Source organism: Haemaphysalis longicornis, unplaced genomic scaffold (genome assembly GCF_048455015.1).
Source record: "Haemaphysalis longicornis isolate Haplotype H1 unplaced genomic scaffold, Haemaphysalis longicornis Haplotype H1 scaffold_1, whole genome shotgun sequence".
In the NCBI taxonomy this organism is placed as follows: Eukaryota; Metazoa; Arthropoda; class Arachnida; order Ixodida; family Ixodidae; genus Haemaphysalis; species Haemaphysalis longicornis.
Window position 1 is genome coordinate 287,871,453 of NW_027526203.1, and position 144,179 is coordinate 288,015,631.

The 144,179-nt window shown below is 49.7% G+C and overlaps 2 protein-coding genes across 4 annotated transcripts in view; one reads left to right on the plus strand and one right to left on the minus strand.

Moving 5' to 3' along the window:
• Positions 1 to 12,610: 12,610 nt before the first annotated feature.
• LOC144147601 (phenazine biosynthesis-like domain-containing protein) lies at positions 12,611 to 108,103 on the plus strand. Of its 2 annotated transcripts, none has more exons than XM_077679572.1 (9): positions 12,611 to 12,828; positions 53,555 to 53,654; positions 56,030 to 56,128; positions 93,845 to 93,957; positions 94,425 to 94,454; positions 95,514 to 95,602; positions 104,555 to 104,718; positions 106,277 to 106,339; positions 107,815 to 108,103. In XM_077679572.1, exons 1-9 carry the CDS (start codon positions 12,718 to 12,720, stop codon positions 107,928 to 107,930), a joined length of 885 nt encoding a protein of 294 aa, XP_077535698.1. In that variant the 5' UTR covers positions 12,611 to 12,717; the 3' UTR covers positions 107,931 to 108,103. The 2 variants fall into 2 exon arrangements, with proteins under 2 accessions (XP_077535698.1, XP_077535699.1); XM_077679573.1 differs by having other exon boundaries at positions 12,614 to 12,734.
• Positions 108,104 to 139,405: 31,302 nt separating this feature from the next.
• The window catches only part of LOC144147627 (NCK-interacting protein with SH3 domain-like), a 45,043-nt gene continuing 40,269 nt past the window's right edge, over positions 139,406 to 144,179 (minus strand). For both annotated transcript variants that reach the window (XM_077679575.1, XM_077679574.1), the window contains exon 12: positions 139,406 to 142,535. In XM_077679575.1, coding sequence (XP_077535701.1) covers positions 142,350 to 142,535 — 186 coding nt within the window. In that variant the 3' untranslated portion in view covers positions 139,406 to 142,349. The remainder of the gene's footprint in view (positions 142,536 to 144,179) is intronic.

Consider the following 144,179-nt stretch of genomic DNA (forward strand, 5'->3'; position numbering starts at 1 on the left):
TTCTTGCGGGTCGAGTTCGCGGATCAGTCTGTAAATGCGGTGCTTTCTCACTTTACAAGTGATATCTTCCTGTTTGATGTAGGAACCATAGTGACAGTAGTGTCCTTGGAGTCTTGTAGTTAGTAAACCCAGCAGGAGTCGCCAAAAGCCCAGGGTGCGTAGCCCCGGGTGCCTTTGAGTGTCTCGGGTGCGCGGCCCGAGCGTTCAAGCCCGGAAGCCCAGCTAGTTCTCGCTTCCGGAGCCGCCAACGGTGCGTTGCCGTGCGCGGGATCGTGGCCTGGAGCTGGCATCTGGAGGCCGTGGGAGTCGTCAGGCTTGGCGCCTTTCCAGGGGCGTGGCCTAGAGCTCGTTCGCAGGTGTCGCCATGGCTCGCCCTTGTTCCGAACGCGTGCCTCCTTCAACTTCCTTTTCCTCTCGTCCCCCTCTTCCAACCAATCTTCGTATACTTAATACTTCTTAGATTGGAACACGCTCACTCGTGAGGTAGCTCATCACATTATTAACTCCCCTTTTTAGGCGTTTTTTCCTGAAAAAAATGGCTCACTCGCTGCATGGGGAATGTAGACTCAATTGATCTTGACAAAGTCCTTAGTTTGAGCACAGCCTCCTCTTACACGTGCTCTCTTGTAGCACCACAAATTCCTACTACACGTCGGTTCCTCTCCTCCTGATGACGCCGTGCGTGGAATTCAATCGCCTTTCACGATAGCCGAGTTCCTTGCTGCGATTGATCCCGCCAAGCATCGGACCGCTCCAGGGCCAGATGGCCTTACGTACGAGGTGTATAAGAACCTCGACGATCCATCCCTCAGCAATCTCCTTGACTCCGTTAACGAGGTCTGGCTCTCCGGTCACATACCAGAATCTTGGCTCCTCGCTGATATCGTCCCGATACCGAAGCCTGGTAAGCCACCCGATCAGCTCCCTAATTTGAGTCCAATAGCCTTGACGTGCACCCAGTGCAAACTGTTGGAGCGCATGCTGGCAACCCGGCTTCAATGGTGGATGGACACTTTCCGGTAGTATCACCCGGCGCAGATCGGGTTTAGGCCCCGTCTGGGTACCGAGGATGGGCTTGACCACTTCTCGTCAATGGTGTTACTTGGCGGCCGATCACACAAAGTGCGCACAGTGCTTGCCATGGACATACAAAAGGCATACGACAACGTTAGACACTGAGCCATCTTGGAAATTCTCCAAGGCCTTCTTCTCCCGGGCAAGGTTTGCTCTTTCCGATGCAACCGACATACTGATACGCTTTTCGCGGTCGCACAAGAACTGGCGGCTGAGTCTCAACCCCAGGTCGTGCAGGCATTTGTGGACGCTGGGGCCAAGGACGATGTGGTGACAAGGACAATGTCCTTGTCACCACATGTGGTGACAATGTGGTGACAAGGACAATGGCCAAGGACAATGTCCTTCCCACCCAGAGGCCTGTTAAACGTGCTTCTACGAAACACACCGCACCCTGCCGTCTATGCTGGCTGAGCTTACGGCCATGCGGGACGGCTTGCAAGCACTAACTCCTGCTCTTCATCAAGCCCCTGGAGGTACTACTTTACAAATTTATACTGACTCCACGGCGGCCATACGTGAATTACGTCGAGTGAATAACAACTCGGCTATCTCGAGGGACATTCATGACATACTGGATACGTACCCCTGCCCTCTGCGGCTCTCGTGGGTCCGGCGAAATACGCTTCCCACTCACATTGCGGCGGATGGTGCCTGCCACACTGCATTTGTTACACGACCATTGCCTTTACGGACACTAGATACCCCAGGACAGTTTTTCCAAAGGAAACCACACGAGCTCTAATCCCACCGTGTGGAACGGACCTCCCTAGCAGACTCACTCACTGGGAGGAGGTCTTGCTGCGAAGACTTCGTGTTGGTGTAGCCCTCTCTCCCGCTGTTACCCGGGAGTGGCCACCACTCTACCATGCCCCGTTCGACCAGAACTGCCCCTTTTGCACGGATCCTGACGAAGATTCGGACACAGAACATTTGCTGTGGACGCGCCCTTCATTGCAAGAGGCCAGAACACGACACCTTCGAGGCACAGGCGTCCCCCCTGGCAGACCACCTGACCTTCATCGGTGGATATGGGGACCCCACCACCGCTCCCTCCTTGCGTTTCTTCGCGATACGGGAGTTAACCTATGCTTGTAGCATAGTATTTATGCCAACGGGCATACTATCGCAATTAAAAAAAAGTACACCCTTACACTCTAACATACACAGTTCTCACACACAGTTCGCAGTACGGTTTAAAGGCAGAGTTAAATGTCCTTTGGTATACAAATTCCACCCTACATTCCACCAGTTCTATACAGTAACTGCTAAAGAGCAACACGAGTGAGCACCCCTTCGCTTAGGCTACACTACACATAAAGTCCTTTCTTCCTTTTTTTCCTTTTTATGTACTCCACATGAAAGTCATATTCTTGTAGAGCTACAGACCATCGCATTATGCGACTGTTATTTAGTTTCGCCTTCTCCAGATATTCCAGTGGCTGATGCTCTGTCTGAACTGTGAAGGCTTTCCCATAGAGATGTATGTGGAATCTTTTTATACCCCGTACCAAAGCCAAACATGCCTTCTGTATGGTAGAGTAATTTCTCTCCGCTTGATTTATCCTCTTACTGACTAAACAGATCTGGTGTAACTTCCGATGTTTCTCTTGCATCAAAACTGCACCAAGAGCTTTGTCTGAGGCGTCTGTTCTCAAAATAAAATGCTCCCTCATGTTCGGTGCTAATAGTGCTGGTGCCCGTGTCGTGCAGCTCTTGAGTTTATCAAATGCTTCTGCACATTCTGTTGCCCATTTCACGGTATTGCTCGAACCTTTTTTCGTGAGTTCCACCAGGGGATCAGCCGTACACTCGTAGTTGGGAATGAAATCTCGATAAAATCCAGTCAGTCCAGAAACGACTGCACTTGCTTCTTCGTCTTTGGTGGATGTGCTGCTTTTATCTTGTGCACAGAGAGAGAGAGAGAGAGAGAGAGAGAGAGAGAGAGAGAGAGAGAGAGAGAGAGAGAGAGAGAGAGAAAGAGAGAGAGAGAGAGAGAGAGAGAGAGAGAGAGAGAGAGAGAGAGAGAGAGAGAGAGAGAGAGAGAGAGAGAGAGAGAGAGAGAGAGAGAGAGAGAGAGGAGAGAGAGAGAGAGAGAGAGAGTAAATGTCACTACCGTCAAGAATGAGAAACACCGCCGTCGTCTGACAGCTGCCGCGTTCCTAGATGTTCAGAGAGCATTTGATAATGTCTTCTGTGATGCCATCTGGATTCCCTTGAGTCCACTGGTATTGGAGGACAGTTGCATCAGTGGATAGCGAGCTATCTCCGTGGACGGATGGTTTTCATGTCCACACTTGATGGAGAGACATCCGATCAATCCGCCACTCGCCGCGGGCCACAAGGAGGAGTCCTCAGCTTAACGCTATTTTGTCCAGGATTTCTTCCTTGGTACACACAGTCCCCATTCCTAATTTGTGTCCAGGAACGTCACTGCTTGGCAGCCGAATTCACACTTTGTAGGCTTAATCGTTAGATTTGCCTCTTGCAGTCGTTGAAACAAAGCTTCAAGAGTTTCGACGTGTTCTTTTCATGTGTCCGTGGTTATCAAAATGGCATCAATGTAGTGTTCCACGTTACGGGAGTCCTTGTAGCACTTTCCTCATTAATTTCGTATAAGTAGCAGAGCCCCAAATGGCATAAGTCCAAATGGCATAAACTTGAAATGGAAAGTCCCAATGAACAGAAAAAACCTGTCTTCTCTTTCGACTCTTCAGCCATAGGGATTTGCCAATATCCCTTGGTGAGGTCGAGCTTGGAAAAGTACTTCTTGTCAGCGACGTTTGCGAAAACAGCGTCTGCGACCAAAATGTTGTTGAGGCCTCGGAAATCCCCACACACTCTAGTCGACGCATCCGGTTTCTTCACCACCAGTAAAGGGGCATTGTATGTGGAATCATGCTTTTCAGTTATCTGTTGTGTCAACATTGATTCGACCTTTTTTTCAATATCCCCTTGGACTGCAAGTGGCAATGAATATTGTTTTACGTGCACTTGCTTGTCTGAGGTTAGCTGTACCTTGCATTTTTGCATGGTGGTCCTTCCGGTACATATGAAAACAGCTGAGCGTACTTCTGAAGCTGGTCTCGAAGTTTCTAGTGCTTCGCTTTTCTTCAGGGTGGGGCATAGTTCAACCTTTTCTACTCCCATAGTTCTTCTTGCCGAATATGAGAGTACTTCATGCTCCGTATCTTCGGCTAACACCACGCAAGCTGTACTCGGATTGTTACTTGTTGGGGACGCCTCTCCTCGCACTTCTTCATTATGTTGACGTGGAAGAGTTTCCTCCGTCCGTTTGCTAACAACTTGTAGTCCACTTCATTTCTCTTGCATGTGACCACACGTTGTTCTCATTGCACAGACCCACGTCTACGAAGTTTTAAGAGGGTTCAATGTTGAATGGCCCTCCGCACAGCTTTAGGCCCATGTCCAGCTCTTGCAAAGGTGGGCTTTAGGCTCAGCTTAGGCTCTGTTGTCCCGCAAGCTCCATTACTGCTAATTCCCTGGCAACGGAGGCCCAGCAAGGCTAGCTGCCGTTGGAGATCACCCGGCCAGCAGCAGTTGGAGATCGCCCCGGGCCCTTCGTAACAATACAAGCAGGACGCTGGAAGGGTGGGGAGGTTAGGGGGTCTAAAGCCCCCCCCCCCCCCCCCCTGTTGTCAAAAATAAGGGACTCAGCCTCCCTGGTCTTGACACGATTGTATACACGAATCATGATTCTAAAATAACATCTGCAAAAGAAGACTGGCTGATGTAGTCCAAAGGGGATGCTCAATATATTTGAGTAATCTTGCAAGACCGTATACGACCCGTCTGCGAAGGCAAATTGTTACTAAATACTTAATTCGCCGGTCTTTTCATCTTTAATTTGTTAATGGCACATCACCGTGACTGGCGTTTTGATGTTTCCGACAAGAGTAGATGATTCATTTCCCATAATTTTATTCACGCTGTCAATTGTACCACGCCTGAAGGCGCTTGCAGACAAGTACAGTTCCAGTGCCACGCAGAGGGTACGATTGCTCTTCCCTTACGAACAAGTAATAACCTTATATTATGTAGGATGTTTGAAGTGTATAAAGAGCTGTTACTTGTATTAGCGAGAGAGTCGCGGCTGTTGTGGTCGAGCTAAACAAGCGATACAGGTTGAAGACAGTACAGGCATATGCGCTAACAACCAGCTATGGTGATGAAGCCGTATATAGCTTCTACGAGGACGTCGGATCATTAATGAAGAAGGCAACAACGCAGTTCACGATTGTGATGGAAGACTTTAACGCAAAGGTCGGTAAAAAACAAATGGGAGAAAGGTCAGTGGGAAACTTCGGAATAGGCAATCGCAACAGTCGAGGAGATACACGGGCGGGTTTTGCCGAGAGAAATAACTTGAGGTTAATGAACACATTCTTCTACAAACAAAAGAATAGGAGATGGACATAGAAAAGTCCCGATGGTGCAAACAAAAACGAAATTGAGTTCAATCTAAGTGAGAACCCGGGTATCGCGCGAGACGTAGATGTGCTAAGTAAGAATCGGAGCCGCGATCACAGGACGGTTAGATGCAAGCTAAGGCTGAATCTCAGAAGAGAAAGGACGGAACTCATGAAAACTAAGAAACCCCGCATGGAGACATTCTCACTTCTGATTCTCACTTCTGAAAGAGCAGAACGAGGTCAGTATAGACCGGCTAAATGACAAACTAACATCGGCACTCAGTGAATCAGCAGCAGCTGTGGAAGAAGCAACATGTAGAGAACAGACTGGAAAACTAACTAATTAAACAAATGAACCAATTGCCAAACGTAAGAACATGGAAATGTCAAGTTCGGTCGATCGGATTGAATTAGCCGAGCTGTCAAAACTGATTAGCAGAAATAAAACAAAATACATTCCTGCATATAACATGGCAGTGATCGAGGAAACGCTGCAAATAGGGGGAAGCTTGAAAGCAACTAAGAGAAAGCTATCCATCGGCAAAGCCAGGATGTACGCACTCAGAGATGACCAGGGAAACATACGCACAACTTGGACGAGATAATTAAGGTCGCAGAAAGATTCCACACCAGGCTGTATGCCAGCGACGTTAGACCAGGGGAAACTGCTGAGAATACTAGCTCAACTTGCGATGTCCCACTAATAACTAAAGAGGATGTTGGAAAGACTCTAAAAGGTATGAAAAGGGGAAAAGCTGCAGGTGACGATGGCACAATTCCGTAGATCTTTTGAAGGAGGGAGGAGATATTGTACTGGAAAAGCTTGCTGTACAATTTTGCGGAATGCTTGAAGACTCAAAAAGTGCCCATAGCCTGGAAAAACGCCAACATTATTCTGATTCATAAGAAAGGAGATTCCAAGAACCTCAACAATTACAGACCCATCAGCCTAATATCAGTTGCTTACAAGCTGTTTACCAAAGTTATGGTTAGCCGCATTGGTGACAGCCCGGATTTTCAATAACCCAGAGAGCAGGCTGGGTTTAGGAAATGGTACTCAACCATGGATCACATCCATGTTGTCAATCAAGTGATAGGAATATCAGAAGAATACGCTTAACCCCATTTATAGACCATGAGAAAGGGTGATTCCGTACTCACCGCAGCCGTGCTAGAAGCACTAAAAGGCCACGGAATAGAAGAGACCTATACTTTTCTACGGGGTTGGGACTCTACGAATTCAACTTAGTGGCATTGTCTGCAATACTCCAGCAACCTTCTAGCGCATAATAAATAAGGTTCCCACAAATCAGCTGTGAAAGTTTGCATATTTGGATGATGTTAAAAATTTCTAGGGGAACTTTAAGTGATTTGAAGAATACTGGTGATACTTATCGACGATTTCTTTTATATATTTACGTCTCTTTCTTCGCTTTTGTGTCGTCGCCTTTTGGTGCGAATTACTTCGACAGGCTGCTTTACTTCTACGTCTTTTTTGCGTCCCCTTCCGAGCTTTCGTTTCTCGCTTAGACATGTCGCGAATTACTTCAGCAAGCATACAGGAACACGCCACAGCTTCCGTATAGGACCGGGCGGCCGTTGTATGGCACCACCGTCGCTTCAGCGAACAGCGCCGCCCGTGGCGAACCGCTCGTCAGTGGAATGCCGGTGGTGGTCAGCGCAGCGTTGTTCATGGCTTTCTGTCTTTTTTTCTGTGGTGCGGCTTGCAAAGCGTACATAACCACGAGGACTTTTTTCAGGTCGGTAAATCTTAAGCGTGGATGGGACCTTTTCGAGGCATGCCATGTGCATGATTTACGCCCATACTCAGTATTTACAAATAGCAGACGACGCTCAATGCGCCAGGCTGGAAGTCAAGCTGGAAGTGAAAGTCCGTTCCTTCATGCGATTTTTTCTAGCCTGCATGCAGTTTCGCGTTTCGAGGAGTATATTGCAGCTAAATGCTCCCACAAAGCCGGTGTGTGCAACCGATCCAGGAATGCTGCGGCGCTGGCCTTTGCAGCTGACGACGAAACGGCGTCGTGCACAAGCGGAAGGCAAAGTTGGAGGGTGTCTTCTAAGATTTACCTCAAAACATAAATTGTGATGGTCGACGCTTCAGTAACTTCATTAGCTACAGCTGAAACGTGTTTAAGTTCACAGAAATGCTCTTACAACAGTTATCGGCAATCGTTAAAGAATAAATACCGCATGATAGTAGGACGTTATTGCTTGTCGTGGAGGAGCATTGCTTTGCAAGAATTGCAATGGTTGCTGGCTAGTTGGTTAATAGTTTTTCAAAAACCAATTCCTGCGTGGCTGAAGGACGCGAGACAGGAGGGCGCCCGAAACCTGTACCCACTGAATGCTGCGGTCGGTTTACAAGCTGTCACCTACATTGAAAAATCATGCACTCCTCCGTCTAACGACGATGATGTTGTTTTATAGCAAAGCTTTCTCGTGTGTGTTACCTTGGTTGCCTTATGGATATGAACTTTGACTAACTCAGCTTCCAATCTGACCAGCACGCAGTTTGGTCTTTTGATCACAGCGTCTTTGATTTTGACCATTTCCCATTCATTTCGCACGAAGAAAGCTTTGCGTTCAACCATCGTAATCATCAGACGAGGGGTTAGATGATTTTGCTGTTTGATTTTGAACTTCCATGCACCCCTCTCCAAATCTAAACTTTTTCCAGCGTGTCGAAAATGTGTCTGTGCTGGAGGACTAGGATTGATGCACCCATATTTGAGGCAACTAATCGCGCGTTTTTCACAAGGCATTACACGATTTTTTAAGGTACTCTGTAAAGAATACTTAAGCATTAAAAAACACCGGCTGACGTTAACACTGCCACATTTTTTAACTATCGGTGTCAGCCTTTATTCCACGCAGGTGGTAAAACGGGAAGGGGAGGAGGAATGGTTTTGCGGCTTGGGCTGTTGGGTGGTTGAATAACCTTGGCTCTTGAAAAAATGACCACCACAAACGCGGGAGTTCCACTTCGGCTTTCAGGCTCCCATGCTGTCACAGTGTCGCTCACTAAAACCGAAGGCACAAAGCTCACGGTTTCAGAAAGTGTAAACTACCGCAACGTTTCTACGGCTACACGGTAATCCATATCGTACGCAAGTGCCTTTCTCTTCAAAGCACACGTATCGAGGTATCCCAGCGCTAAGGCTGGCGCGGAAACCGTAGTCATTGAAACCAGTGAAGATAATTTACAGTGGTACAAATTAATACTAATATTCCTAATAGTTTTATTCCTACTCAGATCGCGTGGAGCCAAGGGCGCAGAGCGTAGCAAAAAGCGCTCATGTCAATATAGCCCATTCCAAGCCTTACAAGCCCCTAATAAGTTTGCGCAGCCATTAGTGCATTTAAGAAGAAATGAATACTAAAATTTCCCGCATTTCCCCGAGGGGAAGAATGCTAAAGTGTGAATGCACGAGTTGAATTTGCGCGGTTCGGTAATGTTCGCGAAAGAGAGATCACACACACACACACACACAACTACAAAGAAAGAAAGATGCATTTATTCACAGACACCTATTTGTGTTGTCGTTGTACTTGATTGCTAGAGCGGATCTCAGCTTTGAAATTTCGTGTCAGTACTCCTTTAAGCAGGTGCATTAGCCCTTCTCACGCCCGATTCTTGGCCAATCCCCCACGTGGGTATGTGCCATGTCAGCGGCCAGGCAGCGCGCGCCCATCTCCCCCCGTTGCCAAGGAAGACGAGGAGATTCCTGGCCAATCCCCCACGTGGGTATGTGCTATGTCAGCGGCCAGGCTGCGCGCGCCCATCTCCACGTGCGCGGACATCGCCGGTGGACGCAGGTTCAGGGTCGCTTAAGAAGTGCATTGCACTTAATAATAGTAGTTTTTATTCGTACTCAGAACGGGTAGAGCCAAGCGCAAATCGCTGCAAAAAGCGCTCATGCCATTGCAGCCGATACCCAACTTTAGAAGCGTCCGACAAGTTTACGTAATCGTTACTGCATCTACGAACCCAACACATCTGTATAGACTTCGTTTCATCTCACATGCCCGCTCGCAACACTACCAAAACATTCAAAGCACCGAAGCAAACACGACAAAAACAACGGGAGGCTGTGTAGTCCAAGAGAGAGAGAGAAATGACCTTTATTGCGTTGTCCGGCGGGGGGTGCGGGTCAGGCCACGCAGGGCTTCGCCGTCACCCCTGTCTATCTACCTATTCTAGGTATCGGGCTGACCTCGAGGCAATGGGCCTGGCCTGCGGCTCGGGCTACTAGGGGTGTCCCCGCCCCGCCCCCTGTCACCGTTCCCGAGGGAAGCAACCGGTCCAATGCACCGGCTCATTCCACTGACGAGGGGAGCGCCGAGTGGTGGCGCCACCCGTCCAGCTGCCCGGTCTCTATAGATTCAGGGTTCTGTGCAACTGCTGTCCACCTGTTCTACTCACGTGCCATGACGTTCAGGTGTTACGCGGCACGCACTATTCCATTACTTCTACGTTTCTAATTGATAGTTTTGTGAAGCAGGTACATTAGCTCCTCAAATCTCCCGGTTCCTGGCCCCTCCCCCAAGCGGGTATATATGTGCCTCGCGAAGAAATGAACAATAACGACAACTTTTGTTACACCGCTGGTAGCGTGCGGAAATAGCATAGCGACAGCGCACTGCACTCCTACTGTAGAGACCCGGATTCGAATCCCGTGCGAGCTAAAATGTGTTTTTATTTGCTCCTTACATCGGCAGCCATTTTTTTTCTGATCGTACGACGACGGTTCTCGCACTGCGGGGCAGCGCCGTCGAACGCTTCAATGGTATGCAGAGCGCTATCGGCTCATTGAGCTCAGTCGGCGTACGCATCTAGCTGAAGAAATGTCATGTGGCCGCTGACAATTTGGTGGCATCATTGAAGGAAGGATAGTTAAACCCGTCCGGGACAGCATCCGCGCTGCTGCGCGGACTTTCTGTGCCCCAGATCGTTAAGCATATCGCAGCTTCTTTGGCTTCTGCAACCATCACAGACGCTTCGTCAAGGGTTTATCTCGCATCGTGCGCACCCTCGCTGAACTCACAAAGACAGCCAAAGCGTGGGATTGGACGAGGCGGCGAAGCCAGGCGGCTTTTGAGCAGCTCAAACGCCATTTCACCAGCGCGCCCGTTCTCCGCTCTTCGATTCCAAGCTGCCGGTGGAGATACACACTCTGTGGCCCGTGAATAGGCACGGCGCTCGCGCAGGAAGACGGCTGTATTGAGGAATGGGTTGAATCGATATACGGTTCAAACGGGAATAATGTTTGGGGAGCGGGTTGAAACGGATAGGGCGATACGTAAACGGGTTGAGTCAGGACGTGTTCAAACTGGAATATCGTTTCGGGAACGTGCGCACACGGGACAGGTTAAACGGGAATGGCATTTCAGGGATGGGTTCAAACGGGAATGGATTGTTTCGGGATACACCGATCTTGAGTATATCGTTTGCTACGCGAGAAGCCGCGTGACGAAGGCGGAGAAAAATTGCAGTGAATCTGACTGAGCAAGATAGCCTCGCGGCGGCCAGGCAGTTCCGACAGTACGTCGGCATCGCCTTCACCGTGGTAAGACCACGCTAGCTTGACCTGGCTAACAATCACCAAGGATCTAAGTGGGCGTCTTACGCGGTGGAACCTCCTCTTGCAAAAGTTCAACATGAGTCTCGCACCGGCCGTGCGGGGGCCGAAAGTTGCAGAGGATCCCTACGCATATTCTTACGCATGTTTTATTAGATGAGGACTCGAAAGCGCGTTTCGTCGTTCATCGGCCAGTCTTCTGCCGAAGCCGATGTTTTCTGTGATGGTTTGTCTGATGTGATGTCAGCACGGGTCATGTGTGCTCTGAGGCGGGGGGAGAGGGGGGGGGAGGGGGGCAAAGGGGGCGATCGCCTATTCGCCAAATCTCCTCGGGTTCCATAATTGTTTTATAGCACGCCATTGTAAATGAAGCGCAGTTTGTGGCCACCGGAAGCGCGGACTCAATCCAGCTGTGACAGCTAGCGATAAGTGGCACCCATACCATGTAGTCGCTAAGTGAATTGTGCGCAACTGCAGGATGTTACACTGTGGGCGCGCATTCACTGCACGGTTGTCACTTCCGCCGCAGAAATGCCACAAGAGCGGTAGCCGCTTGTTCCAGCCCGCGCTGTCTTTGAGAGTTGACGATGGGTTAAGTTATTGAGGCTTCCCTGTGACCTGCCGGACTGGAGGCCGCACGCTTCCCCGCGGGGCTCCTCCGTTGCAGCATCGTCACCGCTTCTACCTGTGCGCGTGCAACAACAAAACTTTATATCTTATCATAAGGGTGACGCTAAAAGTACAACTAACCGGGATATATTTGTATTTTAAACAATTACCCATAATAACCAATACAAGTACTGCAGGACGCCCGTGCATATTGTAAGCGCTGCAGAACCCTACCTGTTTTACCGTATACACAGGTTCAACTTCAGCTAAATCATCAGTAGGCGCCATTCACTGTTTTGGTTACGGAGATACGACGTTACCGTTATATAACTTCAGGGCTGGGAGCGAGGAAGGTACAAGATGCCCTCCGCCGAGCATGTCCGCAAATCTTGAGTATATTATGTAATGGTGCGCATCTAAGGTCTGCTCGCAAATCTTCACCTAAAATTCAGCGTCCGAATGTCCCTACAGTCTGGGTTTTTGCATCTGAATGTTTACAAATTTGTTTTTTGTTTTTTTTTTGGCCATTCAGGATTTGCAATGTTTAAAAAAAAACTAGGGGGAGTGCATGTTGGAATTTATCAAAATGATCCGAAAATGGAAAATCTACCTATAATTCACTCTGAAAAAAGTTACACACGTATGCGCCACGCATACGCGCAACTCGCTCACGTACGCACGCACAGAGAGAGAGAGAGAGAGAGAGAGAGAGAGAGAGAGAGAGAGAGAGAGAGAGAGAGAGAGAGGCGAAATTTTCTCCTTAGGTGAACGTAGGATACACGCCCTCAAAACCGAGGTTTCTCCCTGATGATAATCCGTGCACTGGGGGGCAGCAGCGCGTTGTCACTGTTGCTCTGGTATGGCTGATAAGCGCAGCAGCGTGTAGACTTCTTTACGACTACGATAAGGGCAAGCAGGATTTCACGAAGGTGTCTCCACGTCTGCCTCTCGTCTCGGCAGCGCAGTTTACCGATTGACCTTGCGGTCAGCTGGACATCGACATGGAGGCAGCTCTGCGGTCAGTGCGATTGCCACTGTTTGTGGTTGATGCCTTCACAGAAACCCCTTTTTCGGGAAACCCGGCAGCGGTGGTGTTTCTGCAAGACGACAGCGTACGTACCGTAGGTTACTATGCATGCCATGGGGCAAGGCATCCACAGGGGAAGCAGGCTCTCACGCTGCTGTTATAAATAACATTACTTCATAGTCAACAGTTCCCATGGGTAGCCGCACCACGGTTTTCCTCTCTGGAGAATTTCTGCGGATGCTATGTGTAAACAGTGATATTCCCCACTCAGTGCATTTTCCTTACAATAAATTGCGACAGCTACTCGCCAGTGGACAACCTTCGCGAAATCACCCAAATAATTGTGAAGTCTGCGGAATACTACGAAAGAAAAACGCATTTGATTCAGTGGAAACCGCCGCGGTCATGGAAGCATCAAAATGGGGGTTGAGGATGCTTACATAAGGCTCCTGGAGGATGTATGCGAAGGACGTCATCGTCATCATCATCATCATCATCATAACCAGCCTATCTACGCTCACTGCAGGGCAAAGGCCTCTCCCATTAATCTCCAATCACGCCGGTCCTGTGCTAACTGCGACCAATTTATCCCCGCAAACTTCTTGATCTCACCTGCCCATCTAACTTTCTGCCACCCCCTGCAGCGCTTGCCTTCTCTAGGGATCCACTCTTTTACCCTTAATTCCTAACGGTTAACTTGCCTTCGCATTACATGCCCTGCCCACGTCCATTTCTTTTTCTTAATTTCTACTAATATGTCCTTAAAACGCGTTTGTTCCCTGACCCACTCCACTCTCTTCTTGTCTCTTAATGTTACACCTATCATCTTCCGCTCCATTGCCCGCTGAGTCATTCTCAATTTAGGTTGAACCCTCTTAGTGAGCCTCCAAGTTTCTGCCCCGTATAGGTGAGTATCGGTAAGATGTAGCTGTCATACACATTCTTCTTCAGGGAAAATGGTAGGCTGCCATTCATTATCTGAGAATGTCTGCCATGTGCAGTACCCCATTCTTATCCTTCTAATTATCTCTGCCTCATGGTTGGGATCGGGGGTCACAACTTGGCCTAAGTAGATATATTCGCTTACCACTTCCACTGCCTCGCCACCTATATCAAACCGCTGTGCTGTCCCGAGGTTATTGATAATTACTTTGGTTTTCTCCATATTAATTTTCAGGCCCACGGTTCTACTCTGTTTGTCCAGTGCGGAAAGCATGCTTTGAAATTCGTCCCCCGAGAGTCTTAGCAAGGCAACGTCATCAGCAAATCTGAGGTTACTGAGGTATTCTCCATTAACCCTTACTCCCACCTGTTCCCAATCCAATGTTCTGAGTACTTCTTGTAAACATGCTGTGAATAACATTGGAGAGATTGTGTCTCCTTGTCTGACGCCATTCTTTATGGGTATTTTACTGCTCTCCTCATGGAGGATGATGGTAGCTGTGGACCCATTGTAGATATCCTCTAGCATTCTTACATAATGCTCATCTACCCCCTGGTTCCGTAATGCATGAGGGACTGCTGAGGTTTCGACCGAGTCAAATGCTTTCTCATAATCTATGAAGGCTATATATAGGGGTTCAGTATACTCAGCGCACTTCTCTATCACCTGATTGATCGTGTGAATATGGTTCATTGTTGAATAGCCTTTACGAAACCCTGCTTGTTCTTTAGGTTGACTGAAATTTAAGGTTGCAAAAATTCTGTTAGCGATTACCTTTGTAAGTACCTTGTAGACGACTGACAGTAAGCTGATCGGCCTGTAATTTTTCAAGTCCGTCATGTCACCTTTCTCATGGATTAGGATGATGTTCACGTTCTTCCAAGATTCCGGTACACTTGCGGTCATTAGGCATTGCGTATACAGGTTTGCCAGTTTTTCAAGTACAATTTCTCCGCCATCCTTCAAGAGGTCTGCTGTTATCTGATCCTCACCAGGTGCTTTGCCACTTTTCATTTCTTTCAAAGCCTTCTTTACTTCCTATGTCGTTGCTTGTGGGAGGTCTATCTCCTCTGAGCTACTTTCTCGCTCAGAATTATCCTGGATATCCCGGCTACTGTGCAGATCCCTATAGGACTCCTCGGCTACTGTGACTATTTTATCCCTATTTGTGATGACATTTCCTTGCTTAATTGTCTTTAAGTGCATACATCTGATTTTTCCCCAAGCCAAGACGCCTCTTCACTTCTTTCAGGCTACCTCCGTTCTTTACAGCGTATTCGATCCTGTCCATATTATACTTCCGTATGTCAGCTGTCTTACGCTTATTGATTAACTTCGAAAGCTCCGCTAGTTATATTCTGTCAGATGGGGTGGAGATTGTCATGGTTTGCCGTTTCCTAATTAGATCTTTCGTCTCCTGGGAAGGTTTACCAGTATCCTGTCTAGCCATCGTGCGCCCGACTTCTACTGCACACTCCGTGATAATGCGTGTAAGGTTGTCGCTGGCTTCCTGTGTCGTAAACTCTGCTTCCTCGGTAAGGGATGAATATCGGTTCTGCAGCGCGATCCTGAATTCTTCTACTTTACGTCTTGCTGTTAGCTCATTAATCGGCTTCTTTCGTACTAGCTTGTTACGGTCTCCCCTGAAATCTAGCCTAATTCGAGACCTTACCATACGGTGGTCACTACACCTTACCCTTCCGAGCACTTCCACATTCTTCACGACGCCAGGGTTATCACATAAAATGAAGTCTATTCCATTTTTATGCTCCCCATTCGGGCTCCTCCACGTCCACTTCCGGCTTTCCCGTTTGCAGAAGAAAGTATTCATTATGCGTAGGTTATTCCGTTCTGCAAACTCAACTAGTAGGTCCCCCCTGCTATTTCTACAGCCCAGACCATAGTTCCCAACTGCCTGTCTCCAGCCTGATTCTTGCCTACTTTAGCATTGAAGTCCCCCATAACTACGGTGTACTGTGTTTTTACTTTAGCCATTGCTGATTCCACATCTTCATAGAAGCGTTCCACTACCTGGTCGTTGTGGCTGAATGTGGGCGCGTAGCCCTGTACCACCTTGAGTTAGCACCTCTTATTGAGCCTAATTACAAGGCCTGCTGCCCTTTCGTTAATGCTATAGTATTCTTCCATGGTGCCAGCTATGCTTTTATTGACTAGAAATCCCACTCCCAGTTCTCTTCTGTTCACTAGACCACGGTAACATAGGACGTGTCCATTTTTCAGCGCCGTAAAGGCTTCACCTGTCCTCCTAACCTCACTAAGCCTTATGACATCCCATTTAATGCCCTTTAATTCCTGGAACAACACCTCTAGACTCGCTTCACTAGATAAGGTTCTCGTGTTAGACGTTGCCAGGAATGGCGGCCTGTCCGGGTCTACGTATTCTTAGCACCCTCTGCTGCGTCATAGGTCTGACCACCACCGTGGTCAGTTGCTTCGCAGCCACTGGAGACTGAGGGCCGTGGGTTAATTGGCGTATTCATGGGAGGTTGTGGCCAGTCCTTCCTTGCTACACCAGGGTGGCCAATTCTGCTCTGGTGAGGGAGTGCGTTGCCGGCAATGGTCGCCGAGGCCAGGCCGCACCCCAAGCCCCATTCTGGAATTCCATCAAACGCGGATTTCTTTTTAAATCCGGTGGGAATTGTCCGGCACCGGGATTCGAGCCACGGTCCTTCTGCACGCGAGGTGGATGCTCTACCTCTACGCCACCGCTGCACCGCTGCACCGCGAAGGATGTATGGGAGCAGTAATCCTTGACAAGAATAGTGAGGTAGGATATCAGACAAGGGTCGAGACACGATGCGTCCGAAATTATTCACTGCCTATAGGGAGTGTAACGGACCCAGGCGCACCCTGAACTGGCACTGCTACAGTGCGTGCAGTCCCCCTTCTCCCTCATGGGATTCCGGGTCACTGCCCGCAGTTACCCGCCGTCAAACACCGTAGCGTCATTGAGTATTTAGGAGGCCTGACTAGGACGAGGAAGGGATACAAGTAAATGACTAGCGTTTGTTATTAACAGATTATGCCATTTTGTTCAGTGGGCGCGGAAAGGGATCTGGGAAAAAATATTGTTGAGTACCTGCACAGGGGCTCGTGTAAAGCTAAGAATGAAGTAATCCAAAGTGATTTTAAACCAGGACAGGTTGTCAGTGGTCATCGAAATCACGAAAAAAAAAATCGGCCGTATACGTAGAATCAGTGCGGGATAGCCTGAGTTCGAGAAGCGCAAATAGTGAAAAAGATAATCATCTGTCGGTATAAGAAACGGCATACAACTCCTGTTTCTAACCTATGGGGTAGGAGCCTCTGGTCCCAATAAGCAAGTAGCAGTATATCCTACCGACGCAACATGATACAAGTAGGCCCATCCCCTCTGCTGTAAAGAGAGGGGATGAGAACATTTGGGAGAAAAGAAGGGTGGCGTAGGGTATAGTTGGAAGGCAATGGGACGTACTATTATGAGCAATATGAAAGGGAACACAGGAACGCGTGGCAAACAGCCTCGAAACAGACTCGGAGCGATACGCGGATGGCGCTGTGAAAATGAAAGGGAGAAGGAGGGCGCTCTTCCACTAACTGTTGGCACTCCCACCACGCTGGGATTTCTACAAAGCAGCAGCTTACGTCATTTCGCCGATAATATGGTATCGTCGGACAGCCGATAAGACGCACGGCGGGAATGGGTGGTGGTGGTGGTGATTTATTAACAAAGGAGGGAAGAGAAAAGGCCTGGGGATATTGTTGAACTCAACGGGGAGTTCACCCTCATACGACCCAGTCCAGGGAAGGGGATTGGGGCTTCAAAGGATAGGAAGAGAGAAGGGGGAAGAGGAGAGCGTTAGGAGAGTGGGAGATAGTCTATATCGCGTTCGTTTAGTCCATGACTCGATGGCTACAAACGCAGTGCTAGTCCTGTTGTAACCAGGAAGTTGACTAGGTGCTGGAAGACCTCCCGTCGGATGGCGTCCGGTCCCGTGGGGAACAGGAAGTCTTCTAGCTTGTGGCTTGGGGCACCGAGTCGCTGGAGTTCGGCCCGGAGTTGTGTCCTTGCGGTGTCGTGCTGCGGGCAAGAGCACAGCAAGTGCTCTAGCGTCTCGGGCTCTGGGCAGTCGGCGCAGGTGGGGGATGCTCGGCGGCCTTGGTGGTGCAAGCGCGCTCCCACGTTGCAGCAATTGAGCCGCAGGCGAAGAAGGAGCGACCGGGCGTCTCTGCTAATGCGTCCGGGCAAGACCCGTGGGGCCTGGCCACTGACTACTCGGGCATCTGGATGCTTGGCCTCCACCACTCGTGCCAGGATAGTCCTTGCAGCGTCAAATGACACCACATCCCGGGAGGCTGGAACCCCTGCCTGGCGAGCAGCACCTTTGGCCAAGGCGTCTGCAACCTCGTTGCCCGTGATGTTCACGTGCGATGGCAGCCAGTGAAGTCGCAGTGGACACCCCTGCGCTTCCACCGCATGAAGCTTGGCCGCCAGCGACCGCTCAACGTAGCCGCTAGAGCTGGCTGGCTGGTCGGCGGCACGCAGACGGAGGAGGGCAGACCGTGAGTCAGTCAGGATGATGGCCCCCCGGGCCTGGGTGCCCTGCTTGAGAAGAAGATCTGCAGCCAAGTGAAGTCCAGCCAGCTCTGCGTGGGTGGATGAGGCAGGGAAGGGCAGGCTGCACACCTGGCTGGTGCCGAGTTCTAGGGCCGTGCAGGCGGCTCCGGCTCTGCCCATCGACTGTTGTACAGATCCATCCGTGTACACTTGCAGATGTCCGGCAGCGTCGCCCTGCAGCAGGGCAGCCACCTCTTGGTGGACAGCCTGGGGTGGAGTCGACCTCTTACTACGGACCCCCGGCAATGTGGTGACAATGCGTAGAGCCTGCTCCGTGCCTGGGGGTGGTGGCTCCAGGCGTGGCCGCTGCGGCAACGCGATGTGGCTCTCGTACGTACTGAGCAGCAACAGTTGTTAGAACAGCGTCCCCCTTTCCACTTTGTTTCCGACGGCGGCCGCTGCGTATCACGCATATGTGGGTCTGAGGGTGTTTTCTATGCGTTCCCGTGTTCCCTTTCATATTGCTCATAATAGTACATTCGTCTTGTAGTGGGCATCTACAGGCTGATGATGACGATGATTAAATGTCAATATGCAACGTAAATTACTCTCGGTAAGAAACACGAACTGATGATATTCACATTTTTTTTTCAATTTATGGAGCTTGCTCTTGAGGCGTGAAGCGTTTCAATATTTTGGCACTCGTTTAACATTTTGTGCTTCTGTGGTCGCTTCGAATAGCGGTGATTTTCGGGACGGGTGCAATAAAGTGCGCAATTATTGCTTGAAGGTAAATCGTTGAGTGTTCGAGCTTAGGTATTTTTAACAGTGGATACTTTATGCGCGTACTTCGGTAAGTGTCTTTTTTGGTTGGAATGAGTGGCGGGTATGACTGGTGGAACGAAAAAAAAAAAATAATCTGCCACAACTTGTGAGCAGGAAATGAACAGTCCAGTGCCGGAAATTTGAGCTGGCTATAGCATGCGTGGCTGACGGACACGCGCTTCCGACTGGGCCGCCCCTCCATTTTGTGAAACGCTTTTTGGCGAAGGGCCAACAGTTGAGTGCAGGAAAGAGGAGGAGGAGGATGAGGAGGAATAAGTGTATACTCTGCTGTAAATTTAGATGCGGGACGGCCTCTTTAGTCCATACAACCTGTGAGGGACGTACCACGGTCCACTGCAGCGGCTGAGGCAGACGCTGAGGCAGACAGTCGGCACAGTAACACAGGCACGTGTCCACTGGTGTGATTGCGTCCACACATTACCATCGCCCTTGTCCTCGGATTGCGTCGTTTTCTACTGTTTGTTACTATGATTGGGGGGGGGGGGGCTTTGACGTATTGCCGTTTTTAGCAACATAACTATTAAGGTACATGTCCCTTTATGCTTTTGTAATCAGCAAACTCAAATTACTCAAAAAAGCCATCAGTGGGGGGAGTGTGTCCTCCCATTATCATTCTTATGAACCTTTTCTTGCGTCGTTTCTTTCTTCTCTCTGTTAATATGACCGAATGGATTAGTCAGCCACCCTGGTATATACGCTCTTAGCGTAAACGCGCTTTTGTACTTTCGTAATTAGCACGCTCGAAATACTCCTGTACGTCCCTGGTGATGCAATTTTGTCTTCTCATTACCATCGGCACGGTTCTGCTTCCTTTGCGTCGCTTTGGTTTTCTTCTCGTTGGCGCGTACCCACGGAGGGGGATTGTTCGCTTCTCTTTTATTTTCTTCTTTGTCTTTGTAAGCCAGAGATATTCGCTATTAGAGTAAACGTGTTTTGCCACTTTTGTAACTAACGTGCTCAGATTACTCTGGTAGGCCCCAATATATGTCTTAAACTGGTTCTAAGTCGAAGGCCACATCGCATTGCCCACGTTTTGTTTGCCAGCGCCAAAGCTCGGCGATGACGCAGGCGATGCGTGTTGGACTCGCGTTCTGTATACGACCCGAGTTAGAAATCCAGAGCCACCTAATCTTGTTTTCTTCGCTTTTATTCTGTTGGCGTTGTCGGCCATATTTTGGTCACGCCGACGCTGGACGCCGCATTATCGCTTAATGGGACCTTTAATGCGCTCGCCTTAATACGAAGCGTTCCGTATAGGCAAAAGTGCGCACTCTTGTCCGCAAAAGGATATAGTGCGCCACTAATCGCAATTTACTGCAATAAAGAGGCGAGTTATGATTCGCGAAACATGCTTTGAGCTAATGCATGCTCTGTTCTCGTGCTGAGTATATTTCCGTGACGATCTAGGCGCGCGGGCACGCCCGATTTCGCTCATGTGCAGGGGCTCCGGAAAGGGGTAGTCAGGGGTGGTTCGAAACCCCCCTGTTGACAAAAAGAAGGGGCTGAGCACCCCTCTGGTCTCGGCACAGCTTGACAAATCTTGGCTCCAAAACCAAATAAAAATCTGACTGGAGTGGTCGAAAGCGCGAGGCCCAATAGAGTGAACCATTTTGCCAGAACGCGCGACCCGTCTGCCAAGGCATTGCTGAATTCACAATTTCCCCTGTTTTTGTTGTTGTTGTAAATTGTACTGACACATTACAGCCGCAAGAGTAGTGCTGTTCGTCTAAGGAGAAGTAAATTATTGACGTCCCATAAATTTATTCACGATGTTGATTGTATCACGCGTGAAGGTCTTGCAAGCAGAGTTACTCTGCTTGCAAGGGCAGTTCGAGTGTCACGCGGAGGGTACGACTGCTCTCTCCTAAACAATCAAATAATAACCTTAATTACATTATGCACCTTTTTGAAGTGCATAATTAAAATTAATGTTTTTTCAAGATTCAATAAAAAAAAAACAGGGCCCACCTCCGTGAAGAAACTAATTCAGACGCCGAAAAAAAAAACGCCCTTTAGTTTCGTGAGTGAAATCGTCGTCATCGTCATCATCATCATCATCATCACCATAGAGTGTCTCTGTAAGAGCGAATGCGGTCCGTTCCTTTGCAGAGCTGACTAGCTATAACATGGGCCGGATTTCAAGTAATACGTCTACGGCTAGTAGATAACATTTATAAAGCCGGGTAGAAGATTTGTTCCAGAACACCCGTTTCAAATGGATGAAGCTGGAAATTAAGTGGGGAAGTGAAACAAATATGAGAAGCCAGCTGCGGTTTTGCGTATGCACACTGACCACATTTGTTAACAAGGACATCTAAAATGACTTCAGCTCGCTTCACACAGGCCTTAGTTAGCATTTGCAACATATAAACGAACAGCGCTTGTAGTGTTGATTTTTACAGCGAAGCGGTATATTGCTCGGATCCTGGCTTTCTCTACCGGAGGCGACGATTTTCTCGCCACCACCCTTTACCTCCTCCTCGCCACCGCCGACGTCGCTTTCACAACTTTTATATCCCTCTCCACTAACCACGTCTCTTTCACAAGTTGCGCAATCGGCTAATAACGGTGTTGGCGCCGTTATTAGCAGTTGCATTTTTAACTCGCTATGGGACGGACACGTTCGTTCACTCAGAGGGAGCGGAAACTGAAGGAGCGTCGGCGGGCACATAAGCGCGGATGGGAATAAAAACAACGGAAAGCCACTTAGAACGTGCAGCCGCCGCCATTTCCGCCTCATATTCCGCCTCGTCGAGTAGTTGTGAATCCCTCCCGGATGAAGAGTAACTTGCCCGCTTGGAACGCCGACGTGAGCCAATAACGATAATATATAAATTCAATATAGCAAAACTCCACCATAGCGAAACCCACCATAGCTACAATTTATTTTGTTTCCATTTTCAAGAGTTCCTGAAGTGACGTTTTGGCCTGTGTTGTTCCCGTCCACCTTGAAGGGCTCCGGGAGCGACACCGGCGTCTTTCACGTCTAAGCACACGCGCATCAACGGTTGAACGGTTGCTCCTTTATGGGTGCATTTGAGGGGGTAGGGGGGGGGGGGGGCGTGCACGCGCAGGCAGTCTCCACGCACCCACTGTTGGCGGGTAGTTCGGCTGGGAAAGGGGGGGGGGGGACCTGACTGCTGTCTTCCGTAGTCTAGAGGTTAGGCTGGCATGTTACACAGCCAGTAAGATGCCTACGACGCGGCAGGGAAACGGACAGCCCCATGTTTGTCCCCCAGTATAAAGCTGTAGCCCTTCCAAGTTTCATTCAGCTAATCAGATAGGAAGAATACTCAGTCTCAAATGACAAACAAACGTGTTTTGTTTCATGCACTCCTTGCCCCAGCTTCGCTGGCCATCCACAGAGTGGAAGGGCACTCATTTTTTTATTTGAATTTGTTTTCCTGGGCTGGGGGTGCTCCTTTTGCACTCCTCCCCTCACCGTTGTCCATGACACCAAGTCAAGCAGACAGTTAAAAAAACAGTGCTGACACCTGCGTCGTTAACACGGATGCCGTTTGGCCGAAAGGCCTCTCTTCATATTCCTTATTTCTGTTCACTAGAAATAAAACATTTTTTTTCGCTTAATTTTGTTCATTTCCGTATTTGCCGACCCCGTATGTGACCATGCGTACTGAAATGTTTCCCACGACACTTTCTGTCACAGTTTGTCGAGTACGTATGTACCAACGACAACCAGGCCCGTGTCGCTGTTTTTTGTTCTGTTGTGATGTCTTCCGTATGCACACTTGTTTATGTGCGCAGCGATGCAATGTGATCAGTGTATTTATACTGTAACTAAAAGAAAGGCGTTATGTCTTGGTTGGCTCAATCGGTTGTGCACCGTTTCCAGTGCAAAAGACGCGAGTTGGACTCATACCAATGAGTATATATGCTGAAATTTTTGTTCTGGGATGGAACTACGAGCTGTGTCCGTTTCAAAAATGTAAATTTTGCGCCTGTTTCACAACGTGACGTAGTTGCGCTTGCGAGGCCTCTAACCCTTTGTTGCCCAAAACTTTAATCCTTTGCTCAAGGTTGCGAAAACATTTTTGTGATCTATAACGACTCCAGGCATCACAAATATGAAGTCAGAAAAAAATAGGTTTATTAGGACGGACACTGTGAGGGATTGCTTCTTCGCAACACCGGGCACTTGCTGCTCCAATATCGGCTGAACAAGAATGATACCTTGACCATCACCTACTCGCTCATTTTATGGTTCAAGTCGAGACTACGAACGTTGAGTTTTTAATATTATCGTTTGTAACAGCAACAAAATTGCACAATTTCGTTTACCTGTCACGAGCCCATCGAGCCGCCGGGCTGGATGCGAATAGACACACATAAACAGGTCTAGTTTTTTAGCGCACAAAAGTACGTGCTGCCCTGTCTTTTATTAATTTCTGAAGGTCCACGCACCTTCGTCTGTCAACAGATGCCATTAAATGTAGGGAGCACCACAAAGCGCGGGAGAAAAAAATTGGCGCAGCTTGCACTAGTGGTGCAAGGCTGGACAAACAGCCGAGCTGGCGGCCCCTTCTCTCTTCGTCGGAGAACCGGCTGTTGCACCTCACATTTATTTCCGAACTTGCCGCTTAAAGTTATACATGACTGGCAAGCCCGGATCGTTTCGTCCTCAGGCTTTCACATATCTCCCAAAGTGGACCGCGTTAGCACGCGCTAGAACCCGCGGCAAAGTCCAAAGCCAACGTCCGCGCGACTAACCCATAGGAAATGCTGTGCCCCCGAAATGCGATGATAGCTCAATCGGATAGACGCCGGTTTCATAACGCGAGGGACCCAGGTTCGATTTCGACCGCGGGAAGAGTTTTTTTTTTTTCTTTCCAATTGGCTGCACATGTTGTTGTTCCTGGTCGCTACTATAAAGCCGCACCCCTCCGCTCTTTGAGGTGGCCCAGTGGTTAGGTTGCCGCTTTCATGGCGTAAAGGTCCCGGATTCGATTTCTGGAACTTCCCTGAGCACATCTTTAAACGGCGGGGCTGTTTAACCTGGCCGTAAGTTGTCCAACGCGAACAGAAAAAAAAATTGGTCGCCATCTAGCCCTGCGAAAGTGGATGTCCAGTATAGGTGTTGTAAACCACTAAAACATGGAGGATGTGATGCAGGAGGGCATGGAATGTTTCTCGTCGTCTCAGCGGGTTTGTCGCGTGAGCTCGGCTAATGTCACTAGATAAGGGTACATAGTATCGGCACTCTTTCCTCCTATATTCCATGCCGCCGCCATGATCATTGGTCAGTTCGCATTTTACACTGCGACGGTTCATGGGCGCCTCCATTTTGTCGTTGATGCATATTAGTCGGTCAACTCTGGTAGGCATAGCTTGTCTTCCCTTCTCTGCGGATGCGCGCGAGTGACGTCTTTCCCAATGCGAATCAAAGGTAAGCGCGTGTAACAGCGTTTCAGCAGCAGATGTGTCTCCAAAGATGAGGCAAATGCTGGGTCCTGTCTAGCCTGACGCATTCGCTCGGCGGCTTGGGCAAGAACAGCTCTATTTAGTGACACTGGTCCTGCATATAGCCTTGAAAGATAATCGGCAAGCATATTCTTTACCAGGAACACATGGTGGGGGGGTCCCATTGTCCACAGGCACCTTATCATCCATAATGCGGCTTCGATGCTTGTTTTGTGGTTTCCTTAAACGAATTCTGAGCACTATGCTGTATGCCTGATTAGCCTGACGAACGCGCTCATCGTCTTAGACCTTGGAATTTTTGCCCACGGAGATCGTTTTTGCCCTCCGCGATGAGACGCATGAGTGGTGGAGTAAATGTGTGTAGTTCGTTGTTCTTGTTGTTGATGATGATGATCTGCGTTGGTGCCTGATGGTGACGGCACTGACGACACGACGACGATGGTTGATGGGGGGTTTTCAAAACTGTATATTTACACAGAAGATATATACAGAATATTGACAAACTGAAGATAGAGTTAACAAAGTAAGAAATAAAATGGGGTTCTAGGTCAGCTAAAACTTTGTGCACGCGGCACCCCCGTCAGCGACGGACCCTGACCTTAAAACTACCCAAGTGGTGAGATCCTCCCTAGCCTGACCTGGCTAGCCCGGCAATACGCCGGCCGTGCATAGCACATTAAACCTTGAGGATTCGACCCCGAGACCTCGTGTCTCGTGGTTTTAATGGGTTACTTAGGCCCCACCCCCGATACACAGGCCAATCAGTATCTCCCGGCGACCTGATAGGTTGGATTAGTAAATCCGGGCCTAAACCGCGGTAGGCAACGTCCCCCGCAACCCTCAAACGCTGGTCACTCTCTCCCACCAGAAAAAAAACACGGAAGAGATCAAAAGCGAACCAAGCAAATACAACAAACACTCAAACATCCGAGGAAACACGTGCAAGCGCCCGGGGCAAGCTTCTACGCACGCCGCCTCCCCTGCCCATTCCCACGCCCGCACTTTACGCGTATAACGCCTTGTCCAAAGCTGGACTGAGAACACAAACGCGGGGTGACCCGTATCCGTTTCTCTTAACGAACGCAGCGCGCCTCTCGAGGCTCCCCGCCATTGACGGGCGATCCTCGGCAGAAACCATATGGGGCGCGCGGACCCCGCGGCGTCGCATTCCCAACGAAACATCTTCGCACCTCCTTAGTGTGCGCGCGGGCCAACAAAGACCCAACCACGGCCCCAATCGGCCGCCGACAAAGCACGGTTGACAGCCCCTTGCTCCCCGTTATCAGAAGCGCGTCGGGCCACTTTGTTTTACAACCATCCCTCTGGCTAAACGCGCGCGCAGGCGGCCCCCGAAGCGACCGCCACCGCGTCCACGCAAAAGCTCATCGAGCATCCGACCCGAGGTTTCCCACGCTCGTACTGTGCTTTGCGACTCGCCGCTCAAAACAACGCCACAGCACAGCTGAGGCTCAAGACAATTCGTCTCCACGCAGGCGGCATGATCCAAAGGCCGCCTGCTGTTGACAGGCTGGCTGCCAGAAAGCCCTTCAGGCGCCCTTCAGGGAATCGCTGCCTGTAAAGGGCGCACCACCGCAAATAGGGTATTATAACAGTGACGCCGGCTATCGCGCATGCTCAAGTGTGAGCACAAGTAAGCGTTCGTTTGCTCGTTCGTTCGCTCGCTCACCTGTTCCTTCCTTCCTTTTTAGGGGCGAAGCACCTTAATCCGAGGCTTGTGCGTCCGGCGTCCGGCGTCCGTGCTCACGGTACAGCACCTTGTAAATCGAAACATCTCTGAACAAAAGGTTCACAAAAGGTTAACAAGAACAAAATAAAAGGTTCACAAAAGGTTGGCGGTAGAGAGAGAGAGAGAGAGAGAGAGAGAGAGAGAGAGAGAGAGAGAGAGAGAGAGAGAGAGAGAGAGAGAGAGAGAGAGAGAGAGAGAGAGAGTTCCTGAAGAGCCGTGCTGCGCATGCACGAGGAGCATTGGATTGGATTGGATTGGATCGAATTGGATTGGATTGAAATGGATTGGATTGGATTAAATTGTATTGTATTTGATTGGATTGGATTGGAAATCGTTTTAGCAGCAGTAAGCACTCTCACGGGTGATTTACGGTAAGAACGATCCCCAGTGCTCCGCCCACTCGTCATGATTCACTTCGTGGAAATGCGTGAATTTTTTCCTTCCTTCCTCGCTTCCTTACGGTGCGCTTAATCCGGTAGCGTGCTAACGTGGTCCACTTTGGGAGAGATGTGAAAGGCTGGGGACAAAACGACCAGGGCCTGAAGTGATGAAGAACTTTCAGCGGCAAGTCGGAAATATGAGAAGTGCAACAGCCGGATCTCAGACGAAGGGAGAGGGGCCGCCAGCTCTGCTGTTTCTCCAGCCTTGTACCACAGTGCAAGCTGCGCCATTTTTTAAACCAAATACCTCCATAAGACCCCACGTATTCCTATAAAACGCTATTAGACCAAACCCCTTAAAGTCGACTTCAATACTGTGCAAAATGCTTTGTTAGGCAGACATTATTAAGGGGAAATATAACAAATCCTGTAGTATAATACGAAGGCCCTGAGGGTCCTGTAACACATGTATAAAACTCAATGCATCTCTATGGGCTTTATACGCCAAGCCATTTTAAAGGTACACTGAAGTGATACGTAAACATTGCGGGATTACTAGCGCAAATTGTAGTCTAGAATCTCTAGGTCATGTTTCGACCACATTCGCTGCGTTTACGGGGCTTTATTCAGTAGAAAAATCAATTTGAAAATGATGTCCTCCTCTCTTTATTCTCGCCGATTTTCTACGACGTTTCATATGACGTCAAGAAAAGATGGCTTGTCTTGACTGGGCTACTGCATGGCTTGCTGACCCTCCACCAGGATCAGTCGGCCCAGCATTTAGTCGGCCGGCGGCCGGCGGGTCATCGTAATTCGTTCGCTCAGTTGAAACTAAACCACGGCAGATTTGTGCCAGGAAGAATGTGCCTTTAGCTTGTTAGTTTGTCGTCTGTATCAAGCGCTAAGTCCTAGTAGCTCCACACAAGGGCACATGCGACGCTTCGCTGGCTGGTGCGCAATTAGAAAAATCTAAGGCCAATTGAAGGCGGGAGAAGAGTCCGCGAAGTTAATATAGGTACTAAGGAATTAAAATTAACCGGAACTTTTTACCGTACAACGAAAACTAGGGTGCAGGAAGCACTTTTGAGCGCTGGGTGAACAAGCACAGCGGTCAGCAGCACGACCACACATCTGCGAGCGCTTTTCCGTCTAAGAAATTGAATTGCTAGACGTGAGGTATTCTGGAAATTTTGGGGACGCTTACTGCACGAGCGCTATACAACAACTAGTTATCTAAGCTGCTTGAAATGCTAAAATAAATAAAAGTGTAAACTCGTTATATATTATATACCTTTTTTTGCGCCCCTATAGCATCCCTGGCATGTGGCCGAGTGGTCTGGAGCACTATAGTTTGTTATTTTGCAAGTCGAAGTTCAAACCCCCGATTGTGCAGTGTTATTTTTAAAGTTGATTTGTCTCTTTTGGGCAATAGTTTCTAAGCCGAACTCACCATTTTTGCTCTTTAACGTAAATTGCTCCACGAGCGAGTTCGCAGAACGCGTGCAGACTGACAGTGACGCACTGGCGAGTTCTCGTTGGCGTGGTGTTGCCATAAGCACGGAGTGCTTGCGGGCAAAGTCATGAATCAGCCGACCCTTGTCCTGATCCGAACACGGCTCTTACGATACAGGCACGAGCCGGGCAATCTCCAAAGATGGGGGAAAAGCGCATCGCATTTGAGCGCCTGCATGCGTTGACGCGGAGGGCGTTCATCCACTGCGTACGCCACGGCTACTGATTGTTACGATTCCAAGCCGTGCTGGTTGTCTTATCTGACGCATTTTACAGGCGACAACGTGGCAGAAGCGCGCTATACTGATTACTGAGATATCGAGCATGTTCATCCAACGATAACGCCGGGGGCGAAGCATGTTGTTTCACAGAACCGAAGCTGAAACTGGTTTGAATTCTAATCTTGCACATCATCCAATCACGTAGCACCTTTTATTGGCGTCACTGCTATTAGTTGGTGCGGCCGCCGCTAACCGCGCATGGTAGTTTTTCTTCTTTCAGGCTTCATAAATTAAATACCGCCTTATCGCCCGGATAAACAATGAAAAGTGTGTTTATTTGAGCCAGTCTACGCAGTGCAAGCAAAAAGATGAGCTTGACAAATTCACTTCAGTGTCCCTTTAAGGTGTACTCCGCTAATATGAATAAATTTGCTGCAGGGAAGACATTTATGAGAGGCAATATAAAGGGTCTGTTATCAAAGTATGAAGGCTCTGGGGCCTTTTAACAGTAACATTTGGGTATGCGGCGGAAGCGTGACACATTAAGCGTTACAAATGTACAGACGGGTTTACTGGTAGAGTCCGCATAGAAATGCTTAAGCATTTATTAATTGAAAGACTGACACATCACTAGCCACTTTTTCGCACTACCCCTACGATGTCCCAAAGTACAGGTTTTGTAATTTGCAGGAGCTTGATGTGGGTGAGTTGGTGGAACATACTGAAGAAGCTATAGCATAAAAGACGGGACGAATGAACACAGTACAGCAAACGGGCGCCCCTTTGTTGTACTGTGTTCGTTCGTCCCGTCTTTTGTGCAATTGTTTCTTCAGTTTATAATTGGCGGCCGCCTACAGAAGCTACCGCCAACAAACGTGACTGTGAAATTGCTTATGTGCCTCTAGTTCTCATTTACCCCGTTTACCGTGCAGATTGAATGCTAGCATGTACTTAACACACAGCCCCTTTTAGGGGCGAAGCTCCTAAAGCCATGGGTCTGTCCATCCCTTGTGTCTCGTGGTACGTGACCGCCGCATGCTTTCGGAGATGTCGCAAAGTGGGCCGCGTTGCACGCGCAAGAACCGGCTGCAACCGGCAGCGCAAACTCGGCACCGGGAGCGCGAGCTTGTCTGTGTTCGCCAACGGAGGCGCGAGCGCACGTGCACTGCGAGGGGGAGATCACGCAAGAGATCACGCCACGAACGCAGGCAGTCGTTCTCGGAGATCGAACGAGACGCAAGGACCTTTGCTCGTTTCCTTTCGTCTTGTTCGGGCACAAGTTCGCCCTAAATAAAAGTTCTTTCTTTACCGTTGTGTCCCATCCTACGTGACAAATTGTGGTGGAGGTGCGGGGTAGTCCTCGATGGCGCGGGGTCTTTCACCAGGTCTGGGCCTGGGAGCATTGACTCCGAAAATAAAAGTTGATTTGTACAATGTACGCACACAGTCTTACGTCTTTCTTAATGATGGAATGGGCGAACTTTCACGGGAGAGTTACGGTTACCGATGATCTCCCCCTCTCGAGCTTCGCCCCACTTATCATCATTCATTCCGTGGATATGGCGTGATTTTTCGTTACTTCAATAGTGACGTCACTGCTAACGTTGCATAGCGAAATTTCGTCAACAATAATGAAGTTTGTTCGGTGAAAACAAACTAGAACGTCCTTCAATGCCGGAATAAATGTCAGTGAGCTGCCAAATGCCAGTTCTTGAAAAAGAAACAAGAGTACATGTCGCACTAATGGAAACCATATTTCACTTCTGCTGTTTCTTAACAGTTTCGCTGCAGCTGTCGTATTATGGGATCTTCAGGTGTCGCCCAACGCAAAAGACACTGTTCGGGAAAGTTAAACTTTGTAGCAAAACCATCTATATCCGCCAACGAAGAGGATTAAGTGGCGGCCATGCCTCTCCGCTCTTGCTCTCTAAATGGGACCACTGAACGAGGTATGCAAGGCCGGCTCAGAGAAGAGCGCAGGTCACGTGACCCGTACACGTCACGCGGCCTCGAGCGCTCGCCCCCGCAACCGAAGCGGTGCGGTTATAAAAGGATCGTGGTGTAGCGCGCGTTTCGCACGACTGACTTTACATTCAGTGGAATTCAAAACAGCGCTAACAAACGGGACAAGAAAAGACACCGCACGGCGCTGTGTTGTACCGTTTCGCCTGTTTGTTAGTGCTGTTTTGAGAGAGAGAGAAAACTTTATTATGAACAGATGGGTTAAGGAGACGGGGTGGCCACCAGGCTGGTGGCGACTAAAGCAGCTCGTTCAACCAAGAGCTCCTGGGTGGCCAGGTCGGAGCTGCCCAGCGCCTCCTCCCACTGCTCGCTGCTGGTGATTGGGGGGAAAGGGCCTCGAGGGCATTCCCACATGCAATGGGTGAGTGATGCATACGCACCACAAAGGGGACATTCGGGAGAGGGGAATTCTGACGGGCGAATGTGGTGGAGAAGGGATCTCGTTGGGAAGGCTCCCGTTTGAAGGAGTCTCCATGTTTTGAGTTCCGTTGAATACGCATCAACTAGCCCAATTCACCGTCCGAACGCAGTTAATACACAGCGACCTGACCATGCCCGACCAGCTCAGTGCGCCATTATTACTTTTGCTTGTTTGGCTCTTTTTTTTTTTTTTTGCAGCGACGCTAACAGTGGTAAATTCACTGAATTTTTTTGTTCGGACAAAACATGCGTTAAGGCAAAGCCTGCTTTCTTGCAACAGCTCTGTAGCTCCCAACTTAGTGAGCGAAAATTTGAATATTTGAGCGAGAATATTTGAGCGAAAACCTTAGCGCAAGTGATCGCTAAAATGGCTTATAATTATGCTGAGTTTTATTTACTTGTCATTACTAATTAGTTCACTGTGTATTTGTCAACCTTTCGGAATTCCACTATATCAGCTGCTATCAGCTATCAACGAAAACAGGAACATTTGAGGCAAAAAATACATAACTGATACCCCAGTGTTCTTTTATTTAAAAATCGACTTGGGCGGTGTTTTTGTGAAAGCCAACAAAACTCCAGCCGCGAGACTTGTTCTCAAGGCTCGAGTGCCCGCCCAGCCCCGCAGTATCCAAAAGTGCCAACAGATGGCGCCGCAAGTGATAACGCGGGGAAACCGAATTGAATTCAGCAAACCTCCATTGCGCTTATCATGGGACGACCGAGATAGGAGCAGATGTAAGAACAGCGTGAGACGTGGGCGGCGGAGAGAGCAGAGGCAGGTACGCTGCAGAGGAGGCAGAAGACTGCCGACTTTTGACACTTCGACCGAAGCGAGGAGATAAGTGGCCAATTTTTCTCTGCATTATTCAGGAGGGCACGGGAAGGGTAGAGTTGATCTTGAGCCCAAGCAAAGGGAGGGCTCCAGTGAGTTTATTATAAATCAGAGTGAGTCCATAATAAATATCAAAGGTTACGGTCAGTGTGTGATTGCCAAAAGTAAAATTTAAGGGGAAAGTAGATGATATCCGAAACATATTTAGGCAAGGCTTTATTAAAGAAAATGTTTCCTTCCGTATAGAAGCGATTGCGAGAGGAAAAGAATCTGGATGGTGATGTGTCAATGGGCCGTTCTTTGCTCATGAACTTGTATTGTCGGTATTGCTCGAACCAAATGTGCATGTATGCATCCGATTGTGGATAAGTAGGCTCGTCACATAGTGATACCGTGGGGTAGCTGTGGGAACGTCAGGGATACACTCCTCGGCCGCAGTATGCGCCAGCGGGTTACCTGTGGTCCTCAGAGCGCAAGGTGGGGTCCAAACGATGTGGATGTGAACATTTTCGTGGCATAATTCGTAAATTACTGGATGCTTTGTAGTGGCCAGTTTTGCAATGAAGGGGTTTCTTTCCTATCGCCCTTTATGCACATTCATACCATTGCACGTGATGGTTTCAATGTTGTATGGTACTAGCCGAAGAAGTTTGCTTACGTGGTGCTTCCTTCGCGTGCAAAAAAACATTCTCTTTCTGTGCAGAAATGGTGGGGCTACAGAACACAAAATGGTCGTGTTGGAGTTGCTTGCGCACAAGTTCGCCAGGCTCGTCCTTGAAACCTTGCACGTATAGTGACGGAGGTTCATGCAAAAAGAAAGCTCGTCAACGCGAGGCCAAAGTTGAGAAAGCGTGAAAGTTTGAATGGATAGGAGTTCTTAGGAATGAAAGGTTGCAAAGAACCCTGAGCATACTCTTGTGAGATAAGAAAGCGAAAGCTAGGTTTTTTTTTTTGTAACGGAGGGTATTCCCTTCAACGTTACTATTCCCTTCTTCTACGCTGCGTCTGCCGGTGGCTGTGCCGGAGAGTGGAGCGCGCGCCAAGTGCTGCTGTGGTGAAGCCAGGTAAGTGCGCGCTCTAACCAACCTGGAGGCGAATAAGCAATTCTTACCATGGGTAAATGCCAGAGTACTATTCCATCGCCTGGTGACCTAGCCGCGCGTCACGCCTACCGTACGGGGCGTTTCTTTAGCTCATTTTAAAACTACGAACCCCGCCACAGCTTGCACCATTTAGTTCGTATAAGTCGTACGAATCATGACTCGTATTCATCAGTTGTCTTCATTGTATTCAAAGTTACGAAAATTAACTGTCAGTATCCCTTTTCGGCCCATTCTTAAAGGAGTACTGACACGAAATTTTCGTGTTACGTTTTTTTCGCTACTATGGGTGCCTACCAGCCCACTAATCATAGAATGGCACATTAGACGGTCGAACGCAGCGTAAACAATGATTTGCGGCGTTGTTTATTCGTGTCAGTTTCGGTATAGTATTCTAGGCACTATAGTTTCGGTTTCGACAAAACGAACGCCGAGCGGCCGCCATGAAAGGAGGGCGCCCGTGACGTCACCATTCTCGTCTCACCGCTGCCGGACTGGACGCGCTGGCCCAGACCGGCCGAAGTTTTCCCCATCCCCACGCGCCCGGGCAGCATGACGTCAGTACCAAAACTGTGATGTGTACACACGGCGCAGCAGCGCGCGCCAACCGCAGCCAGAGCGTCGGCTACGTCACGGGAGCCCCGACGTCGGCAGTTTAGGGCAAGGAGCAGATGATGTCATGCTGGCCCGCTCTGGGCTTTCTCGTGCGGGCAAAGATTAAAATGGATTTTAAGTATGTTATGCTGGACGGTTACTGTTGAAACTTGCTGGGAGATATCTCCTGATAAAAAGGAAGCATTTTACGTAGTTATCTCAGGTTTGAAATTTCGTGTCACTACTCCTTTAAGTTATTAGCAGCTTTTTTCCTGCGACCAGTCTCTCACTTTTTTTTTTTGTTTTATTGCGCGAGCATGACGCGCGTATTACTTGGCTTAGTTGGTGGAAAACGCGCATTTCCCAGATCCGCTACAACAGAAAGTGAAGCCAGGAACCTGTCGTCAAAATTCGTCCCCATAAGGTACGACGCGTCATGTCGCTTAAAAAACGGGGGACATAAAAGGGGGACACATAACCAACGAACTGCTGCTACAGTCGAGAAAGCGATGGGTGCGCGGGAATGCGGCGACCTGACCTTAGGCCCATCGTCACGCTTTGATGTCTAACGTCGTCAACGGGTACCTGCAGGTTGACTTACAAAGAGTTTGACGTTGCTTGACGCGTTTTAAGGCTCATTGTTGCGGTTACGCAACGTTAACTCAGAGTATAGGCGTAACAGGGGCGATTAGTCATGGTAACGGAGAGAAAGAGAAGATTCCAAGGACAAAAGGAGGAGGAAAAGAGGGGGTATGAAAAGGCCGAAATATGGCAGGTTTGTCGTGTTAGGCATTTCGCGGCATCATACACTCAGTAAGACGGAACTCCGCAGAGCAAACCCCACCAACACTAAAGACAGCCCGCCGCCCCCGAGGGAGTGTGATCGCATGGAGCTGATCACGAAGATGAATTCCCGAGGTTTCGGAGATCAGAGTGCTGGGCATGCTGATCAGCAGCAACGGCAGCAAAGACAACCTTCTGAAGAAGCTGGCAACCAAGACGGCGAGTACCCTGCGTCTGATCCAGCGAGTGTCAACCAAGAAGGCGGGCATGCGTGAAGAAGGGCTCACAAGGTTGGTCCAGTCCTTCGCGATCAGCCACGTGGCGTACACGGCGGCGTACCACACGTGGACGCAGACCGACAAGAATAAGATCGACGCCATGATCCGTAGATTGTACAAGAGGGCACTCGGACTGCGCGAGTCTACGAACACCGAGAGGCTGTTGCAGTTGGGCGTCCACAACACGGTGGACGAGATCATCGAGGCGCAACTGGAAGCGCAGCGAGAGCGGCTGGCGGAGACTAAGACGGGCAGAAGCATCCTCGAGACCCTGGGCTACGGCTACCGGGTCACAGGAAGACACCTCCAGGAACTCGACGAGAAGGTGCGCGAGAACGTGCGGGTGAGCCCCATCCCGAGGAACGTGCACCCGGAGCACAACCAAGAGAGAAGATGGGCGAGAGCAAAGTTTCTCGTCGAACAGTACTACGGGGACACGCGGACTAGGTACGTTGACGCGGCGGAGTACGGGCAAGGAAGATACGCGTTGGTGACTGTGAATGCACGCACAGGACGGGTTTCCAAACCGGCGAGCGCGAAGTGCGAGAACGGCACCGAGGCCGAGGAGATCGCCATAGCCCTGGCGATGTCTGAGGGAGGTTGCGACACAATCCTGAGCGACTCGCAAGAGGCCGTCCGCAACCTGGAAAGAGGTCGAGTGAGCGGCAAGGCGGCTAGAATTATAGAAAGATCGGGAGTTCGAGACGGAAGACGAGTGGAGGTCAGATGGATCCCTGCGCACGCAGGAAATTGCTCACCGTACACGCCGAACCACAACGAGACGGCCCACAGGGAAGCGCGCGCTATCACTCACCGCGCTCCCAACGTGGGCACTCGTCCCGAGTGGGAGTGGTGGACGGAAACCAAAGACAGAGCCAGGGGCTACGGCGAAACACTGAAAACCCTACGTCTGGCCAGACGAGCGTACCCGCCGCCCCACCGGGAACTGGGCCGCGAGGAGGCGATACATCTAAGAAGACTCCAAACAGCGTCGACAACGTCGCCGGCCTCCTTACACCAAATGTACCCGGACGAGTACCCGAGTGACCAGTGCAGTGTGTGTAAGAAAGGACCGACCAACCGGTGGCACATCATGTGGGACTGTGCCGCCGACCCAGACGGCGCGCACTTCGAAGAGTATCCGGAGGAACTCCAGAGAGCCATCGAATCTACAAGCAAGACAGACCAGTCATGGGCCATCCAGCAGGTCTTCGCCGCGCTCGAAAGGCACGGGCTCCGTAAAACGGGCTTGTGACGAGTAGGGTCGCAGAAGAAGGCGCGACGCCAGGCCACGTCGAGGCGGAGCCGTAACCCGGCTCCTGCCTACTGCAGGGTTTGCTTCAATAAAGTCCTTTCCAGTCCAGTCCAGTCCTAAAGACAGCCGCAACTCGGTGACATAGCTCAGCCAGAAAAAATGCTCAGGGATTTTCCACATCATAAGAGAAAGCTCGGTTTCCACTGTAGTTGTTTTAGAGCGCTGCTCATATGCGGCCGCTCCTGTGGTTCGGCGCGCCGTCCCTCGCCGTCGTCCCTCGATGTTACCGAGAGAACGCGGAGGACACTGAAGAGAGAGCGAAGAGGAAAGCAGAGGAGGAGAGTATGGCGAAATGGTGAGGACGAAAATGGAGTTCCGCGGGTGCCGTGCGAGACGTACTCTGCGGCGTCGACCCGCTATACGAGATGGAGCCAGAGTATCGCGCGCCTTCGTGTTTTCGCCGATGACGCAGTCACTAAGGCATGCTGCGAGCGCGTCCACGGAGACCATATATGGAAACAAAGCACTGCGTGAGAGGAGTAATATGCGAAGAATAAAAGTAGTCTGTAACCATAGCTACATGTCTGACTGAACTTCTTTGCCTCAACATATTTTGCGAAGTCGTAACAGCTAAACAGCTGCGCTCAAATTTCGATTAGGGAGTATCGTAATCGTCAGTCAATTTTTTTAACAGTGAAGCTGTTAAGTATAAGAGCGGAAGCTTGGGCGAGTTGGTTGTACATTGCATTGGCGGGAAGCAAATCGTAATTTTTCATGTCCGCAGTTAAAAAAACAAAGAAAATGCCTAGAAGTTATGTGTGCATGCCACGCGACGACCACCCAGCGTCCCCTGCGCGCGTTCGTCAAGTCAAGCACACCCACTTAAGGAGATCGGCCAAAATTTCGGCGACCGCCCGGCAGTTAAAAAAACCAAGAAAATGCCGAGCGTGAGTGTGCGTGCCTCTCGGCGACCGCCCAGCGTCCTCGGCGCACATTTGTCAAGCCAAGCTCACCCAGTTAGAGAGATTGGCCAAGATTGACTAAAAAAAAAAGACTTCAGCGTTCGCCGTAATCGTGGGAACACTTGCTCGGAACGAGAAAGACACGTCATAGCGTTCCTCCTTCCAAGGTGATGTCCAGTGATTATCGCTTCCAAAAAATTAAAGAAGCTCTCACTTATAGCAACAGTGATGGAGTAAAGGTCGTTGCGGCAGCGAAGAAGAAACAAATTCGCTACAATCGTGGACTTAAATCTTCGTGTTGGTCGTGAAGCTTGCGTACGGCTTTGCTACCTTCAATATTCTGCCGAACACATCGGCAGAAAAGCACGCGTTCCCGCATGCGTCTCCGCGCCGAGAACCGGTTTAGCTGCCGGATGACCAGCCGCGTCGCCCTCTCCCGCCGGCATCCAACCTGCTAGATATCTTGACGCGCCGCGTTTGAAACCGGATTGCTCGAACGGACTTGTGTCCCACACTTTACGCGTTAGTGTGAGCTCCCTTCATTTTTTTTTTGTAGATGTGTGGAATAGCTTCTCTTTCTGCCAAGATGTTCCGAGCAATTATCTTTGAAACCATTACTTCGAAAACCTTTACTGGCTCTATTAACTGAATTATTTAAAAATGTTTCCTTTTTGAACAGTACTCGCTGAAAAGCGCGACCAACGCGGACTGAAGTTCCAGCGAAAAAACAGCAAACGCCACTGGGCAGCGGCCGCCGGGCGGCCGCCGGGCAGCTGGCGACGAAAACCAGGTAGTTCGTAGGCGATTTAGCTCTGTTAGATATCTTCGCATGCAGGTGCCAACCGCTGCCCTGAAGCGGCAAGCGTCTGAGAGAGCACGACAAAAAGGGCGCGTGATTCGCTGGTACCGCTTACTTGATGTGGAGGGCTCCGGATTATTTTTGATCACATGGAGATCTTTAACGTGCGCCGAAATCTCTAACACACGGGCGTTTTTGCCCTTCGCCTCCCACAGAAAAGCGGCCGCCGCGGCCGGGAATCGAACCCGCGACCTAGTGCTCAGCAGCGCAACGCCTTAGCCACTGAGCCACCGCGGCGGGTCGGCTTACTACATCTAGTTGTTGAATTGGCTGGCTGCTGTCCATATGTCGGGACTAGAGTTTTGGAGGTAAAGTACTGCATTCTGTTCGGTTGTGACAAACGCCAGCGGATGCGGAGGGATGCAAGCTAAGAGATGACCGCACGACCAAAAGAATGGGCAGCAAATTCCAATTTCAAACACGTGAAATATTCATCGATACATTACTTCTGTAAGCTATATTAATTCACGAATTCCTAATATATGTAAATCTGAGGCACTAATGTTGTGTTATTACCGCTTTTTCAACTTCGACGCCGAGCTGACAACACTGACAACGCCGCAGCGAACTTGGCTGCTTATGCACGGTGAGCCTAGGCCGGCAAAGGGTCCGCGGCGCGTCACGGAGGCTGAAGTCCCTAGGCGAGGTTCGTCGTCAAAATTCGCTCAACGTGGGCCGCGGTTTAGGCAGCTTAGGCACAGTGAATTCCTAGGAAGCATTCTCACCTCAACAGACTATTTAAGTCAAAGATGAAAAATCGGCACCATGAGCTAATCACAATTGTTTTGTTCGGTGACTGTTGCTAAAATCATTTGCCATATTTCTGAATTTCTCGTAGACGTGGCTCATACCAGCACGCAATGAAGTGTGCAGAAAATTATTTCCCCTATTTTGTATGCACAGCTCACGCTCACGGAACCTGGCCGTGGCACATCTGCCGGATTGGCCTACGTAGCAACCCCCCCCCCCCCCTTCCCCGACGCCCCCCATAAGAGTCACACCTCGTAAACGGCGCCAGTGACACAATCCGCGCACTGTCCGGCATTTCTCTCGTTTCAAACAGGTTTCCTGTTTACGTACGTAATAGAAGGGAACAGCGGCTGACAATTCTTCGTTGTGGCGAAAAAACCGCCGACACTTCGTACCTGTTAAACTTCTTTAGATTGTGGCGCACCCAACGTATGAATAGCATAACCTCAGGCTGGCGTGGTCCTTGGGGTTGTTGATAAAGTCTTTTAGCAGTTTTCCCTACCTTTCCGATGAGACCCTGTGCAACCACCGCCATGACGACAGTACTCGTGAAACCAGCAACAACAAGCCTGGTTATCGTATTATCAAGATATGCCAGCGATTCGGGCGGATGCGACTTCTGGGAGCAAACTATAAACGTGAGGTGGCCGCATCTGTTTTAGGTGTTTTTGTGCCATGTCGAACGGCAGCAGTTTCTTTGGTCCCGTGGAGTGTGCTGCTGTATCAGAATACGGGGAGAGGGGAGGGTGCTGTTAACTTCGGGCTCCTCATTTTATTAATGAAAGCCGCCGGTGGCTCATGTATCGGCGTTGCCTCCGCTTGTAGCTGTCATGCTGCGTTCCTTTCATGCAACCGCAGGGACGCGAAGTTGGGGGCCGCTGAGAGCATGCTTTGTATTCCTTCCTTTTGTGTGGCAAAAGACGGGGGTGCTTAGCCCGAGTACCTTTGTTGCATTAATATGCGGTCACCTCGGCCGGGAGGTCTCCGTAGCCCCGGATACATGAGCCCCGGATACATGGACTCGACGAGAAAGGGTCGAGTCGACTGGCGGATTCAGCTACCTCGACCCCTCCCGCGTTTATATGAGCCCCGTCTAAAGAATCGAGCTGAGGGGAGCGGCGGGGTCCCCGGAAAAGGGGCTACCGTATTTCCACAATTCTAACGCGCACCGTCTTTTGCTAAAAGGCAGCCTTAATATTTGTGTGCGCGACAGTCGGGCTCAAAAACCTAAATAGGCTTAATTTAAAGCGGCCAGCAGCATTGCCATGCGGAACGGACACGAAGTCTCCGCAAAATCCAACTCAATCCAATACAAACAATCCGTCAACACCACGCTAGTGAATTTCGGCGCACTAATTCCTCAATGGCATGCCGCATACCTTGGTCAGCTATTGCACATTTTTCGTGCTTCTGAAATTATCCCGTAATACCTACAATTATGCAGCTCAAAACACTTGAAATCGCAAACAGCTTCAATGCTCCCCGGTATAACTTCATTTCCAGCAGGAGCGCGATGAGCAATCTTCTGAAGCACAATCACTTTTGGCTTCCACAGCTGCATACGCCAAATAAAATCTCCCTCTTGCAGGTACGTGGTGTCATGTCTTTTTCATCAGCGCAGTACCGTCAGTGTCAAATTTTAAATGCAGAGCATTTCAGTAACTCACGATGTCACCCGCGTTGACGTCCGTAGTCGTAGTCCGCACCCCTCCCCCTACACTATATAAAAAAAAATACTATCCGGCGCCTGGTTTCGATCCCTCGACCCTGCGGGCGGAACGCAATGTACATGGTGCTCTACCCACTGCGCCACAAAGCCGACACAGAATGGGAGGCTACGAACGCGCCTTATATCCTTGACTCATTCAAACTACTGCTGATACAACGCATTCACTAGAGGCATTTTTTTACCTGAACTGGCTGCACTGGTGCAAGCAGTGCAGCATATATTCATTTTTTTATAATTGATATCTTCAGTAGCACTCTGCACTGTTCTGCACGGCACTGCACTAATCTGCACCAGTTCAGGTAAAAAAATGCCCCTACTACCACCAACTCCCCAAACACTAAACGTTAACGCAATACACCCACCCCCTATGCGACGCATTTACTCGAGTCCCCCTCGCGGGGAGATGGGCCCAATTTTTTTTCGAATTTTCCTTCGCGAACTTACCCGCGCGTTACGATGGGGGGTGCGTTAGAACTTAGAACCGCGCAAATACGGTGTTCTTCTTCCCGCGGCCCGTCGACTCAGCCCGACGAAGGAGCCAACCCACCCCCTGCTTCCGGGTCGACTGGACTCGCCACGACGGCTCTCCGAGCCAACCCGTCCACTTATATTTGGGGGTGTCGAGTTCAAAGACCGCTCTAAGCGTTCGGAAACGTACTAGGAGTTGCATGAGAAAGAGTTTGGGTCATGTGACCGCAGGTGGGGACATGTTTAGGATTGGGTGGTTCTTGTGGCCAATCTGTGCTCCATATGAATCATGTTGAAATTGGTTTTCGCTCTTTCTTGAACGGCCCCTTTGGAGGCGTGGTTTTTGGGATCAAAACCAGAGATTTGGGTTTTGTCCGGGGTCGGTCGGTCAGTACTCGAAAGGGATAGATGTTGGCCGAACAGGCTGCTGCGGGCAGAGTGACAATGTAACCGTCATTCTGTCCTGATGTAGATACTTGGAGTTATGTAAATAGTGTTGTGGCGGCATCATCATCGCCAACGGCCGCGCCCTATCATCATCATTATTGGAGATGATGACGCAGCTCAGAACATCATGGCCTCAGCGCTGCTCGGCCGCAATACTCCACGGGCGCTCTCTGATTTTCGGGCCCATGTTGTCACCTAAACGCAACTGTAAATAAGTGTAGGCCCTGCCGCACCGTCTCATCGGCCGCCTACATAATTGGTGACCCAAACGTGAGGCAGCATGGAGCCCCGCTTCGTCTACAATCTGCCCCCCTACCCGGCCTTCGAGCACCGTCATCCCGGAGCCTGGTTCCGTGACATGGCGGCACACTTTGAGCTACGGCGCATCGACATAGAGAAAGAAATACTCTATGGCATCGACTCGCAGGCTGAGCGGTACCGCATTGCCACAGCGTTGCTTCCAAAAGAACTGTGCATCGACATCATCGAATACAGTGAGCAACCCTACGACAACCTTGAGATACTTGTCATGGCGCGTGTCGGCACGAGCCCTGCTTGCCTTAATGACTCGGCATCGCTCCACCACGCTGCCTCCTCGCACGCCACGCCAAGCTTTGGAACGGGAAGTGCGTTAAACGGCGTGCAATCTTGCAAGTGCCCTTGCGACGAGCCTATGGCCGGAGCGCGGCGCTATGTTACATCACCACCCGGCTTCAGTGAATGTCGGTCGTCCACCTTGACCCCCTCCACGCTCGTTGCACCCAACCACTTGACTCCCGGCAAGCTGACACTCTCGCTTAGTACGGCGGCTTTGCCACCTCGCCCGCCGTTCTCCCCCAAGAACCCCAAGGTGTGGTTTTGCCAGATGGAGTGTTTCTTCGACCTCTATGGTGTCACGTTGCAGTAGGACCGTTACTTCCTGATCCGAGAGCTGCTGCCTTCCAGCCTGGCCTCCAGCTTGCAGGAACCTGGAGCACGGCCTTATGAAGAGCTCATGGCCTTTCTCCTCACGCGCTCCGGTCGGTTCCACAAACCACCAGCGCCAGCCATTGAGCCTTGCCCCACGGATGTCACGGTCCTCCTGCCTAGCACCAGCCCGTTTACAGCGACAGCGTTGCAGTGTAGCAACGATGACACGACAACGATGGCCCCGTCATGACTCACGGGCTACAGCGATGCGGTAGTGTGTAGAGGAGACTGTAGTACACCCCCCACCCCTACAGCAGTCTACCCACCACCGCACATGCGCTGCCTCCACACCTTACTGAACCACCAGGCTGGGCTTTGAGGCAACCGCATTTGCCTACTGAACCACCAGGCTGGGCTTTGAGGCAACCGAATTTGCCTCCTTTCAGGCAAACGTCTTCTTTCGACATGGGCGAGACCTTGGCACCCAGCACACCATGCTCGCACACACGTCTTGAGGTGCCTGTCAAAGACGCTGTTGTCCCACGCATTGCCCCTGCCTGCGAGGTAGCTGCAGCGACCCCTTCACTGAAGTCGTCCCACGATATCCCATCGTTTCCTCTCGCCACTTCTCAGTTATAGAGGACAAGTGTAGCACACCACAGGGATTGCAGAACGCCGTCGGGGAGACGCTCATTATGATACCCACCATTCCCCATCCTCCGGCAGCGCAGATGGGCGTTCAACCTGGAATACAAGCGCCACACGTTACGCTAACCTGTGCTCGCCATTATCAGCGCACCCCCAAAACCGCTGCTGGGCTGTCGCGAGCATTGCGGGGGCTGATCACGGCTCGCCCCATCACTCGGCAAAGGCGACAGGTCAACTTCACAGCACGCGCCCATCAACTTGACTTACGCGCTTTGCTAAGTACAAGGATCGCTCACCGAAGAAAAGCGCCTCGACTGTTGACAGCACGCCGCACCCAGCGCTCTGGCGACGCTTGACACAGGCTGCGGTATGATGTGCTCTCAACGACTCCGCTAGCTTTGCCATCACTGCCTTTGGACCGGCCGCACCGCCACCGCCTGTGCAAGCTACGCGCCCGGATGAGTGTGCCGTGGGCGCCCTACCTCGCTGGCCACCATATTCAATTGCTCCTGCACGGCAGTCAGCTCGTTTCCGCCTGCGACCGCAACGAAACTCCCAGTGTAGGCCTCCCGAAACTACTAGCTCCCCCGGACGCTCCCACAACGCCGACCTGGACTGCCGTCCCTCTTTCGATTCCTATGGTTTCACCTTGGACTGTCCATCGAACATTTGTGCCACCAAGTTGATATTTTTCGGTTTATTTACATAGCTCCTTCGGCCGCCATTTCATTTTTTGCGCGCATTTAATTACCCCGCTATCTCATCACACACTGCGCACTAGGGGGGGGGGGGGGGGCAGCCCTGTGGTGGCATCATCATCGCCAACGGCTGCGCCCTATCATCATAATTATTGAAGATGATGACGCAGCTCCGAACATCATGGCCTCCGCGCTGCTCGGCCGCACTCCACGGGCGCTCTCTGGTTCTCGGGCCCATGTTGTCGCCACAACGCAACTGTAAATAAATGTAGGCTCTGCCGCACCGTCTCATCGGCCGCCTGCAGTGTAAATAAACCTAATATCCAGCAAGAAAGGCAGTCCTCATCCCTCACCTGCTTCAAGCATCGGAGCGGGTCGAGATCGTCCTCTCGGCTCGAGCATCAAAAGAACTTCATTATTTCGTCTTCATCATTCACCAAGAAGATGGAGAGGCGTAATCTAACTGGTGCCATGAAAGGTACCTATCGTGTAAAGTGCAGGCTCTTCCAATGCTGCCGAATAGCTGCTCAAAATTATAAGGGTCCTCAAGGACTGTTCTCGCCCGAAAGGACCAACGCGCCGCCCAGGCAACTTTTAGAATTGTGAGAAAAAAAGGAATTACTAGAAATGCATGCCACGCAGAGTCATCTCATATCACACCTTCCATTAGTTTTGTTAGATCACTTCCGATTGATACAAACAAAAAATCATGCCTTTTTATAGCGGCGTGTAGTACCTTTCGTCAAAATATTTTTGAAAAACGTTAAGGCAGCGTGCGAACGCGTCGAACTATATAAAAGAACGGGTGAAAGATCGTCAAAAAACCAGGCTTGCGATCGTCAGAACGATCGTCAGAACGATACGATCGTCAGAAAACCAGGCTTGCTACTCAACGCTGGACGCATTTTTTGTCGTTGCTTTATGCCCACAATCACCGAATTTCGTGCCTTGTAGATATTGTCGTTATTTGTGGAAAACCCGACGACTTTACCATTTTTGAGGCGACGATATTTTTTTGTTGTAGTCATTGTGCAATATACAATTTGCTCTCTCGACATTAGATTTTACTACGTAATACCAGAGTCCTTCAATGTTTTACTGGTCACGAAACTTCGGACCGCGGGCGCCACTACTGGCGTACCCCCGCACGAAGGGCATCCAGCCGCCGCGCGTGCAGCATATTTGCCAGCTCTTGGCGTGCAAACGCTCGCTGCTTTTGGTCTCTGTGCGCTGATTAAGTGTGTGTTTTTATGTCGTAGTAGTTAGCGATGTATCGTCCAATCGTTGTTTATACCACCTGCCTTCAATGGGGTTTTGTTTTTCCAAATAAATTGCCGGAGATTTCTGCCGCGAACGGCAACTGCTACTGCGTCCTCGGGCACAAGCGCTGCGCCGTCGTGTTTACGGAGTTTCAAATCTATATTGCTTCTTTTCTTAAAGCAAAAGTTACTATACATACGGTAGCTCTGAAGTTACGGACTGCTGCGGGCTTATCGATAATACAATAAAAAAGAAATCTGGGAGGAACCAAGTACTCGTCGTTCAGACAACGCTATGAATGAATTCGTTGATTGCTCTGGAATGCACAGAACGCTAAAAGACATAGCCCAATAATATTGTCATTTGAATGAGTTGGTACATACATGAAAACATTTACAAGGCTGGAGAAACGCAAAGGACCAAAACACGAAGACATATATGTTGCACCGTGTGTCTTTCCGCAACCACGCTTTTCAGTCCTTGCAAAAAAGGAAGCGCAAAAAGACGAATAAAACTGATTTTATCACACGCAACAAAAGAATTTCAGTATTACGAAGGGAGACAAAAGAGCGTGGTCCAACGTAGAAAAATTTATTTTTTGCGCTGTGATGTGCAGCACACGGAGGAAACAGAATACTGCCACGTAGCCAAGACGACGCAAAGTTCTACTGAACGAAGTTTATTAAAGCGACCTCCAGCTCTACAAAAGACTACAATGAAACACAAACGTCGAAGAAGCAGTCCGCAGCGTGACGTGCACAGATGGTAATACTAAGATACCGGCGGACTGCATGTTTGATTCCGCAGAAGAAAAAAGCTGGAAAAATTTATTTTGGCGTTTAATTAGCCGTAAATTCTGCCCTGATATGTTCCACTGCAAAATACAAGAGGGCGAATTTTGTAGAGTGATTCTTGCCTCGGTTCTGTGATCTCAGTGAATTTTGTTGGACGTGAGAAAAAAAATTAAAATAGAGTATGTAAAATTCCGCGGACGTTCTCTTTCAGCTTCTTGATCGCACTACAACCTTCCGGCGGCCGTTGCCTTCGGTGAGGCGTGCGGCTCTGCGCTGTATGCCGGCTACCACTTTATGATCGGCCCTTGAACCTCTTGCCGAGTGCATAATGGAGGAGTGGGCCTTTCTTTGGAAAGACGCACACCTACAGCGTACTTCACACCACACACATATCAGCGTATACCCTACACTAATGTCCACAATAATGGTGGGCACCACAGTGCCCATGGATAATGTCCCTAATGCTCCTAATACCACACACCCCAATTCTCACACCATTTTATTAACGGGCGAGTCAACTGACAGGGAAAAATCATTGTTATTGTTACTCCGTAAAGACAAAGAATACGACAGTGGCGCGTAGCGTCACGCACGACGGCGAGGCTGGGTCGTGGCTTCTCTCTCCTTTGAACGGATGGGTGCCGGCAAGGTCCAGCTCCTCCACGATTCATCCGCGCTTAGGAGTGCTGGTGCGCTTAATCCCAGACGAAATTAACCCGCTGTCGTCAAATCCTCGGAGCGTCAGCTCTCCCCAACGGTGAGGATGAATTGGGCTCGCTGGTATGTTCGGAAAGAGCGCCTCTCCAGCGCCGTTGATGGAGCTCTCGGCGGGCAAGTGGAGGTACATGTCCAGAAGCGTGCCATTCGCGCTGTCGTCATTGATGGGCGTGGACATGGCGGAATCGCCGCCTCCCGAACGGCGAGGATGGATTGGGCTCGCTGGTATGTTCGGAAAGAGCACCTCTCCAGCGCCATTGATGGAGCTCTCGGCGGACAAGTTGAGGGACATGTCCAGAAGCTTGCCATTCGCGCTGTCGTCACGGATGGGCGTGTACATGGTGGAATCGCCGCCTCCAGAACGGCGAGGATGAATTGGGCTCGCTGGTATGTTCGGAAAGAGCGCCTCTCCAGCGCCGTTGCTCTCGGCGGAAAAGTGGAGGGACATGTCCAGAAGCGTGCCATTCGCGCTGTGGTCACTGATGGGCGTGTACATGGCGGAATCACCGCCTCCCGAATGGCGAGGATGGATTGGGCTCGCTGGTATGTTCGGAAAGAGCGCCTCTCCAGCGCCGTTGCTGGGGCTGTTCGCGGACAAGTGGAGGGACATGTCCAGGATCGAGTCATTCGTGCTGTCGTCACTGGTAGGCATGGACATGGCGGAATCGACGCCTCCTACCATGGCCGGGTGTCTGAAAGCCATAGGGATGGGCTCGTCGGCGTTTCCTTGCGCCGTGCCGGCTGTCTTGGCGCGGCCTCGAACTCGAAAGAGCAGCAAGCCTGGAACACAATGCCCCGCTCGCGTGCGTCCTTTGCTCGTGGTCGTCGTCGTTGTTGTTCCTCTTCTAGTGGCACATACCCACGTGGGGGATTGGCCAAGAAACGGGGTGGCTTTTTGGGGCTTAAACGCCCACCTCATGGCCCTATATAATCAGCCTGTAAGAATTGGGGAAACGGTTACCGAATTATATAATAGATCTAAAGAAGAATCAGTGAATGATGTCATTTTTGGGAGAAAAGGCTAAAAAATTTTGACCGGGTTAGCAGGGCATGCGTCTGGTCTCTGATATGTACGCGTGAATGGCCGCAATAATCCCTCTATGACAAAACCCCAGGGATGTGGCCCCAAACGAAAGAAGCACATCGCAGATGCTCGTGCGTGACGCTTACATCCGTGGTGGCAAGAGCTTCTTCCCTGTATGGTGTGGTGGTGCTAGAAGATATGGCTCATACCCACACAGGGGAATTGGCCAGGAAAGGGGCGCTCACCGAGAGAAACTATATACTCAGTAATTAAAGAAATATATTTTACAAATGCATTTAAAATAGTCGTTTAGGGGGAAAATATAAACAAAAAAACCAGGAAGTGTTGAAACGAATATAAAATCAAAACTTTAAAAAATTAAAGAGAAAAAAACCATGAAAGGTATGTAAAGAAATAAAACAAGTTGGTGAAGGAGAGGCAGTGGGCGGGAAGGCACTGATAGCAGTGATCATAAACGCTGGGATTTTTTTGAGGGAAGCCGGCACGACCATCTGGGCTCTAGCAAAGGAGACGGCGAGATTCCGAAATGAATAAGCGTACCGCAAAGCAAAGATCTGCGCGGCTAAAACCTAGCATCTTCGCCACGAATGATAATATTAGAGGAACAGACTGCTCTTTGCCTGTTGCTGGCCTTGCGCCAATAAACAAACTAACTTGAGCTCCAAAGGCTGGCGTGCCCTCGGCGCGCCCGGCCGTGGCTCGTTCAAATTCCTACTAAAATTCTCACTACCGCGCATGGACAGGACGTGCGCGGCTCCCTGATTACGCCCCAGGTAGGACGCGCTGAGGCTAATTCATCTCCACGACCGCTAGCCGATGGTAAGCTCGAATTGTCGAAGGTTGTGGAGCGCATAGAGTTTTATGAAACTCACTTAGTACAGCACGCTGCGCTCGAGTCATTGTGTCGGGAGGTGTGTCGGTGCGCGCTGTTCGCTAGGTGTCACTGGTGGCACATGGAGCGCAAAGGAAAATACGTTTTGAGGAGCGACTTAGACATTTAGATGAGGAGAAGTGGGCAGCCAGAGTGTGTACTGCTACCTGTTCCTCAAAAGTGTGGACACCCAATGGCGGAAGAGGACGCCAAAGCTGGTGACTAAATATAACTTGACCGCGGCAAATAAACAATGGGGGGCAGTTAAAAAGCAAGGGAAGGAAACAGAGACGCTCATGTGGACAGAGAGGATGGAAAAGAAGGGATCACTGGGAATCTATAAAGCAAGCAAACAAGAGATCCGGAAAGAGAACTTTTATCACAACAATAAAGGTAGTGCGTTGCTCTTTGAGGCCCGGGCTGGCTGCTTGAGAGCTCGAACTTACATGAGCAAACATTCGTCCCAAGGTGAGACTTGTGTGGGGTGTGGCCGGGGTAAAGAAACAATCGACCACATAGTAATAGAATGCCAAAAGATTCAGCCGGCTAAAATTGGGGGGAAAGTCCTACTTCCTGAGGCACTGGGCTTCGCAGTTGATGGAAGCAGTAGGAAGGACTCTGGTATTACTAAGCAGCGGCTAGAGTATTGGTGGAAAAAAAAAAGCAGGGAAGTCGATAAAGTGTCATCCCTGCCAGGGGTTGCGGCAGGGCAGAATTAAAAAGAAATACAAGTTAAGGGATAACTAAATTTAAATTACTAAGATAGGCTAGATGGCGCATGCAGTCACCCCGATTCAAATCATCTTTTCAGTGACAATATTTTTCTGTTGTATTTGTTGTGTCTATCTGTGAATATGTACTTTTCCAGTTGTATGACATGTAGCCCTGTGTACATCTCAATTTTTCTTGAGCCCTCTACGCTCTGACGTTTAAGTGCTTGTGAATTGCTTGTGAATTGCTTGTAATTTTATATTGGACCGGCCACTAGCCTACGCAGCTATCGGCCCAAACAGTGTCTGTACATACTTCGTGTTTTTATGAATAAAGTTTCTCATTAAAAAAAAAAAAAAAAAAGGGGGAGGTCTTTAATCATCATCATCATCACCGTGTCGGGTGGGTGACTAGATGCTCTCTCGCGGTGGCGAAAGAGCGCGTCCAGGCCTTCGTAATGGAATGTCAGGTGATGGGTGTACTGAAGCCGCGAAGGCCGTGAAGTGAACTTGGCCACCTTGGAAGGCGAGAAGGGGGGGGGGGGGGGGTACTCGAGCCTTGTAGGTCACGACCGGGCATGAGTCGGCGTGCTCGCTGGGCCCCGTGTATACGCCGAGAGTCGTGTCGGGTATATATGGCGACTGGCAAGAGGACTGTGCACTGAGCTTACACAGACCCTAAAGCGAAATTGGTGGCAGGAACAGGGGTGGAGTGGGAGCGGAGTGCTTACGCCGCATGTGTCACGAGGAGGCATCCTGGTCAGGCTGTGTGCTTGCTCGCTCGCACCATGCTCGCTCGCTCGCTCGCAACCGACGCATGCATCCTATATAACCCCAAACGCTCTTGTCGGATGGCTCTGGACGGCTGTCAGGCTCCCGAATAATTTCGCTCCCGGCGGGCTGTCAGCGCACCCAGCGAGAACTCACGCTCTCGCTGATGAGATTATCGGATAGGCACGCGGTGTCGTGCTCATTCTCTTTGTTCGCTGCACATTCGAGTCATCTTTGCCGCATCATCATGGCCTCGTGTTACTTGAATTCATGGGCTAAAGCAGGAAAACTTCCCAGCGCTGTCGCATGGGTCCTAGTCTAACTCAGCGAGTGGAAACTTTGTTTGCGTCTCTGGCTGGGTTCTCCAGCGTCGAATTTCTGTCAACCTACTTTATGAGTAGGCTTGTTATAAACGCGCCACAGAGGTTTAGCGTTCTTGATGCACGCGTTCTGTTGCGGCGCGTGGGCGGTCATATATGGTTGTGAATCGGGAAAGTAATGTTGGCTGAAGCTTTGCATCACGCCTAGCGTCCGACACTTTAGTTGCTGCGGAATGGGCCACGCGATAGAATATTTTTTTGTGGCGTTATTCTGGGAGAAAACAAAAGTGCGCCGTTTCGGACAAAAGAGGCACTTATGCAAGTAATTTCAGTACAATAACTTGGATTCGCTTCTTGTGCAGTAATTTTTTGGTCGTCATGATGATCATCAGTAGCCTATTTGTGTGCACTGCCGGACGAAGAGCTCTAGATTTTCATCCGCCTCTATTCTGTACTACCGGAATTTAATCTTTGCTCGTGAATTTCCTTATCTCTTTCCCTACCCGTTTTTTTCTTCCCTTACACTGCTTGTACTGGAGCTTTAATTGCATAAATTTTTCTGTGGCTATTTTAACGCGAATTCATTTTCATCGAACAAGTTTTGCAAATATGCACCGTCGTCTAGCCTCGACAACTTCCTGTGACAACCAAGTACTCCTACCCTTACTTTCCTCTTTCCCTTCCCGTTCCAGTCCATTCTTTCCCAATATTTCCACACACCAAATTCTGCCAGTGCACTCCACCGTGTTTGCGCGGTTGAAGTACATTCTACCATGCACCTTCGCTGTGTTACCGCCACCTGCTTGACACCCGCCTCGCAGCAACTAGCTTTGTTGTGACGTATTAGCGGATGGAACGGAGGTGAGACCAAGCTCGTCAAGCCAATCAAGGAGACGGTGGCCACTATGCCTGGATTAACCATTCTCCATCCTGGATTAACCATGCTCCAAATGCAACGGATCCAGTACCTTCCACCCGATGTTCGGCGTCTTTTCGACTGGGCGAACCCGGTGTAGATCGTCGATACACGGCGGAGGCGGCTCTCCCTGTGGGAGATTGCTCGCTCCACGGGCATTGACCGTCGCATGCAACTGGCTCACCCTCCCATCCTTCCTTTTCCCATGCGGGCCACCGTGTCATCCTTGTCTCAGTAAAGCTCTTGATTTATTGATCGATTTTTCAAGCAAAGCTTGCATTGGCTGACTTGCGCCTCCGGTGGTGGCGTACGCCGAAAGGCCTTGCGGCAAAGCTAGCATTATTCGCGTGCTCGAGAGGGGAATATTGCCTAGGACAGTTACCACCTGTAACAGGGAAAAAATTATTTTGGGCCTAATAAGTTTTTGTGTCTGCCATAAGCAGCGCTAGTATTGAACCAAGAGTGGAAAACATAGGTATATTAGACCTTTTTGGTAAGATGACACTTCATCATCCCGCTACAAAGGGGAAACCAATAGCAATCATAAATCATCATCATATAATGACGACTATGACGATGATATCATCTTTGAAATGTTTGGCACGTACCCACTCGGGAGGAGTGGTCAGTGTTGACTGTGCTTCTGGTGACTGGCTGACTTGCGCCGTCGGTGGTGGTGTACGCCTAAACACCTTGCAACGAAACCAACATTATTAACGGGCTCTTTGGGAGCAGCTCTTGCACGCCGTTCGCAGCTGGTGCGGGTACGGGCGCTCAAGTGTAGCGCTAGACCACGCCACAATGGGAGCCAATCAGCGTCGTTGCTCCCATCACGCCACATTGCAGATGCGGTCGCTAGCTCCCGTCGGCTGGCTATTCACCTTCTAGCGCGGCGTGGGTAGGCCGCGCATGGTTCGCTCCGCGGTAGAGCGGACAGCCATTGAAGAACGTAAACGTTCCCTATAATCGCAGAATTGTGACCTGCAATAACGTATACCAAACATTTGCGTTCGGGTAAACCTCAGAGAAATGAAAGGGCTTCGTTTTGGCCGATCGATGGTTTTTCGTTTTCACGTCGGTCATAGCGCTTTGATTTTAGCAGAAGTGTTGGCCGAGCGCAACCACAATATGGGTGAACCTAAGATAAGTACCGTCATGGATGCACGCAAGTGACCAACGGCAGCCCTTTTGGTGTTTATCAGTGTTGCCAGAGTGCCGCTTCTGCGGCCTCACCGCTAACTTTGACGAGGTCATTTGTAAACAACACTGCCAAAGACGCAGCAACACGGCATCTTCGGACACACTTCTGCAGCCGAAATGCTGCGAAGCGCGTTATCTTTGATCCGCGTTCGGAACGACGCCAGTCACGCGCAGTCGTAGAGCAGAACGGACAAGCTGAGACTACCACAGTTGACCGACAGAAAACGCATAAGCAACAAATAGGCGATGCCCATGAACCATCGCAGTGTAAACAAATGTCGCGTGATGCGAACTGACCAATGATAACGGCGGCCCGGATCAATAGGAGAAAAGAGTGCCGATACTCTGTAACCTTATCTAGTGACACTAGGAGAACTTAGATGGGAAACCACAAGAAATCTGGGCCCGTAGTCCAAATCTTGTGCGCGTACAATGAAGCCTACAAAACTCTTAGATACCCACAGAGTGGCACATACCCGCTGTATGGTATTGGACAACTTTTAATACGCAAAAATTTATGCTCCAGAGATCTACAGCCTCTCCGATATATCTTATGCAACTCTCCTCGTACTGCTGCGCGAATACGCGCAAACGTTTTTTTGCTCGCAGTTTTCGCAACAACGATCGTTCAAATACCTCAGTGAAGCTTGTGTTAAAACCGCACCGTGTTTTGATATCCCCTCGTGGTTTCAGTGCCACAAATTAGCTAGCTCCGTAAGGTAGAAGATGGCGTTACTAAGCCTTGTGCTATCATCCGATAATTTTTTTCTCTCCTGTCAACGGTTCTCCTCCATACGACGGAGGTACTTACAACTTGGCACATTAAGCCGGCTAAACCTCCGACGACTGTCTTCACTAATTTTGTCGTTCGAGGCGAAGGCACTGGAATTATTCCACGAGCATCTTTGCCGTGTGGTACCCTTATTCATTCTGGAATCAGGTCATCTGCCGTGCTGGCTGCCATGTGTCCCTTTCAAACCTACTCTTTTTTCCTTTCAAACCTGCTCGCGTGATGATCGGAGTTAATGTATAAAGATGACCGATATTTCTAACAGTCACCAGCTTTAGATTCGATAATCAATACCCCATTCGTCTCTGTCGCTCACTCCGAATCGGCCGCCATTCTCTCCTCTGGCACGTCGACGATACGAGGTTCGGCCTCAGAAAAAAAAAAAAAAAAAGGTAATTGGTAATCTACGAGGCCTGGTTTTGTGAAGCCCCAGAGATTTACAACTGCAAACGCCGATTTTGGAGGCATGGCCTCAACTGCGAGGTCCGGAAACAGTCACGTTTGAGGACTTTGCAGACTTCGACAGTGCGGTGTCGTGTGCCAAATTGGACGACGAGGACATAATAGAGCAGGTTTTGCACCCACTAAACAGCGACTCTGACTTGGATGACGATGCGCCGTCTGCTCCGGCGCCGTCACATGCGGACCTAACTCGAGCCTTCGCGGTTATTTCATCAGCGAACAACGATCACGCCGCACTGGCGGAGATCCAGGTGGACTTCGTTGCGCGTAAGCGGAAGTGCGTGCAGAAACGCATCGACAACTTCTTTTTGCCACCAGGGGCCCTAAGGCGTAAATAAAACTATTTTTTTCGTGTGTCTGTTTTTTCGGACATTCGATAGTTGGGATTATTTACCTTCCCCGCGAAGTCCGAATTATCGGTCGTCGACTGTAGGCGCAAAAGCGTGAGTAAACGTCCTGTATTCATTTCTGTAACTGAAGATTGTGCTGGTGAGCATAATTTGCGCTCATAGACCGAAGTTTAAAGCAAACTGTGTATTTGTTTGTGCGCAGGACATCAGCGATGAACGAAAGCAATTAATTGCAGCGGAGATGCGACATTCCGAGACTGCGTTCGTGTCTAAACGAAACGCTCAGGATGGATTTGACAAAGGTAAGCGACAAATTGGAATGTTGAGGGGGGAATTGGGTGGAAATGATGAGGTAGCCGATCGTCTCGACTTTATATAGTTGCGGCAGCCATAAAAGCCACCGTGCGCCAGCCTCGGTGGTAATTAATTGGCCGCCCGTGATGTAGCGGCGGCCCCAGCCAACGAGATGCGATGCACAGCTACGCATGCACGACTCACACGACGGCAATAAATATGGCGGACTCCGCGGGGCGAATAAGATAGTTGTGGCTTCCCGTGTATACAGTGCCTCTCTCTCGAACCCTCTTCCGGCATCACCTTCTACATGCGAAACATCCCGACTATAGAGAGCACATTCCAAATGGATACTCTGAACCAAAAAGAACCAAACGTACTACATACCACTGTGTCATGTACGCTCGCCGGATGACCCGCACCAGACGGCGAATCCTTCGACTTCGCGTCCACTTCAAAATGACCTGCTCTATCCTTCTTGCACTCCCTTAAGCATGGCAAACCGGGGAATGGGACCCAAAATAACAATTGCTCCATGCTTCGTTGGTAAATCGAGGGGTCGAAAATCAGGGTGACGGCGAACAGAATGTAGTTGGAGCGGCGAAGCCGAAACTACTGCTTCTCCCGCCCGGCTTTGCCAAAGCAACCTTTTGAGAAGCGACTATTTGCGGGGTATATCTAGCGATGAATGGGGGTGTTTTTTTTTTCCCGCGTAAATGGTACGTACCCGGCCTCTCGGCCAGGAGATCGGTAAAAAAAATCGAGTTCCAGATGAACATTTAACTCGCCAAAGCAACAGGGCTACGAGGAGTGCCGTACTGGAGAGCACTGTCTTAATCGAGAGACGACTAAGACTTGCCCTTATGCACCTAGCGTTCTGAACAGTAACGACGGTGAGCTGCTCTTGAAGACGTAAGACATTCGAGCTGTGCTGCACCTTCGGTGCTGTGAGCGTGCCCCACTGGTGTGCGTTGCGAAAATTTTCTCGCACACGCACACGCACACGCGCACGCGCACACACACGCACATACACGCACGCACACACACACACACACGAAAGGAAATCCTGCGTACGCCGCTTGACTCAACCATACCAGTGAGTGCACGCGAAAGGGTGCTGAAAGCTGAAATCATTTTTGAGGAGATAGGTCGAAGTAAGTCATCGATAAATAATATAAATTATAACGGGATGCTGAGGGGCAGAGGTAGCCAAAGTGTCAAAGCATTTCTGCCCCCATACCCTATGCTAACGAGGGAAAAGTAAGTCTGAAAGGAAGGGAAAACTGGGCGGCGAGTGAGATCGGAGATGTAACGAGAGGAAGAGAGGAAAAGGACTAAGGGGGTGAGGTGGGAGATACAAATGGGAAGGCTGAGGGTGCCATGAAAAGATGGTGATGGGGAGGCGTTGGAAGGCTAGTGGTGTAGGTGCAGGCGCACGGGAAGTAGAATAGAGCTAGCAGTGAGTTCTCACCATTAATAATACGCTCTTAAAAATTTAAGGAGGGCCACGCTGAGGTGTGGCGAAATTCAGCGTCAGCAAAATGATTACTCCAACGATCGTAGAATCTAAGGCGCGTATACTGTCCGGGGCGATGATACGCTCAATGTCTGTTCATCCGTTGTCCATTGTTTATTGCTGTCACGGCGGCAAAAACGTCATCGCGAAGCCGATACTGTTTTTGGAGGTCACATCTGAAATGCATCTCATAGACAGCGCTGACCCCACAGTGCACGCGTGGGGACGATCCCTGGTTAACAGCAAATGGGGGTGATTTCTGGCGTCCACGGAACAAGGCCTTTTCCTCCGGAACGTGTCATTGTGTGCAATGCGCGTGAGGCATGCTTACTCCCAAAGCGCCGCGTATTACAATCACTGTGACGAGGAAGGCAAAGAAGACGAACGACGAGGCCTAGCCCACGATCTGACTCGAAAAAAAAAGATGCCCCATAACCCCCTCCGAAAAAAATTTCTGGCTACGGCCCTGCCTGCGCTATACACAATGCAAGCAAGGCGTTTTGCATGGCGCGATGTCACGGCACAAGTGACTTTTTTTAGTCCAATGGGATGTCGGTCCCCTTTTTGCTTTGGTATCTTAGACGCAGTGATTGGTAATTCCGGTACCCTGTGGTGAAGCAGGCCCACGTAATTTATTTTTGTGCCAGAACGACTTCCAAAAACACCGGTGATATAGTGCGATGAAGGGTGGAAGTCACATTGGCGGCGCGTTCGAAGAAGCTGGTCAAATTTATCACCTCTGAATTCCCAAGGGTGGTGACGTGCACGGTGCTAGAGCACTTGTGACAAGTGTACAGAACACTGACTTCGTCCCTTGCTTCTTGCCCACTTATTCTTCCCCCTAAGCTTTGTTGCCTTCTCTTCCAGATTCCTGCTTCAGTCTGCGTTGGTTCACTCCCCAGAACGAAGTGCCACTCTGCGGTCACGCGACACTGGCGACGGCAGCTGCCATTATTGCAGAATGGGGTTCGTTGTTTTGGTTCACGGGCGGGACCTATAGGACGCTGAAGTGAATGAGTTGAAGTGCTGCGGCTGCGTTGTGCAGATTAACCCATGAAATCAATTTATTGTTTGACTCATTAGCGGCAGCTTAACCTTGTGTTTATCTGTAATGAGTGACCGAAGAGAAAACACCACGGCCGTCGCGCCAACAACCGCTATGACGTCTGACAAGTACGCAGTGTTCTTTCATCGCTTATCAGTCAAGAAAATTTTGATGCCCATCGATTGTAAGCTTAATATGAGTTCACATGTCTTCACGCACCGCTTTTATAGGCTAAGCATGCAAGAAATTTCCTAAAGTCAGCCCCGCGGACTTGCCACTGTGTCGTCATAGCCGACGTCAGCAAACCAGACAGGAAAATGGTGCGAGATAGTGTCAGTAGATAAGGTATTAGAGTAACGCCACTGAGTCATGAAAGTCAGCAACGGCGGCCATTTTGGTGTTCATCAATGTTGCGGCGTTGCCGCATCTACGGCCTCACCGCTAACTTCGACCAGGTCGTTTGTTAACAACACTTCGCAAGATGCAGCAAAACGACATATTCGGACACACTTCTGCTGCCGAGATGCTGTTACACGCGTTATCTTTGATTCGCGTTAGGAACGACGTGAGTCACGCGCCGCCGCAGAGCAAGGAGGACAAGCTAAGCCTGCCGGAGCTGAGCTGACTGACTAAAACGCATAAACAACAGAATGGCGGCGCCCATGAACCGTCGCAGTGCAAACAAATTTTACGTAATGCGAACTGAGCAATGATCATGGCGGCGGCACAGAACAACAGGAGAAAAGAGTGCCGATGCTCTGTAACCTTATCTAGTGACACTAGTGCGAGAAAAATGGCACTTCCTAACACTTTTTTTTTCGTTAAAATATGCGCGTAAATAACCCGAAATAAAGACTTCACAACATAGCCTACGAATTCTAGACTTAAATCCACTGAGGAGATACTGCTTAGAACTCTTTACGTGATCGGGTTGGTGCATCACCTCTGTGTCCCATTTGCGGTGCTAGGCAGGAAACTGAACACTTGCTGTGTGTCTGTCCGCAATTATCGTCGTCACGAATGACGGCGCGAGGTTTAGTAAGGGCGTGAAATGTCAGCGTGATAGACTTTTTAGGCCGCTGGAACCGCAAAGGCAGTGCGGTGCGGTGTTTGAAAGCTCTTGCGGGTTTCCTGAAAACCTCCGGACTGTTTATCTCTCTACCTACTTTTTGTGCATGCGTGTGCGCATGCATCTGTCCAATGTCTTTATTGCTACTTTTAAAAGCATTTAACCATCATCACATGTAAATATTCGCCAACCATCTGAAGTAGCAATTTCAGCATGGTGCGGAGCTCACGTTTTCGGCCTCTTTAAAGAATCTTCTCTCCTTACTTCAAGGAGCCATGAAGAGAAAACAAAAGTTTGTTTTATTCGAAAGGTTAGGTGTTTCATAGTACCCCAAGCGCTTTCCTCGAAGCAAATGATGCTTTATTCACTGAGAAATAAGGCAATTTAAGCCAAAATTTTAGATCTCCCGCTAAAATTGCACATTTCGTCACGTGAACAATGGCGTCATACGAGCCGGTCCATGAAACAGATACTTAGTATGTCGACTCCATATAGCACCCACACGCGGGAGTCGACCGAGACGGCGGCCATTTTAAAAATACTAGTAAAACCTAGTGCACCCGCAGCCCTAGTCATGGAATCGCCTGATCCGGAGAACAAAACTCTCGCCGAGGAGCTCGGGCTTGCATTTAACAACCTCACACCACTTGAACGCTCAGTGCTTCTAAGTGCACGAGCGGCAAGAGTTGTAGGATACGCGGTGGACGGGAAAGCGACCATTCCGCGATAACCAGAACAGACGAACGCCCAGCCGTCGGCCCCGCTGCCTCGTCAGCCCTAAAGTCCCTCGATCGGCGTTGATGAAGGGACTTTAGTCAGCCCCGTCGCGACGGACGAATACAGACTGGTACGTATGTGCCGTATTTTCAATTTCAGTAGCAGTATCGCTTATGCCAGTTGGCCGGTGTCGTGTATGGAAAGCCGTTCGCTCGAGCTCTCTGCTCCGACCAGAAAGATTCGCGCGTCAATGCGCGGTGTGTACGGCAATTTTTTTTCCCCAAGGTCAGAGCGCTTTGAAAGGCGATTTGACGAAGTCGGCGACGAGCGCCAGCATGTCCGGGTCCCTGCCGTAATCATTTCCTCGGAAATGAAGCGAGCACACTCGTACTTCCTTTAGCTATCTTTCTCCTCCGTTTGCAAAGTTCACAAAACGTAGCCACTTGCTTCGCCGAGGTTCGTCGTTGGGCAGCACATGAAAGGAGATCTCACCGGCGGTGATGTCGCACTCCCTCGACGATTTGCCCGTACTACATGGGCATTTAAAAACACAGCAACGAAATTTCATTATAAAGTACCCGAACAAACTGAAGTTTTCAGTGGTTGTAAACTGTAAACGAGCTCGTAATGACAGCAGCAAGCCGACACGACCTCCATACCGAAACCTGTGCGACGAGTGGCACTATCTCGTTGCTGCTCTGTGTTCCTTACTCCCCTTGTTTCTATTTTTACCTTTGCTGGTTGGCGATATGACGGCCAACCTCCTGTGAAGGGATTACGATACCAAGCAAGGTCGCGGCTGTGCGTGCTGGGACGGTTCGTTGGCCCCGAAGAGCCTTGAACCCGAAAATTCGTCTGCGCGACTGTGGCGACGGCGAGATGTCGAGTTCGGCTGGCGGTAGTTTCGTACGCATTGGCATACACGCTTGCGTGTTCGTTCGGAACTTCAACCATTTACTCCACCGTTCTTTGTCATAAAAAGAATGTGCAGTATGTTTCACGGGCATTTAGCTCGCTATGCAAACTGTAAGCCCTGCCTAACATGCGTTTGCTTTTGCCGGCCTCCGCCAATCGGAGAGCATTCTCGAGTCACATCATAGGTTCTGTTGCGGAAAATGAGCTGGTGGGTCGCATGGTCATTTCCTTTTTTCCTAATTATGTAGCTTATTTGAGCGAAGTTTGCGGTATAAGTGGTGTCGTTATGGTTCTAACGAGGCAATCTTTCGAATGAACCAAACTTGTGTTTTCTCTTCATGGCTCCTTTCAGTATTTCTATAAGCGCTGCAGGCTCGCTCGAAATAAATAAAAAAAGAAGATCGGTTTTATAAGTGAGGATAAACTGCAGCGCCAACTTGTGCAATGGAGTCTGAGAGAACTATAATGCTGCAGAAACCACGCTGGTTGTCTACGATATGCGAAGTATTGTGTATGAAGTTTCAGGACGTTATCTACAATACCAGGCCACGTTTTTTTACGATAGCGGGTAGCCACATCGCAATTGATGTCGGACTTGAACCGCAGTATATCCCACACACTCCACGACACTCCCAATCCGTCTTGAGTGAAGTTATTCGCGAATAGGCATCGGTCTTGACGGTATGCATAATTGTTCAGGCACGTGGCGAAGCCTTACTCCACGCATCCTTTCGAGTCTCCCCTAGCGTGGTCCGGTGGTTTCGCGGGGATCCCGACGCCGTACCAACGAAACCGCTTTAGCAAATACGCTTCACTGACGCTTTTGATAAAAAAAAATATTGTAGCAGTTCTATCTTTTTTTGTTCGAAAAAAAAATTCCTGCGTGCTTTTTATGTGTATTGAATTATCGAGGTTTCTCTACTCGCACGTCTGCTCTACTCGAATCTACTCGAATCTTTTCCTGGCTATAGCCACCCTTATGAACTGTAACATATCACAGCATTCTGGCCTACCTGTTTATTTTTTATTCCCCTTTTCTTGCCAAACAATTACTGGTAATTAAGTTGCCACTTCTGTTCTACACACGCACAGCAATTCTTGACGCGAACGTGTTCAATGTCAAAAAACAAGCTGGAGTATTCATCTCCTTCAATATCTGATGTTTAGTTGCTCGGGGATATCAATCCTTCTCTTACCATTCTGAACGCCTTTCTTAAAGGAGCCATGAAGAGTAAACACAAGTTTGGTTCATTCAAAAGATTGCCTCGTTAGAATCATACTGACACCACTTTTAACGTAAACTTCGCTCAAATAAGCTACATAGTTAGGAAAAAAAGGAAATGCCCATGCGAAGCACTAGCTCATTCCCGCAACAGAACCTATGATGTCATACCAGACAGCTCTGCGATTGGCGGAGGGCGGCAAAAGCAAACGCAAATTAGGCAGAGCTTATAAGCTTGCCGAACGAGCTATTTGCGCTTAAATTTAGGGCACATTCTTTTTGAAGCCCTAAGAATGGTGCGACAAACAGTGGAAGTTACGAAATCACACGTAAACATAGAAGTACCGATGCGTATACTGCTGTTGGTACTGCGCGCACTATGCTTGGTTTAGCTGCACAGGACTGGGGGGCTTTGGGTTGTTTCAGACGACACTGGCCGATTGACGCAAGCGACAATGTTTTACGTGACCGTATTTGTCGAGCGAGCACCATGTTTCACGAAACGATTGTCTCCATGAACAAAATAAGCCAGGTACAAATACGTTCACAAACAAACCAAAGGCAAAGAACTGCTTGCTGAGGTGTGGTGGCGCCATCTAGGTGCACTAACGGTAAACAAGGCCCTGTGATGACATTGCAGACCACGAAAAAGGACGATTTAGCGGGGAAATAAAAATATTAACTTAAAATAATTACTATCTTAGTGAATAAAGCATCGTTTGCATTCGGACAAGCGCTGGGGGCACTATAAAGCACGAAATCTTTCGAATAACTCAAAGTTGTGTTTTGTCTTCATGGCTCCTTTAAGGACTGGTGAGAACAAATGTAGTGTCAGAAAGCAAGTCACCGCAACGCACGCTGGTCCATCTCGATCTCTCTATCTATTTCTCTCTTTCGCGCTCTGCACCTAGGCAATCATTGATTTCGCCAACACGCTTATAATTCATATTTGGCTGAAACCGCGCATTTCAATGAGGAGCATTACTTGGCTCATTGTGCGGAAACGTTATCCCACACCCATGGCAAGCAAACAACACGTAAATTCTCATAAGCTGCTTCGCGGGCAATTCTCTAGATTGCGAAAGCCGGCCTGAGGTTCATTATCCAACAAGAACGGTCCAGTGCACGTGGACGCCACCATATAAGATAACAGAAAAGGACGCAGGTTTGCTGTAGTCGTCAACTTAAACTCTCATGAGATCACCAGTGGCTCGCTATGCCGCAACACTGTTACCGAAGCAGAGGATCTAGCTGTCGCTCCAGCAGCGGCGAAGGGATCGGAACATGAACCGGTGCTCCCTCGACTCTGCCGTCGATTGTCCGGGGCACGACGTCGCAGCGTTGACGGGCTCTTCTCATGATGTTCAACACGGGTTGGCAGTGGACCAAGACATCCAGTAAACAACGAGGGTACCTGGAGTTGAGCACGAACCGGTGCGCCCTCGACTCTTTGCCGTCTATTGTCCGGAACACGACTTCGCAGTGTTGACAGACTCTCCCCATGGTCTTCAACATGGGTTGGCGGTGGGCCACGACACCTAGTAAACAACCAGGTTACCTGGACTTGAGCACCAACCGGGGCGTCCTCGACTTTCTGCCCGTGATTGTCCGGAACACGACGTCGCAGTGTTCGCGGGCTCTCCTACGGTGTTCAACACGGGTCGACGATGGGCCACGACACCCAGTAAGCAACCAGGGTACCTGGACTTGAGCACGAACCGGTGCGCCCTCGACTCTCTGCCGTTGGTTGTCCGGAACACGACGTCGCAGTGTGCGCGGGCTCTTCTATGGTGTTCAACACGGGTTGGCGATGGGCCACGACACCCAGTAAGCAACCAGGGTACCTGGACTTGAGCACGAACCGGTGCGCCCTCGACTCTCTGCCGTTGGTTGTCCGGAACACGACGTCGCAGTGTTCGCGGGCTCTTCTATGGTGTTCAACACGGGTTGGCGATGGGCCACGACACCCAGTAAGCAACCAGGGTATCTGGACTTGAGCACGAACCGGTGCGCCCTCGACGCTCTGCCGGCGGTTGGCCGGAACACGACGTCGCAGTGTTCGCGGGCTCTCCTATGGTGTTCAACACGGGTTGGCGGTGGGCCACGGCATCCAGTAAGCAACCAGGGTACCTGGACTTGAGCACGAACCGGTGCGCCCTCGACGCTCTGCCGGCGGTTGGCCGGAACACGACGTCGAAGTGTTCGCGGGCACTACTATAGTGTTCTACACGGGTTGGCGATGGGCCACGACACCCAGTAAACAAACAGGGTACCTGGACTTGAGCACGAACCGGTGTGCCCTCGACGCTCTGCCGGCGGTTGGCTGGAACACGACGTCGCAGTGTTCGCGGGCTCTTCTATGGTGTTCAACACGGGTTGGCGATGGGCCACGACACCCAGTAAGCAACCAGGGTACCTGGACTTGAGCATGAACCGGTGCGCCCTCGACGCTCTGCCGGCGGTTGGCCGGAACACGACGTCGCAGTGTTCGCGGGCTCTCCTATGGTGTTCAACACGGGTTGGCGATGGGCCACGACACCCAGTAAACAAACAGGGTACCTGGACTTGAGCATGAACCGGTGCGCCCTCGACGCTCTGCCGGCGGTTGGCCGGAACACAACGTCGCAGTGTTCGCGGGCTCTTCTATGGTGTTCAACACGGGTTGGCGATGGGCCACGACACCCAGTAAACAAACAGGGTACCTGGACTTGAGCACGAACCGGTGCGCCCTCGACGCTCTGCCGGCGGTTGGCCGGAACACGACGTCGCAGTGTTCGCGGGCTCTTCTATGGTGTTCAACACGGGTTGGCGATGGGCCACGACACCCAGTAAGCAACCAGGGTACCTGGACTTGAGCATGAACCGGTGCGCCCTCGACGCTCTGCCGGCGGTTGGCCGGAACACGACGTCGCAGTGTTCGCGGGCTCTTCTATGGTGTTCAACACGGGTTGGTGATGGGCCACGACACCCAGTAAACAAACAGGGTACCTGGACTTGAGCATGAACCGGTGCGCCCTCGACGCTCTGCCGGCGGTTGGCCGGAACACGACGTCGCAGTGTTCGCGGGCTCTTCTATGGTGTTCAACACGGGTTGGCGATGGGCCACGACACCCAGTAAGCAACCAGGGTACCTGGACTTGAGCACGAACCGGTGCGCCCTCGACGCTCTGCCGGCGGTTGGCCGGAACACGACGTCGCAGTGTTCGCGGGCTCTCCTATGGTGTTCAACACGGGTTGGCGATGGGCCACGACACCCAGTAAACAAACAGGGTACCTGGACTTGAGCATGAACCGGTGCGCCCTCGACGCTCTGCCGGCGGTTAGCCGGAACACGACGTCGCAGTGTTCGCGGGCTCTTCTATGGTGTTCAACACGGGTTGGCGATGGGCCACGACACCCAGTAAACAAACAGGGTACCTGGACTTGAGCATGAACCGGTGCGCCCTCGACGCTCTGCCGGCGGTTGGCCGGAACACGACGTCGCAGTGTTCGCGGGCTCTTCTATGGTGTTCAACACGGGTTGGCGATGGGCCACGACACCCAGTAAACAAACAGGGTACCTGGACTTGAGCACGAACCGGTGCGCCCTCGACGCTCTGCCGGCGGTTGGCCGGAACACGACGTCGCAGTGTTCGCGGGCTCTTCTATGGTGTTCAACACGGTTTGGCGATGGGCCACGGCACCCAGTAAACAAACAGGGTACCTGGACTTGAGCATGAACCGGTGCGCCCTCGACGCTCTGCCGGTGGTTGGCCGGAACACGAAGTCGCAGTGTTCGCGGGCTCTCCTACGGTGTTCAACACGGGTTGGCGATGGGCCACGACACCCAGTAAGCAACCAGGGTACCTGGACTTGAGCACGAACCGGTGCGCCCTCGACGCTCTGCCGGCGGTTGGCCGGAACACGACGTCGCAGTGTTCGCGGGCTCTTCTATGGTGTTCAACACGGGTTGGCGATGGGCCACGACACCCAGTAAGCAACCAGGGTACCTGGACTTGAGCACGAACCGGTGCGCCCTCGACGCTCTGCCGGCGGTTGGCCGGAACACGACGTCGCAGTGTTCGCGGGCTCTCCTATGGTGTTCAACACGGGTTGGCGGTGGGCCACGGCATCCAGTAAGCAACCAGGGTACCTGGACTTGAGCACGAACCGGTGCGCCCTCGACGCTCTGCCGGCGGTTGGCCGGAACACGACGTCGCAGTGTTCGCGGGCTCTTCTATGGTGTTCAGCACGGGTTGGCGATGGGCCACGACACCCAGTAAGCAACCAGGGTACCTGGACTTGAGCACGAACCGGTGCGCCCTCGACGCTCTGCCGGCGGTTGGCCGGAACACGACGTCGCAGTGTTCGCGGGCTCTTCTATGGTGTTCAACACGGGTTGGCGATGGGCCACGACACCCAGTAAGCAACCAGGGTACCTGGACTTGAGCACGAACCGGTGCGCCCTCGACGCTCTGCCGGCGGTTGGCCGGAACACGACGTCGAAGTGTTCGCGGGCACTTCTATAGTGTTCTACACGGGTTGGCGATGGGCCACGACACCCAGTAAACAAACAGGGTACCTGGACTTGAGCATGAACCGGTGCGCCCTCGACGCTCTGCCGGCGGTTGGCCGGAACACAACGTCGCAGTGTTCGCGGGCTCTTCTATGGTGTTCAACACGGGTTGGCGATGGGCCACGACACCCAGTAAACAAACAGGGTACCTGGACTTGAGCATGAACCGGTGCGCCCTCGACGCTCTGCCGGCGGTTGGCCGGAACACGACGTCGCAGTGTTCGCGGGCTCTTCTATGGTGTTCAGCACGGGTTGGCGATGGGCCACGACACCCAGTAAGCAACCAGGGTACCTGGACTTGAGCACGAACCGGTGCGCCCTCGACGCTCTGCCGGCGGTTGGCCGGAACACGACGTCGAAGTGTTCGCGGGCACTTCTATAGTGTTCTACACGGGTTGGCGATGGGCCACGACACCCAGTAAACAAACAGGGTACCTGGACTTGAGCATGAACCGGTGCGCCCTCGACGCTCTGCCGGCGGTTGGCCGGAACACAACGTCGCAGTGTTCGCGGGCTCTTCTATGGTGTTCAACACGGGTTGGCGATGGGCCACGACACCCAGTAAACAAACAGGGTACCTGGACTTGAGCACGAACCGGTGCGCCCTCGACGCTCTGCCGGCGGTTGGCCGGAACACGACGTCGCAGTGTTCGCGGGCTCTTCTATGGTGTTCAACACGGGTTGGCGATGGGCCACGACACCCAGTAAGCAACCAGGGTACCTGGACTTGAGCACGAACCGGTGCGCCCTCGACGCTCTGCCGGCGGTTGGCCGGAACACGACGTCGCAGTGTTCGCGGGCTCTCCTATGGTGTTCAACACGGGTTGGCGATGGGCCACGACACCCAGTAAACAAACAGGGTACCTGGACTTGAGCATGAACCGGTGCGCCCTCGACGCTCTGCCGGCGGTTGGCCGGAACACGACGTCGCAGTGTTCGCGGGCTCTTCTATGGTGTTCAACACGGGTTGGCGATGGGCCACGACACCCAGTAAACAAACAGGGTACCTGGACTTGAGCACGAACCGGTGCGCCCTCGACACTCTGCCGGCGGTTGGCCGGAACACGACGTCGCAGTGTTCGCGGGCTCTTCTATGGTGTTCAACACGGGTTGGCGATGGGCCACGACACCCAGTAAACAAACAGGGTACCTGGACTTGAGCACGAACCGGTGCGCCCTCGACGCTCTGCCGGCGGTTGGCCGGAACACGACGTCGCAGTGTTCGCGGGCTCTCCTATGGTGTTCAACACGGGTTGGCGATGGGCCACGACACCCAGTAAACAAACAGGGTACCTGGACTTGAGCATGAACCGGTGCGCCCTCGACGCTCTGCCGGCGGTTGGCCGGAACACGACGTCGCAGTGTTCGCGGGCTCTCCTATGGTGTTCAACACGGGTTGGCGATGGGCCACGACACCCAGTAAACAACCAGGGTACCTGGACTTGAGCACGAACCGGTGCGCCCTCGATGCTCTGCCGGCGGTTGGCCGGAACACGACGTCGCAGTGTTCGCGGGCTCTCTTATGGTGTTCAACACGGGTTGGCGATGGGCCGCGACACCCAGTAAGCAACCAGGGTACCTGGACTTGAGCACGAACCGGTGCGCCCTCGACGCTCTGCCGGCGGTTGTCCGGAACACGACGTCGCAGTGTTCGCGGGCTCGCCTCATGCATGGTATTCAACACGGGTTGGCGGTGGGCCAAGACATCCAGTAAACAACCACGGTACCTGGACTTGAGCACGAGCCGGTGCGCTCTCGACTCTCTGCCGTTGGTTGTCCGGAACACGACGTCGCAGTGTTCACGAGCTCCCCTTTGGTCTTCGACACTGGTTGGCGGTGGGCCACGGCATCCAGTAAACAACCAGGGTACCTGGACGTGGTGAGCACGAACCGGTGCTCCCTCGATTCACCGCGTCATTGTTCCGAACACGACGACACAGTGTTCATGGGTTCTCCTCGTGGCACTCAACGCAGGTGAGATGTGGGTCACGACAGATGGGTCGCGCTTGGGCATCCGCCGGGCGTCACGGTAAAGCCGCCTTGCAGGCCTTGCAGGTGGTGGCGCGGCGCCGTCCTCCTTCCTGCTGCCTATTTCTTCGATGCTATCGGTGGCTGCAGCGTTCCCTTGCGACCGGATGTAGGCGGCAGGAGGAAAGAAGCTAGCCCTCGGAACTACTTCTTCTTCTCCATTGGTAATGGGGTGCGTACCCGGTGAGGGGGATTTGACATGGCTTGAGGTTTGTCTCGTTATTCGAAAAGTGTTGTTTATAATTCGAAATTAATTGTGGATAAAAAAACTGCGCTCCTTGGGGGCGTGGCATTTCACTGTGAAAACCGTGAATTCACCGTGAAAACCCCGTGAATTTGCAACAGGCGCAGTTTCGCAACATGCGCGTTTTAGAGCATGTTTTCTACCGAAACAAATAATAGTTTAGACTGTTTCCAAGTCGGTGGTCACGGGGCATAGAAATAACGCTCCGTAGTTTGCTTTTATATTTGGCAATAAAAGAAAAAATTATTTGTTTGGCGTAACAGCAACATAAGAGGACAGTACGAGCCTCTCCGTGACGAAGAGAACCCAATGCATGGCATTTGTCCACACTCCTCGTAGTAAGCTGCTGGGTCACATGATCGAACTCAAGAGAGAAATAACAAAGAAAAGTGACTGTTTTATGCATTACTGGGCTTATTGAAGTCGAACTTGACGAATGAGTGAGTTGGCTGCATCGGTACGCTCCGTGGTTATCAGGCGTAGCGCTTAGCTGCTCTTATGCGTCATGCAAGCGATGATCGCGACCGTCTTTTTCTGTGATCACTCCATAAACTTGTAACCATAGAGAGAGAGAGAGAGAGAGAGAGAGAGAGAGAGAGAGAGAGAGAGAGAGAGAGAGAGAGAGTAAATGTTTATTGAAAAGGAGAAGAGGTCGGCCTCAGAAATTGATCGTGGGCCTGCTACTTCCCTCTGGGGGGAGGGTACTGAGGACAGAAAGAGAAAGGAATGAATATGGAAGGTATGGGAAATGACAATGAAAGCGACAAATGAACTATGTACAAGCAGCAAAATCTATGGTTACTGATGTCGCTATCCTGTAACCATAGAGTTTCATACTAATATATACTAGAGGGAAATCTGGCGCCATTGTCTAGGAGAGCCGCGCTTCGGCGAGCGTTCCGTCATTTGCCGGGCAGGCACGTTCCACTAGTCCTTGGCATGGCTGAAGAACAAGGTGAAAAGTTGGCTCTGGCTGCAAAAAAGCAACAATATTACTGTAGAAGGTTCATCAAATCTGTTTTGTTTTCATTAAATTGAACCTCCAAAAAGATTAATTTGCCAGTGATTACGTAGAAGCTTCATGCACGATGAACAAGAAAAAATGTTGCCCTTTTTTGTTGATTTTGGCTTCGAGACAAAAAAGAAGCCATATGGCTACCTAAGCTAAGTAGGGGAGGAACGTCGCTAGCTGCAAAGGCGCTGCCCACTGTATCCGCTTCTAGTATCCGCTTCTGTATCCGCTTCTAGACGCTGTATGAAGCTCTATGCTTGTAACATGGCAGCAGACGATAGCGTGGCGGCAGTGGCGGCCGGGAAGATGATAACGCAACAAAGCTTGCATTGAAGCAGAGAGCTCAACTATTTGACTAAAAGAAATATTGTGTGATGTTCTTTAGCTCACCATCCCCCTTTCGCTCGCTTTTGGATCATCGTTACTCGATCGCCTTGTGGTGTTGACGCCAATCCTGACCTGCAGAAATGTGTTTTTCTTGCCAGCCTCAGCCACCGTCTTAATTTTATAATACATGCCAAGGGTTTTTATATCTTTTATGCGCTAATTTGATACCTTGGTTGGGATATTTATGAGTGAAGCGTCAAATTGCACTGCATGTCGCCATAGCTATACGTGCACACGTCCCTGATTGCTTGCGTTGTGCTTAATAAAAAACATGGCGAATTCACTGTGAATTTGTGCAATGAAGAATACGGCCCCCGGAGCGACGTCATCACGGCGGCGCTTGAAAAAGGGTCGGACAGGTCTTAGCTCCGTGCGGAAGCTATATAGATGAACTCTAGCCCGAGCGGAGGCACAGCGCCGCCGACGCCAGTATAGAGGATGCCTGCAACCGAAGCAGCCGCTATGAGCCGTCGCCGAAAATACTCTGCAATTCGTGCTGCGCTCAAATTTCGCATTAGGGAGTATCGTAATCGTCACTCAAAATTTCAACACCATAGCTGTTTGAGCCGTGTGTTATCCGTTCGCCACTCCAAAAAACCCTTGGGAACGATGACGTCCGTTCGCGTTGCCTAGCAACCCCAGGCGCAGCTGTGCAAAGCTTCGCGCGCGCTCGTTTCGCTAGTCTAAACATGGCTCCGCCGAGCCATAGAGTTTCTTACAGTATGCGCCGAGCCTCACCGGCGCCTGTCAAGCCGTGACGTCACTGCGCAACACATGGTATAAAGGCTGGTGTACAGTGGCGTCGACAAACAGAGAGGGGCCGCCAGCCCTGCTGTTTCTCCAGCCTTGCACCCCTCCTGCAAGCTGCGCCAATTCTTTTTAAATGTCCCTACTTCTCTGAGCAGAAAAAATATCTCACTATCCCATTTGGACGTTTCAGCCTAGAGCTAAAATATTTTATTCAGCGTCGGCAGCCTAGGACCCATAAAAAAGGAATTTTGTCTCTGCTTCACAATGTCATTCCTGCCGCAGGAATACTGTTTTGTTAATGCGATATCTGAAGTATCTTTCCTGCCCTTACATAGCCAATTCGGTTATTTTTTCTGACTGCCTTTTCACTATTATCTCAATTTCATTTCTTGATAAAAAGCAGTTGTGCATGAGCCACCTAATTACGGGGAAGAAGAAGAAGCAGAAGTCGTTGCAGCTTAGTAATCAACCCGAATCATTAGGACATTATTTGTTTGAATGTCGCCGTTTCAGAGCAAAGAAAACGTTACTTTACTGCCCCATTCCAACGTCTTACACTTGAACTAAAAACTTCAGTTCTTCTTTTATTCGGGGCTAGCTGCCTTGGCAAAGCAAGCCAAGAAATTTACTTCCTCCTTCACGAATACATCACGGTCACCGGGAGATATGAGGTAGCTTATTCGTACAATCATTTATCTGCCACGCCCCCAAGGAGCGCAGTTTTTTTATCCACAGTTAATTTCGAATTATAAACAACACTTTTCGAATAACGAGACAAACCTCAAGCCATGTCAAATCCCCCTCACCGGGTACGTACCCCATTACCAATGGAGAAGAAGAAGTAGTTCCGAGGGCTAGCTTCTTTCCTCCTGCCGCCTACATCCGGTCGCAAGGGAACGCTGCAGCCACCGATAGCATCGAAGAAATAGGCAGCAGGAAGGAGGACGGCGCCGCGCCACCACCTGCAAGGCCTGCAAGGCGGCTTTACCGTGACGCCCGACGGATGCCCAAGCGCGACCCGTCGTGACCCACATCTCACCTGCGTTGAGTGCCACGAGGAGAACCCATGAACATTGTGACGTCGTGTTCGGAACAATGACGCGGTGAATCGAGGGAGCACCGGTTCGTGCTCACCACGTCCAGGTACCCTGGTTGTTTACTGGATTCCGTGGCCCACCGCCAACCAGTGTCGAAGACCAAAGGGGAACTCGTGAACACTGCGACGTCGTGTTCCGGACAACCAACGGCAGAGAGTCGAGAGCGCACCGGCTCGTGCTCAAGTCCAGGTACCCTGGTTGTTTACTGGATATCTTGGCCCACCGCCAACCCGTGTTGAATACCATGCATGAGGCGAGCCCGCGAACACTGCGACGTCGTGTTCCGGACAACCGCCGGCAGAGCGTCGAGGGCGCACCGGTTCGTGCTCAAGTCCAGGTACCCTGGTTGTTTACTGGGTGTCGTGGCCCACCGCCAACCCGTGTTGAACATCTTGAGGAGAGCCCGTGAACACTGCGGCGTAGTGCTCCGGACAACCGCCGGCAGAGCGTCGAGGGCGCACCTGTTCGTGCTCAAGTGCAGGTACAATGGTTGTTTACTGGATGTCGTGGCCCACCGCCAAGTCATGTTGCACACCTTGAGAAGAGCCCGCGAACGCTGCGACGTCGTGTTCCGGACAACCAACGGCAGAGAGTCGAGGGCGCACCGGTTCGTGCTCAAGTCCAGGTACCCTGGTTGCTTACTTACTGGGTGTCGTCGCCCATCGCCAACCCGTGTTGAACACCATAGGAGAGCCCGCGAACACTGCGACGTCGTGTTCCGGCCAACCGCCGGCAGAGCGTCGAGGGCGCACCGGTTCGTGCTCAAGTCCAGGTACCCTAGTTGCTTACTGGGTGTCGTGGCCCATCGCCAAGCCGTGTTGAACACCATAGAAGAGCCCGCGAACACTGCGACGTCGTGTTCCGGACAACCAACGGCAGAGAGTCGAGGGCGCACCGGTTCGTGCTCAAGTCCAGGTACCCTGGTTGCTTACTGGGTGTCGTGGCCCATCGCCAACCCGTGTTGAACACCATAGGAGAGCCCGCGAACACTGCGACGTCGTGTTCCGGACAACCAACGGCAGAGAGTCGAGGGCGCACCGGTTCGTGCTCAAGTCCAGGTACCGTGGTTGTTTACTGGATGTCTTGGCCCACCGCCAACCCGTGTTGAATACCATGCATGAGGCGAGCCCGCGAACACTGCGACGTCGTGTTCCGGACAACCAACGGCAGAGCGTCGAGGGCGCACCGGTTCGTGCTCAAGTCCAGGTACCCTGGTTGCTTACTGGGTGTCGTGGCCCATCGCCAACCCGTGTTGAACACCATAGGAGAGACCGCGAACACTGCGACGTCGTGTTCCGGCCAACCGCCGACAGAGCGTCGAGGGCGCACCGGTTCGTGCTCAAGTCCAGGTACCGTGGTTGTTTACTGGATGTCTTGGCCCACCGCCAACCCGTGTTGAATACCATGCATGAGGCGAGCCCGCGAACACTGCAACGTCGTGTTCCGGACAACCGCCGGCAGAGCGTCGAGGGCGCACCGGTTCGTGCTCAACTCCAGGTACCCTGGTTGTTTACTGGATCTCTTGGCCCACCGCCAAGTCATGTTGAACACCTTGAGGAGAGCCCGCGAACACTGCGACGTCGTGTTCCGGACAACCGCCGACAGAGCGTCGAGGGCGCACCGGTTCGTGCTCAAGTGCAGGTACCCTGGTTGTTTACTGGATGTCGTGGCCCACCGCCAAGTCGTGTTGAACACCATAGGAGAGCCCGCGAACACTTCGACGTAGTGTTCCGGACAACCGCCGGCAGAGCGTCGAGGGCACACCGGTTCGTGCTCAAGTCTAGGTACCCTGGTTGTTTACTGGGTGTCGTGGCCCATCGCCAAACCGTGTTGAACACCACTGGGAAAGCCCGTGAACACTGTGACGTCGTGTTCCGGAAGTTCACCGGCAGAGAGTCGAGGCCGCCCCGGTTCGTGCTCAAGTCCAGGTAATCTGGTTATTTACTAGGTGTCGTGGCCCACTGCCAACCCGTGTTGAAGACCATGGGGAGAGCCTGTCAACACTGCGACATCGTGTTCCAGACAACCAACGACAAAGAGTCGAGGGCGCACCGGTTCGTGCTCAACTCCAGGTACCCTGGTTGTTTACTGGATGCCGTGGCCTACCGCCAACCCATGTTGAACATCATGGGATAGAGCCCGTCAACACTGCGACTTCGTGTTCCGGACAATCGACGGGAGAGTCGAGGGAGCACCGTTTCGTGCTCAATTCCAGGTACCCTGGTTGTTTATTTGATGTCTTGGCCCACCGCCAACCCATGTTGGAGACCATGGGGGAGCCTGTGAACACTGCGACGTCGTGTTCCGTACAACTGACTACAAAGAGTCGAGGGCGCATCGGTTCGTGCTTCTCCAGGTACCGTGGTTGGTTATTGGATGTCGTGGCCCATCGCCAACCCGTGTTAACGACCATGGAAACAGCCCGTGAACACTGCGACGTCGTGTTCCCAACAATGACGGGAGAGAATCGAAGGCGCACCGGTTCCTGCTCACCACGTCCAGGTACCCTGGTTGTTTACTGGATGTCGTACCCACCGTCAACGCGTGTTGAACACCATGAGGAGAGCCCGTGAACACTGCCACGTCGTGTCCGGACAATCAACGACAGAGAATCGAGGGCGCACCGGTTCATGCTCACCACCAGGTACCCTGGTTGTGCACCTACCAAATGTGGCCCACCGCCATCCCATGCTGAACGCCACGATGAAAACCAGCGAACACCGCAACGTCGTGTTTTGGGCCACTGAGGGTAGAGAGTGGCAGGAAGAGCGCTTCGTGCTCACATCCTGGTACCCTAGGTTGGGCCCCAGGTGTCGTGGCCCTCCTCTAACCCTTTCTTAAAACCATGAGGCGAACTCGTGAACACTGGGACATCGCCGTCCGGACTACCGGGTTGCGGAGCAAAAACCGTTCGGTCGAATTTCGAGTCGCCTTCTTCCAAGCAAAATCTTCAAAGCAAAATCGCATTGCGTGGCCTGCCGCCACAGAGGTCCTTGTGGGCGACTTCGGATTGTAAATGGTTAAAATAGTCATCGACATCCAGTGGCACTAAAAGTATATCTGCTGGAGGGGCTTGAGGAAAAGTTATTTTTCGACTTTGTGTGTTTATGTGCTTCAAACGTTTTGATTGATTATGAGATTTAATACGCCAGAGGGCTTCCTAATTAATTTTGCAACCTGGGGATCACGAAACATTTTAGTATATTAATAGTCATGCTTATCTCTATAGAAAACACTCCTGTTTCTTCCTTTCACTTTGCACTTCGTGTGCCACCATTTCTATGAACTGGATGAAAATATATTTTACAGCGAAGCTGTTAGCCTCTCGTTGGTAGGAAAATTTCTTGTCGTAAAAAAAAACCCATGCAGGATCTAGCAGTTCTCGCCCAAGACGCCGAGCGCATGCGTCAGGCTAATTAGGCATGCAGCATAGAGCTCAGTATTCGTATAAAGAAAAAACCACAAAACAAGCATAGAAACTTCATGATGGATGGTAAGGCTTGGGTGAAAAATGGACCCGCCGCCCTCCAATGTGCTCTGGTAAAGATTAGATTTGAAGCTGCTCTCTAAAGCGGAGGTGGATTGACGTCATTCGAGGGATAGCGCATGCGTCAGGCTAGGAAGGACCAAGCAGTTCTCGCCCAACACGCCGAGCGCATGCTTCAGCACCAAGCATTTGCCGCCAGAGAAGCCGAGTGCAAGCTACAAGGCCGCCGGCACAATGAGGAACATTTCACATTTTCCCCCATCAGCATGTGTAGTGATTTAAAACAGCTCCGCTGGACATCCACTTTCGCAGGGCGGGATGGCGTCCATGTTTTAAATGCAGAGCATTTCTTTAACTCATGATGTCACCCGTTCTAGGCGTCCGTAGTAGTCCGCATCGCTCGCAGGTGCGCCCTCTCCCCCGCTCCTCCTCGCCTACTCTCCGCTAGCATCACGCGCTATCTCCGTGGTCGGTTCGCGCCCAACAGGTGGGGGCGCGCGCGTCGCTGGATCAACAACATATGTGGCGTCATCGTGACGTCAGCATCGCGCGCGCGTGGCGCGATCGTGGCGTTATAAAGGCGGGTGTCGGCGAGGCTGGAACGCACTCATCGCCGCGCTCTCTCGTCAGCAGTTGCCACAAGTGCAACAACATTAACGTAACGCGAACTACTTAACGTCGTGCGCCCCCGGAAATGCTCTGCATTTGATCGTGCCCCTCGCGAGGGGGATGTTTCACTGCGTCGCCATGCGAACAGTCTGCCACGCTTTAGGTTTCTCTTTCGGCAGCTCGCGGTGAACTGGTATACATACATTTCCACTCTTTTCTTACGCATTTCACATGCCTCGAAAACCGCATTTAGTGCATCAGCTGTAGACTGATCTCCCTCCACAGCGCTGGTTAAGATTCCTTCTAGTTTGACGAGGTGTTCTATGCCCTGCTGCTCAAATGCTGGTTTTGTTTCCGGCATGATTTGGTCGGAAGCATAAAGGTACTTTTTTCACAGCGCTGCTTTAACGTCGAGCGTAACATTCTGAACAGGGCTGTCAGTCGCCTTATACACAGCACAGAACGTTTTGTTGCCCTTGACGCACAGTACTCCCCCAGGCCAATGCGCACTGTGCACATGGTTGTGCTAGTGTGATGCTACAGCTTCGAAAACGAGGTGTCAGAGTGCAGCATAGAGATCGCGCAGCGGAGATCCTGTGAACCTTCTTTTGTACCTACAGATCGATATGTTGAGCTCTGAAGAGTCCTGGCCAGTACTTACAAGGCCCAAAAAAGGCTACGGAAATATTAATGCTTACTAGCGTTCCAAATTCCTGCAGGAACCCGTTATAACCCCTGAAAACTGCCATGCAGCTGGGGCCTCACTGAAGCTAGTATCTGAAAAAAGCTCCTTGAGCACCTCTTCGACTCCTTAAGGGACACTGAAGACAAAATACAAGTTGCTCTGTATGCATAGATCAGATGACCGGTAACTAGAGATGTGAGCGGTTGAAAAACAACAACAAAAAAGCATTAGGAAAAAAAAACAGGTTATTTTCGTTTTTTTCAACCAGGGTAACGTTGAAAAAAACAAACAAAGCTTCTTCGGGGAAATTCGTTGTGATGCGACCAATTTGCAACGAGAGAAACGCTTTCTGAAATCAATGATTTGACGTGAAATCGCGGGCAGGTTTTGAGAGCGGAAGCTATGTCGGTATTTTTGTGGTTCAGAATGAAACAATAATATTATTTTCAGTGCAAACGGGAAAATTAATCGGGCTCTTCAGTTTTTTAAGTGGTTTGAAGGCGAAAGCCAGCGATTATCGAAGACTTCTTCACTGCTGCGTCGTGTTTCCGGTGCCGTCACGTTCACCTGTCATGCGGCACAACAGGTGACCGGTAAAAAGTGCAAAGGCTTATGGGTACATCGTCCCGCTCCCGCCATACCAGTTCGAGAGCTCTCGTGGCCGCCGGTATGCCGGCGACTTTCGCACGCGTGCGCGCGTATTGTCTATTTGTCACACATTGCGTACCTTTCAGAGAAGCGCCCCTGGTAGGAATAATCGTAGCAATACAATGAATGCGCTATACATGAGCGTATTCTTTTCAGTGGAAACAGATAAACAACTCGCACACATGCACGTGAAAGCCGCCGGAGTACGGGAGGCCAAGAGAGATCTCGAACTGGAAGTGGCGGGAGCAGATAATGTACCATTGAGCATTTGCGCTTTTTACTGGTCACCTACTCTTGTTACACCCCGGCACGGTACAGGGTTAGTGCTGTAGCTACCTCACTTGGCTGCGGCACGGGTGACCTGGGTTAAAATCCCGTTTGAACTCAAATATGGTTCTACAGTCAAACCCGTTTATAGCGAACTGCAATATGCACCGCGATTAGTTCGATATATCCAATAATTTGATATAGCCGAACCCGCCTATAACGAGCTTACTGTTACGAGTTCGCAATCCGCGGAAGCCCCCCGCCCCCTCCCCAATTCCGCCATCCGCGTATGCAGAAACGAACACAGTACAGTAGCCATTACCAGACCAAAATTGACCAAAATTACCAGACCGAAATTGACCAGACCAAACCATTTATTGCAAGTATCAAAGCTACTTTCCGCCTTAACTGCCCACGTTGCAAAAAAAAAAAAAAACGGTGATTTTTGTTTTCACTTTCGTTTTGGCGGCTTCAACTAGCATAGCATTCTCTACACGAAACATTGCTTGCACCAGTTCGAGTCCGTGTCCTCAAAAATGTAAGAAGCATTGGCGGAGCACATCGACTGCCGAGAGCGCTTCATTATAAGCGTCGGTCGGATTTCACTGGCGACATAATCGGGAACGTTGGCGAGCTCTTCGCACAGTTCACCGATGCTGCTGTCTTGGTCCGCACTCACTGACTGGGCGGGTTCCGTCGCGAATCCCGCGCATCGGAAACAGTTACGGAAAGTATTGGGCGTCACGTCGCTCCGTGCGAGGCGCAATGTCTCAGTCGCGGCTCTTGCTCCGTGGTCGCGGCCAATCCACATCTCAATCGCCGCTCCGAGATCATGCATTTCGGCGGCCATTCTAGGCGCCCAGAGTTCGATATATCGGATGTGAACTTCGTTATAAGGAATATGTTTCCCGTGTATTTCCGTAACTGAATTATTTTTGTTCGATATAGAGCATAATTCGCTCTATCCGGGTTCTTTATAGCCGGGTTTGACTGTATTTTTATTTCATTTACTTATTTTATTTTCACAGCGGCTGTAATTTGGTTTAATTCGTGTAGTCGCCAGCAACTAAGGTCACTTTTCCCGTTTGATGAGACATCTAAGGCTTCCGCCTTAAGAAGTATGTCGAATTTCATCTTTTTTTTTCAATTTTTCATATTTGTCTAAAAAAAACATAAAAAACTTTTTTTCACGCCCCTCAAAATTTTATGAAACCTTGAATTTCTACCGGGAACACTAATATACCACCCTTAAGCGTAGTTTTTCTAAAATAGGGTAGAAAATAGCGAAAACGTGGCACACGTACCGTCGTCGTCACTGGTCATACCGCGCAAATTACATCGGAAGTGGTTAAAATTGCGTGACAAATATTTTAACAATGCGCCTGCAGAAATTTATTTTTGTAGTGTCATGTTTGAACGCCTAAGAACAAAAAGAAATCTAGAAACAATATGACCCTAGCCGATACGTCACGCGGCGACCCCGAACGCCGAGAAGTTGGTTTCGGTTTCGTTGCAATACCTCGGCAAAATAATTGTGCGACCCTTGTACAGCACTGTCGGCATAGCCAATTTTGTTATTTGCGTGTTTTTCTTCCGATAAAAACATGGGAATGCTCATTTTGGCTAATGTCAGTCTTTTCAAGTGTACGCATTGTCTGGCGTACGCAACGTACTCCCTGGCTGCAGCTGAATGGCACTACTTGTCCATGCTGGCGGCGATACCGTCGATACTGCTATGCGAGGAGGCGGCGTCGCCAACATTCACGCGGCCTGAAAAGAGCAATACGCTTTTCTTCAACAAAGAGACAATACTGGTCCCGGGTTCCATGAAGAAACAACTTGCTTAATGGTCCGGAGCAGCAAAGGACGTTGTATAGTTGGAGAAAGCACGCCTGATTTGTCCGAAACTGACAAAATCGCTTAGTACCAGGTAGCGTTGTATTCGGTTGCTTCTATACCCCTATACATATTCTCTGCCTCGCTTGCTTCTTATTCTCGTGACGCAAGCAGCGGCAGCAGCAGCCTCTGTTTTCGTCATGGAGTCGCTGCGAAGGATTGAGGAAGAGAAATGCGTTGTTTGATTAGCGATTTCTCAGCAATTAAGACATCTTTCGGCACCGCGAATCAACACTGAGATGGCTATGGGAAGGACAGGCTTTCGTTTAAAACTAACTTGCTGGTTTCTTCAGTGCCCCTTTAATTCTAACTGTCCATCGAGTCAGTCAGGAAATGATTCCATTTTGATGCATTCTGCACACCTACCTCGTTTCCGATAGGATTGCTTGGCGTAAACAATTTTGCGCTTTTTGAATTGAGGATTACATTGTAAACGTATTTAGCCGTGCTAAGAGCGTCTCCAGTTACGTTGCAACTCCTGTTAGCGTCCTGCTGTGTTAGACATAAACAGTGATTACTGCTGTGTACATACAAATACCGCGGTGTCAGAGCGTATACGCCTCGAGCGCTGCCTGTAGGGGCTAGGGAGCCTACATGCGCCGCGCCTACGACGAAGGCGCGGCGCATGTAGGCTCCCTAGTAGGGGCGCCACTAAAATTCCCCTAGCGGCACGTTTCGAAAGCAGCGCGGGAGGCTCCGGCCCATTGACTCTGGCCCGCTCCCCACTGTCGTCGCTGCTTTTGCTGCTCGTCCACGACCGAGATTTACCGTTTGTATGCGTTGGAAATACACATTTATGCTGAGCAGTCCCTCTGTTCGCCAATTTATTTACGAGGGTGTAAATGCTTCTGACGCGATCTTAGTGGGGTAGATTCGGTCTGTTTAGCGCCAGGTGTGTGTCAAAGGCCGGCGTCGCAAAACCGGCATATGCATGGAGCTGATGTAATTCCACTGCCCTGAAATTTACTAACAGTATCTCCGAAGCAGCGTTCGTTCAGTTGTTCACGCTACGCCTATAGACTACGATGTAAATCGGTTTTGTGTGCTTACATAATCTAGCGGAGCACTCATACCTGGCAGCACGCCAGTTATGCTTGCAAATATGCTTGCAAAAGGCAATGTGACATAAATTTCACAAACATTTACGAAATAAGTACGTTGGATAATTCAAAATTATACTCGGGAATAAGCACACGACAAAAAATTTAATGCTGGGTCGTCTTGCCGCGAGGTGAGCGCTCGTAAACATCCTTATATCCTCCGCGATCAGCGCGGAGACGGGCTTCGTCCGCGACTAAACGCTTCTTCGAAACATCATCATATGACGCAGGAAGCCTGCAGAATGTAGGACAAACTGAAATCAGAGTGCCTTTCAGATACCACACTCTTCCAACTACACCTTTTATCGCTTTAAACTGCTTACGCGGTATACTTGAAAAAATTCCCGCGCCTTCCCGCGAGGGGAACACGAGTAATTGCCGAGCATTGGGGGTCGTTAACGCCGCGTAAAGTCGCGTTAGGGTGGGTAGTTGGGTCGTAGTTGCGTTGGTGTTGGTTTGGGGTAGAGAGAGGAGAGCAAAGTCGCGTTAGGGTGGAGCGAGCGTCAACCAAGGAAGGAAGGAGCAACGCAGTGACTGAAGCACGAGCGACCACTAGCCGCTTTATATTTGCAGCGCGCGCAGTAGAGGGTGAGCAGTACGATGGGGGGGAGAGCGCGCATGCGCAAGCAGCGCGCGCCCTTCCACGCCCCACCGCGCTGCTATCACGCACCTGTTACGCCGAGACCGCGATGGAGCGAACGGGCTTACTACGAGGCATGCGCGTGCCAGCTGCTGTTGAGAGAGAGGAGGGAAGGAGGAGAGGCGCACCTGCTGCGGACGCGGAGCTGTGGACGCCGTCCGACGCAGGAAGAGGCGAGGCTAAGAAATGCTCTGCATTTAAAACAAAAGGAAAGTGAACGCGCAGCTTGTGTGTGTGTGATTACTAAAACGTTCATTTCTTGATTTCGCTCCGTATTTGCACACAATGATAGTTTAGCTTACGTGGACCTGTTCTACTCACGTGACATCATTGCAGGTGTCCCGCTGCCCGCACTGTTCTATAACTTACGTTTTCCAATTCATAGTTTTGTGAATTTTGTGAGGCAGGCGCATTGCCCCTTAAAGATCCCGCTTCATATGGCAACTTCCAAGTACGCAATAAGCGTCTGATTCCCTGATTGGGCATGTGCCATTCTCCAAGGGAAAACATCATCGTCATCACCGTCGTCATAGTCGTAGTGCACTTCATTGCGCGCGAGGCAGCGATACATCTCGAGCGCCACTTCATCTGGGAAACCATTGCGCTGACGACGGCAAGCCCCTTTCTTCCTGCCGGCTTCAGCAGTTCGCAATGAACTGTGCAGCCGGCGATGATATCCAAGGAACGGGCACCAGCGAAAACTCCGCGCTTATACGTGCAAGGAGACTTTTTCGTGACGCTCGTCGGATGCCCCGGCGCGCACCAGATGTCTTGGCGCATTTTGAACACATGCTGAACACCATGAGAAGAACACGTGAACACTGCGACGTCGTGTTCCGGACGACCGAGGGTATGGAGTCACGGGCGCCCCGCTTTATGCTCGTCGCGAGGTACCCAAGTTGCGGAGTGTTTTTCGCCACCGAAAAGGGATCGAACACCACCAGGTCTCTGCTCAAAACGCCCTTTTTCAAGCAAAAAAGAGGGAGGCAGCATATCGCACTGCGTGGCCTGCAATCACAGAGATCCATATGAGCGATGTGAGTTTGCAAATGCTTAAGTCATCGACATCGCCTACCGTGTAATGCTGCGTAAGTGAATTGGCCCTCACAACGTTCCCGAGGTTCTCAAGATCCGCGAAGCTCTGAGCATCGTGGAGATGCGAGACTACTGCCTCCGGGTGCTCGAGGAGAACCTGGAAGGGGATAACTACATCGGCAGCTACCAGTTGGCAGTGCGTGGGAAGAACCCGCTTCTCGAAGGAACCGCGTACCGGTACACTGTCCTAAACTTTGACAGGATCTGGTCCACGATTCCGGAGTCCCAGTCCCTGAAAGTAGAGCACTTGCGGGGCATGCCCCTCGAAGATGAACTCCGCGTTCCTAACAAGATCGAAGGTTCCTTTGAGGTCATTCTTAAACAGATCGCTCGAAATTTGCGATCTTGGCGAGGAAGTCTGTCCGGGCTCGCGCGGCTCATGAGGTTTTCATTCTGCGGCAGCGCGGACGTACACAAAGTCGGGAACGATCACCAGGTACGAGCTGACAAGGAGGGCGCCAAATACTTGGAACTTGTCAAGACGATTGAAAATGCATGGTTGCGATCACAGGCAGTTCCCCGCGTCCCTGAGTTCCGTCTGACCTCATCTTACTGTTCGGTGGTTGAAGCGGGAGTGCGACCGATGACCTCGTGAAGTATGACTGCCGTTCCTCTCAGTGCATCATTTTGCAAATCAGCGCACGCCAGGTAGGGCTCACCACAATGTGCACGCAGTACTCGAAGGGCTTGTCCAGAGTTCCTCTATACAGCTCCCGTTGACTGCGTGCATGGAGGCGAGGAGGTTCCACTGGTTGCTTCCAGAATCGTAGCACTCGCAAGACGACGTGTGGCGACCGCCGTCGTATCCATGTATAGCATATGTACGCCCATGTAAGACGGCTACGCTGATCAAGCACCGTGCAATGGTTATATTGGGCATAGCTCTCCACTTCTTCCGAGTCATGTCGAGGCAGACGACCGAAGAGCAAAATGTATACAGCTTCCTGCGGAACCTGTACAGAAAATATCTAGGCTCGTCTACTTCGTGGGCGGATTCGACGGCTGAGACTGGTCGCCCAATATACAGTCAAACCCGGCTATAACGAACCCGGATAGAGCGAATTATGCTATATATCGAACAAAAATAATTCAGTTGCGGAAATACATGGGAAGCATATTCCTTATAACGAAGTTCACATCCGATATATCGAACTCTGGGCGCCTAGAATGGCCGCCGAAATGCATAATCTCGGAGCGGCGATTGAGATGTGGATTGGCCGCGACCACGAAGCAAGAGTCGCGACTGAGACATTGCGCCTCGTACGGAGTGACGTGACGCACAATACTTCCCGTAATTGTTTCCGATGCGCGGGACTCGCGATGGAACCCGCCCAGTCAGCTAGTCCGGACCAAGACATCAGCATCGGTGAACTGTGGGAAGAGCTCGCCAACGTTCCCAATGATGTCACGAGTGAAATCCGTCCGACGCTTATAATGAAGCGCTTTCGGCAGTCGATGTGCTCCGCCAATGCTTCTTAGATTTTTGAGGACGCGAACTCGAACTGGTGCAAACAATTTTTCGTGTAGAGAATGCTATGCTAGTTGAAGCCGCCAAAACGAAAGTGAAAACAAAAATCACCGTTTTTTTTTTTTTGCAACGTGGGCAGTTAAGGCGGAAAGTAGCTTTGATAAATGGATTATTTTGGTATGGTAATGGCTTCTGTACTGTGTTCGTTTCTGCATACGCGTATGGCGGAGTTGGGGAGGGGGCGGTGGGCTCCCGCGGATTGCGAACTCGTAAGAATAAGCTCGTTATAGGCGGGTTCGGCTATATCGAACTATTGGATATATCGAACTAATCACGGTGCATATTGCAGTTCGCTATAAACGGGTTTGACTGTATATGGAACAAAAATATTTCAGTTACGAAAATACATGGGAAACATATTCCTTATAACGAAGTTCACATCGGATATATCGAACTCTATGCGCCTAGAATGGCCGCCGAAATGCATGGTCTCGAAGCGGCGATTGAGATGTGGATTGGCCGCGACCACGGAGCAAGAGCCCCGACTGAGTCATTGCGTGTCGCACGGAGCGACGTGACGCCCGACACTTTCCGTAACTGTTTCCGACGCGCGGGACTCACGACGGAACCCGCCCAGTCAGCGAGTCCGGGCCAAGACAGGAGCTCGCCAATGTTCCCGATGATGTCGCGAGTGAGAGCCGTCCGTCGCTTATAATGAAGCCCTTTCGGCAGTCGATGTGCTCCGCCAATGCTTCTTCGATTTTGGAGGAGGCGGACTCGAACTGGTGCAAACAATGTTTCGTGTAAAGAATGCTATGCTAGTTTGAGCCGCCAAAACGAAAGAGTGAAAACAAAAACCACCGCTTTTTTTACAAAGTAGGGAATTGGGGCAGAAAGTAGCTTACTTTGGGTGTGGTAATGGCTACGTTACTGTGTTCGTTTCTGCATGCGGGGATGGTGGAGTTGGGGAGGGGGGAGGGCTCCCGCGGATTGCAAACTCGTAACAATCAGCTCGTTATGGGCGGGTTCGGCTATATCGAACTATTGGATATATCGAACTAATCCAAGTGCGTATTGCAGTTCGCTATAAGCGGGTTTGACTGTAGGCTCCTGCCTTTTGGGTTTACCGCTCCGAAACTACACCGGGGAGGGGGGGGGGGGGGGATATGAGGCGGCCTTTAGTGAAGGGCTTCGGATAAGTTTTGACCAATCGGGAATCGTTAACGTGCTCCGAAATCTCGACATACGGGCGTTTTCGCGTTTCGCCTCCATCTGGAAAGTAGCCATGCACTATGGCCGGAATGAAAACCCCGTCCTTGGGCTCAGCAGCACAATGCCTTAGCAACCAAGGCATCGTGTCGGGTCAATACATGCCTCACATCCCTTGCCCAATGATTAGATGGGATCTCTTCTTCTTTCTTTCTTTGGCTGTGCACGAGTCCCTGCGGGCAAGGCTTACCTCAAACGTTTGAAAAAATGTAGTCGGTATCCTTATGTTTCAAACAAGCAGTCCGAGTCGCCGAATCACGACGCAAATGTGGTCAGAACGTCGTATAAGTGGAGGATGCTGAACTGCCAGCACTTTCCTAGTCTAACCCCCTTAAAACTGTTTAGTTTTTGCATCCGTTACCATGAATTTCAACTTTGCGAAGACTCACAAGCAGCGTATCGAGCCTGTGCCACTGTGCAATGCAGCAGCCCCGTCACCGAAGTCATTCGCCGCAAAGTGCTGAAACTCCGGTCATCGGGTAACGGCTTCACACTTCACTGGGCGCCAGCATACTGCGGCATCCTCGGAAATAAGAAAGTGCAGCGACCAGCAGGCGCGCATTTACTCTCTCTGCTAGCTCGGAGCCCCTCCCCAGTCGTGACGACGGCGTTCTTGCCCGTTCCTGAAGAAGAAGCCGATCCCACGGCTGAATGACAGCTTAGTCAAGCCCACCAGACAGCTTACCTCGCAGCCATGGCCAACCCTTTGCACATCCCTATAGTTCCTTGCCGTAAGTTTTCGCGGCGGGAACCTGCGATCATACGGCAGATTCAGACGGGAACACTGCTCAGCTCCACCGTTTTCATTGCCGTGGGGCCGCTCTCAGTGTCCCGAGCACCTGCAGCACTTGCCATACCAGGGTAGACCTACAAAATCTTGTGGGGGACTGCCCCCGCTACAGTATTCCTCGGTACCGTGCCCTCACCAACGTGTGACTTGGACCGTGGCCTCCCCGCAGGCGCACCTTGCGTTTCAAGGTGACGGTAGTGGCGACACCGCGGACCCCGAGCCAAGGTGGTTTAGACCCACCCACGCCCCGGCTGTGCGTGGCGGAGCCGTGTCCAGGGAAAAGGGAATCCTGATGGCTGAGCCAAAGCCGGGGTTGTTTTGGACCTTCACGGCCCCCCGGTAGAGGCAACACGCCACTTTTGCCCCTGCTTCTCGCAGACGGTGCCCACGGTCTGACCCGCCCGGGGGGAATCAGCCAGTCGCCTTTTCCTGCCTCCCTCTCAGCTATTTCACCTTCCCATCCTCTTTGCTACCCCTGTCCTGTCATCTCTTCTTTTCCTCATTTCCACACATTTCCAGGCGGCGAGGGTTAACCCTGGGTAAGGAATCAACCTTGAGGACTTAAACAGGGTTATAGCAGCTATGTCAGCTATGTATGGCTAACGCGCATCTAGTGCGTTCCCAGGTTGGGCTCGGTGGTGGGTGGCCAGCATAGCTGCAGGAGTGATTTCACTTGTTATGGCAACAAGATTTTCTGCATCCCATGAATGTCCTCCAAAACGGGGGCGCAACGAAGCAGTCCAGCAGTTTTTCACTCCGAAAAAGTAAGAAAATTTCCTCAAGTTCCACGTCATGCACTGTGAAAAAGAAGGCATGTCAATGAGACGTCTGTCACTCTTGGTAGCCAAAGTTCTAACGAATGAGCTAGGCGGCGGCTATAAATTAAGCAAGTTGGGAAGCGGTGACCTTCTCTTAGGAGTACAAGACGCAGCTCAGTGTGCCAAGTTGACGAAAATAACCACTGTTGGTGACGACCCTGTGAGCAACACTCCCAACTGATCCATGAACATTACCAGAAGTGTTATCTCTGATGTAGACTTTGTGAACTTGTCTGAGCAAGAACTCCTGGAAAGGTTCGATGGCCAGAATGTTGTGAATGTTCAACGAATGAAAATACGTAGAGATGGGAAGGAAATTTCGACAAAGCACGTAATCCTCACATTCTCGACCAGTGTACTGGCCGAGTCTGTCGAGGCAGGCTATGTTAAAATCCCTGTCCGTTTGTATGTTGCAAACCCCCGAAGGTGCTATAAATGCCAGAGATTTGGCCATGGTTCATTGAGATGCCGAGGCAAGGCAGCATGCAAAATGTAGCCTTCCCGACCACTCGTCTGCACCTGTGAAGCTCCACTTAACTGTGTAAACTGCAAGGGAGAGCACGCTCCGTACTCGCGATTGTGCCCGCAGTCGAAGAAAGAAAAAAAAATGATTGCTCGGAAGTATCAGGAAAACATTACCTTAAGGGAAGCATGACAGAGACTGTTCCTGACACACCTAGCTTTGCCGATGTAGCGCGACGGGGGGCGGTGCTACACTCGGTTAGATTTCCCTTTGGAACCCTCCCAGCGAGGCCCCAAGAGACACCCCAAGCCCCCTCAGTGCCGGTGGCTAAGGCCACCCCACATGCCACAAAAGAAGCGTCAACGGCTGCCCCAGCACCCCTTGATGCCAACGCTAGGGCCTTGCTGGCACTGCAGTGCCGGTCCCTGCTGAGAGGCAGGCTGCCGCAACCAGCCAGCCTAGCCCTGCTGTCGAGGCTTCGCAAGAAGCCATGGACACAACGCCAAGCTCTCCGGTGCGCGGTACGCCGAGAGGGCGTGGCGCATCTCTTGACTGTTCAAAGCAAAAGCCACCTAGGGTCACGTCTTCTGGGAAGGTGTCTTGAGCCTGGGAGGGTGACAGCATGGCACTTCCTTAATCCTTGTTCAGCATTATCTGATTATAGCTGGTAATCTAGTCCAATGGAACTGCAGAGGCCTCTTGAAAATCTTGGACGATATCTATGAATTGCTGTCAGAACACGAAATAAATATCATGTGTCTCCAGGAAACACACTTGAGGGCAAACCAGACAAACTTTTTAAGAACTATTCTGTATTTAGGAGAGACAGGGATGTTTGCATGCACCCCTCTGGACGAGTTGCCATTATCGTGCAAAAGACAGTGCCATGCAAGTTCCTACCGCTGCAGAGTAGTTTAGAGGCTGTAGCCATACGAGCCATTACCTTTAATAAACTGGTAACAGTATGCTTGTTGTACATACCACCAGACCACGCACTCTCTAGTGTGGAGCTCGAAACATTAGTTGATCAGCTGCCGGAGCCGTATCTGCTAGTTGGGGACTGTAAGGCTCACCACCCACTCTGGGGGTCTGCACGCACCGATGTTCGAGGACGACTGTTTGAAAAGTTTTTGCTATCACCAGAAGCCTGTATTTTGAACAAGGAAGACACAACATACTATAACACGACACATGTCAAGTACTCCTGCATAGATCTCGCCATAGTTTCTCCAGTTCTATTTCCAGCACTCCAGTGGAAGGTCAATAATAACCTTTACGGAAGTGATCACTTTCCAATCAGCCTCAAACTCTTTGACAATAATAAATACAACACTCAGAACCCAGAAACGTTCAAGGAGGAGGCCGCAGACTTGAAAAGATTCAGAGCTTCCGGAGTTTTACTATACAGTTGTAGACCACCTTGATATTGATGAAGCTGCAGATACCCTGACCAAGCACATAATCGAAGCAGCCCTTAACTCTATTCAACAGACTTCTTCTAGTAGGGCGACTAAGCCAAAACCTTGGTGGAATGATGATTGCAGGAAGGCCCGTAAAGAACAGAATAAGGCGTGGGGTGTCTTGCGTAGGTACCCGACGACCGAAAACCTGTTACTTTTCAAGCGGGCAAAGGCCAATGGCAGACGGATTCGTCGTATTGCAAAAAGATAAAGCTGGAATAAGTTTGTGTCGTCAATCACATCATATACTGATACGCGGAAAGTATGGAGAAGAATAAAAGCACTGCGAGGAAGCAACACAGTTACGCACCCTCTGGTCAACACAGGTGGAGACACTTTACAAGACCAAGCGAACGCTATAGGCGAGCATTTTGAGTACGTATCAAGCTCACTCACTATTCAAGTAATTTCCTGAGACACAAAAAGTCAAAAGAACAAAAGATAATACGTGACAAAAGGCAGTCTGGTGTCGGGTACAATTGCCCCTTTACCATGCAGGAGCTGAAAGCTGCCCTTGCCACTTGCGGGAAATCAGCACCAGGTGCAGACCGAATAACATATATATGATTAAGCACCTTCACAATACCACGATTGAAGCACTTTTCCTGTTGTTTAACAAGATATGGCACGAGGGACAATTTCCAAAGGAGTGGAAAGAAGCTATTGTGGTGCTGATTCTAAAGGAAGGGAAAGACCCAGCACTTGCAACAAGTTTTAGGCCAGTCGCTTTGACCAGTTGCTTACCGAAAGTCTTGGAAAAAATGATTAACCGCCGCCTCATGTACTTTCTTGAGTGCAATGCTATTACCGACAATCGCCAGGCAGGGTTTCGCTCTGGGAGATCCACAAGAGACCATCTGTTAACCCTTGAACCTTGTATTAGAGATGCATTTGTGCACAACCAGCATTGTTTATCCATTTTCTTCGATCTACAGAAAGTCTATTACACAGCATGACGTAATGGTATTCTTCGAGATCTGCAGCGTATTGGTGTTGGCGGGAACATGCTGACCTACTTAAGAGACTACCTCTCGGAGCGGACCTTTGAAGTTTGAGTTGGGAATGTCCTATCCAAGAAGTTTATTCAAGAAAACGGAGTGCCACAGGGTGGGGTGCTGAGCTGCACTCTGTTTATTGTGAAGATGAACTCTTTAGGAAGTTCACTTCCACGCTCTGTCTCCTACTCACTGTATGTTGACGATGTTCACATTGCCTTTAAGTCATGCAATATGTCCATCTGTGAGAGGCAGATCCAACTAGCTGCAAACAAACTTATGAAATGGGCAGGTGGAAATGGTTTCTGCTTCAATCCGGACGAAAGCACATGTGTGGTTTTCTCTAGATAGCGTGGGATTCGCCCAGATCCTGTCATTACACTTAATGAAACACCCATACTGTAAAAAAAGAGCACAAGCTCTTAGGTGTTGTACTTGACAAACTCTCGTTTATCCCACACATCAAGCGCCTCTGAATGAAATGCCAGGGTGCTCTCAGCATTCTGAAAGTACTCTCACACCAGTCATGGGGTACTGACACAAAGTGTCTACTGGCCTTATTTACGAGTTTTGTGAGATCATGCATGGATTACGGATGTCTCGTGTATCATTCCGCGCCAAAGACAGCACTAAGGATGTTAGACCCAGTGTACCACCTAGGCCTACGACTGGCTACCGGAGCATTGCGGACTAGTCCAATTTTAAGCCTTTATGTCGAGGCCATGGTCAACCAGTGGTCTTTAGAGAAACAACGCATATAAACTGGGCTAACCTACGCTCTCAAAGTGGCATCCTTGACTGAACATCCCAACAGCATCATTTTCATTCTGAACAAATCCTCATCATACTACTGGCGCTCTTTGGCCTTGATGCCCTTGCGCCAAGAAAACCTAGCATCCTCATCATCATCACCGTGGCACACGTCTCTCCAGTCCTGGTCCTGTCCGCCGCTTAAAGCTCCTGCTGGGTACGCTACTAACATGTGGCGCGCCCTGCTGCTTTTTCTCTTGGACCCCGCAGCACCAGCCGTTGGTGACCGGCTTTGCGGTGACGCGCAGGAAACTACGACTCCCGGCGACCAGTGTTGAATCCAGGCTGCTGACGCAGTAAATGGCGGCATAATTATCCTTTCCCACTTTCCCCTTCCATACCAATCCCCCGACAAATCCTACGATTATGCATAGCAGTGCCCAAGCGCAACAAAGAGGAATAAACGTGTTTTCAAACAATCAATCATCGAGCATTACGTACCTTGCGAAGGGCATTCTCGAGGACACCAGAATTTGTGAAATGTTGAGAAATACATTTCGCTGCGCAAGTAGTTGAAGTAGATTGTTCTAGCGGTACATTTTCAGCGTAGTTCGATGCATAGCCACAACTGAGGCTGCACAAAATGGAAGTTCGCCACTTCAACTCTGTAATTAAATCCTATGCAGGGTGTTACATTTTGTTCATCGAATGAACAGAAATTTTCAGAGGAAGAGGAGGACGGACCAAGCGGGGCGACAGAAAGGAAGAGAAAGAAGGCAAGCTACGTTCGGACGCCATGTTTGGAGTATGAGCAATTGACTGTGATGTAGATAGAGAGTTTCTTTCTTTTACTGTGGCTTCGGGCTCCTTTCTTCCATATCTTATGGTGTCGAAACCCGGGAAGGAAGAAGTCGGGGTCACCAAGCTGCCGGAAGGGGTATCAAAGTGAAAGCGGCGGCGTCGGTGATAAGGTGGATGAGATCTCGGCAAAGATTCCAAGTAATCGGACCATCGGAGTTAATGTAGGTTCGATGTTTCGATACCTCGCCGATGTTGTGGCGAGAGACAGAAGCCTTCTTGATGATGATCTGCGTTGGTGCCTGATGGTTGCGGCACTGATGACACGACGACAATAGGTGATAGAGGGTTTTCTCAACTGTATATTTAAACAGAAGACACAGAATATTTACAGACTGAAGGCAGAGTTAACGAAGTAAGAAATAAAGTGATAGTCTTAATCAGCTACAACTTTGTGCACGTGGCACCCCCGTCAGCGACGGACTCTGACCTAAGACTATCCAAGTGGTGAGATCCTCCCTAGCCGAACCTGTTTAGCCCGGCAATACTGCGGCCGTGCATAGCACTTTAAACCTTGAGGATTCGACCGTAAGGTCTCGTGGTTTTAATGGGTCACTTAGTCTCCACCCCCAATATACAGGCCAATCAGCATCCTTTGGCGATCTGATTGGTCGGGTTACCACATCCGGGCTTAAGCTGCGGTCGGCAACGCCCCCCGTAACGCTGAAACATTGGTCCGCTCTCTCACCATAAAAAAAGGAAAATATCAAAAGAAAATTAAGCAACTACAACAAACATTCAGCAACCCGCGGAAACACGTGCAAGCGCCAGGGACAAGCTTCCACGAACGCGGCCTGCGTCGCCTCCTGCTCCCGCGCTTCGCGTCCAAGACCGGACAGCCACTCCACGCCAGATGGGACCCATGACCGTCCGTCTTAAGGAAAAGCGGCGCGCCTCCGAGAGTGTCCGCGGTTGACAGGCGATGCCCGGTTAATTGGACCATGCACCAGAATCAACGCGTAGGGAAAACAGGATACGGCGGCCGCCGCAGGCGTCGCATCGCCCGCATCCGTCCCGGGCCGCTACACGAACACCCTCGCACGCCCTCACTCCGCGCGTTGACGGGCCAACAAAGAGAGCACTATCCCCATAAATCAACCGCTGTCCAACCCCAGTTGACAGCTCCAAGCTTCCCGGTCTCCGGCGGCGCGACGGACCGAATGGTTTTACAACTGGCCATTCCACTAAACGACAACGCAGTGGGCTACAGAACCAGCTGCCGCCAAGCTCCCGGGATGCCCTTCAAGCCGCCGGACTACCAACGTTTTCCCACAGTTGCACCATGCACTCCGACCAAAACAGCGCGACGACGTGGCTGCAGCCCGAGACAATGTGTCCTCACGCGCGCGGCGTGACCCAGAGGCCGTTTGCTCTTAACAAGCTGGCTGTCATAAAGACATTTATTCCTTATTCCCGGAACCGGCGCTCCCTCTGCGTTCGACACATCCGGCGTCGCTGGCGCCTTGAACCCTTACATTCAGTCTCTTGAAGGACACAAACGATGCGGACGGCGGACGGCCACAATCGGAAGAGCCACAGTGGTGCTGCCCAAAGGCGACCAACAGAATGGAGAGCGCGACGGTTATGCATCCTCACCTCTCACGATTGCCCTCGGTGGGTCGAGACAGTGATTCCGCGAACGGTGAGGTGAGTGATGCAACTTATCACACAACGATAGAGACAGTACCTCGACAGCATGAACGAAGTTTCGCATAGCCTAATATGGTGCTTGAAGAACTAAAGGCAAAAAGGGACCAAGAAAGGATAATAGCCCCAGAACTGTGCAGCAACGCAAAAGAGACATTAGGCTTGAATGTACATTCCAGTGGTAGGTGTGTTAGGTTGAGGAGCTTCATGCGCCAGTTACAAAAAACTGAAATTTCGTTAAGGTGGTTCAATGAGAAAATTGAACCATTTATAGATGTGGACTACTTCAAGGAGGAAGTCAATACCAACATTGAATATGAAGACATGATAATGGACATATTGGAAATGCTGACACCAGGGAACATTGCAAGGTCATGAAGACATTGAATGTGTCGGCAAACTTCAGAGGTTTTCACACTGACTAATATGTGCTACGAACCACCCGATGTTGAATACGCTGCTGAAGCAGTGCACTCGCCCGCAACTTCGCTCCCATCACATTTTCTATCACAAGCTAAAGGGGGGACTATGTCACGTTCCCCTGCTACACCGGACATCGAAACTGAAGATGCCTTGCTTTCAAGTTCACCTGAAGAGTCCTCGCAAATAACCACAAGCAACATAGTCTGCTCATCAAGCCCGGAGGCATCTTCACAAGCCCCATACAGCAAATGTCCCGTGCTCTTTAATACAACTGATGGTCCTGCGGAAGTAGAACGGAGAGGTGGGACATTTGTAGTGGACGACCAAAGATTCTTCAAAGGTCCACAGACTGACATTGCCGATAATGGACATCGCAAGTTGATTAAAACAGGTCACAACGGGCGTTGTTGGAAGGATGGCAAGAATGAATCCCACATGTACACTCCAATTACCGAAACCTCAAGAAAGACGCGGATGGCGCTAAACAACTCGTCTGAGGCCCCTGTGAATATATCTGAAAAATTCCCATCAGAGTTCAAGACCGTAGAAGGCGGGATGCGAGTTGCAAACTGAATATGTCGTCTGCACCGAAACTCCGGTCGTGTGTCCAAAAGACGGGCTCTTGCTGCACTCTAGCCATCTGACTGCTTCAGCGGATTTGTCCGGTCTATTATCTAACAGATAGACACTCATAGGACCTTAGGGTTCCGATATCCAAGGGTGACTGGTTAACTTCATTTACCTGTTGGGCGGGGAGGATGTTACAGTTTGTTCATCGGATGAACAGAAATTGCCCTGAGGAAGAGGAGGACATAAAGGAAGAGAAGGAAGACGAGCAACGTTCGGGCGCCATGTTTGGAGTATAAGCAATTCACTGTGATGTAAATAGAGATTTTCTTTCTCTTACGGCGGCTTCGGACTCCTTTCTTCCACACCGGGTTCCAACCGGCGGCGTACATGGTTATCGCAGTAAAGCCATTACGTCACGAATAAATAGGACTTGCTGCAGAAAATCTGAGAAAATTAATGCGCGAATGCAAAATTGAAAATAAGAACTAAGAACATATTGAAAAATTGTCATGTCACATATGCCACTAACCCAGTTATGTAATGCATAATATAAAAATACAAAAACAAGCTCACATCCTCAGCCTTATGGGCCAGCTCTGGAAATATTAATATTTGTATGTGGTAACCCGATTTGAGCGTTATAAACTTCAATGTACGCGCTAAGTATTATTTCGCGATTTGCTCGCGAGCGCGCCTAACGTTAATAGCCACGCATATGCGAAGTTTTCCGTGCAGTGTATGCGCCATATGGCAGTTTCAACATGTGCGTTTCCATAGCCGCAAGTTAACACATACCGAACAGGCAACAGCTGATAATGCGGAACAGGTGAACAAGGCAGACCGCGCCAGCTGTAAGTCGGCTGACAATTGTGACGCTGAACGCTGCAGCTTTTTCGTCGCACGTCAAAACATGAAGAAGCGGTAAAGGAGCAATACACAACTTCTACGCCCACGCAGGATTATTCTGTTTTACAGCCCTTCATATTCATAATATAGTGGGTCCACGGCCGACCATTTTAGCGTAGGCCGGAATAGAAAGCTTTCAAAAACAAGCTTATTTTAGAACGTTAATAATACATTCAGCTTTGTGTTTTATTACACGATATTACAGCGCTTAGGCTTTTATTGTGTACGTAGCGAGTACGTAGAAATAGAAAAAAGAAAACTAAATCCACCGGACAGTTTTATTTGGACGAAACGTGTGAAGGTAACTAGGTGGCGAACGCCAATGAAAACAGCGCTCAAACAACCTTTATGTGGGTTTTTTTGGGACAATAATCTCTGAACGTTAGCACACCCTACCTAGTTGAACGAAAAGTCCTCATTCATAGCAACACTCAAAAAAAGTTGTCAAATTGGCCCGTCGAGCTGCGCCGGCGCTCACCGATGCACCAGCGGAGGCCACTGGGAGAAATGCTTCAAAAAGGCCAGCCATGCCGAATGACGTCACGCCGGCCAACATGGCCGCTCCCAGGTCGCCGCGCTGTAAACGGTCTATAGACGCTGCGATGCTGCGTGGCGGCCGCCTTATAGTTTAATGACTAGAAATTGAAACCATGCCACGTGACCTTTGTCCTTCGCCCTTCCTGGCCTCGACCGCTCCTCTCTCTTACGTGGAATGGAATAGCTTATGGGTGACCTTATTGTAGCAAGGAAGCCAAGGGGCCCTGTTGTGACGATGTGAATGCGATGACGATTTGCAGGAAACTTGTCCCCGGAGCTCCAATTCCATACAAAAAGTGGCTTGCTCAACGCATCACGGGGATGGAATGGAACTATCCTGCTCGATTTACCAGCAAGATTTCCAGTAGCAGTGGTGAGTATATCTCGTATACATGTAGCACTTGCGGATGGCTCTCGAATTCCCCGTTTAGCTATATATATTTTTATCCCGGAATAAGGAAATGTTCTAAAAGAAATGTCTCAGCTGCACATCACTCTGAGTAGTATTCAACTAATATCTTTGTGCAATGAAAGTAATCGGATTTTTGGGGACCCCTTCAAATATATTCCTAATAATTGGGGACTTTCATCCTGGCTGCGACAAGCACAAGAGGAAAATATATTAGTTTTATGTACCTTCGCGATCACTTATCTCGCCACCCAAAACAAGCAAAAAGCTAAGAGGGGGGAAAATGATTGCTGGTCAAGGTTCAGTAATGGTGGAGCGACACAAATTGTCTGTGCACGCGTTTGTTCGTCTGCAGGTTGTGCGTGGGCAGCGAGTCGCGACACTAACCTTTCTGCTTCTGTCTTGCATGTCGTCGTGTGGACTGGTAACAGGCGGCAACCGAGTACCGGGACCTCCTCGATGCAAGTATCGAAAAGGCCACTACTGACAATTACCAGAAAAAATCAGTGGGCTATTGGATACTGGGAAGGTTTTGCAGTGAATTTATGAGTGGGGTGCGCAGGAAGTAACGGTATCTTTGACGTAGTATCTAAAGGGGCCGCTTCTGGTGGTTCACATAAATTTTTGAGGACTGGACAGCTTTTATAGCGAACTGTCAATGGTGTACCTTTGTAGCGAACTGGCAATGGTGTACGCCCCCCGTGGGGTGGGGGAAGCTGTCGGGATGGACAGTGCATTCAGCTCTGCCTACCAACAATTAAAGAGTACAGTGATTAAATAGTACTTTTTCTCTCGCAGGCTACGCGCTGAGCTTATGCTGCTTCGATGTCTACTCATACGACGATCAGTCATTTTGTGATACATCTAGAAAAAAACAGTGACTAAAACAATGGGAAGCTTCATTCATCCTGCACGCCGAAGGGATTTTGTTTTTAATTATGCATTAATTTCTTCGTTTAGCCTTTTAAGTTTTAATGTGTAACATTCTTCGCTGAGTACCCCCGCAGCTCGGACCGTGTAAAGCCCTGGATTTCCCCAAAAATGCAGATTTGGCGGAAGTAACATCTTCAATCGTTATGATGTCGTAAATGGAGGTAATTGGTCGAACAGAAGTTTGAAAAACCAGAAAATAAGAAAAATAAAATTAAATGTTGTGACAAAATAAAAAATATGTACCCTACATGTACCACAAAAACCAAAGAATAAGCAAGAAAAGTCCGCAAAAGAACGTTCATAATACGAATAAAAAAGTGTGAAAATGAGCGCAACGCCCTGCATTTCCACAAAAATGCAGATTTGGCGGAAGTAACACCTTTAATCACTTAAAATACACATTGTGCAAAAAAGAAAGATAACAATACTACTCGTCTTAACAAATTTATTTATCTTGCCTTGTGCCATCCATGCTAGACTCATTTGTCACTCTACTTCAAGAATAACCACTTGAGAGCAAACCCGTGTGCAGAGGTCTGCGGATGAACTTGACGCAAGACCAAAACGCGGATACGCTTCTCGTGCAGGCCGTGGTCAACAAGGCCCAAATGGCTGAGCTACTCTACTCAGCAGAGGAGAAAAAGCTCGTGGTTCGTCTGCAGGACTGTTGCACCAGGTAGTGCCTTTGCCTTCATAAAACTATACATACATACCATTCCCTGTAGGAATAGAATCTAAGTTCATAAGGGAGGTGAAACGCACAGCGTGCATTTTGTACTTCAAGATCACACCCCACAGGTTCTCTCAGCTCTCACTTTCTTCATCCACACCTTTTACCATCCCACATTCCATACTCATGGGAAAACTGGGCCGCTCCTCCGCCTGATCTTCGCCCCATCCTTTGGCCTCGCCTCGCCCGGCACATTGCCCACGTGCGGGGCCCTGACACCTGCGGAATTCCCACCTGAACGTCTTCCAGGCCCACCAGAACCACGTTTTCGGCAGCCCGGACATGGGCCGCTTTAAATAAAGTTTGATCTCTCTCTCTCTCATCAGAGGGGATACTGCGATGTGCTCAGTTTTGCATGGAGTTAATTCAAGGCAGTGGGACAGCGAAGACGTTCCTCTGATGGCGTTCCTCTGATGGCGGCGAAATATGAGAGCGCCCAAGTGTACACAGCCACGTTGCACAATGTGCACCTGCTTCTAAAAATCCCGGATGGTGTAAATTAATATATCCCTTACAGCGCAGCTTATAAATGAAGCGCAGCTTTTGCGTGCGCACACCCAGAAATTGAGCAAGATTTCGCAGGTCTATTTCACCGAAACGGTCAAAATTAAAACTACCTCAGCTTTCCTGTCGCGGAAGCATATTGTTACAAGACAACGACGACGACGACGACGACGACGCGAGTGGAACATAGTGCTACGATCCCAACGTCCAAGGAGGAAGAAGTTGCGCGTGGCGCGTAGCCTGCGCGTGCGCTGCCAGCGGCTACGCAGAGCGGTCGCTGGTGGCCAAGCTCCATGCGGTGGAGGTCCAGGGGTGTCCACTGCAACTTCACTGGCTGCCATCGCACGTGGGCATCATTGGCAGCGAGGTTGCAGAAGCCTTGGCCAAGGGTGCTTCTCGCCAGGCAGGAGTCCCAGCCTCCAGTGATGTGGTGTCATTCGACGCTGCAAAGGCTATCCTGGCCCTAGTGGTGGAGGCCATGCATCCAGATGCCCGAGTGGTCAGTGGCCACGCCCCACGGGTCCTGCCCGGAGGCATCAGCAGAGACGCCCTGTGGCTCCTGCTTCACCTGCGGCTTAATTGCTGCAATGTGGGAGCCCGCCTGCACCAACAAGGCCGCCGGGCGTACCCCTCCTGCGCCGACTGCCCAGAATCCAAGATGCTCGAGCACTTAATGAGCTCTTGCCGCCAACATGACACCGCTAGTGATGAACTCCGGGCCACACACCAGCTACTCGGTGCACCAAGCCACAAGCTGGAAGATTTCCTGTTCCCCACGGACCGGGCGCCAGCTGACGGGAGGTCTTTCAGCACCTCCTCAACTTCCTGGTTGTGACAGGACTAGTACAGCGTTTGTAGCCGTCGAGCTATGGACTTAACGAACGCGACATAGACTGTCCCCCACTCTCCTCCCTCTCTCCTCTTTCATCCCTCTCTTCCTATCCTTTGAAAGCCCTCACTCCCCTTCCCTGGACTGGGTTGCATCAGGGAGAACTCCCCGTTGAGTTCAAAAATATCCCCAGTACTTTTCTCTTCCCTTTCTAAATAAACATGCACACGCGCTCCGATCGGTGGCATATCGTAAATACATCGCTTTACCACCAACCATGGTTCGCCTCATCATCACCCTGGCGATGCATAACATGTTTAGGTGGAGGGTGCGATGTTCGTCCCCATCCGGGACCCCAGCTTTACACCGTCTCGGCTCCTGAAGCGGACTCTTCCAGGCCCTTGCGTGGTCTGGTCACTGGGAGGCTGGCTATATGTTCTTCGTTTTTCATGATTAAACTTCAGTTGAGAGTTTGAGAGTAAGCGCTCGTCCTGTTCTGTTTGTGTCAGTGTCACGTTTCCGGTGTTGCGCTTTTTTAACGTTTCGACATGCAGACGTACGTATGGCGGGGTTGCTGTTCCGCAGCATCAACGTGTACTGTGTCCGAGGAGGGGGGGGGGGGGGGTGTTTGGCGTGGTATTGTGCTCGCGCCACGTGACGGTGTGTGTGATAGGTGGGATTCATGTTGCGGGAGAGGGGGAGGGGGTAGAGAACCTCTCTATATTCTGGAGGGGTAGGGAGCGGTGGATTGACGGGTTAATTTTGAGGGAGGATAGGACGGTTCTTCCGGTGTGGGCTAAGGCAAGTCGGGATAGTTCGGCCTGTAAGGTTTGCTCTCTGCCATGCACAAACTTCGTACTGGAACTTTCTCTCTGCTTCACCTTAAATTAATTGAAAATAGGGATGAATTCTAGATCAACATGTTTCTCTCGCTCTGTATTGATGCATATAGGATGGTCCGTACCAGTTCTGTTGATGTACGTTTGTATACATGCGCACCATCTCTGTAATTGGAAGGGTCCTCAGCACGCATTCTATAGGGATTTGTTTGCATCAAACTTATGCCCACTGCACTCCCCCAGAATACTGAATTCAGGAGCGTGATTAGGTGTAAGGGGTACACCGTTTGAAGCTGCCTCCTCACTAAGTCGTTAACTTATACACACAAATGCACAGAAAGGCCTCTTCTGGAACCGCGCATACAACACGTTTTTTCAGAAAAATCAAAACAAGTGTCCACCCCTAGGTGTGACAAATTACGCCTGCTGGTGGTCTTTCCTTTCAAGTTTCAATTCAATAAATTCCTTCATCATTCATTCAGTCAAAATATTTACGTCATGCCGTAAGTAAACCCCAAGAAGTAGGTGAACTGTTCAGGGTTGTAAATAATCCATGCGCCTTTTCTTCCTGCGGTGCGCCGCTCTGAGGCCGAGGACTGCTCCCTCTCTAGAGACACGCGGCGGAGTAACAGGAGGGCTGCCATTACTCCGCCGCAGGACTACAGAGAGGGACACACATGGCAGGCTGTTGTAGTCTTTCTATTAAGAAGAAAAAAATCCTGCAACTAAGAGCGGTAAGAGCAGTGAAAACTCGGGTTCAGGATTCTCCATACGACAGACTATGACAATGATGTCAAATACCCAATTTTGCGTGTAGCATGATCGTACGTGCGCGCGGGGTGGGTAAATCGGCTGTCCCATCTTCCCCGCTTTAAAGGCCAACTGGGCGCAAAATTTGGACCTCTTGAAAACCCTATTGCCGTATAGCCTGCCTAAAAAGACTGCGAGATACAAAATTTGCAGCTGAAATACCCGTATCCACGGCGCAAACGACAAGCAAAAATCGGCGATTTTGAAACCGAAATTGAGAAGAGCGCGGCCATTACGGCCAGGCTGAAGTGACGTTGCAGCCGGCGAGCGAGCGGCCGGAGCGGCCACGAGCGGCCGCCCCACCGGAGCAAACCTGCGCGCAACAGATTTGCACGGGCGACAGCCCTCAAAGAAGCGCGCCCAGCGGCCCTCGACCGGTTCTCCTGGCTAGCCGAAGGAACAAGCACCCGGCCGGCCGGCATGTCATTTCCGTTTCATGGCTGCTTGCGCTCTCCACCGGCAGGTGCAGCGTCGTCTGCGACGGAGCTATTTTAAACTGATTAACAAAGCATTACACGGGGCTGTTAGTCAGGTCCAGTTGGTTTGGTGGTACGTGCTGTTGTTCAAATAAATTTGTACCAGGTGAAATTTGAGTGCAGTTGGCCTTTGAGCTTCGATGAATGTGCCGATGAGGGACGTTGTGTATCCAATTGCTTTTTCATAAAAGATCATTAAAATGTGGCAATCCACTGCTAAATCAAGTAGGCCTAAAGCATAGTTTAGGCTTTGGAATTGTTACGCAGTCATTTTTTTTTCATGCAGCCAAGGTAAGTAGTCTTAATCTGTACGTAACGTTAACGTAACTATGACCGCGTGGTCATTATGAAGCTGACTGCAAGCTTGTCCCTGCTCGGATCAAGCCAGTATGAACATGTACGTTCTCGATTTGTCTCTTAACGAGATACTGTTATGCTATCATGGCGTATGCTGATAATCACGACGCTGACGTGGCAGTCGTCTCACCTTTGTCCCTTTATAGGCGACTGGTAGGCAGAACCAGAGCCCTTCGAAGAACTTGGAAGACCACAGTTCTTCAATTATTTCCTTGTCATGAGACTCCTACTCAAGTTTCATTTGGTGTTAAAGGCTACCACGAGGGACACCACCGCAAATCGAAGGGCATTGAGCGGCCAGATCTGCTTCGTGCGTATAGGACTCCACGGCATATACGTGCAGCCACTTTTGAGGGTGGTTCGTTTATGGGAGTGCGCTGTTGGTAGCAAAAATGACACTGGCAGGGTAGTCTTATAATTTCAGCCCTGCGTAAGATCCGTATAATGGGAAACGCGTACTCAGTACGACCGATGTCAGGATTTGATTCTAGGAAAGTTTCACGAAAGAACTACGTCTGGAAGATTTCAGCAAAGCTTGGGTTCTGATATGGTCTAAATTCTTCTGCAGTAGCCCTTTACACCTTCGCAACTCGTAGCTCCACTCAGCATCCTAAACCAGCTACCTCATTAAACTGCACATGTTAAGGTGGTAGGCCACTATCAAACGTCAATTATATTTTAAAAATCCATATTTTTGTTTTTATATTGTCACGAAGCCAAAGACGATGCAGTTGTCTTGAAGGAAAACACGTTTATTGGAGCGAACTTGTGCTCCCCTAACAACGCAAAGAATACACAGGCGGCGAGACAGCAGTCAAGAATATGACGTGCGTATGTGAGCGTCGAGAGTCGGATTAAAGCCGCGGCGTCTGCTCTGCAGGCTTTTATCTTTCGGCGCGAGTGTTTCTCGAACCGTCGATTTACATCCAGAACAAAGAAGATTATTCTAGGCTGTTCACGTTAGTTCGGAATGCTCTCCCTATCAGAAGAGATAACACAGGCGGCATAGAAAGAAAGAATGCAACACGTGCTTCCCTTGGCACACAGATAACACAGACCGGTGCAGCCGGGCGGTAAAAGCAAAACATAAATAAACAAACCAAATGCATGGTTTGCGGCAATATATTGAGCATCCCTAAACACTCATAAACACTCTGCTGAAAAATCGCATTCCTATCATGATTATTTATGGAGCTACAGCGAGTTTCCTTGCCCCAAACCTGGTATTCAGAAATCGAAACTAAATTGTATTGGTTCTAGATCCAATCATTTTTCTTTTATGCATTTCGAATATTTCTTATTGTCTTTAGTCTGCATCGTTATTAACAGGTATTTCTATAATTGTCTGCGCAATCATTATTCTTAAAAAATTTAAATCGGCCACAAGCTCAAAAAATATTTTCGTTGGTTGGGCATCGCTTTTCAACTTTGGCAGGGGCTGAAGTCAACATTTATTTCATTTTGCACGTTTTAAAAATATCTCTAAGCATTCACAAACAAGTTAGCATAAACTTTACGTTCCTATTATGATTTGTTTGGGAGTTCCGCAGAGTTTTTCAACCTTTGCCCTCGTTTCACGAAACCGGAAATAAAATTATTTGCCAAAATCCATCCTATTTTCATGACACGTTGCCTATTTTCAAGTTTTATTATTGTATTTTATCTTGAATGTTATTAACTTGTATTCTTGTTGTCTGTGCATTTTTATTTCCTATAAAACCTACAAGTGCCCCTACAATTGTCCGATGCTGTATAAACGTTGTTCACATTGGTCACACTGGTTCGCATTTCTTCCAAGGAGTAAACTAAATCGATTTTGTTCTAACACGAAAGTGCTTTATTCCTGGATACACCAAGATTTCACTGACACAGAAATGACGCTAGTACTACGAAGAATGCGGCCTGTAAAGGGTGCACCCCCGCACACAGGATATTCTTGCGGGGAAGCAACCTTTTAGAACTAAAGAGTATGTTAGACTTAGGGTTGTTCGTTTTAGGGTTTTATATTTTAACACGAAAGTGTTTTATGCCGGGATACACCAAGGTTTCACTGACGTCATATCCGTGACGGAAATGACGCCAGTACACCTTTTCCGAAACGACTCGCCAGCAGGACGTCGCTCGCCAAGCACACCCACAAACAGCCTCCGACCCGCAAATCATGCTCAGCTGCAGACTTCGCTGCACATTTCACTTTCGCGTTATACCGATTCCTGTGACAGAGGAGTCAACCACAGCTTTTTTTACTATTTAGGTATCGTTAAACATTCAGAAGTAAGGTTATCTTGTTTGTTCTAGCTGGTTTTCTAGTCCTTGACGTGGTATTGCTAATCTTAAACAAAATCGCATCGGTTCTAGAAATCACTAACATTTGTACATAAAAAATTTCTCCACATTTTTTATTCCCGCAGAAGCACAAGCTACAATCTTGGTGAATTTTAGGCCTTATCTGTTGTTTTTCTATCTTTCGCGCAGTTTGAAAAGTTCATTTACGTTTTTTTTTTTGAAAACAAGATTTTGCAACAACTCGCTACGCCAACATTCATAATGTCTTTCAAATAAGTTATATGAAATGGAGCTTTGCGAACTCATACATGCAGATCGCTGCAATGAACTACGATAAAAGATATCTGTACAAAAGTTTGTATTTTGGAGCTGATTTTGCCAAAAAAGAGAAACTGTTCAAAAGGGGAATTTTTTCACTTTAGGCAGTTTTTAGATTACATTACATTGATCCTAGTTGACTGCAGAGATCAGACCTTCCACTAGACAAATGCCAAAGGTTTCTTATTTTGAGCATTTCCTTATTTAGTCATCATTACTGGCGTGACTAGCAATTTTGACGCATTTTTCGACAAAAATTAACTTTAAAAATTAACAATAACTATTTTTTGTACTTTAAAGATTTCGTCAAGCTAAAAAAGCATGCTTATTCAGAAGAAAAAAACTGCAATCCTGGCTTAAGAATTAAAGAAAATTTTTTATGTGACCTACCACCTTAATCCCCTGCCAGGTACTCCATATTATCCTTAGACACATTACTAATCTCTTTATTTTAAATTTTACAGAGATTTTGTCAATAAAACAATGCTGCCAAAAACCTATAAAATACTGAGCAAGAGGGGAAAAAGTTTGCTTCAAAATTTCTGTAATCCTGCATTTAGAACGCTACTAAATTGTCTGTGGTAAATATTAGCAAATAATGCTTGTGAAATGCCTGCTTTGGACGGACAAACTCCACTATACATCTTCAAAGGAAGCTAGTAGGGGGAACGTAGAGTTTGAGGTGTGTGGGAGGGGGTATGCAAGGTTCAGGTGTGTTGAACCGACGCTGAGGCATCTTAAATGGGTGTTACGAATCAGCCCACCGCTGGGCTTCGTTTAATACTCCTCGGCTGTGCGGCGAAGCTTCCACTACGTGCGCCTTTCAAGCAGCCCCACCACCCCACTCACCCCTGTCGGTGACTCACACTTGCAGCCGACGATTCAAACAAGCTGCGACTTGCCTGGATCTCAGGCGCCTCGCTATCTATCGGCGCGATTCAAACCGGCGTTGGTAGACGAGGCAGGCTTCAACTTGCCGAAGGACGCGGAAGCCGCTACGGAGACCTCCTCTTTCCCCTCTCTCGGATTCAACGTGCGCCGCTACTACCGACCGCTTACGAACTCTGGAAAGAGGGTTTTGTGTGTCTGTGCCGTTCGTGTCGTGTGCAGAATCTTGAGGGAACGCTTGTTTCGACCGCAGGCGCTATGGGTATAAATAAGACCCCCCCCCCCCCCCCAAGCGCTTAGTTCATTCCTCTTTGAGCAGTGAATCAATGCTGTCACTCTGCTCAAGTCCTGTACTGTAACCTCGCCCGTCGGGGCATTGTTCTTTGGCTTCGGCTCATCTCTCGGTATGAAGTAAGCAAGTTACGTTTGCCTTCGGCTTCTGGTTTTTTTCGAGGCAACAACATTGGCTGGCCGCTCGCTTCACACCACGCTACCACACGCATGTCGGAGGCGACGCAGCTCGGCTCGGGTCGGCCTTCCTGGATGCAGCAGGGGCCATGAAGACAAAATGCAAGTTTGGTTCACTCGAGAGATTGCCTCGTTAGAATAACAGTGAAACCCCTTTTAACACTGAATGACTGTTGGGTTTACAGCGCCGACGCTACACAGGCGATGAGGCGCGCCGTAGTGGAGGGCTCCGGATTAATTTTGACCACCTGGGGATCTTCAACGTGCGCCGAAATCTCGCACAGACACCACTTTTAACATGAACCTCGCTCAAATAAGCTATGTAATGCGGAAAATAGAGAATATACACGTGATTCACCAGCTACTTTCACGCACTGAATTTATGACGCATTGTGGGCCGCTTGTTGCGATTGGCTGAGGCCGACAAAATACGACTCAAACAGGGTTTAAGCTCGCAGAACGACCTATTCGCGCTTAAATTTAGTGCATCTTTTTTTCTAGAAGTAAAATTGCTTGGGTAAACAACGGATGTTATGAACGAACACGTAGACACAGAAGCAGTTAGAGTTGTTCTATGCCAGCCAACGCCGCCGGTTGCGTTGCAGGGCTTCTCCGACACGGTACTGGACGTCTGACATAAGCGACACTGCCACTTCCATAACCCTGTTTGTTGATTCATACGGAATCATACCCAATGTTTCACGAAACAATTATTATCAACTGTAATAAAAATACGCCGTGCACACAAATCGAGTGCAAACGGCGGTCCTTGAGCCGAATCGCTGCGCCATCAAGGCAGGCGGACGGTAACCAAAGTCACCACAGGGGCAGTTTGCAGACAGCGGTAGCCTCAGTCAACATACTAGCTTTCCTTTTTATCAGCCGAATACGCCATTACTGACGTCATGAAACACACAATGCAGCGGGAGAATTGAAATTCTGGCTCCAAGTGTTTAATTTCTCAGTGAATAAAGCGTCGCTTGCTGCCAGATAAGCGCTGAGGGCACTAAAAAACAACAAACTTGTGTTTTGTCTTCATCGGCATCTTAACGTAATGGTAAGGTTTAGATCTAGATTCGATAGATATAACTGATTTGATTTTGAGGCCCACCTTTGCCTGCAGGTCAGTGCTGGAGGCGCTAAGCCCCAAGCCGGCACAAATGCTGCAAGCTGAGAGCGGGGAACGTGTGCGAGGTGTTGCAGTTACCGTGAAAGGTTCCGGCCCTTACGACTTCGTGTCTCGCTACTTCAGCCCCTGGAATGGTATTGACGAAGACCCCGTCACTGGTGAGCGTCATCGCGACGTCTTTTTTTAGGGGCGAAGCCCCTTAGGGGCCCGGCCTATTGACGTCTCACGTCGTCGTCGTAACCGTCGTCTCATATAGTCACGGTACTAAAACACCGGGACACTCGTTTACGCCTCGCACTTGAACGCAACGAGTACTAAAAAAAACACCGGGACACTCGTTAACTCCTCGCGCTAGAACGCTTCGTGCTTCAAAGACAAGACACTTTTACAGCAAAGCTGTATAGTACCTCTACCCCCCAACAGTTTCATCTCAGTTGGAAAAAACGCCGAGGCGCCAAGAATACACTTCGCCCCTCCCCCGGTTTCACATTCCCGAGATTTTTTTAGCGGACATTTATCGTTTTCAACAAAGCATAATTTAAAGTATCCAAATTTATTGAAACAATTGATTCTGCCCCTGTTAGTTGTTTAACTTCGAAAACATTCGATGTTATTTTGGCTGGAAGCCAAATAAAATATTGTGTTATTCCCTTTGATATTCGAAAGGTTCGAATAGTTCGCACACCCCTACTTATTAGACATTAACATTTTGGGCAGGAAATATAAGGCCGGGTCGGACCGACCCTAAAATAATGTGCGGGCTGGGCCGGGTGGGCCTTTAGCCTCTCCTTGTCAGGCTAGGCAAGGACTAGGGCTAAAATTCCAGTCCATGTACCTGCAGCTATAATTCTGTAAGAGGCCTGCATGACGATTTCATGATGATGATGCTACATTTTTCGTCTTGCAGCTGTTTTTAAGATAAAACTGTAACTGTGGACTAAAGCAAGGGACGCATTACATGAGGTCGTTGAAGCAGAAACACCTTGCTGTTCTACGCATGAATGATTGATTATGTTGGCGAATGTGACACACCCAATCAGTGTAGCGTGGAGCTCATAAATTTCTGCATTAGAAAGATATAAACTGCTGCAAGTCAGTGCCTATTTGTGTTGTCGCACTTTTCGTCATCTGTGTCCTCTGCACTGTTTTTAGATCTGGGTTGTTCGAATGGCCGATGACGCCGCCGGAACCCAAGGGCTTCTGGCCGCCGTCTGAGGGGGGTGAAAGGGCTCCGTTTCTTTCCTTCGAAGCCATGTTTGACATACAAATGTTGTTTCTCACACACTCTCTCTCTCTCTCTCTTGCCGAATGCATGTGTCAAAAAAGGCTGGCAAGCTCATACACGAGCACGGCTGCATGTATCACGTCGCTGCAGTCTTGGCTGCAGCGAGTGCCGGGCGGCAGAATATAGCTAGGTGTCCACAGCCATGGTTAATGCTAATCCGTCAGTGTGGTAGAGTACGATGATGCAGCATTGGCATGATCGATGACGAGGAAAGAGGGGCGTATCCCCTCCCTCCTCTGAGGGTGGGTGGGGGTTAAGTTTTTCAGAATGTTCATTTTTTATTGCTTTATGATGTCACGGGGAATCGCTTGTTTGTGGGCGAATTTAGCGCAGGTTCTCGTTTATGACTTAGCCTTCCGTATTTGATGCCGCTGAAAACGGCCTTGGGGAGCGGCCATTTGGACATTCTCTTTATGTTTCATTTTTCCCAGGGTCCGCTCACACCGTGCTCGGGCCATATTGGGCAGCTGTCCTGGGGAAAGAGGAACTGAACGGTACGTGCAACTTATGCGGTATGGAAATAATTCACTGTCTAACCATGTTGCTGTGTACAAAGAGCGGCGCATACCCATTCCTTTTGCAGTACTGTTATTTAGACCGTAGTCGCTATCTTGATGAGCCCGAACAGAACATTTGAAGGATAGGGGTCATGAACCCAGACCTGCAGGAACAGCAGCGGAGGGGCGTACTCATTCTTGTTCTCCGTCTTATTCTCTCAAGACAAATGGGATCACATGCCCACACTGATGGGCAGGAAGACCCATCAGATGCGGGATCATGATGCAAGGAGGTTGTGCATTAATAACTAATGTGTATGCAAACACACTTTTGCATGTAGTGAAGCATACATCATATTCTATGATAACATCTAGAGAATGCAGGATGCCCGCTAGACTGGTGGAAATTAAGGCTAACTCGAGTGCGCGTCGCATTTGAAATCCAAACATCCCTGGAGGATGGGGACGAATCGTTGATTAACAGCACACAAACGAGAGGTACCAGGCAAATCTCACAGACTGCTGGGCCGTCAACCAGTCCTGTCTGTGCCTTACAGAGGGTGGATTCGTAACCATGGAATTACGGGGTGCGTTGCCACAACTGATCGAAACAGGGATAGTGGCAAGAGGGCAGTCAGTGAAGGTATGCCCTAAGGTGAGTACATCCAAATGAGCCGCCGTAGTGTGGCCGCTAGTGACGGCAGACGGCCGTGCACGCAGCGCTGGACTGCTTACATTTTATATCGTTCAAATTGAGCTGGTGTGGACCACGGATCTCTGAGCAATATTCCAGATGTGGGCGAAACAGGCCAGATTAGAGAGATCGGCAAATACCTGGTCCAAAGCGGTGACAGGCACAATACGTGAAGTGTACGCAAGATACTTATCTGCAGGGCATCGCGTAGGACGTTGAGGGGATGTTGGCCAGTAAGTGCCAAGGGTCTGGTGATAGAGACACATTCAGAAGGTCTGAAGCCCATCTCAGCACACTGAAGGTAGCCGCTGCAGGGATCAAATCTTCGAACTTGGGTTCAGCTCTAAGCGAATGGAAGCGTTTACAATGAAACATCATGAAGTTCGGGATTCACCATACCTGGCAAAGTCCTTGTGCTGTTGTGTCATTATTAAATTTCAGCAGCTCAGCGTATACCCTTCCCCCAATACCCCATTATTTCTTGCATAAGAGTTCGAAGAAATAAGTTTGATAAGTTAATAACACAAAAAAGAAACGAAAAATTAATGCTAACCCAAAAAACAGACAAAAAACTAAGACAAGAGAAAAGAGGTGACACAATAAAGCTAACGAAGCGGGCCAGGTATGGGATACTGGTTTCTGTTATGGCTGCCTAGAGCCCATAGCTGCTGCACTAGCCTCCAGATGCTTGACACGAGAACAAATTACGAAACAGAACTTTGGACGTATGGGGCAAGACCTAGAAGCAGTTTCCACATAAACATGTGTTTTTTCACAGCTTACCAAGCATCGACCCGCGGCGGTACCCTCTACTTGCGTGTTCCGACTGGAGGACAGCGTGTTCAAGTCGGGGGCCATGCCACCGTGGTGCTCAGAGGGGAGCTGGTCGTCTGACTTGCTCTGCACTCAGGGCGCAATGTAGAGCTCGGACGCTTCGCCAGCATTGCGCTTATGCTTTCACGTTCGTTTAGGCACTTCAAGGAAAATTTCGCACGTGACGGCTAAGAAGTGGACCAACGTGTATTGTATTGAGTTAAAGGAAAATATTAAAGGTATGCTGTAATAAATCTGGGCAAGCATTTGCTCAGAAGGTGGGCGAATATTCGAAACTTTGAATACTTAGCTAATAGTGTTTGCTATTCGATTCAATTCTTATTAAAGACATAAAGTCCTCCTCTTCATAAGAAAAGAATTCATCATCATCATAAAAATGAACAAAAAAGCACATCAGCAGGTGCAGTAGGACTAAATAAAGCAAAGCATAAGGAAGCAATGACACAGCAGTTTTTCTTTTTAAAAGTTGCCAAACCTATTGAGACATGCATCTCAATGTTTGGAAATAAGGTGGCGGTACAGTCTGCGAAAAAAGGACGGTCGTTGCTCCTTGAACCATTTGGCCACAGCATGCAACCATGAGAGTAGAATCTATACAACTATAAATGTTTCTGTAAGGTTCCAAACAAATAGGAGCCACATGGCGGCATATCGGGGCTGTAAGCTGGATGGCACAGAACATCCCACCCATACCACACGAAAACATTGTGCACAATGGCCGGAACTTGTGGACGGGACTATTCAATATTCCCTTATCGTCTTCGACACACATTCTCACCCCACACAGCCTGCATTCATCTGCGATGAATTTCGGCTGGTAGACACACTTCACAACCTTCAGCACCACTCGCTGGTCCACTCGCTGTGATGGGCGGATTCCCCATCACATCAGCCATGTTGTCAAAGGTGGCCAACACAAACCAGACACATGAGGACAATAAACTCTTGCTCGCTTGTACTGTGGTGTGCGCTTGTCACAATAAGTGTAATTCATCGATCTCCTGATGCGGAGATCTATGTGGCGCGGAAAAAACGGATTGCATTTGATCACGCGGCCTTGGCCTTGCCAAAGATTTTGTGTGCATCTACACTGCAGATAAAAAGAAGGATCTCACTTGTCATTCTGCTTGATGAGGCAGGCTGAAAAATATTGATGTCTTCTTGGCAGTTGAGACAATGACTTGTTAATAATGCTCAGAAAGCCCAATCATGAAGCAATCAGTGACTGCCATATATGGGCCGCCTAGCGGTGCACCACAAATTCAGTTTCTCTAGGTTCTTCAGATTCTGCATTCCAGGTAATGGCGTAATTCTCTATTACACTTCCGATGCATTGACATAGTGATCATCAACGAGTACTTGCTTTCATGAAGGCTAGGTCCCGTGAGCACGAGTCTGCACGACCCCATTCATCAGTATAAGCCTGCCTTCGTAGCAGCAGCTGCCACCAGGAACGTAGCCAGAATTTGTTTTTCGGGGGAGGCTACGGGTTATCGGAAGGGAGGAGTTTTGCTGTAGGAACACTGAGCATTACGCTCCGCCTAGAAAAAATTTCGGAAAAAGTTTGAACTCCAACCCCCTTCCCATCTGGATCCCTGGCTGTCACATCGTTGAGTAGCTAAGCCGTGGTCCTAAAGCATGTTTTTTTATCAATGCAGCCACATTTTAATTGTGATTAAATGCAAATCCTTATGTTTGAGAGAAAGTGAACTGGAAACTTTTGTACAACGATAACAGTGAACACCAATTCACGAGGCTTTACGCCAACCATATTGAAAGTTGAAGGCAAATGGGTTTTGTGCATGGGCATCGGCAGGGGGGGGGGGCACAAAAGAGGCACTCGCACACCCCTCACCAAACCCTTCCTAGAGTTTTATTTCGTCGACTTCCAGAGCACAGAATGTCGCAGAATATTTCATTTCGACAGCAGGGTAGGAGGTAAAAACCAGCATCTTCGTCAGTTGGTTGGCTACTAGCACGCGGGGGTCAAAACATGGCGGCCGCCAATATGAAACCTGCTGTTGGCCGTGTATCACATCCCGCTTTCGGTATTGCTTCAGACATAGCGAGGTTTTATGCAGAAATGCATTATAGTCGGGGGTTGTCGTGCGTCCCTTGGCCGGCGTGCGCAGCGCGTCTGATGATGATTGTGGCATGATGCCCCTAGGGATTGGCCAACCAAACAATCCATCACGAGATAGCTTCGCGTTCAACCACCATCGTCATCTTCCCGTAGGGGAACCGCTGAAGAAGAAGAAGGAGAAGACAAAGCTGCGAAGAGGAGGGCTGCGTGAGTTTTGGCTTCCGTTATCCTCCTCGGCCGGCGCATCTTCCCGATCTGAACCCGGTCGAAGAGCGGCTCATCGCGCCTCGACTACCCTTCATGAGCATCAGGCGGCTGACTCGAGGCAACGGGCAGTTTGGAATCAAGGGACAGGCGGTGAACGTGCCCATCGACGTATCGAAGGTTGTGCGGTGCCTTCCTCGCATGGTACCCGAGGACGTTGCGTTCGACGTTCGCATTTCTGCATCCTCACAATCCCCCTCGGGGAGGTGCGGGGGAATTTTTTTGGGAGAGGGTCGCTGAGCTGCGCTTGTGTTCTGTGCACAAGGGAGCAAGCGGCCACGCCTGAAGGCAGCTGCTGATCAGCGGTGATCAAAAAAATCCCCCCACCTCCCCGAAGGGAATCGTGCGGAAATGCGAATGCATTGGGTGCACCGATGAGTGCGGTGCGAGTAATTATTATGTAGAGAGGGTACGCGGAGAGGAGAGAGAGACCCGCGCAACACGCCCGCCCCGCGCGCGAGCTCTCTCTCCCGCCGAGCTCCGCGATGCGAGCGCCCTCACGCGCCCGAGCGCACTCCTCCTCTCCACTCACTCTCCGCTACTCCGCCCGAGCTCCGCGATGCGAGCGCCCTCACACGCCCGAGCGCGCTCCTCCTCTCCCCTTGCCCTCCGCTACTTCCGCCCGAGCTACCACCTGCTCCGGTTGCTAGGCGCGCCACAGCTGTTGCTAGGGGCGAGGAGGAGCGCGGAGAGATAACACCTGCGGGCGCACGCCGACGGAGCACGACAACCCCCGACTAAGAAATGCATTCGCATTTAAAGACTGTAGCGGCGCGGGTCCGCCGCGCCGAGACGACGACGACGACGACGAAGGCAGAACTACGAAGCGCGCGCTCACGTGCGCTCGCGCTGTAGCGGCGCGGGTCCGCCGCGCCGAGACGACGACGATGAAGGCAGAACTACGAGGCGCGCGCTCACGTGCGCTCGCGCTGGAGGAATGCAGGCGCACGCCGACGGAGCACGACAACCCCCGACTAAGAAATGCATTCGCATTTAAAAATAGTGGGAATACCAAATATATCGCGAAGGGATCCACTAAGTGTGCCTTCAAATGCTTGCTTACTGCACTGCTTATTTTAATAGCCCCCACACCCACTTCTTTAAGGAGGGGGGGGGGGATGCTGAAGGGGACCAAGTGCCAATTTGGCCAAGCCATCAGAAATCTCACTGCTTGTGGCCAACCTTAAAAAATGGCTGGCGATTACTATAATCCCTAATGCGAAATTTGTGCGCAGCGCAAACTGCAGTCTTCTCGGTCACGGCGCATAGCTGCTCCGTCTGAGGAAGTGATCGTGTGAACAGCGCACGCACGGCGGCGCGCGCTACTCTGCCGTTATCTCGCAGCGCGTTGCCGCCGCCGAGAGAGAGAGAGCGTGAGAAAGAGAAAGAAACTTTATTTGCTCAGTGCTTGTTGAGTCACGATGGTCGCTTAGCATGTTGTTGCAAATCGTGTTTAAACCTCCCGCGCAAATGTCACGTGGTTCGGATGAGCCACGCAACGACGAGGACGCAAAAAGACTGACGGCATACTGCCCTCATCCGCACACTTTCGCCATACTTTCCTCCTATGCTTTCCTCCGCGCTCATATTCAGTGGTGTCTTCGTTCTCTCAGTTATTTCGTACAGCGTCGCCGCCAGGTAGCGCTTCGCACCGCCTCGGCATACCGCTCTCCACCTCACACTTTCGCCGCTCTTTCCTCCTCCATTTTCCTTTTATCTTCGGTGTTTCCTTCGTTCGCTCGGTTGGAAATCCGGCGACGCTGCCAAACCGCAGTAGCGGACGCTTAAGTGCTGCGCAATAAAATGAAGATTCGAATGCATGTCCCTACTGTTTCCTGCAGTGGGTGCACTCCAGAGTGAAACGTGTGCAATTAACACTGACCGATCACCTGGCTTTGTTACTGTGACGAGCCCTTGACGGGCTGGGTCACTGTTTCCCGTTTTAGTGGGTCCACGCAGAGTTGAGAGGAAAAGAGACACAGACACGAACGGGTATCAACAGATAACAGTTAAATTTAATCAGTAAGTGTTTAAACGGTGCCGGCTCTCCCTCACCGGCCTCGAGGACGGGGTACCGTCGGCGCTCGTCCGGCTTCTGGTCAGGTAGAAGCGTGTCAGGCGGGTGGCTGGTCCCGGGCCGTGGAAGCGAGATCCGTCGCTCTCGCGCCGAAGTGCACGGGAGGCGAACGTTCGCCGCTGGACCGGGGGCTCGAGCTCTCGAGCCTGGAAACGCGTACTCCGCTGGGCTGTGGAGGTGATCTCGGAGTGCAGCTGCGGGCCCTCTGGTCCGTGTTGGCAGAAGGTGCAGGAAGAGGCGTTATTCCCCGTCTCGTTCTCGGGCCGGAATGCAGAAGTGCGCTATCGGATTTCTGATTTCGCCTACGGCGGCTTACCCCGGCGGAATCGCTTGGTGTCGGGTGGAGAAGGGGACCCCGGGGACTTGTTTCGACGCCTTCTTATACCCTCCGCGGGTTGCGTGGAGGGAAGGGATGGGGCGTTGGGGAACAAAGGAGGTCCGGCCGGCCATTGTTCGCTCCCCGCGCGTACGTGACGCCTCCACAAGCGTTGCGGGTGCTTCAAGGTCGGCTTGGGCTCGTCCCCGCGACGGACGGCGTTGTATGCACGTGGAATGGTACGAACGGTGGTTCCGGGGGCAACGACCGAATGTCACACCCGCCTATCCCCAGAGGAGACTTTTGTTCCTGCAAAAGTCTTCATACGCACTGGTTTAGGCACATTGCGTGGTTGGCCAGGCTAGCAGTACACGGCGCGACACACCCTCAACACATATAGCTGTTCACCAAGCACAGTAGTGTCCATCGGTGACACTTTGTGGACAACAGGGATGCGTGGGCACCGTTTAAAACTCCTGACCAAACGCCATTCGCCTTTTGTACCTTAGATGCTTGACCCAAACAAATTTCAACATACAAGTTTACGGTAACAAGATATGAACACTGGAATTTAGAATTTTCCACACAGATGCACAGGACAAACGCTGGTCAGCGATGGTACGGCACGGCCCCCTTTCTTCGTGGGGCATAACTGTGCGTCGGCTGGGGGAGGCTGATCGCCGCTGGGTTTGGGAATGTTGAATTACCTCCTCGAGCACAGCTCTAGGTACAGCGTCTGTGAACGGGTTCGTAGCTGGGCTTCCGCGATCCTGGGACGAAGGACGGCACCTGTCTGCCCCACCACTCCCCCTAGGAAGTCCTAGCTCGCCCTCTAATTTTCAGCTTTTTAACGTTTACAATTTTTTCGTCTTTCATCGAATCCCCCTGATTCGGCACGTGACATTAGATAGTTTTTCGACATCCGGAAGGGGCCTTTCCATTTCGGCGCGAGCTTCTTAGCCAGGCCGCGGGCCTGGCCTTCTACTTTGACGTAGATCCTGTCGCCTGCCTGAAAGCCGGCGTCTTGGCTCTTTTTATCAATGCGCGACTTTCTTTTCTTCGCCGTTTTGTTCAGGGCCTCAGCCGCGAGTTTGTGCGAGATCGAAAGGCGTTGAGCCAGCTCCGCGCCGTAGTCCTCCATGCTGTTAAAGTGCGTTCTAGGAGTGTCGCCAACAATGCTCGGGATCGCCGCGTTGCGGCCGTGAAGGGGTAAAAACGGGGTTTCGTTTGTGCCCTCGTGGACTGCCGTGTTGTGCGTGCACAGCGAAAGGAAGCCACCTGTCCCAAGCTCGTTGGTCGTGTGCTACGTAATGAGACAACATGGTCACAAGTGTTTGATTCAGCCTTTCTGCTGCGCCGTTACACTTCGGGTGATACGCGGTGGTATGCGATTTCTTTATGCCCAAAAGGTCGTACACCTCCTTCATCACGCGTGAGACAAAGTTCGTGCCCTAATCGGTTAGAAGCTGCTCGGGCACGCCGTGCCTCAGTATCACTCCTTCGACGAAAGCGTGCGCTACAGTTCCCGCCATCTGGTCTGCCAGTGGGAAGGCTTCTGCGTAACGGCTCAGGTGGACTGCAAAAACAAGTATGTACTTGCTTTCGGCAATGGTAGCCGGTAGGGGCCCCACTATGTCAATTGCGGTACGCTGGAACGGTGCGTGAAGTTCGCCGAACTGCAAAGGAGCACGCTTCTGATTCTTGGGGGTTTCGTGGAGAGCACAAGAGCGGCACTTCCGACAATAATCCCGCACGTCTCCCCGCATTCCCGGCCAAAGTGCGTCATGCCTATCCTCTGGCGGGTTTTACGCGCCCCTGAGTGGTCAGCGTACGGAGCATCGTGATGTACACGCAGGAGCTCGCCTCTCATTGATGCAGGCACTACTAGACGTCCCGTACTTCCCCCTCCCTTGTCCCTGTACCGCAGTAGACCCCCGTCGTCTATGTAATATTGTCCCTCACTGTCGCCTGCTTTGAGTGATTTGACAATTTTCGGGATGTCGGGATCGTCGAGCTGCTCCCGCTTCATGCGGGACTCCTCCACCGATGCACAAATATATCGAGTGCCCGTACAGGCGCCCTGCTCAAGGTGTCAGCGTTCTGATTCATTTTGCCCGCCCTGTGAACGACTTCAAAGTCGTACTCCCACAAAAGGAGGTTCCACCTTGCCAGCCTGGAGCTTGGGTCGCGAGCATGCATGAGCCATTTGAGCGGCTGGCAGTCCGTGACGATTTTAATGTGACGCCCGTAGAGGAAACGCCGGAAGTGGCGCACCGCCCTAACTACCGCAAGGCACTCCTGCTCGGTAGCGCCGTATTTCTGTTCCGCGGAGTTCAGCTGCCTACTCGCGTACGCCACGGTGTGTTCTCTGCCGTAGAACTCCTGCGATAACACCGCCCCTATCGCCACCTTGTAGGCGTCCGTCGCGAGTGAGAATGGCCTGCTGAAATACGGTTTCATAGCCGAGAAAGCTGCTTGCTCCTCTCGCCCCAGCTGAATGGTTTCTTGGTCGTCAGCTGAGGTAAAGGGCGCGCGTGTTCGTCAAACTGGGGAATGTGTCGCCTAGAATAGGACAGAAGGCCCAAGAATTGCCTGACTTCGGTTTTGTTCTGGGCTCCGGATATCCCTGAACACATTGTATTTTGGACGGGTCTGGCCGAACTCCCTCCGGTGATACAATATGTGTCCTAGGTATTTTACTTCGGGACGCAGACACAGGAATTTGGGCGGTTTGAGTTTAAGACTGGCTACATGTACCCTTTGAAAAACATTACGCAAGTCGGCTAGGTGGGTCTCAAATGTGCTGCTGTACACGATTATGTCGTCCAGATATACATGACACACTTTCCCCAAAAGACCAGCGAGGATGACGTGTGCTGTGCGTTGCCATACCGCTGCGCTGTTTACAAGGCCCATAGGCATGCGTCGCCACTGGTAGTGCACTGACGGCGTATTGAACGCCATCTTTTCTCAGTACTACTCATGCATTTCTATCTGCCAGTATCCGGAGGCCATATCTATCATTGTGAAAAACTTCGCAGAACAGAGTTCCGACCGTGTCTCCAAAATGTTCGGGAGGGAATAAGGGTCCGCGCGCGAGTCACGCGGTTCAAGTCGCGGTAATCGACGACGAAACGGTACGGCTTCTCGACCAGCAGCACCGGTGCACACCATGGAGACGGAGAATTCTCGATTATGTCTGCGTCGAGTAGCTCGTTAACCTGCCGTTCCATCTCGTCTCTTTTGGAGTAGGGGATTCGATACGCACGGCGGTAGACCGTGGTCGAGTCGCCAGTCGAAACTCTGTGTTTGATCACCTCGCAGTGGCCGATATCCCTGCCGCTGGTGGAAAAAACGTGAGCGAACTCCGTGATTAACTCTCGAAGCTGAGATTTATCTGGTTCGGTCACGTGCGAGAGATCAAACTGGCTTCAGAGGTCGGCTCCGTCTACACGCCGGCAAACTGTCTCTTCCGCTCACCTCTCGGCTACCACTGCAGGTATGAGGGCACCGATGAGTTTGTTGCGGGTAACATAATCTCCTGAAGTGTGGTGCTAACTTCGCGCACGGGGACCTTGCCAGTATTGGTAGCTCTAACTAAACCGTAAGCGCCGGCGATAGCCGACACCTCGAGGAGACTGCTTTCCGCTATACCCATTTGTTCCCTAGCCAGCTCGGAAGTTACCTCACCCATCAACACGCACTCGCTCAATGGGGGCAGCACGAATTCCTCTGCGAGGCGTATGGGCGCGCCATCGCAAGAATGCCAGTCGTTGCGTCTGCTGGTCTCCTCGTCTTTACCTGCCCAGTTTAGAATCAGGATCTCAACGCCCCCTATGCTGATGGCGCCTCTTCTCAGTAGCAAATCTATCTTCTCTTCGGAAAGGATGTTTTCCCCTATTAGACCAGCTACAGGCAACCTGGCCCTTTCTGTGCAGACGAAGAACGTTGCCGTAACAGTGCGTTCCCCTAATTTCAAAGGCACTTCACGGCACGTTATAATTTCCACAGGGTCGCCCGTGATGCCAATGAGACAAGTTTTCTGCGCTAGCGAACGGGGTGTCGCTCGCCAGTCGGGCAAAACGTCGTCTAGAGCGCGTTCTCTGAGGAAGCCTACTTTTGAGCCCGTACAATCAGACATTTCATAGCTGCTCCTCCTATTTCGCACTCAATTATCGGGCTGCTCTCCCCGCATATGTTAACTGCGACCTCTAGAGTGCCCCCTTCGCTTCCCTCCTGCGCGAGAGTGTCGCCTGAAGGGGGCTCGACTGGTTTCCCTGGCTCGACTGGGAGGCTGAATTAAACCCCGATAATACGACTTTCAAGGGACCGCAAGAAAGCGTCGCATGACCCGGGTGTCGTACGACCGGGGTGCAGGTAAATACCTGCCTAGTAGACGGTCCCACACGACAGGTGGGCTAAGAACTTATTTAAACTACTGTATTTAGCGCATTCTCGTGTGATTTGCGAACCTTTATCTGAAAAAAAAATCGCCTATGTTGTGCCCCCCACCCCTCCACGGCGTCCGAGCGCCGCGCGCTACGTTACACCCGTGCCATCCGATGCTGCTTATATCCCGCCAACCCCCTGCTTTGCGTGCGCGAGATAAGGCCGACGTGGTTGAACAAATTGAGAGGGGGAAAAGCAAGTGTGAAACTGCCAAGGCTAAGCGAAACGAACGGTAGTTCGAGGCGGAGATGAAAAAAAAAACGGAATTTCCGTACAGGCCTAGACACCCTCTGAACGCACCCGTGCCGTCGCTATAGGGTCAAACTGCTCAACACAGAGGTGTTTTCGTTTCCCACAAGACCCAGCGACGCGAAATATATTAGATGATTCAAACTTCGCGAGTAAATCGTGTTGCGGCGAAAATTACAGCACGGTCTTGCTACAGTGACTTGCTGCGGCGGCCAGCGAGTGACCCAAAATGGCGGTGCAAATGTATACATTTCTCCACCCTTGCGGCGGACGGGCGTGAATGTAGGCACCCTAGCAAAGAAATAAGCTGAGTGACAACGCCGCGACGCCGCTTTGAAAGACTGATAAGCAGAGAGCAGAGAGAGGGGGAGAAAACATCGTGCAAGAAACTTCGATTGCTTGGATCGAGCGGGCGAGGAAAGCTGGTGTTCAATCATCGCCATGGGGATGCGTCGTAGTGCTTTCGCATTAGCGGATCGGTGGGAGCTTCAAATTATAATCCTCCAGCCACCTTAACCCTGAACTATGACTTCTCGCGGTAGGCGCGTTGGCGTACTGCTGCCGCGTGGGGCCGTCGAAGGTGAACTCCCGCTCACGGGTACCCGCGCGCGCCTGGTTGCTTGCGTCTGTTCAGCAAGTGGCCTCGCCTGCATGCGGACCTTTGCACATCAAGCAGCGTTAAACGGCGATTAAAAATAAATGTCGGGACGAGGCGGCGAAGCGGTGTAAAATATGGAAAAAATGTTGGTTTTTCCGCGCCAGGGTCCGTCGTATGAAGCGGACCATGTGCACCCGAGCATCATATCATCGGGGTTTTTAACGCATTGTTCTTATAATAGGGAGTTTGCCAGGACCGCGGTGATCCGTCGTAAGAAGCGGGTCGTCGTAAGTCCGGGGGACGTACCAGCGGGGTTCCACTGTACCGCATTACCCTCGCTTCCTTTATCGTTTCTTCGCTGTCAGCCTGGAGGGTCATCGTGCTGCCCGCAGTTCCTAGAAATGTGACCTAGATCGCCGCACGCATGGCATCGCAACGGTTTTTTTCCCGTTGCCGCGACGCCTGCCGTTTTGTTGCATTTGTTCATGTTGAAGCGCTATATATGCTGGATTCCAATAAGCGTTCTACCCTTTCTAGGCGCTCGCGGAGCTGGTCAGTTTCCTTCTCGCCCTCCCGCACGCTTCGGACCAGCATGTGGCCGTGATTCACTGCTCGCTAGTTTTTAAGTGCAGAGCACTTTATGGGCTCGCTTTGTCGTCTTAGCTCACTAACGGTCGATGCGACTGCCGGAATCAGGTGGCGCAGCGAGATAACGGACACAAGTAGAGCTTTCTGTACCGGCGTCAGGGAGTCACGCTGAGGCTTCGAAAAACCACACGGTTTAAATAGTCATAACCGTTCGAACCTCGTGAACCGCTGGCGCTTGTCATACATCTCCCCGTTGTTTGCCGTGAAGAAAATTTCAGGTACATTTCAGGCAAAATTTGTGTATATAACTGGCAGCCCCCGCGTTCATAGTTAGGAACGCTCGTTGGGTTGGTTTTTACGATAGTAAGCGAGAAGAGCGGCCGCGCGATAAAAAAATAGCGCGTTCGAAATGACGCAGAAAGTCTCCAGCCTCGCAAGAAAACAATGGCGCGTTCGAAATGCCGCAGAAAGGCTCCAGCCGCGCAAGAAAAAAATGGCGCGTTCGAAATTCAGCAGAAAGGCTCCAGCCGCGCGAAAAAAAATGGCGCGTTCGAAATGCCGCAGAAAGGCTCCAGCCGCGCAAGAAAAAAATGGCGCGTTCGAAATGACGCGAAAAGGCTCCAGCCGCGCAAGAAAAAATTACGCGTTCGAAATGACGCAAAACATCTCCAGCATACGAAATTAAAGCAAGCACAAAAGGAACAGACTCCGGCTGGCGCAGTTTCAGGCAGCGGGCCCGCGAGCACTGCGAAGGCGGGAAATTTGAAATGCATTGGGTGGCAGCAGGGAGCGAATCACTGCTCTGCACTTCCAAGTTCGACAGCTTTCACATTGAGTGGAACGGCTTTAATTTTCTCTTCTCTCACAGCCGCTTCAACAGCCTCTCCGATATTCTTGGGGTCGTGGGAAAGCGTGAATTTGCGGACCGGGTCTCGCAGTCCGTTTAGGAACTGGGTACAAAGCTGGTCGTCCAAAAGCTCTTTGCGCACCTTGCGCTTATCCTCCGTCTCGGTGCCGTCCTGCGTCCCAACAGCTGCATTGCCCAGCGCGCGGAGGCTGCTCGCGAACGACTGTACGTCTTCCCCGTCCTTTTGTTTGGCGGACAAAAACCGATGTAGTTTTACACACTCCGGCTCCTTATCAAACCTTCTCGTAGCTAAAGTTTCGAACTCGGCGTAAGTCTTTGCCGCAGCGACAGCCTCCTCATGTTATGCAAAGTCGTAGGCCGCACCGATCATTTTTCAGCATGCGATTTCCGTCATCTGTGCCTCTGTCCAGCCACTAAGACCCCCCCCCCCCCTGCTCGATCGAATATACACATAGGAAGCCTTGGATGGATATCCCGTCCATATCCCATAAATTCAGGAACCATTCCCCCCAGCGCCATGACGCTCGCGCCTAGCACAGTTGCTTGGGTGATGGTAAGCTCGGTCATGGTGCCTCGGTCATCCGTCCGGCGTAGACAGAAAGTCCCGAGCGCACGTGAGCGAGTGCCTCGCGGCGACGCAGGAACCGTCGCGCAGTGGCATTTGCAAAAAAAAAAAAAAATACAGAGCTCACGTGAGCGCGTGCCTCGCTGTGACCTCCCGGCGTCGTCCAGGCTTGCGCGTGGGCTTGCGCCACGTGAGGGGCAGCGGGCTCCCACCTTCGTCGTCGTCGTCGTGCAGCGACCGGCGCGCCACGGGTCTACCGCGTCGAAGACGATGACGACAAATCTGTCAAGCAGGTTATTCTCGCGAGACATCATCGCACAAAGAAGACGAAACAAAGCTTAACACAGGAACACACTTCATTTCCTGGCCAATTCCCCTGAGTGGGTATGAGCCATTTCCCTGGTACCACCACATCAACTTGCTTGGCGTTCCTTGGTGTTTCGAGATCAGCCAACCATTTGGCGGTTTCCAGTTGGTTTTGATGGGGGCAACCAGGCTGCACACGGTGCAGCAAGGGAGTGTTTCGCTAGTACCCCTCCCCTGGATGACGACGCGTCGCGCCCCTCTCCTGACCCTCGCCTTCAACTTGACCACGCACGCCATGCTCGGAAGGTACGCCTTGCGTCCGTTACTCCCGCTGGCTACCTGGCTCTGGCTCCTCCGATGCCTCGCTCTGCGGAAATCTTCATAAACAAAACTATTGCCAACGCAGCTCTCACACCCCACATCATGAGAAAATGGATCCACCCGGCAAGATCTCCACCTCCTTTCTGCCCCTGCTGTCAAACGTCAGTGTTCGCCACCCTCAACCACTTAATCTGGCACTGCGCCGCTTCTTCCTTGCACCGTCCAATACTCATCAATGCTTTGCCACGTGATTCCTCTCAAGAGGTCCCCCCCCACCCCCCCGCCTCCCTTCGAAGACCATAATTTTCTCACAGCCCTCGGGGTGTTCGGCCTAGACAGTGGTCTCTCAAGATTAGTGTAAAGCGGGGCCTACCCCAGTCGTAATAGCGAATTTGACTTGACTGATATGATCCCAACCCTAGCCTGGCTCTGCTGACTGCAGTGATCCCTTCTATGGCGTTCAAGGACCCACCATTTGTGCTACTCGGCTACTCCTCCTTGCCTCTCCCCCCTCTTCCCTTATTATGGTCGCATGGCCTTCCTTTTGAAATAAAGGATTACAACAACAACAATCTCATTTTGTCTTTTCTTTTTTTTTCTCTTCTAGGTCGCGTGTAGTAGCGCGTGGATGTCTCTTGATTCTCCCGGCCGGGGAAGTGCCTTATGGGCAGCTTCCTTTCGCCCGGGTGAGCAGCATCCCCGTGGCTCTGGTGCCAGTAGATGGAGGAGCCATCCGGCTGAAGAACGCTCAGGCAGTACAGGCAGCTCTTCGAGCGGCTACTGACAAGTTTGCGATGATCACTGAAGTTAGATCATTCAGGAGAGGCGGCGTCCTGTGCAAATTTCCAGACGAGTCCTGTAGCTGACTTGCTAAAGTGCACAACTTTCGCGCACTCCAGGTGAGTGCATTAATTCCCCCCCCCCCCCCCCCCTCATTTGGCTTGCGTGAAGGGCATCATTCGAGGCGTCGATTTTAGAACAGTTTTCAGCGGCTGGAGTGACTACAGGTTACCGCTGCAGCACGGCTGTAGAAAGCAACAGAATACCTGCAGAGTCGGTGATTGCCACGTTTGTAGGGATCTCATACCCTTCTCAAGTCAAGGTGTGGCCTCTTCTTTACCGAGTTGAGCCTCTCACTCCTGATCCCCTTCAATGTCACAGTTTCTGACATTTTGGACATACGTCGCCTCGCCGCTGCCATTCTGTTGACTTGTCATTCTGTTGACTTGTGTTCTGCGCAGGATGTTAGATGTTGCCTTTGCGGGTCTGGACACCAAGCAGACTATTCCAATTGTCACATCAGAGCACAGCAAGTACAAGATTATGGACAAGTGCCACTGCTCACGTGGGAAGGCAGTCTCTTAATTTTACAATCAAAGAAAGGGGTCATGGATATGCTAGAGTGGCGGGAAATCAGGCCTCATCGATAACCGATGCATCCCTCTTGAGTGTTATTGTCACCGCACTGGAAAAAGCAGTAGCTAAGATTTAGCAGCCTTCTTTAGCTGACCCTGCCTTTGCAACAGTTATAGCGGCGGCAGTTGAGAAAGGCGTGGCGTCAGTGGTTACCCAGTTAACTGCCGCTATCCCTGAGTGTGTCGCTCGCGTGGTAATCGCTCAGCTTGCACCGTATTTGCAGTTCACTTCCTCCTTGAGCACTACCTCACAACGAGTGATTACACAAGTCGCCTCTAACTCTGATAGGCCGCTGCTCTCTACGGAAAGTTTTAAAGTTTTGCTCCAGAAGCTCTAAAACTGTCCCGCCCGCTTTCTCTTCAGTAATGAATGACCCTGAGACTCTCCCTTGCTCTGAGGCTGCATCCTCGTCAGATTCTTGCCCGATGACTGACTCGCAGACTTTTGCCTCCTTCTTCAGACTCGGACATGGACCTAATCCTGGCCTGCACCTCAGTATGGTAACATTCAGGGTCTCCTGTTACTGGAGGCTTGGACTCCCAGCCGAAAGCAAAAACTAAAATTAAACCTCGCCTATGGGGCAATGATCGGATATTGGAGGTGGCAGTTGCTGCAGCGGGTCTCTCTGAATCATACAGTCGCTTAAAATCCACCAGTGGAATTGCCGGTCTTTTACAGCCAGATTTGCAGACCTACTTTGCCTGTTTTCAATTTTCTGAGGATGTTATCTTGCTTCGATGCAAGATAATACTAAGATAATTACTAAGACCAAAAGATTGATTGTTGTTAAGCCATGTTTCCTGCTCAGGAAACATGGCTTAGCAACAATCAATCTTTTGGTCTTAGTAATTTTCGTACTTTTAGACTGGATCGACCGTCTCGGGGTGGTGGTTTGTTGATTATGGTTTCTACGAAATTTGCTCATTTAGCTAAAGTTTCCTTTCAACTTCGGCGCTCATACAGCGAAATTTTAGTGTTGGAGACCCTAGTAGTCTACCGTTCTCCTTGGCCAATACTTTCCAAGGGGTGTTATAAATACCGCTTCACTCGATTTCGCTCTCGCTTCGGCAGTCCCTCCCGTGATTTTTGCGGGTGACTTCAATTCCCACCATGTTAGTTGGGGCTTCAGAACGGACTCCTGTGGACTACGCTTGTTCGATTGAATGAGAAACAATAATTTAGCACGTATAATTCGGATTCTCCTACCTATATCCAGGGACTAACGCGATCTGTGCTGGACTTCTTCACGTGGTGTTCCAGTATCTTCCTGGTGGACTGTTGACGGGGGTTCTAGTCGTGACTATGTTCCAATAGTTTTTGAGATCTTGTGTCCTATATGGTCACTTGATCCGCAGAGCCGCATTTCTGTCAACTACAGTAAGTTTCAAATCTCTCTTTTAAGGAGGCCATTGCAGCTTTAGCCACAGAAAATCCAGCTGAAAGGGCTATGGCTCTCTGTAATTCCCTTACCACTTAAGCGCAATCCTCACAATTTCGAGTTCGGTTGAAGAAGAATGTGTCTCCGAGCCCCTGGTGGAACGAAGAATGAGCACGCAGCTATAGACGTAGAAAGGCCGCTTGGAAAAAGCTTTGCCACAACCTATGCCCGCTTATGGTGCAATTACAAATATTTCTCCGCAATATTCAAAAGAGCTGTTTCCAATGCCAAAGAAGCGTATGACTCGCAGTGTTGTTCGTTTCTCTCCAAGTTTAAAAGAAGCGTGTCCTTTTCGATTCCTTCGATCTAGGCGAGCATTCGAGTTCCCTCTTCAGATAATTCGGACTCATTAGTATTATCGACTAGTGAACTCATCTGAGAGAGAGAGAGAGAGAGAGAGAGAGAGAGAGAGAGAGAGAGAGAGAGAGAGAGAGAGAGAGAGAGAGAGAGAGAGAGAGAGAGAGAGAGAGAGAGAGAGAGAGAATAAACTTTAATTAAATCAAGGAAATGCTTCAGAGAGGCGTCGTCATTCCAGGATGCCTTGAGTTCGGGCCGCGTCGACAGCCCTTTGGATCAGGCGCAGCTGATCTTCGAGGCCGGAGCTGGCCAAGGCTCTCTCCCAAAGCTCCGTGGAAAGGTGGATGTTAGGGGGGTCTAGGGTAGACTTGTCGCAGCCGCCCACTATGTGTCTGAGAGTCCCCGGCTCTCCACAGAAGCGGCAGAATGCAGAAAAGTGTGTCCCGTCAAAGAGGTAAAGTCTGGATGGGATGTGGAAAGTGTTGACCTGCAGGGCGCACAATAATCTTTCCTGGTCCCTTGGTAGCGATTTGGTTTTACGGGACAGCCTATAGTGCTGCGTAATTTCCTGGTATGTGACAACAGGTTGCATGCGCTCGGGCTCGGCTTCGGCTTCATCAGCTCTGGCTCGGTGGGTCAAATTTCGAGCCACGAGGTTGGCGATCTTGTTGCCGCCGGTGCTGCTGTGAGCTGGTGCGCATACAATCCTGACTGGTCTCGTTGGTGGTCTCTGATTGATTAGTCGAACTGTTGTGACGTGCAATCGACCGTTGGCAAAGTTGCGGCACGCCTGCTGGGAGTCTGTGATTATAACTTTGGCGTCGCTTTCGCTACGCAAGTGCTATCGCCGCTTTCTCGGCTTGCAGAGGGCTGTGTCCGGGGATTGAGATGCTGCACCTGTGTTGCTTATTTAAAACGACGGTGGCTGCCATGGCTGCTCTTCTGGGGTAACAGGCTGCGTCCGTGTAGGCGGTAGATAATGCATCTCCGTACAATCTAAATATTATCCGGGCTCAGGCTTCTCTGCGATCCTCGTGACTCATCTGAGTCACTCTAACTGATCGCTGATATGGTCAGCAGACTCGTTTCTCATCTGCTTCTGCGATGTCCTTTCCTCCGCCGGATGCCGTAAATGACTTTGTCGAGGTAACACTCGCAGAACTGCTTGATGCCATGGCAAACGTAAAATTGGATACGTAAAGACGTAATTCGCGCCGTTATGTGGAGAAACGAAAGCGAAGAAAGGGGTTTGATTGATTGATTTTGGGGTTTAAAGCCCCGAAGCTACACCTGAACTATGAGGCGCGCGCGCCGGATGGCTCCAGATTAAATCTGACCTCCAGGGGATCTTTATGTGCGCTAAAATCTCGACACGCGGGCGTTTTCGTTTTCCGCCTCCATCAGAAAAGCAGCTGCGACCGGTATCGATCCCACGTCCTTGGACTCAGCAAAGGGAAGAAAGAGACACAAACACGGCGTGGTAGAGAAGAAGCCACTCGATCGGTCATTCGCGTCACAAGACAAAAAAAAAAAAACGAATACGAAGATACGCAAATACGATGTAGCAGTACAGGAGTTGCTAATAAGTAACGCCAGGCTTTCGCCTTCATCAAAGGACGTAAGCAGGCTTAAGTGCCTCGAGGATTTTGTTTTTGTTCTTAGTTTTAATCAATCCTCATGAATTTGAAAGGTACCGATCGTCTACAGTCACACAATTAAAACTATTAATTGGCTTAGCTTCGCCAATTACACATCTTTGTGCAGATAAAAGGCGGTAGTTGCGCGCTCAGAAATTTTTACCGTCTGGGGAGGGTAGAAGTGGGAAGACCTGGTTGATTCCTGTCATAGGAATCGTTAAAACACGAAAGTGAAATGTGCAGTGAAATTAGCATGATTTGCGGGTCGGCGGCTGTCTTGTGGGTGGTGCTTGGCGAGCGACGTCCTGCTGGCGGGTCGCTTCGGAAAAGGTGTACTGGCGTCATTTCCGTGACAGATAAGACGCCAGTGAAATCTTGATGTATCCCAGCATAAAACACTTTCGTGTTAAAATATAAAACCCGGAAATCAACAACCTTAAGTATAACTTACTCTTTGGTACTAAAAGTTGCTTCACCACAAGAAGACCCTGTGTGCAGGCATGCACCCTTTACAGGCCGCTTGCTCCGTTGCACTGGCATCACTTCCGTGACGCATATGACGTCATGGCAATCTTTGTGTATCCCGGAATAAAACCTTTTCCGGGATACTTACCACGTTCAAATATATGCCAGAACATCGGTAACGCAACTGACACGCATTGATTAGCGTTGTTCGCAAGCGAGGTACCTCTGGAAGCCGAGCAGACGACATCACCGTAGTCACGTGATACCTCGCTTGTTCGCAAAATAGGTTTGAGTTAGGTGTTTCACAATCTTGAAATTTAAACGTAATTTTTGTAACAGCTTTGTTGTTGCATAATTTTTTTTGAAAAATATTTTACTAAAAAAATAAACACCTTACTTGCATCACGTGACTTCTGGAACGCAAGCATGGAGTGAACGCAAGTTATTTCAGACTGGAAGTAGCGACCAAAATTTTATGCCTGACAGGACGAAACGCGGGTCGCCGCGAGGCAGCGATGCGCACAGCGAGCGTGGGACGCGTGCATTGTTATCTTACTGTTCTTTTACGGTGATGCGTAAGTGCCGCGCGTATGACGTTTTACAGTGCACTTTTCGCCCACATTATCAGCTTTTTTTCTAGCATGAACAACTTCGTTTGCCCCTTGTGTTAGTTTCAGCATCATCGTGCGGGTGGTCTCAGCGGCTGCGTCAGCGCGCCTGGGGCTCCGAGGCGCGTTTTTGCGTGCAGTAAACACCCTATGCGGTTCATGCCGATGCTCACGTAGACGATGAAGTTCCGACAAACAGAAACAGTGCGCCAGCCGTGTATGCGCGCCACGTTTTCGTTTGCAAGAACCGCTTCACGCGGTTAACACTTCGTTTTAACCACGAATTTTAATATAGCGAAATTTCAATGTAACGAAGTAAAGTGGGAGTTTTACCGCCTTTGTTACACCGAGGTTCAATACAGTAGACTCTCGATAAACGGAACTTCAAGGGACCGGAAAAATTAGTTCCGTTTACTGAGAGAGATATTCTAAGGTGCAAATTAATGTGCGTACACACTTCTAAGGGCATTTCATGGAACTCTAACCACTAGAAAGTGACTGTAGCTGATAGTTTTCAGAAAGCAAGAAAACTACAAGAAGCGTAGGCACAGCATTTACAAAGTTGATTTGGCAACAATGAGTCGCTGTGCACTACAAAATGCGTCAATTATTTTTGCTTGAGTCCTTGCAACTGCACCTTCACGGAGGCTAGATGCCTCAACTTCGCGAGTGCTTACGAGCCACCGAATTTAGAAGATGGCAACGTGGTAATGAAGGACGAATAGCACAACGATGGCACGAACGAGGCGACAGGAGGTGAGAATCGAGACCGAACGACTGGAACAAGAACTGCGATGTTGCATTCGTTGCGCTAACACGGCTAACTACTTACGAGACGAGGCTTACGAGGCCAACAAGGCTAAAAAAGCAAGGAGGAAGAAAAAAAAAAACTAGAACGAAACAGCCGGAACCATAAAAAGCTGGTTCTCATGCCAGTGGATTTCACAAGAAGTTCCATTTCTGGTTCCGTTCACATGGTGATGCGGAAATTTTAGTTCCGATTACCGAGAGTTTTTTTACGTTATCTGAATACAAAACCAACCAAATTCCAGGCAACTGTTCCGTTTAAGCGATTTCCGTTTATCGAGATTCTACTGTACTTACAGCAGCGATATAGTGCTAGGGACGGCTAGCTGACGGATTTTTCGCCTCGTTTTTTGATTACGAAGGCTTTGAGTATCTCATGGTTGTTTGACTAGTATGTTTGTACAAGCACGTGGTAGCGCCAAACTTTGCCGTGCATCCACACTCATCACTATGGGTCGCCAACTGTGAGAGTGTCTGTTATCGATGACCTGTTCATGTTCCTCAAGTCTTACATTAATGCACCTTTCCGTTTGTCCAACATAGCTTGCTCGACATAATCTAGTATTGTAAACTATCCCTGTGGCACATCTACATGCTGGGACCGGTTTTGTGCCACAACCTTCGCTCCGCGTTGCGCCCTTTGTTTCCGCTTTCTTTTTGATGGCTGCGCATATGCCTCCCAACTTTCCTGGTGGCTTAAACCTTGGCATTTGTGGTAACCTCAGTCTTTCGTCCGTGTGCTCTTTCCGCCTAGTGAAGATGAACAGCACTATAACTGCACCAAATCTTGTTGCATTACTAAACTCCCGGCAATGCTGAACTGCAAGTCAGCACTGCATCTGTTTGGTCACAGGTACACGGTGGCACTACAGCCATAAATTTCGTTCGCATAGCCAAACCATGAAAACTTGCTGTCACTCCTTCAGAAATTGTGGGTGAAAAGGTGCGAATTCTTTATCCCGCCCTAGTTGGGTTTGCACCACACCCATTCACCCACCAAAACAAAATCCTGCCGACACCAATGTCCTGTTCTGAATGCACAGTAATTTTAATGAGGCCATGAAGACAAAATGCACATTAGGTTCATTAAAAAGACTGCTTTGTACCGATAACAATGATACCATTTTTATCAAAAACCAAAAACATACTCCAGATATTAAGGAAAATGGCTGGAACAGTGGCAAGTCGTCAGCCACTTTCTAGCCGGGTGCATGCGACATATCACAGGATCTTGTTTGTGCCATGGTGGCAACCAGCCAAAGCCACCACCAAGAAACACGACTGCGAGGTTGCAGTGGGGCTGCTAGTTTCATTTGGTCGTACCACTTGAATGGTAACATGCTGTTAACAGAGCGATGACCGTTTTTAGTGTTCCCTCTATTGCGTCACTGCCGATATCCCGCAGCACTAAATTTCAAAGTTTTCTTTATCACTCGCCTTTTGGGGCTGGAATGGAGCTGAATGAGTTACAAAAGGCTAGTTATTCCAGATTAGATGAAGTTGTATCTCGTAATAATTTCTTTAGTGCGAGAGCATTAATGGCCCACGGAGTGAAAAAGCCAGACACACCAGCGTCAGCAAAACTGTTCCTAAACCCACAGGACTGCATGCTTCGCAGTAACAAAACACAAGAACAGGACAATGCTGCTAGGCAATGCCTGGGCATGTGAAGAGTCACATGTTGAGTGGACAGCTCCATCGCGGCTGCAGCTGCTGTTCAGTGTCTAATGGCAGCGACACGTCATCAAGCATGTGCTGCCCAACCCAGCGACACAACCATCACTAGCGAGCCAGGCCACTCTGCATGGCAGTAGAATTCTCAGCAATATCGATTTGATTGATTGTAGAATTTAACGCGCCAACACAATGCAGGCGATGTGGCGCGCTGTAGTGGAGGGCTCCGGATTTCATTTTGACCACCTGGGGATCTTAAACGTGCGCCGAAATCTCGTACACACGGGCGTTTTTGCCTTTCGCCTCCATCAGAAAAGCGGCCGCTGTGGCCAAGAATCGAACCCGCAAACAACGCCTTAGCCACTGGGCCATCGCGGCGGGTTTCTCAGCAATATCATCTAACTGATTCCAGTCTACAGCCAACAAGCTAATGTAGAAACACTAAAAAAATAATTCCCAACAGTTTAATTGTAGAACTCCAAAACATTGCCCGCAGCAAAACTCAAGACTTCCAACTGAACATTAAGAAGTTCACATTTACAACTTGTAAGAAGTGCTTGTCTTTGGTTCCTTTTTTGTGTCATTCTATCCAGACTTCTGAATTTCACTGCAATGTTGGTGATAAGCTTACAGAAATTAGGGGAAAAAAAAAACAAGAAAAAAAAAACAAGAAAAAAAAAATACGCAGCTTTACATCCAGCAGAACCTTTGTTCAAGTAGGTACGTAGTATAGCCTGCAATTGAGGCAGCAAATGAATTAGACATGCTCGCTAACGGTGTATGCAAAAGGCATCTTCACGCATTTTTAACTCAATGCTCGCCAACCAGCACCACAGAGAAAGTGAACAGATGGCCATAAAAAATACTGTATGGTTACCTTTATTCAGCATCCTACTGCATGCATGTTGACACTGTGAAACCAAACCACTCTGGTGGCCCCACAATCCTTTGGTACTACATACGCATTGGGATGAACACTTTTGCTCTGACCCGAAGAGGCGCTGCAGTGAAAGTCTAGAAACCATATTACAGGCACTACCACCTAGGACGCATATACTACAACACAGACTGCAGACAAAATATAATCACATCACAAAAAGGTTTGCGTTGACTGGAAACGGAGTGCTATAGTCGTGATAATCAGCACATTGTTTATACAGTACAAAAGCTGAGTGGCAACCACCTATCCAGTAATTTACACATTACTTTACCGCGCACACAAAGTACATGCCTAGAAGTGAATGGGAGAAGTTGCCCATTACAAGGTATGACTTGTAGACCACCTTCTCATTGATTACCATCTCACTGGAAGCCTGCGACACACACATATATGTACAAAAACGTGCAGAAACAGCACTTCTTGCTAATCAGCAAACCTTCACTAATTGTAGAAAAAAAAAGAGACAGAGATAGGCTTAAAAACAGTTATATGGAAAAACTGACAATCCACAGCCGCTAACCTTGCGTTTCGGCACTGTGCGGTGCAACACAAGCCCCCCTCCTCTCGGCGAAAACGGCACACTCACTTTTTAGGTGGCCTTAGCATACATACAAGTTCCACTGCCACTCTAAGAAAACACCACAGCGAGCAAGCCTTTGCGATTGCAATGTAATCGGATGCGGGTAGTTACAGACACCAGGCAGAACCCACAGCACTCGCAATGATCAAGGCAACGCTCGGTGAAACTGTGTGTGTTGGTCACATGCATATTCACACGTAATAGAATTATCACTTACCCAATAGGTAATAAATATAGTTTATGACAACTTGTGCACGGTGGATGGCGAGATAAAATTTGTGAAAAGCATAACTCCCTTAGACTGTTTCTCATTCACAGCTGCCAGTGATGTTCATGTCACGGCCTAAGATTTTTCTCAGGTGCATAGTAATTTCCAAGATTTTCCTCTGCAGGACCGTGCAAATTCCCCGTACAATTCCCAACATTATTAAGTAACTACTGCATGTCCTCCTGCAGCCCTCTTTGCATACCTTAGCTTGCAAAAGCTGCATAGGAGTGTGTGCTTGCATTAAATAAGCTACTACAGAACATCGTTAAAACTTCTGGAACTAGCAAACATGTTTGAAATTAACAAAATACAATAGGTACATGACAAATGAGTCAAAAATTCGTTGTGGCTACCGATCACACAAAAATACTCCAGGTTTTCACAAACAAAGCTGAAAGCACATGACCAGTAGGAAGAAAAAGGCTATGAACTGGGCTTTTGCATCTGTTCAGTGCCTAAGAGTTGACACACTGTGGAACAACAGAGAAAATTGGCTAACATGCAACTATTGTCCGGTTGCAAAATTATTCACCAAGCTGCATGCTCACACAAATGGAATCAGGGCATGAGCATGCCAGGGAGTGTGCCTAGGGTGCCTTGACGCCAGCGCCTGCGGGGACGCGCGTGCATCAAGGCACCCTGGGTGTGACTAGAGACTAGACTAAAGGTGCAGATGCACAGACACTTGGAACTGTAGAATTACTAGAAAATAAGTAAATCACTTTCGAAAGACCATTTTGAAAATTGCATTTATTAGTGTTGCCAGTCACCTCAACTAAAAAGAACACTCAGTCAATGAACAAGGAATTGGCGAAAGCACGACTATTTTCAAGGAGTGGAAAGCCACTTCGTGTGAAAGTTCTCCTGAAAATAACAAGGTCCTCTTGTCCCTACAGAGGCTAAACATTTCCAGAAATTTCCTGCATTGAACACCCTTGTTTAGAGCCTCAAAAGGGCTACAATAGCATGTATAGATTATTCTTTCATAGAGGCTCCTAGTGGTTGCAACACTTGATGGTTGTCAGGCATCCACAAAATCAGCTGAAGAGTAATTCCATTAAAAGGGCACCAAAGGCAACTGGCAAGTTTGGTTCAGATGAAAGTTCAACTTCCCCGTAGCCCTCTCAGCGTTTATTTGGCGCCAAAAGATGCTTCAATTGCGGAGAAATTCCGAATTGAAAAACATGTTTCTTTCTCCCATTTCACTCACACCATTTCATGACGTTTCGTGTGACGAAAACAGTGACCAGACGCGAACGAGATGTGTGGTCTAGCAGGAAAACTAAAATCTACCAAGTGACGCATCTCGGCTACGGCCGCTACGCCGAACCTGAAATAACCTTCGTAACCACTAGTGGAACCGTAGCTTAGCATCTTGCGAATGTCAGCACGTGACATTCCGTACGTCACATGACTCTTGGCACGTCCGGTCAACCGCTGTTTACATCATCTCTACTGGGTGACTGATAGATTCATTTTTTTATTATTTACAAGATTATTTTAAAGGCACTGCCAATATTTTAAAGATTTTCTGGGGATGCCAATCTGTTCTGTCTTCAGTGTCCCTTTAAGAGAGAGAAAGAGGGAGAGAGAGAGGGGGGGGGGGGGGAAATCACGACACAAAGGGGCTAGAACCATAAATTGTTTTCTTTCAACTTGATGCACCAAAACACACAGGACAATGAATGATTAAGACAGACAGTAAGCATACGGGAGGGGAGTAAGGGGGGGGGGGGGAGGGAGGGAAAGTTATGGTGATTAGATGACGAACAATTTAGAGGTAGAAACCTAGCAAAACACAAGATTCACAATGTACAGTGCCAAACAGTGGCCTTCAGAAATGTCCAAGGTGCTGTTACCGAAAAGAAAATGATAATGTTATTTAGAAATAAGCACCCAGTTATTTCTAAACCACACCGACCTTGTGAACTACATTTGACGTACACTGAAACAATGCAGCTTTCTCGTGCATAACTTGCACAATGAGAGCACAAAAATAACTGCACTCGCACAAGACTAGACTGACGCAGCCGGTCCCACAGCTATCCAAGCAGGCTTTTGAAATCACGCTAGATTGTACAGCGAAGAAAGCAGAGTGCCTCCTGCAGAGTGCCACGTGCCACAGTTGGCAGACCACACAACACACACGTGTGTGTGGCACAATGCACACATAACACAGTCGGTGCAAATTTTCTGCTCACTTTTAAGAAGCACATCATGAAGCTGTAGTTAGCATGCACCTATAATGACTCTGGTTTCATGCCCCATAAGTTGCCCACCTAAACACATCACACTCGGACCAACACTATATGTTCGTGTCCTCTTGCCCCGTCTCGCCTCTGCGCCGTTTCAACTATGTGAGCATGCACTATCCAGCCCCCACTTCTCAAAGTGGAACTTCATTTTCAGCCAAATAGGTGCCACGCTTCAGATTTAAAAAAAAAAAAAAAAAAGAACACTCTACGTGTGCGGTAATACGACCTTTCGAAAATCTTGGCACTGGTATTCAGAGTTTCCTTGCAGACCATAGTTTCCAAATGCAGACCATAGGGTTGGAAAAAGTTCTCAGGTCTGGCACAAACACTGAAAAAAAAAAAAAGCACTAAGTAGCATTCCATATGCACTTATGATGCCTGCAGAAAGAAAAAAGATGCTAACGCAAAATGATAACCAACTGTAAAATGATAACTGAAGACAGTGTACAAAAAAAAGTAAGAAGCTTTGATGACACATTGCAATGTAGAGGAACAAGTGCGTGCCAGTTCACTTTTCTTTAGAACAGCAACATAAACAAGTTCTCACTGCAAAAGCACGCCCTTTCCTGCTTTCAGCTTTAAGTGACTGTTATGTTGCCATTATGGCCAGCATACATCATGACTGTTTGCCCATGAGCGGTAGCCTTACAAGCACCCACAGATAGTAGTGAGGCTGACAGCAGATGGCGCAAGGTCAGGTGGCTGTTGCCGCTGTGCTTTCAACAGATCCAAGCAGCACAACGGCCCAAATTTGGCTTGAGCCAAACTTATTGATAGGAAGTAACACGCATTGGACAGCCGGTAACCCCTGATACCAATATGCCTGAGGTAAGTTGAAATTGGTGGCTCAGAGTTTTGAGTAGGGATTTCCCTTTTTCGTCAAAGTAAATGCCGAATGAATAGTAGCAGTAGTAATAAACATTTATTGCGCCGAATAGTAAAGTATTAAAAAATCTTGGAACCTCATCAAAAGAACTTGTTGCTGGACATATTGCATATTTGTTTGGCTAAAAACATGATTATTTGCACTAATAACCATGTTTTTGGAACTTCACATTTACATATACCTATCGAATTGCTTCAAGCTTACCCTCTTTGAGGGTTTAAAGTGTGCCACGTCGATATCCATCAATACGCTGCAACAACATTCTGCAAGTGTGAATTTTGAAAAACCTCAGTACGTATAACAGTAGCTCCAGCTACAAGAAAAACTAGGACATCAATTTTGACTGATTTAGATACCCTAAAGGCTCATCTCATAATGACACTAAGAATAATTAAACAGGCATCACTGGCTTAGAATAAAAAATGTAGCCCATAACTGCACATGCACAATTTAAGCCACTTAGCTACCACGGAATACTTCCTAGAATCCCTTCCACGGTCATATAAAGAAGCAGCAGAGGGTAGCAGTGCAGAGCCTGCATGAAGGAACAGCGTGTCGGAGGAAGACAACAAAACATGGGTGGAAACCACACCTGACAAGGCTTGTCTCAATCGTATGATGGGGTCACTTTCATCTAAAAATGGCACTGAGAAGTGCAAAAAAAAAAAAAAAAAAAAAAAACTTGCTGTAGCACGAGCGTGTATGGTGTGGGTGGCTTCAGAGTAAAGTGTGTGCTTGCGCTACGACATAACAGTTTGCTGCGCCAATTCAAATTACCCTAAACCATAATTCAAAGGAATACGAAAGGCTGAATGACCTTGTTTTGGAGATGTAAACCGTCCACAGCTGTATCACCTTTGTTAGTTGGCAAACAATGCTTCGCTTGTTTAGAAATAATTCATTAAATCTCATTTCTCTCTCGTTTCCCTCCCACTTTTACGTGATGCAAAAGATCACATCGCACATTGTCAAGAGGGACCACACACAAAGTTATTCAAGGCATTTCCCGCCTGGGAAATGCTGCTGCCCGGAAGAAGCAGTAGGAACTACTTGCACTACCCAGCACGGCACACGGCGGCTGATGGCCAGGCGCTTCATTTGACTGACTGCGCCAGTAATTCGAGTTTTGCCCCTGGTTGTCACGTATAAATAGACACGAACATTGAAAGAAGGCAATAGCTTTTACATTCACTCGTATAAGCCTTCTGACGGTACTCACAGCTATGAGAAATATTGGACAGAAGTTGAAACTGAAACAAATCTTGCCCACGGTTGTAGTGAAAAAAAAAAACCTGTTTAATAAAGTTCATGCCTCTTTGGAACACCTGTGCTTAGGAGTTCCCGCATACATTTGTTTTACACTGACACGTACCCGCTTTCAAGTTTGTTTTGAGACGCTGCTTAGACAAGCTCCACCAATCATGTTTCAGCATTCCCGACATGAAACATAGTGCAGGAAAGCATACAGGGTGGCAATACTTGTTTTCCCCGTGTTTGCCACTTTCTGAATTAATAAGCAACTGCTGTTGCCACGAGTGATATTCACAGCTCTGTAATCTACCCATACAGGCCAACCCTTGACACCTTTTGTTCACTACTACTATGGCACCCTGGGAAATTTCGCCTGCACTGTGCGAATATGATTGACCTCCCACTGTCCGTGTGCAATATCAGCACATTACAACGTAGTGGTTAAAGTTGACGTTTAGCATTGCATTGCTCTGAGTGTCATCCTCAGACTTTTTCACACACATCACTCAATGAACGCAATATAAGAGCCAGTACACGGCTGGCTCTGATATTAGTTTTTGCCCTTGAGCTAGATCAAGTAGGAGCACAATCAATTACACCTGGGTGGAAAATATAAAAATGGGAACGGTAGACAGGAGAAAAAGAAAATTGGAGTTTCAAGGGCCGAAGCTACAGCTGGGCTACGAGGCACCGCGCGGTGAAAAGCTACGGGTTAATTCAGACCCCCTGAAGATCTTCAACGTGCGCTGAAATCTCAACACACGGGGCTTCCTGCTCTCCCGTAAGGTAGACCCAGTACAAAACGTGCCAGGCTCCAGCCGAACCAAACTTCACCCGCCCATGCAGTGCTCTACAAGAAACATACACAGTACTCGCTGGTAAAATATAGATGATGTGTGTAGTCACAGCTGCACATCTTTGGCTGCCCAATAAAACTAACACTTGGCTGCTATTCAGTGATTAAGCATATCTTTGAAGTTGCATGGCCAAAATTTATGCCATCAACGCATACACACACAAGCGGATGGAATGTTGTCATGCAGCTATTCTGTGCTGGTTTCGGTGCCGCTTCGCCATGGGGCGGTACACCAGTTATACAATACGCTATCGAATACACCAGTGGTTCTCAAATGGGGGTACGCGGACCCTAGGGGGTCCGCGAAGCCATTTCTAGGATCCGCAAAACCCTCACCCGCTTTTTTTTTTTTTTTGCATTTTTTGGAGTTTAGTCCGGTCGTGACTCATTTGGAGATATGCAACTCTGTTTAAGCGCAACTGTGCCACGTATTGATGAACTGTCCAAAATGAAGTGATGTGGCACATTTGTTTGATGTTTTTGGTAGCAATAAAAGGCACCTGTTTCACGCTCCAGTTGTGTTAATTTACCTACGTACCCCCCCCCCCTCCGCTGCAAGGGGTCCCCCATCACTTCCACCAGTCCACAAGGGGTCCCCGACACATCCATGGCTGAGAACCACTGGAATACACTATAGAGCACGGCAACCGCGCCGAAAACAGGCCCTTCAGCGTCTACAAATTCAGCATGTGCTACTGGAGACAGCAGCACAAGGAACTGAAGGCGATCAACAAGAAGCGAAAATTTAAAAGAGCTGCGCACTGAGCTGGCTGTCATTCCAGGTGGCCTAACGTCCATGCCGCAGACTTTGGACGTGTCTTTGAACAAGCCGTTCAAAGATAACGCTCAAAGGCTGTACGCAGAGTGGATTGTGGCGAGCATGCTCTAACGCCAGTTGGCAAGATAAGGAGATCATCGGTGGAGATGCTGTGCAGCTGGATATTGAAAGCATGGGGAACTATCGCCGCAGACACCATCATCAAGAGCTTCAAGAAGACCAACACATCAAATGCCCTGGATGCGACTGAAAGCCACTTGGTGTGGGATGAAGATGAGGCCTCCGAAGCCGAAGTGGAATCCAAAGGTGACGACGAGGCAACAGCCAGCGATGGTAGCCGCACTGACTCGGACTAGGACTGTTCCCACTTGGGTACCCTACTGCCAAAGGCGGGATGGTAAAGTTGGGCGGCGGCTGGCCGCAACAAATAAAAGTTGTGCTTTGTGCCTATGTCGACCTTGTACTGTATTACAAAGGTAAGTCCTGCTTTGAAATGACTTGTTTATGTATACCGTATTTACTCGCGTAATGAACCCACTCGCGTAATGAACCCTCCCCCCACTTGTCTTCTTAAAAATTTACTTTTTTGTTACTTTGAATAAAAAAATGCAGCGGGAATATGTTTTTATCTCAGCAGGGTTGCTGATCCCTTAGACCATCACAGTAACTTGATATCACGCTACAGCACGCGCAGAAATGCTAAAAACGCATTCCAACAAAAAGAAATCCAAACAGTAGCAAGAGACGTGAGTGCAAATGCTGTGGCTCCCAATTTAAAAATTCCGCGCTTGCGGAGCGCCACCTGCTGAATGCAAAACAAACCTTCTTGCGCTGTAAAAACATTCTTGTGTGCGAACAAAGCACAAAACGTACTCCGCACTCCTTCCCTGCTATTTGTTGCTAAGGCTGGTTTTGGCGGCGTGCCAGCAACGCACTAAACGTACTCCGCACTCCTCTGCTCTTGAGGTTCCGCGATTTCGCCATTACGCTCGTGGTTTTGTTGTTCAGCTGTGTTCTGACCTTTTTTTGAGCTCCTAGTGCGCGCCGTACGATGGGCCAGTACATAAGCTACACAGCTGGATTTAAACTGAAGGCGGTGGAGCATGCATTGATGCACATGGAAACCGCCCGGCTGGGTGCCACTTCATGTAGGCTACGGGCGAAAACGAGGTTTTTGGGCGGGGAACAGGGCGTGTTTCGTGGGTCCAAAGAAGGGAAGTTTCCCGGTGTCGGAAAAGAAGTTTCAGAGTGCCTTGATGGCACGCAAGACGGTGCGCTGTGGGCCGGCAACAAATGTGAGGCGGCAAGCGACTTCAGTAAAGAGGACAGCTCCCAGCTCCGTGGCGAGCAGGGACCCACTAGCATGTTGCGAATAAAAAAGCAATTTGATTACATAATTACCCTCATGTTCTTACGAAAATGGCAAGGCTCTGACAGTGCTTCTCTTAGCAAGTTTATTGTACGAAATTTCAACCTTTAAAACTGTTGCAATTTTTTTCCCCGCATAATAAACCCTCCCCCCAAATTCTTGCCGAATTTTCTGGAAAAAATAAGTGGGTTCGTTACGCGAGTAAATACGGTAATACCCATTAAAATCTTATTTAAGCTCGTTTTTACAACTCGAATTCCCCCCCCCCCCCCCCCCCCCGCATAATTATCGCACCCCCCCTAACTTCACACTGACTTTTTCCGGAAAAAAAGTGTGAGGATTACGCGAGTAAATACGACATATTCAACTCAACTCCCCCATATAATATCCACTGACACATTTTCCTGGCACTAAGGGTTCAAGTGTATGTTCAGGTTGATCAATAGCTCCATTTTGTGCCACATTTGGCTAGATGCATTTTCCGCAGGAGGCCTTCACCCTGTTTGAAAACAGTGCTGCAGGAAATGTCTGTTGATGTGTTAGGCTCCGTCAAACAATTCCATTACCCGGGCAAAAAATCTCTTGCATGGAAAACTAATTAGGGGTGTGTGAATACTCGAATATATGAATACAAATCGAATAGTACCTCTGCAAAAAAATTCGATTTGCAAATCGAATATGTATCCACTATTCAACTTTTTGAATAGTCGAGTGAATTTTCTGAATATGCTCGGCTCTGCGAAGGCGAGAGATATCGGCCCACGCAAACGAACTGCTTAATACACTGTCTGCTTGGCAAGTTTCATCCAAATTGCACTTTTGACGAGCGCGCCTTGCAGAGGACGTAAATTTTATCTCGCTGCAGAGAGTAATTTTCGATTGCATTGATAAGACCTTTCCTTTGTGCTGTAGCTGTCAACTCTAGCCGCCATCTTGAATACTGCGACCAGATGTTTACATGTTAAGGCAGCTTCCAGTAAAGCAATCGCCGCCGCTTTTATTTTTTTAAACAGTGACCCCGTTAATTCAAAATCAAGAGCGGTTCTGGCTTTTTTTAATGCAGTTGGTACTGGTTTATTGCATGCTTTTCTGTTTTCTTAGACCACAGGGGATAGTGCAGGCTCGTGCACGGCGACTGTAGTGCAAGCTTTCGTTCCGCAGCATATCGTTTCCGCTTCACGCTCGTGATGTGCTTCCGAAGTGCTTAATCGTGGTCGTTTACTGTGGTTGTGCCGTGTTTACGCATCATGTTGTTCATGCCTGCAAAGTGCTCGCTTCAGAGTTACGAGGCGCTGTCTAGTTGTTGCCTATGATAGCAGTACAGCAACTCCAGTGCAAGTCGATATATATATTTTTTAATGTGTATTGTGCCCGCTCCGGGTTCCTGAAGTACCACCTCATAATGGTTTGGCGACTGAACTGCTACGAGATGAGAGTTGAAAAGAGCATTCTTCAGGTTGAAAAAGAACTTCATGACTTCCGAACATGCAAAGTAATTTGTTTTTGCCCCAAATCTATGAAAACTCGAGGCCTGTAAAAAAAATTGATATTCAATATTTGATTCGAAAGTTACTATTCGGGACTCGCACACCCCTAAAACTAATGCTTAATGTCGCCAAGTCTAAATTAGCAATGAACTGTTATCAAAATTACTACTTAAAAATTGTTCTCGAAAACTATCACACTCGCATAACCACTAAACCACTATACATATTTGGGACTGCATTCATTAGGTGTGTCCACATCTTTGGTTTTGTTTTGCTTTCTTCGTTGCATCGACCTTTTTGTGCTGGGCCTTCCACATGCTGGGGCAATAACTGCGACTGCCTGTGCACACCTCAATCACCACCAGATGGTGTCTTGCATACGCCCCGACTGCTAACTAGATGCAAACATCATCACGTAACAAAGTTGATTTGAGCGAGCATGCCATAAATAGAAAATATGCCCTACTTAAGAATGTTACTCTGCTTCAGGACCTCCACCTTCAGCTATAGCTGGCATTATCCTGTGGGTGGTATTCACTGACAAACTTCTCACTTCTCATGTGCTGCCTTTTACCAAGCAATAGGCGTAATGGCTTATTTTGTTTCTAGACAAACCACGACGAAGTTCAGCAACTGACGCAAAGCTGACATTTGTGATTGTGTGACTGCTTACCTAATACATGGAAAAAGACAGCTCCATTTGACAATAAAAACCGACAGAAGAAGACAGGCATATTTATCCCTATGCTGGAATGCTCTGATGGTTACCCTGCTACCAAGGCGTTCAGTAGCGGCTGAAGAAACCCTCAGCGCATTGCAGGCACACAAGCAGGTAGCAGGGGTGCCAGCAAAGCCCCTTTCCTTCCACAAGCAGGGTCTGGGACAATTTGTTCCATGCTCCTGTATTCCCTTTCATACTTCCTCCAATAACAGGCTTTATACATGTTTGGCTTTTTTCTTTTTGCACAGCTCCAGTTGTCCTCAGACAAAGCCAACTGATTCCTAATTATTTAATAGTTATTTTCTTAATACGCAAGCACAGCTCACAGACAGGATGACAGGAGTGAACAAATGAAGCAGTGAAGCATATTTTGAACATAAAAAGTGCACTGCAGGTTAAACAAAATGTGACCAAATTTCCAGAATTCACGCACTTTTACAATTACGCAATCAGCAACTCAATGCCAAACAGGCCAGAGCTCCACAAGTACACGACGAGATTGTCCCCACACCTCTGGGCAGTTTATTAATTTTAAAGACCACTGGCTGAGTGGCTCATCTGGCCATGGGTAGGAGCAATTATCGAAAATCAGGTCTTCTGACCTGTCATATTACGAAGGAGTTAATCTTTGTAGCGTAATAACAGCAGGAGTTTTCAAAGGATGTGGTATAGTAGATATATCTATTCAGCTCAGTATATAAGCATGCAGAACATTTCAGAAATTGTCTTAAACATCGGAGAAAGAATCACCAGCAATGTTCTCAAGGACGTGTTCCATTTTGCCTGCCCGCGACATGTCACGGCTGACCGTTGAACCGTAAGAAAGACAGCTTGTACGTACAACCTGCATGATTTGGTAAAGCCTCGGCATCGGACGCAAGTTCTTTCTAGCCAAGAAGCTTCTCCAGTCTACATTTGAGAATTTCCCAGCTGGACATGGGTGTCGCACCACCCTCTCGCTGCTCCCTTCCGACAGAAAATTGTGTTTTCCCCCTTCAACATTGGCTCCCCAAATGGTCCGACTGCTCACAGGCTCAGACAAGTTCAGCTAGCCCTTGACACCAATCCCATCCATGCCACAGATTGCATCAGGATCCCAGGGATGTGACGGGATGACCAGCTGAATTTGAACAGACGTGGCAGGTGCTGGGCCCCACTGTTGTTAGGCATCGTTGGCTGTTGAACAAAGCGCCTGTTACAAGTGATGTTAGAAGACGGAGACATGATGACAAAGTATAAGCACTATTTACACTATTTACAGAATCCACATTAAACGCCGAAGAGCTACTGCATGTGACAAAAGCCAAGCTCACCTTCTTCCCAATGTGCCTTTCTCTTTCCCCTCACTGTTACCGTGCGTTTACCACAAAGTCTTTCGAGACAGCAAATGAAGAAATTTCTATTCAAATATGCTGAATAAGTGGTGGTAACATACCAATACCTCAGCACAGAGTGGATCATTTGTACTTTGGTTCTAAGAATTGTAACTAAATGGAGACATTCAGAAAACAACGTTCAACTTAAGTAAAAAAGAGCACACCACGAGAAAAGGCAGGAAACCAAGAAGGAGCAAGCAGTTCACCTCTAACTCTTAACTTACCCTTTGTCACATAGCAAGTTCTCATAAATGTGTCACAAAGCTCAAAGCTTCTAGGTTTCTTACTACAACAGCTGAAAGTGCACTAGTACAACTCACTAAAGCTACCACCTAGAAAATGTTAATTGCAGTTGACTCATTGAAAGACATCTTTCTAACTTCTATGGAATAAAAAGACAGGAGCAATGGCAGAGCTTGGTCCCAGAAACAAAAGTTGCACTAGGGGGAACACATTAAGTAGCAGCTTGATCACAGACACACACACACACACACACACAAAAAAAAATGAAGTAACTGATGCCACACAACATGGAGAAAAGTAAATTACAACTAATTCAGCTGGAGGTGGGGCTGCAGTAAATGCTGCACGTGAGTATTCCAATCAGAAAAAGAGGGAGCGAGAGAGACTGCTGCCCAAGAACAGCCTTGCCAATAAAAGTCTCGCAGATAGATGCACCGGGCCGCTCAGTCCATGCGGAACCACTGGGGGCAGGCCGCCTGGATGCGGCGCACGATCTCTTTCTCCTCGGCTGACGACTCCTCCCGAGCGAGCGCACCCTCGAAGCAACGGCGCAGTTCCACTTGGCGGTGGCCCTCGTACTGGGTCGAATGAAGCAGCCGCTCCATCAGGGACAGGTACACCAGCCGCCTCTGCACGGGAGAATGCAGGGGCCACTGAGCCAGGCATCACAGTGTGCAAGATGTGGTCTTGGCAAGCGTTCAGAGTGCAGCACCCCGAAATGCATGGCAAGTGCATTTCCTTTAGCCCCACCCAAATATGCCAATGCAACATCGTAACGAATGCTTCAACACCAAAAGACTTCTTTGTGCATGAGACCCCCAAGCATGAGTACACCCAAGTTTACTTTCAAATCCAGAACCCATTTAAAAGAGCACACTTCGCATACACAATGTTTACAGAGGAATCTCATTAAATGAAATTCGTAGCACAATGACCACCTAAACAGAACAGAAACAGCCCGAATGTTCGGTCTTTTTAAATAAACCTTTTCATCAAAATGAACTCCCACTAAATACAAGTTGTGTTAATGGGACAATGCATTTTGGGGTAAAGTCCCAGCAATCTCCTCCAGCAAGAATTATAAAAACCAGTCCAGTATCATTGGCGCTACGGGAGATGCAAAACTGTGCATAATCGTTCCCTCTCAACTCGACCTCGACCTACGCGACAAAGGCTGCATACTCTTTCCCGGAGAGGGGGGAGGCTCACGATGTCATCTTCGGTGGCCTTCGATATACGACAGGGTGCGGAGTTTTCTCTTTTTGTCTGCAACATGCGGTAGTCTATTCCTGGTGTGGTGCAGGCAAAGCAGACATCGGTGCCTGCCTGCAAGCCGCCAGTCACAGCTATCTTACCCTGTTGAGACAGAATAGCACCTGCTTGCAGTTGCCGGTATTAGGACGCACTCGGTCGTATTGTTTCAGAGAAAAAGACTGCCTTGTTGCCATTATAGCCTAGATCATTCTAACGTGGCCACGAATGTTCCCTATAGGAGTCTGTGCTTCGCAGAAGGATGATTCCAAATTATAAATACCACCCAACAAAACGCCATGCCAATCGATTTGCCAAATGTCAACTGCACATTAACTGCATTTTTGATGTGCTGTTTTATTAGTTGATTTGGAAGCGCAAGTTCACTCTACTAAGCAATTTTGTATTGAGACTGCATGTTCTATTTGGTTTGATGACAATATAGTGGCATTCAAGTGCACTGAAAAAAGCTCCCAAGGATAACAACATCTGCTCTATTAGGTATTTGCATAAGTCAAATCACTACCAATGTAGAGGTATCATGTAACAGTCTTTTCAGGCCCCCAAGAGAATAGGTGAGCAAGAGCTTATAAATAGCTCATTGATTTTTCACTAGGGGTGTGCAAATACCAAACAGTAGCTTTTGAATCAAATATGGAATCGAATTAGGGAAAAGAGCCGAATATCAAATCGGATATCAAATACAAATTTTTTTTAGTTGTTACAGGCCTCGATTTTTCGCAGGTTTTTGTGCAAAAAGATAAGCTGCTTCACATGTTTGGGAGTCATGACGTTATTTTTACAACTTGAAGAACCCACTTTTCAACTCTCATTCGCAGCAGTACAGATTACGTTGCAGAATAACAGCTTGTGCACAGGAAAGGCTGACATACAGCTCAAATGCAGCCGTGTGGCTGCATATGAGGTAAATGTCAGTTTCCTTCACAGAAACTTATTCCACCTCAGGGCCGGGTTTCCCCTAAATCTGGTCGATTAGAATAACAGCTTGCATTAGTCGCCGA

Coding starts and splice junctions, on each gene's coding strand:
- LOC144147601 (XM_077679572.1), top strand. CDS start 12,718: ATGGAGGCAGCTCTGCGGTCAGTGCGATTGCCACTGTTTGTGGTTGAT. Junction 56,129..93,844: donor TGCCATTATTGCAGAATGGG/GTTCGTTGTTTT, acceptor GACGATTTGCAG/GAAACTTGTCCCCGGAGCTC. Junction 104,719..106,276: donor TGACGAAGACCCCGTCACTG/GTGAGCGTCATC, acceptor CATTTTTCCCAG/GGTCCGCTCACACCGTGCTC.